Consider the following 117,027-nt stretch of genomic DNA (forward strand, 5'->3'; position numbering starts at 1 on the left):
ACTACTGTTTCATCCGCCCTGACCAGAACCTCTTCTTTCCCCCTAAATAGCCTCCCAACTCCTCTCACTCTTGCTGGGTCATCTTCCCTGTGCTGCCCTGTAGCTAGCTGTGGCACACAGGGTTCTGTCTCCAGCCCTCCTCTCTCTGCTCTTGGTGATTTCATCAGCTCCTATAGGCTCAATTATCTTTACGCAGATCACTCCCGGATTGATTGGTCTGCTCCTAGTCTTCTCCCAAGCTCCAGTCCCACATCACTGACTGCCTGCTGAACATTTCAGACTGAAGATTAATCAGTCTCTAGGCATCTCCAGCTCAGCATGTTCAAAACAGAAGGGCGACTCTCTCATCCTCCTCTCCATCCTCCTTCATCTTCCTCAAAGACATTCCCCTTCCAAATGTAACTGTCCAGCACACCACTGACCTTCCAGTCTCATGCAGCTGCAACCTCACTTACCTTTCTATGTCCAGTCAGTTGTCAAAGCTTACCGCCTCCTGTCTGTCCCCTTTTCTCTCACGACCACTCTCCTAGTTCAGACTGTCACTTGTTAGGGGCAGCAAGATAGTGCACAGAGCATCGGACTTGAATTGAGAAAGACCCTGGGCAAGTCACTTAACCCTGTTTGCCTCAGTTCCTGTCAAAATGAGCTGGATAAGGACCATCTTTGCCAAGAGAATCCCAAATGAGGTCACAGAGTTGGACACGACTCATTACCTCTCCCCTAGATTACTGTAATAGCCCTTTTAGCCATCCTGGGGCTGCTACCCATGGAGTCAAATCCAACCTCCTCCATTTGACATTCAAAGTCCTTCACAATCTCTTGCCGACCTACCTTCCCACGCTTAGTACACGTAGACCCCTCCGGGCAAAGTGGGCTTGCTGTTCCTCCCATGTCACAGTCCATCTTCCTCTGCCTTGAGCCTTTAGCAGGACTGGCTGTCCTGGCTCTTCTCCAGGCTGGGATGCACTCCCTCCCTTGTTAGAATTCCCAGCTCCCAGGTAAAGCCCGTTCTCGTCCCTTCTTTCCAAATTAGCTTTTTTTGGTATAAATTTTGCATCTGCTTGTATGTGTGTGTACGTGTTGTTTTCCCCTCAAAAATGGTAGAAGCTACTTGAGGTCAGGCACTGTATTATTTCTGTCTCTATTGCTAAGGCTTAGTCTCTCAGAGCTTCTTTATGTTTTTTCTACTAAAATGATATAATTCTCATTTCAAGTGGGTGTGGGACTTCAGCAACCTACCTCAGTCCCCAGGCACACAGTAGGCACATAAACGCTTGCTGACTGACTAAGCAATGCCAGTTCTCTCAGGGATGCTACATTTCCCATAAATCCTTTTATCTTTCAAACTAAGAGGCAAGCATGGTATAGTAGATCATAATAGTAAAATGATAGCATTTATATAATACTTTTGAAGTTTGCAAGGGGAGTTCCATCACAACAACCCTGAGTCACATCATTGCCCCCATTTTACAGATTAGAAAATGGAGGTAAAGATCACAAAGCTCAAGGTCACACAGTTTATTACCTGAAGCCAGATTGGAACTTGGGTTTTCCTAGTTCCAGGTCTATGCTATTGACGGTGACACTCAGATGTCTAGAGCACCAGACTTGGAAGTAGAGACCGGGATTTGAATCCTGCCTCTGACATTTACTGTAGGAGTTTTGAAATATTTTTTGTCTCAGACTCAATTTCCTAATCTGTAAATCTTAACACTTCTTTGAAACTGTGATCTTATCGAAGTGGATGTTCCTTCAGTTGAGACCAATCACAAACCATCTCATCCTCCCCTAAATCTTCCACAAGGGGAGCGTGGTTTGCCGGGAGCCCCCTTCTCCTGACCTCTAGTCTCAAATCTTGAACTGCCTCTCAAACATCTCAAATTTAATTTCCTGTAGACATCTTCAAATTAGTGTCCAAAACCAAATGCATCTCTCCTCCCAAACCCTTCCCCCTTCCAAACTTATTTCCGATGAGAAAACCATCCTCCCATTCACTCGGGTTACCAATCCTAGATCATCTAGGTCATCAGCTTCTTGCTCTCTCTCACCCTCCCCATCCAATCTATTGCCAAATCCTGTCAATTTGATTTTTGTAACATTTCTCCGATATGTCCCCTCCTTTCCTCTGTCACCGCCTCCATATGGAACCTCATCACTTCAATCAGTCAATAAGTGTTAAGCATGTACTATGTGCTTATAAAAAAAAGTCACAGACAGTCCCTGCCCTCACGAAGTTTACAACCCAATGGATTTATCCAAGACCATTGCCAGCCTGTTAGTTACTCATCTTCCCCACCCCCTAAGTTCCACTTCTTTCCCATAACAGCTTTTCCACCCTCTCAAACTGATTACTTATGTGTTGCATCTACCCCTGTCCCACCATGTACTTTCAATGCCTTTTAGTTCCGTGACATTAAATAGCATAACTGAAGAATACTGATGGGGAAAAGATGAGCTTTTGTTTCAAGGAGAAACTTAAGCCTTATCCAACTAACTACTCAAATCTGATGTGCTTTCCTCCTCCTATTCAATCCCTAGGTCAGCTGATTTTCCATCTTCATTGTCTGTCCAAAACATAGGGGCTGATGGACCCACTTTGGAGGAACCAACCCACTGCACGTCATACTTTGGAAAATATGCTTTACTCATCCACTTGGTTTTCCTTGGGTGAATAGTGAATCCGTTGCTCTCCTCAGCACATAGGACATATATTTAATAGTCTGGAAACTCATCTAGAACTTGATGCCATCAGGTCAGTGCTTTGAACAGGAGCATCTGAAGCACCTCAGATCTATAGAGAATCCCATAGATTCTATAAAATAGGGACAACATATGCTGTCTGTCTTAAGATTATCCTTAAGTGAGGTTCAGAACCTCGGTCCAGCTTTGTTTCCAAATCCAGTGGTCTTCCTTACACTTAGAACTTCCCCTCCAAAGGAATATTGCCATTTTAGGAAAAGGTTAGGATTCTTAGGTGGAGGAAGAAAAGGGCAGCAAGCCGCATGGAGGAAGGTGGCCAGTGGCAGAGTCCATCTGCGATGGTTCCAATAGGTCAGTCAGGGTGAAGGTCATACCTCTGCACAGTGGAGAGAGATGTTCCCTACCCCTACTGACCCGGGCTATTCTGGGACAGCCGATGAGGATGCAATCTTCCCTTATTTTCAAAGGCGCCTAGTAACAGGCTCTCTGGAACTATGAGCTTCAGGGGGATCTGAGTGTTATTTCAAACCCTTTTTTTCCTGCTTGGAGCTGAACTGCCAGAGGCTGTGGTGCCCCAGGAGGTGGGGCCGAGAACGTGGCTGGAAACCTGAGTGGGAGCTGTCCTTTCTCTCCCAGCCTCCGCGGTGACATTGGGTCCCTGATCCTCTCAGCGCTTCCTCGCTCCAGGACAACAAACCGTCCCCACCAGAGCCTCCCATCTCCCCTTCCATTCCACAGTCGCCCATTATAATAACCCGTTATCTAGAGAAGGGACCTTTTAGTTATCGTGCTGGTCATCTTTGGCAATTAGCTGCAGCCCCTTATGTTTCAGCCCTCCATTAGCCTGGAGAAGAGATGGGGGGAGGGAGGGAGGGAAGGGGAAAGAGAGTTGTTTTCAAGTATTTGAAAGGCTGTCATCGGGAAGAAGAATTAGCTTTGTTCTGCTTGGCCCACAGGGCAGAATTGGGGGGGAGAGGGGAGGGAGAGAGTCTTGTTGGGGAATAAAAAAAATCTACAAAAAATTTCCTAGAGCTGTCCCAGAGCCAGATGAGAGGCCTTGGGCATACTGGGAGTCCTTGGTTATAGGTCAAAAGACAGCCAGGATTCCTGTTCATTTAGAAAATGGCCTGAATGGCTTCTAAGCACCTTTCTAGTTCTGAGATTCTGTTAATAAGGACTGAAAAGCGGCAGCTAAATAGGGCACCAGTCCTGGAGTCAGAGGACCTGAGTTCAAATTCAACTTGATGCTTACTAGCTGGGTAACCCTGAGCAAGTCACATAACCCCATTATCTTACTCTATAGAATAATGATTATGACTAAAGAACAAAAACTCTGGAGGGCCTGGGTATGAATCCTGGCCTTTTTATACAAGCCTTCTTATATGGCCTCGAGTTTGGGGATCTGTTTCTTTATCTTTAAAGTAAAGGGTACTTAGACCAGATGAGATCAAAGGATCTTCTAGATCTAAATCCACGATCCTAAATGTATGGAAAAATATTTCTCATATGGACATATTTTTTCCCAACTCTCTATTTTACAAAGTCACAACAATCCAGGGAGGATCCCTTCCTCCACTTTACAGATGAGGAAAAGGAAACTCATGTAAGTCAAATGACTTGCCTAAGGTCACCTAGCAAATAAGGCTGGATCTGAAATGCAAGCCCAGGTTTTTCCAAATCTAAAGCTCTTTTCCTATACTCCACTATCATTCCAGGCCTAATACTGTGTTAAGGAAAATGCCAAAATGATCAGGATTTAAGGTCTGCCCTCAGAGAACTCACATTCTAGAGAGGTGAGGGGAAGGGGAAATGAGCAGAGAAGTGATCTAATTAGGGTGTGTGTGTGTGTGTGTGTGTGTGTGTGTGTGTATGTACATGTCACAAAGAAGATAAATCTGGCATCAAGAGCAGAAACAAAAAGAGCAATTACCAGGCAGGTATAAACAAGTGGGAATGAGAGCCTGAACTAGACTGACTGATGCTAAGGAGTCTGCCCTTGATCTTATTTAGCTGTTGTTTGACCCCTCTGTTCTTGTTTCTTCATCTGTACTGTAAAATGATATTGTAATACCTATCTCATAAGGACTTTATGAGCTCAAATGAGAAAAGGCTTGTAAAGAGCTTTGCAAACTTTAAAGTGCTGTGGAAATGTCAGTCACTCCTCTTACTACTATTATTAAGGCAGGGTCATAAGGAAAATGGGCCATTGCGCATGCTGACAAGATGTGTTGGTTCATTTTGCTGAAATAATTTCCTCTTTCTTATTCTTTCTTATAAATGTTGGCTCGATAGAGAGGGGAAGGGGGAGGACATATTTAGAAATGAAGGCTTCTTCATTTCATTATTTTGTCAATAATAAAAAATAATAGTTAGCACCTTATACTTTACCAACTTTATCTCATTTAGTTCTCACAATGACCTTTTAAGGTAGGTGCACTATTATTTCCTGATTTCTAGAAATAAGAACTGAAGCAGACAGGTTACGTGAATTGCTCAGGGTCACACTGCTAGTGAGAGCAGCTATGCGATGCAGTAGATACAGCTTCCAGTCTAGAGTCAGGAAAACTCATCTTCATGAGTTCAAATTCAGCCTCAGACACTTGCTAGATGTGTGATCCTGGACAAGTCATTTAACTCTACTTGCCTTGATTCCCCTATCTGTAAAATGACCTAGAGAAGGAAATGGCAAACCACTCCAGTATCTTTGCCAAGAAGACACCAAATGGAGTTGTGAAGAGTCTCATACAACTGAACAACTGAATGGCCTTTAATAAGCACCTTTCTAAATGAGATTCTGTTAATAATGACTGCTAATAAGTGAGACAGGATTCGAACTCAGATCTTTCTGATTTCATGTAAGTTACTCTATCCACCATTCCCCTACTTGCCTCTTGAGTACTTTTACTTTTTTTATTAAAGCTTTTTATTTTCAAAACATATGCATTGCTAATTTTTCAATATTAACCCTTGCGAAACATTGTGTTCCAATTCCCCCCCATCCTTTACTCCCTCCCCTAGATGGCAAGTAATCCAATATATGTTAAACATGGTAGAAATATATGTTAAATCCAAAATATGCATACCTATATATACAATTATCGTGCTGCACAAGAAAAATTGAATCAAACAGGGAAAAAGAAAACAAAATGCAAAGAAACAACAGCAACAAAAAATAAAAATATTATGTTGTGATCCACATTCAGTCCCAAATGGCACTGGGTGCAGATGGTTCTCTCCATTCCAAGTCTATTGGAACTGGCCTGAATCACTTCAGTGTTGAAAAGAGCCACGTCCATTAGAATTGATCACCATATAATCTTGTTGCCCTGAAGTACCTCTACTAATGGGAAACTCATTGATTGTTAGACAACCAGAATCTGCCTTTCCATTTCTCTTCATTACTTACAATTCTACTCTCTAGGTCTTCTTAAAACCCATCTGCCCCATCTTTCCTATTAGAAGACATGGGCGTGTGCCATCCTCAGCCTTCTTTTTCCCAGGCTGACTATCCCCAGATCTTTTCATTAGTCCCCATATGACATGATCCCAACTGCCTTCCTCTGGACTCTGTCTCAGATCCCTGAAGGGAGAGAAGAGTCATTCAGCAAAACTAATCAGCACACCCACCAAGTCTTAGGGTGTATGCAATGTTCTGCACCCATAATACTCCAGCACTTTAAAGATAGGAATCTGCTCCATTTTCTCATCTCTTCTTCCAGACCAAGCTTAATCATTTGTCACTGCACAATAATTCAATTTTATGATGGTTGTTCTTTCCACTTACATTGTTATAGTCTTTGTATAAATGGTTTTCCTTGTTTACTTCCCCTTACATCAGTTCACACAATTAAGTCTTTCCAAGCTCCTCTAGTCTTCATAGTCATTGTTTCTTACAGAGACCTTCTACAGCATTCATGTATCACAATATGTCTGGCCATTTGCCAACTGATGGGTATCCACTTTGATTCTATTTCTTTGCTATTATATGCTCTTTCTCTTGAAATTACATTGTATTACTTTATAATTACTTATGTAACATTCCCTCTAGGATACTTTCCATAATTTCCACTTATGAATTAGCATCCCAGAAGGAGGCTGCTTTCTTGGATTTTAGGGATAATCCCATGGGAGTGTACTTCTCTAACATTTATAATTTAAAAGCCTCCATCAGTGTATTTCCCATTAACTGTTAGCCTTTAACAATGAGCTTTTAGTCGAGACATTTACTCATGTGGCATTTTCTACTCTCATTCCTCCCATACACCAGGGTGCACTTTCCCATACATATACACAATAATCATGGAAAGAATGAGTCTGATGGTAAAGAGGGACACGCTTAGGATACAGCTCCTGATATTATAGGGGCTGGAATCTCCACACAGCTCCCATTGGCTGTAGTCCCTCTGCTTTGCTGGGCTCCCAGGATGCTCTTCTTAGCTCGACTCTCTCTCAACTGCCAGAAGACCTGCTCTTGAAACTGCATCTTTTATTGTCTGACTAGCATTTGTGTCTGTCTCTGCCTCAGGTAGACTGCCTGTCTGTCTGTACTATATCCCCTCTGTTCCCTGTTGGCTGCGGTGTCTCCTCCTGTTGCCATTCAAAGATATAGGCTTGGGTTTTGCACGACTACATATGGATAACTTATGTATGTCAAATTGCTTGCCTTCTCAACAAGGAGGGAGGGTCAGAGGAAAGGAGAAAATTTGGAAGTCCAAAATTTGAAAAAAATGTTAAAATTATTTTTGTATCTAATTGGGGGAAAATATTAAATCAAAGCTATAAGACCAATATGGGAAGGAGAAAAAAGAACTTCCTCCTTCCATAGGCACTATCTCCCAAGTCATTACTAGATGCCATCATCAATTGAGGGGAGAGGAAGAAAAATCCTCCAATTCCCCCCCACTTCAGTTTTTTTTTTATTCTACAACTTTTCTAAGCTTTGATTGTCCCCAAGCACCTCAGAGTGTAACTTTTTAAAGCCTCCAGTTCTTCTTGAATTTCATAAAGGGATTAGAGTTCAGTTGTATCTATTACAGACAGTTTAATACTCCACTAATACTTTCTGATCACGTTTGGAGACTATCTCAACTAAGCTGGGAGGAGAGATGAGGACTGAAGGATGTTATTTTCCCTCCCTCTCCTGAATTTATTTGTGTGCAAGTTATATCCCCCCAGTAGAATATAAATTTTTTTAAAAAATATTATTTTATTTTTTTCAAATTCACGCAAAGATGGTTTTCAATTTTACCTTGCCAAAACCTTGCATCTCAAAAATTTCCCCCTCTTTTTCTCTTCCCAAGACAAGAAGCAATTTGATAAAGTGCAATGGAATATAAATTCTTTGAGAATAGGATCTATTTCAGTTTGTCCAGCTGTCAAAGTTTTACATATTAACTAGGCATTAAATAAATTTGTTTGTTGAAGTGAATTGAAATGGGAGGTAAGGTAAAGATTCAAAAGGAACATGGAAGTCAAAGGAAGAATATTCACTTTCAAAAACACATACTTTCTGTCAGTCGACCAGTGAGCATTTATTAAACACCAACTGTATACAGGTACTATGCTAAACCAGGGGTTACCAAAAAAAAGGGCCCCAAAATAAACTCCTTTCTCTAGTGCCCAATCTTTCTGGAGAGTGCTTTTCTGCTCTCAGATAGGATGGGGCTCTAATGCCAGACATGATATTGTCTGCCACTGGGCTGGGCCTTCCTGGCTTGGTAGAGATGGCCAGATGATGCACTCAGCTGGCATAGTCTTCAAAAGCGCAGGGTCACCTCCACACTTGGATGAGGCATTGGAAGATGATGTCAGCAGAGGCAGGAGGAGAAAGGGGATGCAGATAGAATTCAGCCTTCTTGGAAAGGCACCATGATGCAGTGCGATGAATGCACGTTCTTTTGGAGTTAGAGATACTGAGTTCAAACCCTCTCTCTTCCACTCACTATCCTTTTGAGCTTAAATAAATCAGTTCACTTCCGAGACTGCCTCAGTTTCCCCACCTGTAAAATGAGATGAATTGGACTAGATGACCTTTGGGGTTTCTTCTAGCTCCAAATCGATGGTCCTATATGGGAAGCCTTTCCTGATCTCCTATTACCTCTGTTAATGTTCTCTCCCTCCTAAGTATAATGGCTAGCATTTATATAGATGGTGTACATATATTGTCTAATTTGATCTTCACAACAATCTTGTGAGATATGAGTTATTATTACCCCCATTTTATAGATGAGGAAACTAAGGTAGCTTAAGTGATTTGCCCAGGATCATATATCTATTAAATAGGATTTGAACTCAGATCTCCTATGTCCCTTAATTACCTTTTCCTCCAAATTATGGTGTATTTCTTATTAATGTCAATGTTTGATTCAAGCTCATTGAGAGTGAAAGTTTTTTTTTTTATTTTGTTTTGTATCCCAGCACACAGTAGGCTCCATAATGAATACTTGGTGGATTGGACTGGGTCAGGACCCAATAAAGAACACCAGGCAAGGGGCAACATGATGCCATGGCGCAGTGGAATCGGTCCTGACCCTGAAATTTACTTGAGCAGGTTCACTGTGTTCTTTGGAGATAATAATGGTGACATTCTGACTGGGCTAGAATGAGGAGGGCAGCTTATAAACTTTTAATGCATACTAACTAAGCACTATGGGAAAGCTTCAAGTCCTGTCCATATGAAAAGGGGATCATCATTAGGAGGTCAACTTCCCAAGAAACCCTGGTCACCGTGCTGGCCAGGGAACTGTCTGGTAGAAACCTAGGGCTAGCAGCTCCATTCCTTGTTTATTCAATCATTCCTTCAACATTCATTTATTCATTCACTCATTCATTCCTTCAATATCTTTCACTTTTTTCATTTGTTCAACATTCACTCGTTCACTCATTCATTCCACAAACATTGATTGAGTCCCTCAACCAGAAGAGAGCAAAAAATTGAGGGGGGATGCAAAGTGAACCCAAAATTTTGTAGGAGGCAGCCAAATACAATGGCCAGAGTGCTGAACTCGTGTCACAAGTCTTGGGTTCCATTCCCAACTCTGTTATTTACAAACAATGCAATATCGGCCAAGTGCCTTAACCTCTATGGGCCTTGGTTTCCTTACATGTGAAATCAGGGGATTGGTCACTACATGTCTCCAAAATCATCCCCAGTTCCAGGTCTTGGCTCCTATGTTTATAAAAGACACTATCCTTGCCCTTAGAGAGGTGGCATTTTGGCAGGGGGCTAAGCAGACATCTTGATATAAAGCTTTTAGTACTGGCCTTAGAGTCAGGAAGGCAAAGGTCTGAAATCCTACCTTTGATCCTTACTAGATGTTTGAGTCTAGATATTTTAGTTCCCAGAGCCTCAGTTTCTTCATTTGCAAAATGGAATTAATGGTGCCTATAGCAACAGCCTCACAGAGTTGTGAGGCTCAAAGAATATCATGAATACAGCACTTCACAAATCTGAAGGCACCATGTAAGGGCTGGTGCTTATTAAGACATGGACACGGGTATTCATTATTAATGCTGTTCTAGTGGCAGTGCAGAGAGCTGTGGGGACCCCCTCTGGTCAACGCAGGTCCAATGTGAAAAGAATTCACAAACCCAAAAAGTTTGGATGACAAAAGGGAAGTTTTATTCTGTAGTCACTGAGAAGTCAGCTTTGCTAGGAAGACTGATTTCCTCAGTGGCAAGGTCCTGGCAGAGAAATAACGAGAGGTTTTCACTGAGAAGAAGGTCTCTTCACAGCAGGCAGGAGTCCTGGTAGGTAGATGTGCCGTACTCCAGACTTCTGCAAAAATAGAGTTTAGAATCGTCTGTTATAGAAATCTGAGGCTAAAACTTCCAGTTGAAAAGAAAGCCAGTGCCCCTGAAACTTGGAGTTTCAACCACTCAGTGCCAGACCCAGATCTTCCAATTGAATGAAAATCACTTTGAAGGCTTCCTGAATAGGGATCCGGCTTCCCAAAAGATCAATGGGGGGAGGGAGTGGGAGGTAATTTGCCTTAGAAAGGCCCAGTCTGGAAAATATGCCTTCTCCTAGACTCTCTGGAGGCTAGGAGACCCCGAATCAAAAGGGACACAATTTCAGAGTGATTTTTTAAATAGATTAAAGGGGGCACAGTGTCACCCTCATCATTATGACTAAAATTACGTGAGAAGTTCATGAGAGGGTCGCCAAATGCTCTAGGAGGTCTGAGAGGGAAGATGGTTACCACCCAGAGACATGAAGAAAGGCTTCTAGGAGAAGGAGGCAATGGCTTTGGATTTTAAAGCATGGGTGAAATGGAGGAAATCCAGGAATAGGAAGAGCACAGGCAAAAGCTGTGAGGCAAGAGAAGGGGGCATGATATACTTATGGGACAGAGAGTTATCTTAGTTAACTGGAACATAGAATAGGTGTAGGGGAGTAACAGAAGGCCAGTAATGATTTCTCTTGTGCAGCAAGAGAATTGCATAAATAAGTTTATACCTATTGAAGTCAACATATATTTTAACATGTTTAACATATATTGGATTGCTTGCCATCTAGGGGAGGGGGTGGGGGGAATGGGGAAAATCTGAAACACAAGGTTATGCAAGGGTCAGTGTTGTCAAATTATCTGTGCATTTGTTTTGAAAATAAAAAGCTTTATTAAAAAACAAAACAGAAGGCCAGTAATTCAGACAGAGTGTCCACAAGCACTTAGTAAATGCTTATTGTATAGCAGGCACCATGCTAAGGGGCCTGGAAACAGTCAAAAGAAAGGAATGACAGTCCCTACATAAAAGGAACTCAGTGACTCTGGTTATTTTCTCTGACTGGCCCCCATATTAGAACCCTCTCCCTCTTCCATCTACCTGTTACCTTCCCTGGATTCTTTTAAGTCCCAACTAAAATGTCATTTTCAGTGAGAATCTCTCTTTCCAAATCCCTCTTAATCCTAATAATTTCCCTCTATTAATTATCTCCTATTTATCCTTTGAGGGGCTGCTAGATGGCATTGCATTGCATAAATCACTGGGTTTGGAATCAGGAAGATTCACCTTGAGTTCAAAGCCAACCTCAGATACTTAACTATCCACCCTAGTCAAGCCATTTAACTTTATTTGCCTCAGTTTCCTCACCTGTAAAATGAGCTGGAAAAGGAAATGGCAAACACTTTAGCATCTTTGCCCAGAAAATCCAAATGGGATCACAGAGAATATGACGCAACTGAAAAACAAATTTATCCTTCACATAGCTTGGTTTGTACATGTGTTTGCCTTTTGTGCCCTCCAGCAAATTATAAGCTCCTTGAGAGAAAGAATTGTCTTTTGCTTGTTTTTGTGTCCCCAGGACTTAGCACAATGCCTGGCACATAGTAGGTACTTAATAAAAATTGATTGATTGATGCAAGGAAGTAGGTTTACATAGACCTATACAGAGCTCATGGAAAGTAACATAGGAAGACTGGGCACTGCCTGTTGAAAGGCCTCTTGCAGAAAGTGACATCTGAACTGAGTCTGGGAGGAAACCAGGAAACCAAGGAAAGGTCAGCTTGTAGAAGAAGGTTTCCATGAGAAATAGAAGATCTTGAACTAGGCAACAAGGAGACTCTAAAGACTTTGAGCAAGGATGTGACAATGGATTGTAGGAGCCAAGATTTGGAACTGCAGGAGACTTTAGAAGTAGAGTCCAGTCCTCCTCATATTATAGATTAAAGGTGGGAGGGACTAGCTGCTTGTCCAAGATCACATGGGGTTAGAGGTGTGAGTAAAGGTAGGACTTGAGCCCAGGATCTTTGACTATAATGATCAGATCTAGAATCATAAATGACATTTGGGAGGCCATTTAGTCTAAACTCATGCTAGATAAGGAAACTAAGGTCTGAGGAGGAAGTAAATTGACTTGCCAAGGTCACATTAGAAGTGAACAACTCAAAAAGTTATCAGACTGTGCATACCCTTTGACCCAGCAGTGTTTCTACTGGACTTACATCCCAAAGAGATTTTAAAGAAGGGAAAGGGACCCACATGTGCACAAATGTTTGTGGCAGCCCTTTTTATAGTGGTAAGAAAGTGGAAACTGAGTGGATGCCCATCAGTTGGAGAATGGTTGGGTAAATTGTGGTATATGAATGTTATGGAATATTATTGTTCTGTAAGAAATGACCAGCAGGATGATTTCAGAAAGGCCTGGAGAGGTTTACATGAACTGATGCTGAGTGAAATGAGCTGAACCAAAAGATCATTGTACATGGCAACAAGATTATGCGATGATCAATTCTGATGGATGCGGCTCTCTTCAACAATGAGGTGATTCAGGCCAGTTCCAATGATCTTGTGATGAAGAGCGTCATCTGTATCCAGAGAGAGGCCTGTGGGAACTGAATGTGGACCACAACATAACATTCTCACTCTTTTTGTTTTTGTTCGCTTGCATCTTGTTTTCTTACTCACTTACTTAATCCTTCTTGATCTGATTTTTCTTGTGCAACAAGAGAATTATATAAATGTTTACACATATTGGATTTAACATATTTTTTTATTAAAGCTTTCTACTTACAAGATATATGCATGGGTAATTTTTCCAACGTTGACCCTTGCAAAACCTTTTGTTCCAACTTTTTCCCTCCTTCCCCCCACCCCTCCCCCAGATGGCAAGTAGTCCAATATATTTTAAATATGTTAAAGTATGTGTTAGGATTTAACATATATTTTAACATGTTTAACATATATTGCTTGCCATCTAGGGGAGGGGGTGGGGGGAAGAAGGAGAAAATGATACACAAAGCTATGCAAGGGTCAATGTCAAATTATCCAGGCATATGTTGTGAAAATAAAAAGCTTTAAAAAGAAAAAAAAAAAAAAAAAAAGAAGTGAGCAGCAGAGATAGGAGCTGGATCTGGGTTCTTTGATTCCAAGGACCAGGTCTAGTAAAAACAAAAACAAAACAACCCCCCCAAAAAAACCAGGAGTGAGAAAAGCTTGCTTTTGAGTGCCTAGAACATTCCCAAAGGTTGCAGGACACTGAATATGCCAAAAGGAGGGGCTGTCATGCCAGGAGGAGCCTCCCAGAGGTGCCGGGGTCTGCCTGGCAGGGGACAACAGAGGCCAGAGCCCTGCCCTGGAGGCTGCCCCCCTCCGCCAACCGCTGTGCTGCCTGAACCTCCCCCAGAGCCATAGCTGCTGCCCAGAACTGCAGCAGGAGGGGGAGCTGGCAGGGCCTGCTGCCAGCACTGAGCTCATGCTTTCAGTCTCCTAGCCAGCCTTCCAGCCCCCACCCTTACCTCCACCCTGGGGGCTTTGCTCCCTTCTCTGCCTCCTGCATCAGCATCATGGCCTCTCCCCACAGCCAAAAAGCCTCCCTCCCCCTACTGGGCCCAGGAAAAGAACCTCAGGGTTAGGGCAGTCAGACCCCCTGAATCACTTCAACCCCCTGCCTTCCACCCCTTGCACCCAGGCCTAGAAGGCCAGGCTTAGAGGCTTAGAGATTAGCCCCACCGGAGAGCAGGGCAGGGGGTTCATTAGAGAGAAGAGAAGGTTCCTGAAAACTGGCCTTCCAGCTGGACCTCGGTTTCCCCACCAGCAAAATGAAGGAATTGAACTAAGTGGTCTCCAAGGCCTCTTCTAACTCCAATCCTGCTCTTGTGATCTCCCACCTCCAAGCTTTTGCTTAGGCCATACCTCCACTCTCTCCTCCCCTCCGTGTCACAGAACCCATTTCCCACTTTCTTCAGAGCACAATTCCATTGCAACCTCCTCCTGGAAGCTTTTCCTGATACCCTCGGATCTCCGGGCTTTTTCCCACATTCAGTGACCACAACTTTGATCCCTCCTTCCTCCTAGTCTTTCTTTGCTTCTGCTATTCCTTATGAATCCCTAGAATATCCTCCCTCCCTTCCCACCCTCCTCTATGCCCCTCCTCAGAAGGATCCAAGCTCTCCGAGGGCAGAGATGGTTTCATTTCTTGCCTTTGTGTCCCAAGAATGAAGGATCTGGCACGTGTCCTGTGGTTCAGTCATGTCAAGCTTTTCATGACCTCATTTGAAGTTTTCTTGGCAAAAATACTGAAGTGATTTGCCATTCCCTTCTTCAGCTCATTTTACAGGTGAGAAAACTGAGGCAATTAGGGCTAAATGACTTGCCCAGGGTCACACAGCTAGTGTCTGAGACTGGATTTGAACTTAGCTCTTTCTGACTTCAGATTGCACCCCAGGCCCTAAATCAATATTTATTGATTCAATGAATTGGGAGGGGGTGAGGAGGAAATAGAGGAAGTGGGAAATGGAATAAGTATTTATATAATATACTTTATAATTATCAGATGTGCTAAGTCAGTTTTCTAAAACAAATATTATCTCCATTTATCCTTACAGTACTCGGAGGTCGGTGCTATCATTCCCATTTTACAGATGAGGACGTTGAGGTTTGACCGGATGCCTGACTACTGTCTAAGGCTGGATTTGAATTCAGGTTTTCTTGACTCCAGACCCAGGATTCTTGGAGATCACTTAGTTCAACTTTTTCATTTTGCAAGTGGGGAAACTGAGGTCTATTGAGTCACCAGCTGGACTCAGAGAGCTAGAACCTTAGGAAGATGATCTGCCCCTCCCCCTCATTTTACAGATGAGGGAAATTCAATGGATCACCTAGGGTCACTAAAAGTAGCCTTCATCAGAAGCAGGGACTGGAACCCGAATGTCTCTTCCTCCAGCAGGGTTTAGACTTAAATACACTAAAAGGATTAGACTGGGGGTCTTAACCTGGGGTCCATGGACCTTATGGGTGATGGATAGATTTCAGAGGCTCTAGTTGGAAACTTGGGGCAATGAAGAGAATGCTGGGGCTGGAGTTCGGAAGATCTGAGTTTAAATATAGTTTCAGATACTTATTGGCTGTGTAACCTTGGAATAGTCATTTAACTCTGTTTGCCTCAGTTTCCTCAACTGTAAAATGAGCTGAGGAAGAAAATGGTCCAGTATCTTTGCCAGAAAACCCCAAATAGGGTCACAAAAGACCAACATAATAATTGAAAACAATTGAATAACAAACATCTGTGAACAAATTGCAAACGTGAGGGGCAGTGGTTTTTTTTTTACTGTTTTGTTGTTGTTGTTAATTAGGGTTAAGTGACTTGACCAGGGTCACACAGATAGTAAGTGTCTAAGGTTAAATTTAAACTTAGTTCCTCTTGACTCCAGAGCCAGTGTTCTAACACACTAGTTGTCACAATACTGATATGTTTTTAAAACATAAAATTTTTGACCATTTTAAACTGTTACCTTTTTATTTGTTTGCTAATAAAGAAAAATATATTATTCAATCACAAATTTGTTTTTTAAACAGTTTGATCATTTTATTTCATCATAATTGCTTTCCCTCGTAATCCTCTGGATTTTCTTTTATGCATTTAAAAACATGATTCTGAGGAAAGATGCATTGGCTTCCTCAGGCCCACTACCAAAGGGTCCAGAACATGATCGCACTGCCTTTAAGGGCAGAACCAGGATGGGAACTGCAGAAATGGGTAGATTTAGGCTTTATGGCAGGAAGCATTTCCTGATCATTAGAGCCACCCAAAGTAAAGTGAGCCACCTTGAGTGGTAGTGAGGTCCCTGTCACTGGACTCTTTCAACCAGAGGTTTAATAGTCCTTGCCCGAGGTGTTGTCAAGGGAATTCTGGGTCAGCCTTAGGTGGCCTGTGAGATCCGTCCCGGCTCAGCCATTCGGTTCTTTAAAACTCTGACATCCTGCTCATGTCTTTTGCTCCTTGAAATACTTCTGGACTTAGTGGGTGGAGGCAGCTAAGTGGTGCAATGGAGAGTGCACCAGCCTTAGAGTTTAAGAGGACCTGAGTAGCTGCGTGACTCTGGGCAAGTCGCTTAATTCCCAATACCTCACTCAAATAGTTTTTTTAAAAAATTGGCTCAGTGGGAACTGCTTAGGGGGAAATAATATCTTAGAATTCATTTTCACAATAATTAATGATTTCCACCACATTTTGACCTCTTCCATCAAGTTATGATATAAACCCTGTGAGTCAAGTTGGGCTTTGCCAGGAGTTACCTGTTTTTAAGGAAAAGGAAACAGATAAGAAGAGGTAGAGCTGGACTGGAACCCACACATGCTGCCTCCTCCCTGTTTAGTATCTTTGTTGTTCAGTCATTTTTCGGTCATGTCTTATTCTCTGTGACCCCGTTTGGGGTATTCTTGGCAGGATACTGAAATGGTTTGCCATTTTCCTCTTCAACTCATTTTGCAGATGAAGAAACTGAGGTAAAAGAGGGTTAAGTGGCCAAGGTCACACAACTGAAAGTGTCAGTACTGTCTCTTATGGGAACATGCCCAGGAGTCACTCTATCCTAAGGAGGATCAGAAAGGACATGGAGGGAAAAGGGAACAGCAGGAAAAATTGGCTCCGTTTGCAGATAAGGAAACTGATGTTCAGACAGGGCAAAAGAACCTACTCAAAGCCAAGAAATAGCAAAGGGAGAATTTGAATCCAGGTCCTTGGACTCTGATCCAGGGTTCCTTCTATTAGATTTTGATTTATTTCTTTTTTCTGCCTCCTGCAGGGCTAAACAACCTAATGCTGTCTGGCTAGGGGATTTCTAGGGGTGGGGCTGTGCAGCAGGGGGGTTCCAGAATGTTGCCCTGGCTTCAGACCTCAGTCTGTGTGTGACACAGGACCCAGCTTCCTCCTCCATGATATGAGAGAGAGGCCTCCTCCAGGCCTCTCTAATGCTAATGAGCATTTCTGGAGCCTTTTAATGTTGGCAAGGTCCCAGGCACAGTGTCTCATTTGGCCTTCACGATAACCCTGTGAGATTGGCACAACAATTATTCCCATTTTAGAGATCAGGAAACTGAGGCAAAATGACTGGTCCAGAGTCTCTCAGATAATAAAGCCTCAGAGACAGGATCTGACTTCAGGGCTTTCAGACAGGAAGTCCAGGGCTCTATCCATTGTACCACCTGGCTGGTGGATGCCATTAGCTGCTTTACAGATTTTATAACAATCCATTTTATGGATGAGCCAGCTGAAGTTCCAGGAGTTTAAGTGACTCACCCAACTAGTAAACATAAGGGGCAGGATTCAAACTCAGCTTTTCCCGATTTCAAACCCAGTGCTCTCTTTGTCCCACTCGGTTGTACTGACAGTGCCCTGGTCCGAGACCTGGGAGAGAATGCTTGGTAGAAATGGAGCTGAGGTAAGTAGGTGGCCGGGTTCTGAGACTGGGCCCTCGGCCCCCCACACACTTCTGGCCTGGGTTCCCTTGGCACCTTTCTCCCAAATTGCTTCCCCTCCTCCCCCCTCCCCTCCCTTTTGTTCCCCACACCCACCCCAGCCCTGCCTTCCACTCAGCTCAATATTGCAGTGTCAGTCTGGAGCTCTGGAAAACTGGCCCCGTGCTCACGTCATTAGGACGAATTCTCCTAGGGCTGAGGGCTTCTGAAGCTGCCCGGCGTTCTCTCTGGTTTTATTTTTTAACCGTGAACCTTAAAGGAATTGGACAGAGAACCAATCAATCAGCTCCCAAGTATTTATTATGCACCTACACTATCCCGGGATCCGGCCAGGACAGAGAGAAACAGACCTTGAAGCAGGGAAGCTAGAATGCAAATTGGGTGTTTTGCATTTCTCCCCTGCTGGGGACTCTCCCAGCCTTCCTCCCGACTCCTGTCCTCTCTGGCCCAGCAAATCCTCCCCCTCCCCCCTTAGCCCATCTCATCTCAGCCCAACGTCTTCTATAGATGAGCTCTAGACACCATAGAGGAAGGACTGAGAAGGTCCTTAGAACAAGGAATGTCAGAGCTGGGAGGGCCCTTAGAACCCAGGAGGTCAGAGCTGGGAGGGCCCTTAGAACCCAGGAGGTCAGAGCTGGGAGGGCCCTTAGAACCCAGGAGGTCAGGGCTGGGAAGGATCCTAAAACACAGTATCAAAGATGGGAGGAATATTAGAACACAGGATGTCAGGGCCAGGAGGACCCTAAGGACACAGGATGTCATCTGGGATGCCACCCTGAGCAGGAAAACAAACCTCTCCAGCTCGGAGCTCCCTTCCACCTTCTGCTCATTCTCCTGTTCTGATTGTTTTTCTCATGGGACTCACCCTATCTGGGCCTGCAGCAGCTTTGCCTTACTTCTGCTGACAACAGCACCCACCTTGTTGCCAAGTATGTACCTTCTGGAATCATAATCAAGTGGATACTGAGAGGGAAGGGAAGGGAAGAAGCATTTATAAAAGCTGTGTGACCCCGAGCAAGTCTGTTTGCCTCAGTTTCCTCATCAATAAAACGAGCTGGAGGAGGAAATGGCAAATCACTGCAGTATCTCTGACAAGAAAACCCCAAATGGGGTCGCGAAAAGTCAAGTCATGACTGAACCAACAGCTCAACAACAACAAATAAATGCCAGGCACTGAGCTAAGCAGTTCACAAATATGATCTCATTCTGTCCTCACAACAATTCTGGGAGATAAGTGTGATTATTATGCCCATTTTACAACTGAGGAAATTGGGGCAAACTAAAGTTAAGAGACTTACTCAAGAAGACACACAGCTAATTAGTACCCAGGGCTAGGTTTGAACTCAGGTCTTTCTGTCTATAGACTCAGCACTCCAGCTACTGACCTACCTAGTTGGTGCTAGTGGGAAGATTGTGTCATTCCATTGTTTCCATTCCCCATCCAGCACCATAACTTTCCAAAACAAAATACCTCTGAGAGTATGGGAAAGGGAACAAGCATTTATTTATTAAATGCCACCAGACGCCAGGCACTGGGCTAAGAGCCCAGTCTGATCTCGCTTGATTCTCACAGCAACTCTGTCAGGCAGGTACTATTTTTATCCCTATGTTAGAGATATGGAAACTGAGGCACAGAGGACTTGCCCAGGATCACACTGATAATAAGTTTCTGAGGCTGGATTTGAACTCAAGTTTTCCTGACTCCACTTTACTAGCTAACTCCTCCCCTCTAGGTTACCCTGCCCATCATTCCCCTATAAGTGTTGTCTCTGTTTAATAGAATGTAAGCTGCTTGAGGACAAGGACTCCCTTTGCTTTTGCATTTTTATCTCTAGTGGTTAACACAGAAGCTGCCCGGGTGGCAGTTTGAAGGGAATTGAAGTTAAGTGACTTGCCCAGCGTCACACAAATAGGAAGTGTTAAGATTTGAATGCAGGTTCTCCTGACTTCGGGGCTGGTGCTGAGACTCACAAAATCCCAGTCACATAGTGTTTAATTAATGTGTTTTTTTTTTATTTCAGTGGATAGTCAACAGGAAGACCCGAGTTCAAGTCCAACCTCAGAAACTAATAAGTGTCACATTTACTTAGCTGTGTGATCTGGGCAAATCATTTGACCTCTGTTTGTTACCATTCCCTCATTTATAAGATGGGGTAATAATAGCACCTGCCTCCCAGGGTTGTTGTGAAAATCAAAAAGGATCATAATTGTAAAACACTTAGCACAGTGCCCCAGATAGTTAGTTCTATCTAAATGTTGGCTATTATTATTAATTTTACGTAATCCTAGAGCGTCAGATCTGAGAGGGACTTTTAAGCAGAATATAGAAAGCCAAAAGCAGAAAGAGAAGGCTATCTAATTCAGCCTTTTTTCCTGATGATGAGAGACCAGATAAATGGTCCCAGTTACCACAGCTGGTTCTAGAGTCAGAGGCAGCCCAGAGTCTGGGTCTTTGGATAGCAGAACTCCCTTTGTGGGGAAACTCCAGGTTCCAAAATGGGAAAGCCTGGGAGAAGGCTTGAGGCAGGCATGGCTAGGAGTCACTTTCCACTTCCTCCATTTTGCCTCTCTCAGCACCCAGTGTCTGACCTATTGGGTCCCAATTGAGCATATCCAGTTTCTGCAAATGATCAAAGACTATTTCCCACTCATATCAAACTCATCTCTGCTTTCCCACTAGAGTTTCCCTCCCTCTTTTCCTCTTATCAACTTCTCCCTTTTTTCTTAAAAAATAAAAATAATAGCAGCAACAACAGAAATATTGTGAAATAAGAAATGATGAAGATTTCAGAAAAACCTGGAGGCATGTGCAAACATATACATAGTGGTCCTTTTTGTGACGGCAAAATATGGGAAACTGAGGGGATGCCCAGGAATTGGGGAATGGCCAAATAAGCTGTGGTATACGAGTGTGATATGAACATTTTGTGCAATAAGAAATGATGAACAAGCAGATTTCAGAAAAAAACACACACAAAAAAAATAAGCTAGAAAGGCTGACTTGTATGAATTGATACAAAGAGAAATGAGCAGAACCAGGAAAACATTGTACACAGTAATAGCAGCAACATTGTGTCACAATCGACTCTGAGTGACTCAGCTTTTCTCAGTAATGCAATGATCCAAGACAAGTACAAAGGACTCATGAAGGCAGATGTTATTCATAACCAGACTAAGAAATGATAGACTTGAAATGCAAATCAAAGCTTTTTTTTTCACTTACTTTATTCTTTCTCACGTTTTTTCCCCTATTTTGATCCCCCCAACGTCTTTTACAACTGTAATACAGAAATATTCTTTACATGATAACATCTATAAACTAGATCAAAGAACCTATCTTTTTTGGAAGAGGGGAAGGAGAAAACTTTAGAACTCAAATCTTGTAAAAATGAATATTAAATTTTTTTGTCATGAATCTGGGGGAAAATAAAATACTGTTCTATTAAAAACCATTTTTATTGATGACTTCTTTTTACATCATTTCAGTTTTACTCATGATCTTCTCCCTCCCTATTCCATAGAGCCATTTCATATAACAAATAGTGCTTTTTAAAAGCTAGAAAAAAAAATGGAAAACTTTTGGTGTCTAAGAGAGAGGGTAGGAGACAGGGAGGGAGGAAAAAAAAATTTGTACTGCAAGGTTTACGCAAGAGTAAATGTTGAAAACTATCTATGCATATGTTTTGAAAATAAAAAGCTTTAATAAACTTGGGGGGGGAGAAGAGGAAAAATATTAGAATAACCCATTCATATATTAAAAAAAATTTTTTTTAATATGCTGTAGGTAAGCCCTGTGGAACTTCCATCTCCTCCAAAGGACATTCCCACCTTTTACTTTTCCATTGATGTTTGAAATATAAAAGGCAAGGATTGTTTCCCTGTATGACAACTTACTTAACCCCAATTGCCTCATCCATCCCACCCAAAGAGAATGTTCCCTGGCTTTCTGCTTTCCTTCTAATCATGGTGGTATTAGTTTTGTTTGTGCAAAAGCTTTTTAATGTGCTATAATAAAAATTGACCTCAAAATATCTACCTCTTGTTTGAGCATTGTCTATGGTACCTTTTAGCAAGTTTCCTTCCTTATCTCTTTTAGTTAGGTCTGCTTTTGCTTTTGCTTTGCTTGAGATCAGGATTGATAGCTCTGTTTTTTTTTCCCTTCTTCAACTGAAGCATGCTAGATTCTGTTCCAACCCCTTACCTTTACTCTGTGAGTGTCTCTCTGTTTCAGATATGTTCCTTATAAACCACATTTTTTTAAGATTCTAGTTTTTGATCCACTCTGCTATCCCTTTCTATTTTATGGGAGGGTTCATCCCATAACTTTCACATTTATGATTACCCCATGTGTATTTCCCTCCATCCTATTTTTCCTTCTGTTTGTCTTCTCTCTCATTTCATCCTTTCCTTCCTCACTAGTATTTGGCTTCTGTCTACAGCCTCCTCTTCTGTCTGCCTTTCTTATATTAATTCTCCAATTCCCCCCCCCTCCTGCTTTCTTGTTGGGCAAGATAGATTTTTATATTCAACTAATTCAACTCAACTTTTTTGAGCTCTTCCATGAATTCTTTCTGGACTTGAGACCACTGTTTTTCTTTGGAGCTTTGCCCAGAGGTATTTTGACATTGTTTTCCTCCTCTGTCTCAGCCTTCTTGCGCCAGGGGCTGCAGATCCTGGTTGTTTACCTGATGCTTCACTGATGTTGCCCTGATGTCCCAAATGTCTGGTGCTCTGGTAAGGGAGTCACATGAGGGGTGGCTGGCACTGCTGGAGGCTGTAGGTAAGCTGGAAGCTTACCTGAGGCTGGTGGGGGTGTTTCTGGATTTCTCCACTGCCCAGAGGCAATGCTGAGGCATGTGGTGGGTCCTAGACTTGGCATTTGCCATCAAACTGGGATTCAGCTGAGGCGGAGCTTGTTGGACTGCTTTTTCTCTTGGACTGTACTCCCCTTTTACCCAAGTGAGGCAAACTTTTCTTGCTGATCTTCCAAGTTTTTTGGTTTAAAAGATTGTTTTACTCTGTCTTTTTGCTGCTTCTGCTGTTCTAGGATTTGTTTGGGGGCACTATTTTATGGTTGTTTAGATGTGAAAATGGGAGAGTTATGGCAATTTACTGCTTGCTCCACCATCTTGGCTCCCAGAAGTTCTAATAATCTCTTAATTGACACAACTAAAGGCCTTTTCTTAAGCCTCAAGCATCTAGCTCCCTGTGCCTCATTGGATAGAATTGATCACAGCTTTCTGGAGGCTTTCTTATCCCTAAGTTCTCAAGGCTCTTCTCCCATATTCCTCTTCCTCTGTTTTTTTAAGTGATCTTTATTCATGTCATGCCCACTAACTATGCATGTCCCCCAAGGCCTGGACTCTTTTTTTCTTTCTGTATGCTATTTTATATTTATTACATATTATATATATTTTTATTATATTATTAATAACATGATATATATAGTTATATAATAATTCTATAGTATAGTATAGTATATAGATACTATGTAGATCTAATGGTATAATAATTCTTATTTACCATTAGATCTACATAGTATCTATATACTGTTTTTTTGGAGACCTCGCCAATACTCATAGTTTCAACAATCATCTCTCTGTAGACAGTTTTCAGACCTGTATCTCAGCCCCACTCTCTCTCCTACGCTCCAGTTCCACACTGACAGTTTCTTACTGAACATTTCCAAGTGATGACCCACAGACATCTGAAACTCGACATTTCCAGGCTCATTACCTCTTTCCCCAAACCCAGTCTTTTTAAAAATTTCCCTGTTTCTGTCAAAGGCATGCCATCCTGCTATCACAACCTCTCTCACTATTAGCCTTGGTCTCCCTCACTCCTTTTCTTTACGCAGTTGACTAATCTTGCCATCTCTCTCTCTCTCTAACATATCTTGCATCTGTCTCCTTTGCTCCATTCACAAGGACACCATGCTCATCCCATGATGGGATTCCAGCCTTCAAGGCCTTTCATATGGGTGACCACCATACCTTCCTTAGTCTGGATCACCTTTCTCTACAGTTCATTCTCTACATAGTTGTTGAAGTGATTTTCTTTAAGCATGCGACTGACCCTGGCACTGTCTTCCTCAGTAACTTTCAGTGGCTCCATCTTGCCATTTATAGGACATTTATAGGCAGAATGTAACCTTCAGGGTAAGGAATGCTTTTCCTTTCATTTTTGTATCTTCAGAGCCTAGGATGGCTTGCAACTGTCACCTAGCAGCAACATAACAGATGTTTGGTGAGTGAGGGATTGATGCTAACCAAGAACATACAGGGAAAGATGCCCCACCAAATTGTAGGAGATGGTATATCTTGGCTCCCCCTCATCCTTATCCAGCCCAAAGCATTTACAAACTGGGGATAGGTGTGGGCTAGAGCCTTTCCATATCTGATATTCTATGTTTTAAGACCCTAATCAGTTCTGTAACTCTGGATTCTAAGAGCCTCTCGACTCTGATAGTCCATGTTCTAAGGACCCTCCCAATTCTGACATTCTATGTGCTATGGATCCTCTCAGCTCTGACACTCTCTGTTGCAAGGATGCTCCCAGCTCTGACATCCTGAGTTCTAAGGGCCCTCCCAGCTCTGACATCCTGGGTTCTAAGGGCCCTTCCAACTCTGACATCCTCTGTGTTAAGGGCCCTTTCAGAAGATAAGATCTGATGCAGATTGAGGTAAGCAGAATCAGGAAAACATTGTACACAGGAACAACAATATTATAACAATGATTAACTGTGAGTGACTTTGCTATTCTGACCAATTCGATGATCTCAGACAATTCTGAAGGACTTAACACCTTCCACCGCCAAAGAAACACCTGATAGGCTCTGAGTGCAGATTGAAGCTGCCTTTTCACTTTCTTTATTTTTCTTGCCTTTTTTTTGTAAGATGGCTAATATGGAAATATATTTTGCAAGCATTCTCATGTATGATTGATAGCACTTTTGTTTTTTGCCTTTTCGATGGGTAGAGGAGCAGAGAATTCAGAACTCAAAATTTTTAAAAGGATGTTAAAACAAATAAATAATAAATTTATTTTAAAAAATAAAAAGCATCTAACTGTGTCATACTTTAAAAAATGGTTATAATATACAAAAAAGAGCCGTGCTTACCCCCCTTCCCCCCATATTCTCTGTTCTTGGGTCCTTCCCAGTTCTGACATCCTCTGGGCCATTTCTCCCATCTCTAATGTTCTCTGTTCCAGTGTCCCTCCCAGCTCTAACAGATTATGATTCCACGGGGCCTGAGCCCCACGCAGCCTGGCTCCCTTCGCCTAGTCCTGCCAGCTGTTAGTCGGGATGGGGGCTGACAGATGGCTTGTTAGTTCGTTGGGAGAACAAGGGAGCACTTGCTTGTGACAGAGGCCTATGCTGCCAGACATCAGTATCTGCAGAAAGAGAGGGCACTTGGTTATGGAAGCAGCATCCTTTCCCTCTTGGGTCATTAAAGCTGATAACTGTTGTCTGACGAGTATTAGGATGGTCCTCCCTTCAGCCGAGTGCCCTCTCCTCCTCCCTCAGTCACTCCTGCCCAGGACTCAATATCCAATCATTTATTTTCAGTTGCCGTCAAGGGCCGAACAGTGTCCGAGGTTACTGGAGGGCAGAGACTGGACGCCAAGAGCGATGGACATTAGATTTGTTCCTCTTGGCAGTACTTTTTCCAGTGTGGTGCCCTAATATTTTACTCCCCCCTCCCATTAGCACTGGAGGCTGCGGCAGGACTGCTTCCGTGTCCTGCCAAGTTCCCCATAACTGAAATCACACCGTGGTCCAAGAGCCAGCAGTCCAGAAGGGAAAGTCCCAAGTACAGATATGTTGGTGGATGTGTTGTCTGTGCCAACAGATGGGGTAAAGGGTCTGATAGGAGAGAGGGGAAAAAAAGAAAATGGGGAAGGAGCTAAGACTTCTATAATAAAACAATGGCATGCAAATCTTAGGCAAAGATACGCAAGCTAATTCTGATTTATAAAATGCTGGATCACCTCAGAAAATTTCTTGGATGCATTCCCAAGTGGAATTCCCTCTATTAAATAGACAGTTTTTAATTATGGGTAAATTCAATCTTCTGATTTCTTTTCTGTCAAGATCGAAATACAGCTGCATAGATAAGTCCCTGGACCATATAGACTTAAATGATGTTGAATAATGTCAACAGAGTGATATTGGGTCTAAAGTAGAGTGCGACAGGTCCCTAACTTAATCTTTTTCTGTTGGCACTTTTTTACTAATGACTTGGACAAAAGGATGCTTATCAGATTTGTGAATGGCATTTGGAACTCCCAGGAGTAATGAACACAATGGGTGACAGAATGAAGATCTAAAAATTTTCCATAGATTAGACTAGAGTGATATGATAGAAAGATCCATGGCTTTAGAACCAGAGAACCCAAGTTCAAATCCTATCTTTGCCGTCATCTATCTGCATGAGTCTGGACACTTAAGGTCTCTGGACCTCGGTTTCTTCATCTGTAAAATGAGAAGGATGAATGAGATAGCTTCTGAAGTATCACTAGCTTTAAACTGATGGTGGCTCAGTGGATAGAGCACCAGCCCTGAAGTCAGGAGGACCTGAGTTCAAATCTGATCTCAGACACTTAACACTTCCTGGCTGTGTGACCCTGGGCAAGTCACTTAATCCCAACTACCTCAGGGGGAAAAAAAAAGGAAATACAAAATCCTTTAAACAAATGTTGTCAAATAAAACAAATTCCCCCATTAGCCATAGCCAACAAATAGACTTATGAAAGGACTTGAGACCATCTTGTCTAAGATACTCATTTAAGAGATGAATAAATTGAGCCTCCAGTGGAAAGTTGACTTTGCTTCAGATCATGTAGGAAGCAGAACTAGCATTCAGAAGAAGACCTTTTGATTCCAAATCAAGTTTTCTCTCTGCCTTCAAAGGAGAATGGTCAGGATGGGATGGTGATGGTATTAGAGACAATGTCATGCACTCTTTCAATGAGCATTTATTAAGAGCCCACTGCAGGAGTCAGGGGGATCTAGGTTCAAATCCAGTCTCAGACAATTATTAGCTGTGTGACATAGGGCAAGTCACTTAACCTCTCTTTGCCTCACTTTTCTCCTCTGTAAAATGGGAGAGTACTAGTCTAGTCTTCCAGGATTATTGTGAGATATGTGTAAGGCACTTTGCAAACTTTAAAATGCTGTGTAAAGGATGATGATGTACAAGCATGCTACTCAAATCTGACAGAGGCGAGATGGACAGCATATTTTGTATATGGCCAATGTGGGGATTTGTTTTGCTTGACAAATTATTGTGATAAAGATTTTATGTTTTCTTTTTCTTTAGGATGAGGTGGGAGAAAAGTAATAATAGAACTGCCAAATAAATAAGAAAAAAGAGCATTGTTGAAAGGTTTTTAAAAAATACACGGAAATTAAATTTATCATACGCTTAAGAAAAACAAGCTATAGGCAACAGAAAGTTACTGGTTTGTACATATACAATCAATCACTTATTCCTCTGCTACTTTATATTTAGAAACACTTTTGATAAGTTTAAAATTGAAAAAAAAATTTTTTTAAAGATCCATTGGACTGTGTAGCTCCCAACGTAGCATTTTCACTTTTTGGTTGTTGTTTGCTTGCGTTTTATTTTCTTTCTTATTCTTTCCCTTTTTGATCTGATTTTTCTTGTGTAGCAGGATAATTGTGGAAATTTGTATAGAAGAATTGCACATGTTTAACATATATTGAATTACTTGCCATCTGGGGGAGGGGATAGGGGAAAAGAAGGGAAAAATTGGAACATAAGGTTTTCAAAGGTGAATGTTGAAAATTATCCATGCATATATTTTAAAAATAAAAAGCCTTAATTAAAAAAAATAAGGTAGAAATTGCGAGCAACAAAATATTGCCTTCTCTGGTATGTGTAAAGTGTTCTGGAAAATATATAAAGAGATGTTCAAGTTGTTTAAAAAAAAAAAGATGCAGTGGAGAGAGAAGGAATGAGGGATGAAGGAAGGTCCCCAAAGAGCTGGGAACAAATAGGATCAAGGGTGCAAGAAGAGGAATTAATTTCGGTCAACAAATAAACTAGTCCTTTTTCTTTTGTAATCTGAGGGCAGGAGGAGAGAAAAACTGATGATGTGGAGCATAAAGAAAAAGAGGAGCTGGGCTTGTGAGATTCTCACTTTTCTCTGGGAAGAATGGGAAGATATACCTACAAAAGGCAGCTGAGAAGTGGGAGAGAAGGAATGGGCACAGGGGTGCCAAGGTGAAGTCTGGAAAGTCAAAAGCACAGTCAGAAGAAATAAAACAGCCTTCCTGAGTGATCCAGAAGCAAAATGGAGTCCCCACTCCGTTATAATGGAACTCTCCAATAGAAGAAGGGGGCTGGGCTGTTTTCAGGACCCAGAACTCAGCATTCTGCCTCCAATCTCAGTGAGTTCGCCTAAAAAGTCCCCCGGACCTGGAATGCATTCCCTCTTCTCCCAGTCCTTAGCTTTTTCCACTTCCCAGGTCAGATGCCACTTTCTGCCATAAGCATTCCCTAATCCCTTGAGTTGTTAGTACTGTCTCCTCAAATTTATTTAACTGTGGATTATTGTTTTTACCAGTATTTGTCCATCTAGAAATTATGACCTGGGAGCCCCTAGATGACACAGTGGGTAGAGTACCTGCCCTAAAGTCAGGAGGATCTGAGTTCAAATCCGACCCTAGATACTTCTGAGCTGTGTAACCCCTGGGCAAGTCATTTAACCCAAACTGCCTAAACAAAAAGAAAAAAGAAAGAAAGAAAAAGAAATTATGACCTGGCTTCAAGATCTAGTTCTGACAGAGTTAATTCATCTAGTCAATGTCTAGGCAGCTTTCTTATGCTATACACTGCAGAGAAAGCACCCACTCCATTGGTGGAGGGAATTTCCTCACCTGGGAGGTCATGCCATTGAAACCTGAGTTACAGTCCCTCTACTATTGGGTCCTTCCAAATAGGATGCCCTTTGGAGAATGGGGACCGGTTTTCACCATTGGCTTGGCAATCCCTGGGCACAGTGGCTGGCACAGGGTCGATGCTTCATGAATAATCTTGACTAGAGCTGAATTTGAACTCGGGAAGAGCTAGCCTAAGGATGAGGGGATCGGTTTAGAAGGGAGGGGCTTGGTCTAAAGGAGAGGGGCTTGGTCTAAAGTGAGGGACTTGGCCTAAAGGTGAGGGGCTTGGTCTAAGGGTGACTTCCTTCTCAAGGTGTCATTCGGTGATGGTGCGTTCCCCACGGTTCTCCAGGTTAACTCCTTATGGGGTTTGGGGGAGGGGCTGACCCTTTGTTCTTTTTGCCCAAGTGCCCACAGAGTGAGCGTTTAATACATATTTACCGAATTAGACAGTGTCGCTCGGCCCGAGGGCAGAGCTGGGAGCGGCGGGTGTCAGTAACAGGTAGGCAGACTGGTTTTTAAGGGAAAGCTTCCAAAAGAGCAGAGCGCAGCAGGCCTGGGGAGGGAGCGGGCTACCTTCGCCGACGGTAGAGAAGAGATGGGATGGCCACTTGTTGGGGGCTTTGGAGAGAGGATGGGGATGGGGATGGGGATGGGCAGGAGACCACGTCTGGCTCAACCTTGAAGTCCTCGCCCTCGGAGTTCCCTCCCGGGCTCCGCGCGGGGATCTTGGGATTCTGCCCGGGGAGCGCAGACCTGGACCGTGTATCGGGGACCGGGAGAGGGTTGGGGGTGATCCGGCCGGTCCTGGAGGGCGGGGTTGAGGAGCACGTGGGTCTGGATGCCGGCTCTGGCCCCGCCCCGCACACCTCCCGCCCTCCCGGTGCCTTCCCTCCCTCTCTCCCGGGGCGCTCTCTTGCAGCCCAGAAGTTTCCCATGGAGTTTGTGGCCGCGCTGCGCCTCTGCCTGGGGCTGGGGCTGGGGCTGGGGCTGGGGCTGGGACCCGGGCCGGGGCCGGGGCTGGGCCACCCGCAGCCCTGTCCCCGGGGTGCGCAGCTCGGGGCCCCGCTGCGCCTGGGCGCCCTCCTGCCCCGGGCGGCGGCCCTGCAGCGCCGCTTGCGGCGCGCCCTAGCCCGGGCCATCTCAGAGGGCGCATGGGGAACCGAGCCGGAGCTGGAGCTGGGGCTGGGGCTGGGGCCCGAACCGGAGCCGGAGCTAGAGCTGGAGGCCCCCGCGCCCCCCTCCCGGGACCCCGCCTCACTGGCCGCCTGGCTGTGCCGCCTGCTGGCCCGGCCCGGGCTGGCTGCACTGCTGGCCTTCCCCGAGTCCCGGCCGGAGCTGCTGCAGCTTCACTTCCTGGCCGCCAGTCTGGAGACCCCCGTGCTGAGCCTGCTGCAGCTGGACGCGCGCCTGCCGCCTGCCACGCCGGTACGGCCCCCACCCCCAGCCACTGGCCCCCACTTCTTCCCGGGGAGCTCCTAGACGGGCCGTCTGCTCCTCCCACTCCCACACCGACTCCCAGATTCCCCTATCTCCCTTGTCTACAGGAGACCCCCCCCCCCCGCCCCAGATTTCACCCGACTGTTCCCTATCTCTGCCAGGATCCCTTCAGCACTGCATCCCCTCACCGATACTCCTAGCTTCCCAGCCTTACTTCAGGGAGATCCTCAGGCTGTCCCCCATTGCCCCCCATCTCCATTCTCAAGGAGACCTCCCAGACTGCACCATCTTCTGGGGACTTCAGTCTCCCAGCCCTGACTCGAGGAGCTCCCAGATTGCACCCCACTGTCTCCCATCCCGGTCCTCAGGGAGACCTCCCGTACTGCGCCTTCTTGCCGGGACACCCCGCCTTCAGGAGTCTTTCTTCCCCAAATTGCATCCAGCACCTGCTCATTCCCTTTATCCCCACCCCCGAGAGCCCAGGGAATTGTACCTCGCCCCCTCCTTGTCCTTTACCTTTATCACCCAGGAGCTGTCCGGTTTTCATCTTCTGAAGGTTTAGGGATCCTCATCCCTCCATCTGTGCCTGTGCCCCCTCAAGACTCTCAGTCATGCCCTTCTGGTCTCCACAACCCAGAATTCCCAGACCACCGCCCCATCTCCACCTGGGTCCTCCCAAGGTCTGCGTCTCTGAGTCCCTTGGGTTCCCTAGTGGATATCTTTTTCTTTTTGGATGCAGCAACTCCCATTCATGCGATCCTCAACCTTTTCATCTCTGGAATACCCTACCCCAAGTCCCTTCACCACATCTGGGGTTTGTCTAGCCTGATTCCCTCTGATCCATTTCCAGGCCTGCCCCATCCTGGAGCCTCAGACCCTCCTCTTGGGAAGCCTCCTCCCAAGCCTTTACCTTCAGTTTCACCTTTGGAGTTCCCAGTGTCATCACAAGCTTCCCTGGGATCCATTTCTCCTTAAGGGTGGGACTACTAGGGGAAACATGAGAGGGGTGAGATAGGAGGAAGGGGGGAACCTGAAAGTCCTGGAGTTTAGGGTCCTGTCCTGAAGCAAGGAGAGAAGGTACGGATAGAGATGAGGAAGATCATGAGACTATCCCCCCACCCCTGGCTTGAGTAAAACTTCTCAGAGGGCTCCACTGGGGTGGGGGAGGAAGGGGAGGAATGGCTGAGAAGAGGGTTTGGGAGACCTAAGAAAGGAGGAAACAGCCATGTGGTGTCCTCAAGAGGATTCTGGGAAGAGCTAGGTGGGGGGAAAGGGAGAGTTGGGGAAATCTCGGATGGATCAGGCTTGGACAGTGGGGTGCTAGGGCTTTGGGGATCTGGGAGCTCTGGGCAGGAAGTCTTAGTCTTGGTTCACTGGTGAAGTATAAGTCAGGGAATGGCTGCAGGTTTTAAATAGGCCCCCGGGAATCAGGGGTACGCACGGTGGGAGCCCAACAGATTGGTCGGGAGGGAGACAACCTAAAATCATGTCCTTGGATCCCACCTTCTCAACTCCTGGATGGTTCACTCGGGTGGGAGATCTGTTCTCTGTCGCCCTCTGCCAGACAGCAACTCAAATGGCACCCTGAGGTTGGGTTTTAGGGATTCAACAATGTTCAACGGTAAATGAAGGAGCATTTATTAATCCCCTTATGTGCTGGCTGCTGAGGATATGGGCTTTGCCCTTGAGGAGCTCCTCTGGGAAGGGACACCTCGTAGTACAGAAATGCCAAAGGCAGTTATGCCATAAGACAGTTGGGGAGCCAGGGCACTGGCAGGGGAATCAGGAAAGGCTTCCGGGAGGTAGTTGGAGCTGAATCCTGAAAGGAGGGAGGGATTCTAGGAGGTGGAAGTGAGGAGAACAGGCAGGACCCAGGAAGAGAGAGCGCTCAGTTTTGGGAACAGAGGGAAGCCCAGGATGGCTGCATATGGGGAAGGCAGATTGAGTTTAGATTGTGAAATATTCTAAAAGGTAAAGAAAGATGTTTATTTGCTTCTAGAGACAGTAGGGAGCCACTAGTGTCTATTGAGCAGGAGAGTGACGTGGCTAGAGATTTTTTGGGGAATTACATTGGCAGCTGTGTGAGCAAGGCTTGAGGCAGGGAGCCCAATTGGGGGCAGCTTCTGCAAAGGTAGGGAAATGAGAGAAGGAATAGTGTGTATTGAAGAATAGCAATTATCACCAATTTGGCTGGATTGTAGACTATCAGAGTCCACCAGGGTGTGCCATAGTGCACAGAGCCCTAGGTCTGGAGGCAGGAAGGCTCATCTTCCTAAGTTCAAATCCAGCCTCGTATACTTACTAGCTATGAGAACTTGGGCAAGTTACTTAACACTGTATGACTCCGTTTCCTCACCTGTAAAATGAGCTGGAGAAGGAAATGGCAGACTACACCAGTATCTCTGACAAGAAGACCCCCAATGGATTCACAAAGTCCAAAATGATGAAAATGTTTCAACAATAGAATATAAAATGGGCGAAAAGAGGAAATCAGCATGGAAGAAGGTAGGATGGAGTCACAGATTCTAGAGGGTTTAAGAACTAGCTGGGGGATGATGGAGCTTCTGGAGCAGGCCAGTCATATGGCTAGCTTTGCCCTTCAGGAATATCAAACCTCCAGCTGCATGGAGGCGGGGAGACCAATCAGGAGGCTGCTGTGGTGGTGTAGGGAAGGGTGATAAGGGTTGCTCACCATCTTCTCAGCCCCCCCAGGCTGAAGCCCAAGTAACCTTGGACTTTTTTTTTTCATACTGCTCTCCTCATCCCCACCCTCTTCATACTCTCTCTTGGATCCAGTCCCTTTCCTCCATTTCCCTGGACACCATCCTTGGGCCTCTATCCAGACCTCTGGCCTGGATTATTACCATAGCCCCCACTAACTCCCTTTCTTTCACACATTCTCCGAGGTTGTGCCACGTCACTCCCAATAGCCACGTTGCTAAGGGGAGAAAGTGTGGGGTCTTTAGACTACATCATTGCCAAGGCTGGGTAGCCTGAGGTTTCTTGAAAAGTGTTGAGGCAGCTAGATGCGCAGTGGATAGAGCACTGCTCCTAGAGTCAGGAGGACCAGAGTTCAAAAATGGCCTCAGACACTTAATACTTACTAGCTATGTGACACTGGGCATGTCACAACCCCAATTACCTCCCAGTAAAAAAAAAAAAAAAAAACAAAAAACCTACTACTATTGGGATTTGAATCATTCCAAAGGGCTGCACCACATCATGGTAAGTTTGACCATATTGTTCCTCTGCTCAATAGACTACAGTGACCCCTGATTTTCTTTCTTTTTTTATGATAATATCTTTTTATTTTTCCGAATACAAGCAAAGAGCGTTTTCAACATTCACCTTTGCAAAACTTTGGGTTCCAAATTTTCCTCCCTCTCCCCATCCTCCTTCCTTAGACAGCAAGCAATCCAGTATAGGTTAAATATGTAAAGTTCTAAACATATTTCCACATTGATTATACTGCTCACAAAAATCAGATTAAAAGGAGAAAAATGAGGAAGAAAAATACTATGTTGTGATTCACATTCAGTCCCCATAGTCCTCTGGGTGCAGATGGCTCTCTCCATCACAAGATCATTGGAACTGGCCTGAATCACCTCCCTATTGAAAAGATCCACGTCCATCTGAATTGATCATCGTATACTCTTGTTGCCGTGCACAGTGAACTCCTGGTTCTGCTCATTTCACTCAGCATCAGTCCATGTAAGTCTCTCCAGGCCTTTCTGAAATCCTCCTGCTGGTCATTTCTTACAGAACAATAATATACCATAACACTCATAAACCATCACTTATCCAGCCGATCCCCAACTGAAAGGCTTCCCCTCAGTTTCCAGTTCCTTGAGTGGCCCCTGATTTTTAACTCCTAAAATGCAAATGCTCACATTCAGTGCCCCCATAATTCAGCTTTACCCCATTTCCTGTCTTCCCTTCTTGATCTCTAAGTTCCAGTCTAATTAGACCCCTCACAGTCTCTCATTCTGCTTTCTCTTGGGTCTCGGCAATTGGAGCTATCATACCTCCATACCTCCTTTTCTCTACCTATTAATATCCTTTTCCTTCAACGAGTGTCTCCTTCCTTCAGTGTCATCTCTGAAATGAGGTCCACTCTGACCCAATTGAGGGTGACCTCTCCCTGCTCTAGCATCCTAAAGCATTTGGTCTTCACCACATTCTACTTTGTGATTCACTTAGCTGTGAATACATCTCAACCTTATGTCTCCTCTCCTCCCCATAGGTTATATTGGGGGGAGAGGGTCCCCAATCAGTGCCTCCAGGGAGGCTGGGGAGATCAGAGATCCACAGGTGAAAGGCATCAGTGAGACAGGAAAAACTTAATTTTTGGGAACTGTCCCAAACCAGAATAGATTATTTCTGTAGGTAGTGAGCTCCTCATCAGTGGGAGTCTTAAAGCAGAGGGTTATATGACTGATGGCTGTAAAAAAGACTCCTATTCAGGCACAGGATGGGTTAGCTGCCCCACAGAGGCGGCTGTATTGTCAACAGAGAAGGACAGAACTGGAAAGAGAAGCTTTAGAGATAATTCCCTCATCTTACCAAAGTAAGACCAGTTTGCTCACTAACTTGCACATAGATCATTTATTGGACCCAAATAAGTACTGAATTCCTTGTTTGTTGCTTTAAAACAACATAAAGGCCAGAGAGGGAGGGACCTTCTCCACTGTTACCCAGGAGAGCATCACAGGGGAGCCCCGGAGCAGCCACTGCCCCAGCCTTCCTGGTCCCTCCTCTTCGCGTCACCCCAGGATTGCGTCTCCCAAGCTCCCAGATGTTCTCTCCTCCCTTCTCTGTCCCCCAGAATCCCTTCCACCTGCAGCTGGACTGGGCCAGCCCCATGGAGACACTAGTGGATGTGCTCCTCTCTGTGCTTCGGGTCCATGCCTGGAAGGACATCGCCCTGGTGCTGTGCCGCATCCGTGACCCCGGAAGCTTCTTGGACTTCTGGACCCAGCGCACGGGGCTGGCCCCGAGGATGACCCTAGAGCTGAGCCGGCTTCCTGGAGCTCTGACGCGCCTTGAGGCCCTGGCGGGGGAGCCTCCCCCTGTCACAGCCGCCATCCTGTTTGGCTGTGATGCCAACCGTGCCCTCCAAGTGTTGGCCGCGGCCCCTCCCGGACCCCGCTGGCTCCTGGGCACACCCCTGGAGGCCACAGAGCTGCCTACTCAGGGCCTGCCCCCGGGACTGCTGGCCTTTGGTGGGGACAGCCGGCCCCACCTGGAGGATCTCACCCAGGATGCTGCAGGGCTGGTGGTGCAGGCTCTGGGCAGGGCTGCACATGCCCAGCCTGACCACGCCATCTTGCCCTCAGCAGTCAGCTGTAGCAGCCCCCGACTGGCAGGGCCCAACTCCTGGGGCCAGCGCCTGGCAGGGTGAGTGTCTCCCGCTCCCTCTCAGCACCGGGGTCACCACCCATTGCATGACAGACCTGGATCCAAAGCTCATCTTTGCCGTTTCCTAGCTACTCTGGGGAAATCACCTCAGCCTCTCAGAGTTTAATTGGGAAGCCCTGTGTGCCCAAGTCTTGGCAGGGTGAGGCCTTTCTGGGGTCTGCCCCTCTACAGTCTGCCCCTTTTGGCGTCCATCCCTCTGGGGTCTGTCCCTTTAGGGTCTGCCCCTTGGAGGGGGGTCTGTCCCTCTGGAGTCTGCCCCTTTGGGGTTTGCCCGGAGCCCAGTTTTAGGAAGGAGCTTGACAAATTACAGCATGTCTGCTGCCACCTTGGCTGGCACCCAGCAGCCCCACAGGAAGCGCCACGCTTGGTAACGAGAGGGAGGATGTTGAGGGAGACACCCGAAGGTCCCAGAGGTCCCCCTCTCCATCTTAGGAAACCCACTCGTGAAGTTGTGAACCCTGGCTCAGCTGCTACTTGAGGCACAGTGGTTTCAGGGGCTGGGTTCACAGCCTGCCTCTGACGCTGACCACCTGGGGACCTTTCCTTCCTGTGGCTTGTCTGTAATGGGAAGGCCCATGGGGGAGGCTCCTTCCAGCTCCGGGTCTGGGGTCCTCTCACTGCCCCAGGGGGTGTGCTGAAGGTCACATGTCCGAAGCAGGGATGGAAGCCCCTTGACCTGGGTGGTCTTCTTGCGTTTGGGGCCGCCTGGCCCCCTTAGCCCACAGCGGGAGCCCCACCTCTCCCCCCCAGGTTCCTGGCCAATGCTTCCTTCGACGGTCGGACGGGCCACATGTGGGTGACCGGCACCTCCCAGGTCCACCTCCAGCGCCACTTCCAGGTGTGGAGCCTCCTGCGGGACCCCCGGGGGGCCCCGGCCTGGGTGACCGTGGGCCACTGGCAGGACGGGCGGCTGGAGCCGGCGGCGGGCGGGGTGTGGCCGGGGGCGGGGGGCCTCGGAGGGCGGACGCCAGCCCAGTCCTCTCTGCTGGAGCCTGAGGTCGGGCAGCCGAAGCTGCGGGTGGTCACCCTGGTGGAACACCCCTTTGTCTTCACCCGGGAGGTGGACGAGGACGGGCTCTGTCCTGCTGGCCAGCTGTGCCTGGACCCTGGCACCAATGACTCAGCCGTCCTGGGCGAGCTCTTTGCCGCGCTGGACGATCCGGGTAACAGCTCGGTGCCCCGGGAGCTGCGCAAATGCTGCTACGGCTACTGCATCGACCTGCTGGAGCGGCTGGCAGAGGACCTGCCCTTTGCCTTCGAGCTGTACATCGTGGGGGATGGCAAGTACGGCGCCTGGCGCGACGGACGCTGGACCGGCCTGGTGGGGGACCTGCTGGCAGGCAGCGCCCACATGGCCGTCACCAGCTTCAGCATCAACTCGGCGCGCAGCCAGGTCATCGACTTCACCAGCCCCTTCTTCTCCACCAGCCTGGGCATCCTGGTCCGGACCCGCGACACGGCCTCGCCCATCGGGGCCTTCATGTGGCCCTTGCACTGGACCATGTGGGTGGGGGTCTTCGTGGCCCTGCACCTGACCGCCCTCTTCCTCACGCTCTACGAGTGGCGCAGCCCCTACGGCATGACCCCCCATGGGCGCAACCGCCTCAAGGTCTTCTCCTACTCCTCCGCCCTCAACCTCTGCTACGCCATCCTGTTCGGCCGCACCGTCTCCAGCAAGACGCCCAAGTGCCCCACGGGACGCTTCCTCATGAACCTCTGGGCCATCTTCGGCCTCCTCGTGCTCTCCAGCTACACGGCCAACCTGGCCGCCGTGATGGTGGGGGAGAAGACCTTCGAGGAGCTGTCGGGCATCCACGACCCCAAGGTGCCCTGGGGGAGGGGGACTGTGGGCATCCACGGCCCCAAGGTGGCGGGGGGGAGGGGGGGCTGTGGGCATCCACGGCCCCAAGGTGGCGGGGGGGAGGGGGGGCTGTGGGCATCCACGGCCCAGGGAGTGGGGGGAAGGGAGGGAAGGGGAGCTGTGGGCATCCACGGCCCCAAGGTGGCCCTGACTGCGGAGGGAACAAAGGGGAGGGAGGGGGAAGGGCGGAGCCTGGCTGCTCTGGCACCAGAGGCCTCAGGCTCCTGGGGCTTCTCGCAGGTTGCCCGGCTCTGGGGCACCAAACAAGGTCCGAAGCTGTAATTCGGAGCCCCGCTTGGCCCCGGAGCCGGGCCTGGTGGTCCTAGACTACCACCCACGTCTGGTTGTGAGCAGGTGGCGGGCCGGGGGACCAGGGGTGGCCCACCTCCAGCCCTGGGGTCTGGGCCAGGAAGGGGCATCGCCGGGGGCGGGGCTATGGAAGTGGCGGGGCTATGGAAGTGGCGTGGCTTTCAGCAGAAGCCCCGCCCTGCCTTATGCCCCGCCCCTCCCTCTCCACCCCTCCACCCCCCCCCCCAGCTCCACCACCCCTCCCAAGGCTTCCGCTTCGGCACCGTGTGGGAGAGCAGCGCCGAGGCCTACATCAAGAAGAGCTTCCCCGAGATGGCCGAGTATATGCGGAGGCACAACGTGCCCACCACGCCCGACGGGGTCACCATGCTCACGTGAGAGCGGTGGGGGCGGGGCTGGGAATGAGGGGGCGGGGCCTGGGCGGACTGGGGGCCAGCGGGTGCTGAGGTGGGCTAGGCTGGTCCGTTAGGGCTGGGGGTTCGAGGTGAGGCTTTGGGACCGGCCGGGGCTGGCGGTGGGACTGAGGGGCTGGGGGCGGGGCTGGGGTGGGACTGAGGGGCCGGGTAGGGCGGGGCCGAGGCGGGGCTGGGGTGGGACTGAGGGGCGGGGCTGGGGTGGGACTGAGGGGCGGGGCTAGGGTGGGACTGAGGGGCGGGGCTGGGGTGGGACTGAGGGGCGGGGCTGGGGTGGGCCTGAGGGGCGGGGCTAGGGTGGGACTGAGGGGCGGGGCTAGGGTGGGACTGAGGGGCGGGGCTGGGGTGGGACTGAGGGGCGGGGCTAGGGTGGGACTGAGGGGCGGGGCAGGCCGGTACCCCTGCCCATGACTGGCCATCTCCTCCTGGCCCAGGACAGACCCTCCCAAGCTCAATGCCTTCATCATGGACAAGTCTCTGCTGGACTACGAGATGTCTATCGACGCGGACTGCAAACTGCTGACTGTGGGGAAGCCATTTGCCATCGAAGGTGAGCGCCCTCCTTCCCTCCCTCAGGAAAAGGGCCGGGCCGGGCCGGAAGCCCTAGTGAGCGGAGGGCTCGGGGGCGGTGCTGGGCTCACTGGGGGGCTGGGCCAGAGGGAGGGGCCCCGGCTCAGACTGAGGCTGCCCGGGGGGCGGAGGAAAGTCCTTGGGCCCTCCTGTTCCGTTCTCAAACCCGCTATGGGAGCCGTAGGGTCAGGGCTGGGAGGGGCCTTGGAACCCGGGAGGTCAGAGGTGGGAGGGGCCTTAGAACCCAGGGGGTCAGAGCTGGGAGGGCCCTTAGAACCCGGGAGGTCAGAGGTGGGAGGGCCCTTAGAACCCAGGAGGTCAGAGGTGGGAGGGGCCTTAGAGCCCGGGAGGTCAGGGCTGGGAGGGGCCTTAGAGCCCGGGAGGTCAGAGGTGGGAGGGGCCTTAGAACCCAGGGGGTCAGAGCTGGGAGGGCCCTTAGAACCCGGGAGGTCAGAGCTGGGAGGGGCCTTAGAACCCGGGGGGTCAGAGGTGGGAGGGCCCTTAGAGCCCGAGAGGTCAGAGGTGGGAGGGCCCTTAGAGCCCGGGAGGTCAGAGGTGGGAGGGCCCTTAGAACAGCCTCGGAGCTGGGAGGGGCCTGTGCACCCAGAACACACCCTCTCAGAACTGGTAGCTCAGGACTCTGAGAATCGGGAGAGAGCCCCGTGGGCTGAGGCCTTTTGGAGAATCTGGGACCAGGACTTGCGTTTGAAGGGCGGCAGAAATCTGGAAAAGCGCATTCAGGCCCACTCAGCACATGATCCACTTCAGGGGAAAAGCATGTTGGGAAAGCAGCCTGAGGGAAGGGCAAGGCCATTTGGAGACAGGGCAGGAGCCTGACAAGACCAGGCTGAAGACCTGCTCTGGTGGGCGGGGCAGGGGGCAGGTCCAACCAGGGATGGCCTGGGAGCTGACTCTGGGCACTTGCAGAGGAGAGGAGAGAGACGGAAGCCAGTGAGAGGCTTAAGGCAGCGGCAGATAACTTCCTCTCTTTGGGGCTCCTAGCTATTCCCCTTTCCCTCAAGCCCTGAGCGCCAGGAGGAGCTGGGAAGTGATCGTGGCCCAGGAATTTAAATTCCCGGCCTTAATGGCATGAGGAAGACTCCTGGGTCCTGTCTGCAGGCTACGGGATCGGGCTACCTCGGGACTCGCCTCTCACCTCCAACCTGTCCGAGTTCATCAGCCGCTACAAGTCATCAGGCTTCATTGATCTGTTGCATGACAAGTGGTACAAAATGGTGCCCTGTGGCAAGAGGGTCATTGCCGTCACGGAGGTGAGTGAGAACGCCAGGTAACGGTGAGCCCCAGCCTCGATTTCACTTATTTCCATCCATTTCACTATCACTGAATTCTGAACATTTTTATCATTAGTTTCAGCTTAAAATACAGGAAGAATGAAGAATAAAAAAAAATAAAAAAAATAAAATTAAATAAAATACAGGAAGAATGAGCCCGCTCCAAGGTTGGAGGGCATCTAACAAAGACCGGTTAAGGGGATGGAGGAGGGGTTTGATGTCTGGCTCCAAGAGCAGAGAGCAGGGGAAGGGGACAGAGAATAAAGGTGAGGAGACAGACCTAGACTTCAGAAATTAGTAGCAATTAAAGTTGCCCCTAAGTGGAACAGTGTGTGTGCGAGCAAGTAGTCGGGTCCCCCTCCCTTGGAGACAGAGACTGGATGACCCCACTAGGGAAGTCAGAAAGGGCATTCTGGTACAGATTGAGCCAGATTGGTTCTGAAGCCCTTTCCCTCTCTTGAGCTTCTGCCCTTCCTTACTCAAGCTATCCATTTCCTTAGTGCCTTAAACTTTGTGTAATCACTGTTGAGGTTATGGGATAATTCCTGCTGCCATTTAACCAAAAGCCCCAGAGCCCAATGGCCCAAAGCCATTTCACTGAGCAAGCTTCAACCTACTCCCATTTTCCTGGTGAAAAAAATGGAGGACAGGATGGGGAGTTACCCCAAATTCCATCCTCCCTGGAGAGACGGGGGGAGATGGGAAAATTATATATAAACTCTGGTTCATGACCCCCATATAGGGTTTTGTGGCTGAATGTTGAGGCTGTGAAATTATGATTTCTTTTCAGTGAATGTTTTATTTGCATGCCTGTTTTCTATACCTATATACCTGGGATCACATAAACATTTCTTGGGAAAAAGGGGGTCCCAAGTAGAAAAATCCCTGCCATAGGGAACCAAGGTGGTCCCCCAGTCACAGAATTTTAGGACTCCAGGAATAGCTTTGAGTACCCAGACCAACCTGAACCAGAGTGGGAATCCCCACTGATATCCTCTGGCAATGGGGCCCTCATTGTCCATTGGGGCAGTTCATACCATTTGAGATATCTTATATTGAATTATGGAGTTTTTCCTTAGATTCAGTTGAAATCTGCCCCTTGACTTGATCTCATTTGGGCCCGATTCTGCCTTCAGGAGCCAAGTAGGCTCTTCCCTCTGTTCTATGACAGTCCTTCACATGTTTTACAGCTGTCGAATCCCCCTCTCCCCAAGCCAGCAAGCATTCCTGAAGAGCCCGTGCTGGCCTGGGGATACAAAGAAAAGGCAAACTCCCCTCTGGGACCTCACAGCAGACATCCATTCTCTCTCCACCAGTGCCTAGAGCAGTGTTCTCGAAGTGGGTCTGGGTCCTGTTCTGTCCCCATCCTGGGCACCTTTTAGCTCTTTATCTTTGCAGGTGATTAGGACAGCGAACAGAGGGACTGACCTCTACCCCGACCCCCTACCATGTTCTGGTTGGTTGTTGCTGTTCAGTCATGTCTGACTCTTGGTGACCCCATGTAGCAAAGATACTGGATTGGTCTCCCATTTTCTTCTCCAGCTCATTTTACAGATGAGAAAACTGAGGCAGGGAATAGCACACAGCTAGTGTCCAAGGTCAGATTTGGACTCAGGACTCAGGCCCTGTGCTTTAGCCACTGCACCATCTCACTCTCCCCTCTATTCTGGACACAATGCTTTTCAAGGCAGTTTTAATAGCACATTATTTTTTTTTTGGGGGGGGGGGGGGGGGGCTAGTATGCTGACACTAAGACAGAGTTTGCTAAGATCTCCACTAAGCTCTCCAGATCTTTTTCACACAAATTGTTGTCTAGTCATATTTCCCTCACTCTGTAAATTGTGGTTAGTTTTTTGAACCTAAGTGACTTTTCATGGCTACCATATGGCATGAAACAGTGGATTGGGTGCCAGACCTGGAGTCAGGAAGATCTGAGTTCAAAAATAGGGTAATAACAACATCTACTTGGTTGTAAAGATAAAAGGTGATATATTAAAAAAAATTTTTTTTTATTTTCCAAATACATGTAAAGAGTTTTCAACATTCATTTTTGTAGATTTTGTTTTTCAAATTTTTCTCCCTCCTTCCCTCTATAACCTCCCCCCTCCCCAAGACAGCAAGTAAGCTGATATAGATGAAATATGTGCAATTCTTTTAAACATATTTCCATATTTGTCATGTTGTGCAAAAAAAAAAAAAAAAAAAAAAAAAGACCAAAAGAGAAAAACATAGGAAAGAAAACAAAAAGTGAAAATACTATGCTTCAATCCATATTCAGTCTCCATTGTTCTCTCTCTGGATTGGCATTTTCCATCCCAAGTCTATATAGAAATTTTTTTGAATCACCTCAATTTTGAGAGGAGCCAACATGATCACAGATGATCAGCACTTAATCTTGCTATTACTGTGCACAGTGTTCTCTTGGTTCTGCTTCCTTCACTCAGCATCAGTTCAGTTTCTGCTCATCATTTTTTAAACAGTAATATTCCTTTCCATTCATATATCATAACTTATTCAGCCATTCCCCACCTAATCAGCATCCACTCAATTTCCAGTTTGTTGCTACCACAAAAAGTGCTGCTACAAACGTTTCTTGCATACGGTGGGGCTTTTCCCTCTTTTATGATTTCTCTGGGATACAGACACAGTGGATACACTGCTGGATCAAAGAGTATGCACAGTTTTATAGTAAAAGGTGATATTTGTAAAGTATATAGCACAGCGTGTGACAAATAGTAGGTGCTTAATAAATGCCATTCCCTTCTCTTATCAGTTTTACTAGATTCGGTCTTGAGGTCTACATAGACCTTTTTGGATCTTGAATGATTTAATTGCAACACATTGGCTCCTGCTGCTTCCTTCCACCAAAGGGTTAGCTGTGGGAAGGAACGGACCCGTGCAGGGGCCCACAGGGTGTCCTGGGTCTTAGCTGTCAGTTCTTGTGTGGGGGCCGGGCCTGACGCGCTCCTCCCTCAGACTCTGCAGATGGGTATCTACCACTTCTCGGGGCTCTTTGTGCTGCTCTGCCTGGGCCTGGGCTGCGCCCTCCTCACCTCCCTGGGCGAGCACATCTTCTACCGCCTGGTCCTTCCTCACATCCGCAAGCACGCCAAGTTACAGTACTGGCTGCACACGAGCCAGGTGAGTGGCTCTGGCTTCCCGGGGCCCAGGGGTGGCTGCCCTGAGCCATGCGTGGCCCTGGGGGCCCCTCCAGCTGGAGGGAAGGGAATAGTAATCACCACTGCCCCCTCCCACTTCAATAGGCTCCCGTGGAGAAGGGAATTCCCCAGACTGTCCCGTTCATTTTAGAGTACAGAAAAAAGCCCCACAGGAACCCAGGTAGCTCTATTGTTACACACACACACACACACACACACACACACACACACACACACACACACCCAACCAAGAACATGGGGAAAACAATGTGATCCTTTTGTTCTCCTAGTGACCCAAACACCAAGGGGAATGTTCTGTTCTCAGAAACCCCAGAGCTGGCAAGGAAAGGGAAGGACTGGCAGCTCACTGCCCCCTCCCTGTCTCTTTTGCATGGACTGGTAGAAAATCCATCGGGCTCTCAACGCCGACTTAGACCAGCAGAAGAACCAGAAGTCAGAGCCAGAGCCGGAGCCAGAGCCGGAGCCAAGGTTTGGACAGCTGTTGAGAGGTTTGGACAGCTTCCCTACTCGGGAGCCCCCAATCTGTAAGGGAACTTGGTTCCTAACCTCAGGGCTTCCCAGCCATGTCCTCAGGGAAGCCCTGGTCTGAGGAGAGGGAGGGCGTCTAGAAAGGCTTTCTGAGGCTTTCTGGAGTCAGCCTTTGCAGGCAGCGAGAAAGCTGAGAGGTTCCGGAGGAGGAACTAGGGGATGGGCTGGACTTCCTGACAGGGACGTGACCGGGGAGGGCAGTGACCATGGTTCCTCTTGTTCCAGTTGTGATACCCAGAGTGAGGAAAGCAGCAGAAACAGCCTTAGGCTAGTTGCGAAGGGCGAGCGCAGGGTCCGGTTTCAGGAACCGGAGGTCAAGGGGCCCGACCTGCAGCTTACCAACGGGCGCCTGCCCCAGCAGCAGCCAGAAGCCCGTCCCCAGGCCGCTCCCCTGGCAGCCGCTGCAGCTCCCACCACCCAGAGCGAGCTGAAGGCCCTGGAGCAGAGAATCAAGGGCATGCGAGATCAGCTCCGGGCCGCCCTGCTCAGGAAGAGCGAGCTGGTGCTCCTGCTTGGGAGGGACCTGCCCCCCCGCAGCCGGCTCCTGCCGCCCCTCCAGGAGATCAGCGAGGACAGGTAACCCCACCGGAGTGTCCACCAATTCCACGGCCTCCCGCCCCCTGGTGCCAGCCCACCGGAGCACGTCAGAAAGCAGCAGGCGGGACACCCAGTGGGCTCACCCGAGCCCCTCTGCTTTGCTGCACTGGGCCTTCCGGGCCAACTGCTACCTGCCTTTGGGGGGCTCATCCTATTCAGTACAACCGCTGATGCCCTCAGGCCCCTACACAAACGGAGCTCGCTTCCCAGGACGGGTCCCACTTTTAGGGCCAGCTGGTCAGGACAGGGCCCAGGGAGAGGACTTTGGCCCTTGGCCGCAGCAGAGAACCGCGTGAGGTAACCCTGAGAAGTGCCCTGCATGCCTAGGAGCTTCATCTTAATCAGGACGCACAGATCCCAACCTCTCCCCGGGTCCTGCCAAGGTATCAGCCTGTGGCTGCAAAGGTCACTTCTGGCCCGGATCGACCCCAGCAGCTTCTCTCATCTTAGGGCCATCACAATCCACAATCTTTTAGTTACAGCAGGCAAAGAATTTAATACATTTAAAAATATTTTAGACACCATAAATGGAAAAAAACACAGGTAATGATCTTCACTGTCCCCACGGGGAAGAATCAGGCCAGACGCAGGATCGCTGTAGTGCATAGCCCCGGACACGCCTACCCAGAAAGGACACGGGAGAAGAGGGACGGGCCCCAGCTCCAGCACCGTACAGAATGCAAAAGGAAACCCTGAGGACCAGAGATACGACTGGAGAGGCCAAGGAGAACTGCACGGGGTGGGATGTGGAGGGGCTGTGGCCATGACAGCCCAACTCTGGGCTCTTTCCACCAGCCTGGCAGGTCCTTTTAACCTCTCTGGGGGAAGTGATCTGTTCTCCTGAAGTTACAATGAAAGTGGGGGGGAGTCAATCCAAAGAGAGCAACTGTTAGATAGACTATTTATTATATATACAAACACAATTTTTGTACATTACAATTAAATAGAATGGAATGAATTTTTTATTTTTCATTCCTCACCAAGTGATTTGGTTGATTTACTCCACCTCCGGCTTGTTGTCCAAAGCTCTCACGTTGGTCCAGAGAGAGCAAGTCAATTTCCAAAGCAGCAGCAGGAGGGATCTGGACAGGAGACTGCCCTCCCAACTCCCCATAATCTTTCATTGCTTTTGACTGGTGGAGGTTGGGACCCAGAAACTGTTCAAGTCCATTTCCCGAGCCGGGGAGACCAGTTTTCCCACTGAATTCTGGTTCCCAGAGCCATGATACTCACTCATACATTTCCCCTATACATAGAAAATTTTGCCAGGTACAGCTCTGTAAGCAGGTACAGGGTGGGGAACAGGATACACGGGGACACCTCAAGTCACATTCTGCCTCAAATGAACAAGATTCCTTATGGCTGTCACTCACTGGCTTCACATGGTGCTCAGTTCTACAGGTCTGGGGATGCCTTTTCCCCACCCTCACTATAGAGTTCTGCACACACCCGGTCTCTCACTTTCTCTTCTCAGGCCACTTTAGGGACTCCTGAGCAGCAGCAGGGTAGCCTTTGCCTCAACTGCCCCCTTTCAGCTGTCGGGAAGCAACTGCTTTATTCAGAGTAATCAGGTACTCCCCAGAGAGCGAAGAAATGGCCTGCGGGCACCATACTGCTTCCACTGGGTAGAAAATCCCAGGCTCACCCTGGAACTGCCACTACTTCCACAGGACTCTTGCAGATTTTCTCCTTAAAAAGTTGCTGGGAAAGTCAGGCTCCAGCTAGGAGGAGGCAGGGAGAATAAGCCACCCTCCAGGCCCAAGAAAAGGCACTGAGCTCCAAGCACCAAGCAGAGACGCCTGTGGAGGGAAGATGGAGAGGGAGAAGCAGCGGCCAGTAAGGTTCCATGCCGAAGGTCTCACTCCTCTCCTTCCTGGCCCTGTGTGTGCATGCTGGCTGAAGGCTGGCCTTCGCAGCTCTTGGCCTTTTGCTCCAAATTTCTGCATTTCAGCCCCAAGCCAAATCTACTCTCAACCATCGCTGATCGCTTAGGGACCAATTCTCTTCATCTGGGGCTTTAGGAGGGGACCAGCTGGGAGTGGGAGGGATAAAAGGGGCTGCCAAAGGCGCTCTCTCCATGGAGATGTACAACTCCATCTCTTCCTGGACCTTTTGTCTGCTCCTACTAGGCCAGTGTAGGGGCCAAACCAGACCCCTCCTAGTCTGCCTCACCCAACCCTCACTAGGTCCCAACGGGGCATCTTCCTCCTGCCCTTTCCCCACCCTTGGCACTTCTCCAAGCCCCACACCACAGCCCTAGCTCTTGCTGCCTTGGAGGACCGAGAAGACGCTGAGCTCATGGTGGTAGACGAAACCCAATTCTAACAATTCCCAGAGACTGAGTAGAGAGGTCTCCCCTCCAGGGCTCCTCCAATCAAAGGGGAAAAAAATAGCTCTCTTGTGAAAAAAGCCACCTGCCCCAGAAGGGAAGAAGAGCTGAAATCACCAGGAACAGGACACGTCTGCACAAAGCAAGGATATGGGGAGCTTCTATCCTGAGCTCCAATAAAGTCCGGCATCCAGAAGGGGAGGCAGGAGCACATTCCCAGACAAAAGAAGGGGAAAAAGAAACCCAAGAATAGTGGTGCAAGGAAGCCCCCCAGATTTAGGCCAGGAGTTGGACAAAGAAACCAGCTGCTCTGGAGATGGCGGAGGTCAGGTCACACACATCTTCCCGTGGAGCCTAGGGGGAAACAGCTGGGACCAACTGCCCCTGGGGAGTTAAGGCCCAAGCTGCCTTCACTCAGTGGGTTTAAAAATAATTTTAAAAATTCATCTGAATCTGGTTGGGGAAAAAGAGAGCCAGTGTCTGACAGGAACAGAGAGATTCCCTCTGCCCTATCAAGGATGTGTAAGAGAGCTCAAGAGGGGCTCCTCAACTCTGCTTCTGAAAGCATGTGGGAGGGGGTGCTGCTGTCTGTGGAACCAGGATGGCTCCCCTGTGTGGCCTGAAGGTCTGGGCTCACACATTTGTCTGAGGTAGGGCCTCGGGCAAGGACCTTGGGGGCACTATTCTCAGAGCCGCTGATCGTGTCCTGGCCCCCCAGTGAGAGTGAACTGGCCCTAGTCTGATCAGCAAGGGGAGCAGCCGGCTCAGGGGTACCCAAGAGGTGAACCGGGGAGGAGGCAGGAGGCTCGGGGGTGCCCGAGGAGTGGGCCGGGGAGGAGGCAGGAGGCTCAGGGGTTGTACCTTCTGCCTGGGGGGTGACCAATGTTGCTGATGTCACCTCAATGGTGATAGAGCTAGTGGTGGCTCCGGGGCTCTCACTAACTCGGATTTGGGCAACTAGGCCAGGGGAGGTGGCGGTGACTGGGACACTGGAGGGACTTCCGTTGGCCAGGGCTCCGTGTCCTGCTCTCTGCTCTAGGAGGGAGGCGCTCAGATCAGAGAGAAATGAAGGGTCCGTGAAGATGGTGGCTGTCTCAGCCATCCAGTTCAGTTCGCCTCCTACTGAGGCGGAGGTGGGGCCAGACCCCTCCCCGGGGGCTGACTGGCTATTGCTCCCATTCTGTAGAGAGGGCCTGGGACTCCCAGGGGCCATCGTCGTGGCTGCAGTGTTATTGTTGAGATTGTCCTGTAGGGCTGTTTGGGTGCCCTGGCCGATCTGCTGGTTCTGCAACAACATTTCCTGGATGCGGATCTGCTGGAGGATGGCTGGCAACTCAAAATGATGGAAAAAGTAGATCATGGAATGCTGTAAAGAGATGGAGAAGAAGAAAATCAGACATCCCCAGAAAAGACATCATGTGACTGGGAGAAGAAAAAGATGGGAATTCTGGCCCACAAGATTGCCCTGGAGAACACAATGAGTAGAGAGCAAACACTGCACGAGGGGCAGGGGCTTCTTGGGGCTACCTTCAGAAGCACTGATGTCCCCATTAGTGGAAGTTTTTAAAGGGAACACCTGACAGTGCTTTTATCATTGATATCTCATGACAATAGGAAACAGGTATTATCACCTTCATTCTCATACAGATGAGAAAACTGAGGCAAACAGTGGTGAAGGGACTTGGCCAGAGTCCCATGGCTAGCCAGAGGTTGGGGCAGAGAGTTGGGCTCAGGTGTTGGCAGCCCCACACCCAATGCCGTGTAGTGCTACCTGAGGGCTCAGAGAAGCCCAGGGAATCGCCCAGTCAGAGCAAGTTTCCAGGACTCCTAATGCCAAACCCAAGGGGATTTCTTCACAACTGTTTTGCCAGATTTGGGGTTTCATTCACTCCTTACAGATGAGTTTTCTGGCCCCTCCTTTCCCCTTTTCCAAGGACCATTCAATGGCCTTGGGTATAAGAATAGGTACCCTAAAAAAGCAGTGCTTCCAATATCTAGCACATAGTCTCAGGTCTTTTCCTATCCATTTTCCAAACCCCTTAAGTGAACATTCTCCAAATGTGACCTGCCCAATAGAGTCCAAAATTCCCAAGATCTTAGGGTTGAAAGCTGATTTACAGAAAGAAAAACTGAGGTCCAGTGAAGCAAACTAAAATGACTTGTTCAAAGTCCCATGCCAATAAAGAGCAGAGATAGGTTTGGAATCCAGGTCTTACATCCCAGGCCTTCTTTTCTAACCACAAACTGTCCTCCTCCAAGGTCAAGTACAGAGTAAGAAAAAAGGCTGGGGGGGCCCTTGTGAGTCCTTGCCCCCTCCAAATTACCTGGATGAAGAGCCAAGAAGTGACGAGGGCCAAACTGCTGTACTGGCCATTGAATCGGTAGTGATAAGCATAAAAAGCAAAGTGGTACAAGTAGAAGAACCTGAAAGTAGATAGAGAAGGGACAAGTGAGGGCCTGCCGGGGATTCCCTCATGAAGATCACTACTCCCTGGGGGACCTCTGCCTGCCCCATGGTCCTTCGGCACCACCCACAAACAAGGCCAGAGGAGGGACAAACAACCCTCCCAGGCGCCTACCTCAGCCAGTGCCTCTTACTGGTGTTGGTGTGGCAGCAGATGGCATCGTACTGGTCGGCCAGCCACACGATGAGGATGATGTAGAACGCAGTCGTTGTGTCGTTGAAGAACTCAGACATGATGGCTTCCATACCTGGCAGGGAAGGAGCGAGTAGCAGCAAATCTGTCTAGAGAGCACTAAGGGCTCCCCAAGTGTGTTACAAGATGGACTGTTTGGTCAGAGCCCCCTCTCTGGGCAGGCTCTTAGCCCTCCTCCATTTTAGGAAATGGCTTCAGGATGGCTACAGCCTCTTCTCCCTCACAAGAACAGCTCAGGTTGGGAGTCAATTATCCTCCTCATTCATTTTTGGCCAACCAAAAATAGATTCCTCCAACCTCTGACGCTTAGAGAAATGAGCTCTGAAGAATAGGAGCACTGCTAAGACTCTGGAGGATTAGTGATATCCTCACTCTACGGTTTCAAACTCCAAGGACAAGAGGGTAAAATCTGGGGCTCTGCTGAATTCTGCCAACCCCCCAGGACAGCTCGGGCCAGGAGAAGCGACAGTTATCCCATCCACAATGAGAAGGGCCACCACTCTTACCGACGAGAGCCAAAATCACTGTGAGCAAGGGTGCAGCGGGGAAGGCGATCGTCATGTTCATCTCCAACATCTGTAGGAGGTCCACTGCAAGATGAGAAGGGGAGAAAAGACTCTCAGCTTAGCAGAGTGTTTGGAAGCCTCTCCTCAGGCGAGACAAGGGAGGACCAGAGAGCCTAACTGCAAGAAGTGCCCATGACTCTCAGACTGGAGGGAGAAATGCACCTTTGACTGTGCAGTAAGAAAATGAAGGCGGTTTACAAGCCACACACTGTTTTGCTGGGATTAAGAAATTTCTTGGAAAATCTGGCTAATGGTGGCTAGTGTCCCAACAAGACTAACTCTACCAGTGGGCCCACTGTGTATGGTATCCTATGGGCCAATGGGGAGGAAGGTCTTATGAAGGGCCTTCATTCACTATAACTGGAAAGTCCTAAGATTATAACCTCAAACACAGTAGGTCTTAAATCAATGTTTGTAGAGCCAAACTTACCAATAAAGACAAAAATCTGGTGGTGTGAATACCGCAGGAGCATCGAGACTGACAGAGTCTGCAATCACAAGACAGGAGGGATTAGGCTGCTGACCACACTACCAAGTGGTGCAGCTGCTTTAGGGAGGATAGGCAGACCAGGGACCTAGCAGAAGGCACTCAAGAACTGAATCACAGGAGGCCTTTGTGGTTTTCAAGGTATGTTTTATGCGCATGATCATTTTTGGTTTAATATAAAAACCCACGATAGCAACTATATTATTATTTCCATTTCACAGGCTGATGATCTGAGGCACAGAGAGTACAATAGCCTCAACTATGGTTATGTTAAAACAGGGATTTAAAACTCAGGTCTTGCTCAATTCCTAACACAGAGCTCCTACTCTTTTTATGTTCTGGACCCCTCAGTTAGTCTGGTAAAGTCCATAGATCCCTTCTCAAAATAATGCTTACTTTTAGGTACATGAACTGTGGAGAGAATTACAAAGGAAACAAATTCTACTGAAACAGTTATCAATTTTTTGAAAAAAGTTCATGGATCCTTCCCAGATTAAGAACCTGGGCATTTACATGCTGCCTCTCCAAATGTGGAAAGGTAATGAATTATGATGGATGTTTGCACTTTTCTGATCCATGAAGACTTCAATTAATTAACTAAGAAGCCTTGCCTTATTGTGGAGCTAAGCAGAAAAAAATGCAATCAAGGTCCAGCAATGCATGAGCACAGAGAGCTAGAGCAACCTTAAGGACCCAGTACCTGAAATCTCTCTCCTCCTTCTTTCAGGGAGGTAATGAAAGCACAATTAAGTTGGGGTTGGGGGAAGAAAAGAGAGGTGGGAACCTCTCTCTACAGGCACTTTGTTGACCGTCTTTTGCTGAAAACAGGTAAATACAATATAAATGAAAAGATTGCTAAAACGAAACAACTCTGAAAAACTGAACCACCAGTAGTGATCTCAGAGAACAGATCATGAAACATACTTCTCCCTTCTGCTGGAAGAGTAAAGGGCCGAAAGGCAGAATGTGACACATCGACAGATGAGTTATTTTATTAGTTATTTTTAACAGTATTGTTACAAGGGAATTTTAATTATGAAAGATGGAATAGATAACACAAAGAGAGTGGGCTGATGATATCCAGAAATGACAGTAATATAAAAGGAAATGTGCATCTATGGCGACACACAGTGAGGTCAAACTGCTGGAATTTCACATTTTGTTGTTGAAAAAATAGCTCCCTAAATTTTTCTTGATCAAAATCGAAACTGGAGGCTGATTTTTAAATCTTTAAGGTCTAAAAAGAGAAGTACAAGAATTCAGCATTTATCAGTTCTTAAATGAAATTTGATAACATGTTGAGAGGAAAGTCGTACTGGTATTCTATTAAAATGTGACTTTCATGAATGCATTTTTGGTGGAGTTGTAAACTGATCCTACGATTCTGGAGAGCAATTTGTAACTATGCCCAAAGGCCGATCAAACTGTGTAGTACTCTTTGATCCCACATACGTATTCCAAAGAGATCTCCAAAATGTGCAAAAATATTTATAGCATCTCTTGTAGTGGCAAAGAATTGGAAACGGAAGCATTGCTCATCAATTGGGGAATGGCTGAACAAGTTGTGGCATATTAATGTTATGGAATATTATTGTTCTCTAAGAAATAATAAGCTAAGCTAATTTCAGAGGCCTGGAGGGACTTACATGAACTGATGCTGAGTGAAGTGAGTAGAACCAAGAGATCACTGTACACAGCACCACAAGATTATGTAATGATCACTGTGATGAACACAAATCTTTTCAACAATGAGGTGATTCAGGCCTATTCCAACAGAGTTGTGATGGAAAATACCATCTGCACCCAGAGAAAGAACTGAGACTAAATGTGGATCAAAGCATAGTATTTTCACCTTTTTTGGTTGTTGTTTGTTTTTTTCTTGTGTTTTTCCCTTTTTGACCCGATTTTTCTTGAACAGTATGATGAATATGGAAATATGTTTAGAAGCACTGCACATGTTAAACCTCTATAGGATTGCTTGCTTTCTTGGGGAGGAGGTTGGGGAGGACAAAGGGAGAAAAGTCTGAAACACAAGTTTTTGCAAAGATGAATAGTGAAAACTATTTTTGTACGTATTTGGAAAAATAAAATACTATTTTAAAAAACAACAAACAAAACAAAAACCCGTGAGCTCCTTGAGGGTAGGAACTGTCTTGTTTGTATTTGTATTACCAATGCTTTGTATAGTGCCTGGCCCGTAGTGAACAATGAAAAAATGCTTTTTTGTTATTTGTCCAGAATCTCTAGGGCTCCCCCCCACTCCCCGGGTTCAGGAAGGGCTGAACTAAATGGGGATCTTTTTCAGCACTAAGTCTTCATGATCAAAATCGGGGATGAATACCACAGTCTGGTGTTATAATCTCTCAGCTTTTGATCCTTCACCTTCACTGCCAGAGGGACTTACAAGTCATAGGATTTCAGAGCTAGAAGTTGTTCACCCTACATCAACCAAGCCATTTTATGGGCAGGAAAAGTCAGTCCCAGTATCGGAGACCTAGTCAGAATTAAAGTTCTAGCACACAAAAGTTGGAAACCACCTAAAAGGTCCTTTACTTTAACCCCTTGCTGACCAAGAATCTCCTCTCTCCCATCTCCACCAGATAGTCAGCTAGGCTCTGCTCGAAGCTGGACTCTCACATGAAGAATTCATTTTGTTTTTGAACAACAAAAGAAGTGATGTTTTCCTTACACTGAGTCAAGCTCTGCCTCTCTCCAGATCACTGACTATATTACTGGTCCAGATGGTTCTTTTGGCTATGCCTTAGGTTCTGCACTTTTATCATCTATTTGTGCCTCTAAATAATTTTAGAGGCTCCTTCCAGTCCAAGTTTAAATGGCTTGCTCAGTGTCCCCTGCCCAACACAATCCTTTAAAGCAATTCCTTAAATTCCTTGCAGAGAAGAGGGACTTTGGCCCAACCCTCTAAAGGACTACTGCAAGCCTTGAGCAGGTGTAGATCTGAGTTTGTAAAGAATTAATGAACCATATGGCTGTTCTCATACTTACAAATATGACCATAATGACAAAAGCAGCCAGATAGGAAGTTCTTGCCATCCACATGCTGACAAAGCGATAGTGCTCTCCAGATACAACATTGCGCAGGAAACCTATGGAAAATAAGAAGAGTTAGAAGAGTTAATTCCAGGCTGGCCAGACACAAACCAGGGAAAAGTGATACTAGCCTTTTCTCTTATTTTAAGGTGTGCAAAGCATTTTCTTTACTCACAATGACTGGATAGGGTAACAAACATTTCATAGTTATGTTACACAATTAATGTAGGGAAATTGAATCAAGGGCCAAGGACCTCCCTTGACCAAAGTAGATGACATCCTGATGACTTAGATAAATTCTAGGGAAACTGATGCTCAGAGTCCTCCTGACTGTAAGTTCAGCTCATTTTACTAGGTAACTGCCTCTTATCTCCAAGAGTTGGGGCCCAAGAAGGGAAAGTGTCTATGGTCACATCAAAAGTGAGTCAGGGAGCTAGAACTTCTTAGAACTAAGGCTCAGGATGTGTCCAGTATACCAAAATCAGGACATAACACTGATGTCTTCATCTAGTAACTAAGCTGCTGGTTTTTAGATAATCACAGCTCATATTTCCAAAATGATTCATAGTTTATTAAGTAGTCTTCAGAGTACACTCTTTTGAGGCAGGTACAGTAAATGTGATTTCCATTGTACAGATAAATAAGATGAAGCTTATTTGCTCAGTTTCACAAATCTGGGGACAAAGCCTGCTCCTTTTCCAAACTCCCCAAACCAAAGATCTTTCCACCAACAATATTAGAGTTCTTGGGCTACAGTATATCCACACACACGCACTCCCCTACAAGTTCTGTCTGCCCCCGCCCCTGTTCCAAGGCACCCAGGTTTCTCAGTTTCTTGGCTGAGGACTGACCCTTGTTCTCTTCATTTTCTGCTAGGGCTTTCACACTGGACATCAAAACATCATCATAACCCAAGAATTCGTCCAGGAGCAAACGGCTAAATCGGTCTCCAAAGCACTGATCCCTCGTAGGATCTAGATTGGAGGAAAAGGAGAAATGTCTGTAAGTTGAAAATCCAGGTCAGTGTAGAGCCAGTGTTCCTGTGGTCGCTCCCCATTAGACCTGCTTTCATTGTGGTTTGCCATGCTCCCCCCCCCCCTTCCCTCTTCCACTGCACTGTCACAATTCCAAGGGAGAAAAGGGCACAGGTCACAAGCCACATTACACAGACGAGACAGGCAGTGACTTAAGATACCTGTGTCACTAAGGAGACTCCTCAGCCTTGGAGAGGCTAGAGAACCTTTGGAAGCTGGCAGACAGTCAGAGCTTAGACCAGAGCTCCTGCCAGCACACAAGAGCCCAGCTTCACCCACACCCTTCTGAATACTGGGCCCTGCCTTTCCTTGATCCTACTGGCTATTCCATAGCGCATGGCCACCAGAGTAGCAAGTTGTCCTGCCCTACTCCTTCCAAGAACATAGGGTAAAGTAGAGAAGATGGCTTGATAGCTAAAAGAGCTAGGCCTGCACTTGCTCCTGCCACGAGCTGCACCTTCTCCTTCTTATCCCCAGCTACTGCTTCTATAAAGTGAAGGGCTCTGACTGGCTGGTTTCTAAAGTTTTTTTCCAGCTCTGATAAGCTGAAAGTCCATAAGAGGTGCATGTGAGGTTTTTTTGTTTAGTTTTCTAGAAAGAGGAAGGATAAAAGCTAAGACAAGGCAGATCAATCATTCACATGGGACTCTGGGATGGTATTATAACCTGATAATTCATCCAGTAGTCAGTGGCTAAGGGAATAATTTTTAGGGAAGGTAGCAATTTTTGAGAAAGAGAAATGTTCCTCATCTTAGGAAAATGTGTACATTAGCCACAAAGATAGTTAATGCAAATATAAAGAGGAGAAAAGGGAAAGAGGAGAGAACTAGGAGAACTAGTTGTGAAAATAAGTATCATGAGACAATCACATAAAGTGGAGAGTTTTTAAAGATGGGGTTAGTAAGGACATGAAGTGGGGTTAAGTGGAGACAAAATGGTAGAATAGTAGCAATAAGTACCCCCAAGTTCTTTCAAGTAGATCTGGAAAACGAACCAGACTGAATTCTGAGAGGAAAACCCAAAAGAGAGTCAATGTGAGCCATCTGTCTGTTCGTGGCTGGTAGAGGGAGGAGACAGAGAGGTCTGTGGACACTAAGGACAGTGCCTGGTCCCAGTGGATCATGCAAAGCACTCCAGCCCAGAGAGACGTTGAGCACCAGAGTAACAAGAGTAACACACCCATATAGGGCCCCTCAACTTACCAGATGTTAACTGGCAGCTTTGTTACTTTGGGTCATTGATCTAGAGTGGCCCTAAGAAGGCAACCTTTTTTGGGATAAAGAGTCTTATGCTATATATCCAGAGGATCAAGTCCAGAAGAAAGCAGCTGCCGTGCTTCTGGAGTCTGCACAAAGGGATTCAGCTCTAACTTCTAGCTCAACTGAATCAGCCTGCAGAGGAATAAGAATGGCAAGAACCCTAGCCCACTCCTATTACAGAAATTCTCAGCTGGCTGAATGTAGCTGAGTGTAGAATTCTAACACTGCTCAGACTCAAAAACTAGTAGAGCTCAGAACACAGTGCAGCAGCAATTAGACTTCTCTACAATTGGCTCACTTTGGGAGCACTGAAAGCTTACAGGTCTCCAGTTTGAACTGTCCCTGAGATTCTGGGAGTGTAAAACATTCAATAGCCCAAGAAAGCTACAGCAGGACCAGCCCAGACCTTTCCTCCACAAGTGTGCAGAGCCCAATCCTAACAACAAAATTTAAGGTCAGGAAGTAATATAGAAAAATGAACAAACAAAAAAAATCCCTGTATGAACTGATTCAGAATGCAGTGAACAGAATCAAGAAAACAATTTATACAATGATAATAAAACAGTAGAGACAAGATAACCTCAAAAGACTTACGGACTCTTATCAGAGTAATCACTAACCACAATTTCAGAGAACCATTGATCAAACATTTTCCCTATCTTTTGACAAAGGTGAAAGATTCAGAAAGCAGAAGACATATTTGTAGTAAGTATATGTATATGTACAGACATGTCTTTTATATCATCTGTAAGCCTCAATTTCCTCATCTGTTAAGAGAGGGAAATAATCCTTGCATTGCCTACCTCCCAAGATTATTGTAAGAAAGGACTTTTGTAAACCTCATAGAGCTAAGCAATTTCCAAAAAATATAGTTCAATATGGCTTTTTGCTATATATGTGTATTTTAGAACCTAAGTTATATCTGCCTACTGTATCAGCCAACTACTGCACAAAGCAGATACTATAAAACCTTTTTCCATGAAAAGATAGAATCAGTCTCCAAGCAGCCAACCATCTAGTCTAATCCAGATCTGAACAAGGTTCTCCCTAAAAATGTTCCTGACAAGTGTAGTCATCCAGAGCCTTTGCCTAGCCTTCAAGAGGAGAAATCCACTATCTCCTTCAGCAGACGATTCCATTCTTAGCTCTAATTATTAAGAAGTTTTTCCTTTTATCAAATGGAAATGTGTCTCTTTAAAATTCAACCCACCTACTACTCCTAGGTCTAGTTTTCTGGAGAGAACTTCAGCCAAGCAGTGTTATGGTTTTAGCAGAGAGAAAAGTTTGAACAGCTCCAAGAGATGCTAACTTTTGTTTGGTCCTTTATCAGTGATATTTAATCGTTTCTGATACAGTTATAATCCTTTTAATCTTCTCTGAATAACCCTCTCAAGGCCTCAGCAGCAGCTCTTACAAATCTTCCCTTAAAGTCTTTGGCCATTCTTATCCTTGAAATACCTGAAGACAGCTTTAGTGTATGTGCTAACTCTTCTCTCGGGCAGACTATGAGATTATTGCTTCCCCATAACCTGGACAATAAGCCTTTCTTAGTACAGTCCAAGATTAGCTTTCTTGACTGCTATAATAGTACTGACTCATACTGAAGATGCAGTCCATTTAAAATCCTTCTTTGTTGTACTCATTGCCCTCCCCACCACACTAAGTTTGTCTTCGTTAAGTTGAATTTTTGAAGTTCATATTTTCTTCAGAATCTCATTTCTGAGAGTTTTCTATCTTTCCTGGCCTAAGAGCCTACCTATCCTCCTTTTGTTGAGTCCTTTAATCTGGTCTCCCAAAATCTAAACTGCTCGTCAGATCGTGTCTGTCTGTCTTATCCTTCTTTGCCAAATTTTAAAATGGAACTTCTTCCCAAGGTGCCCACTCTTTCCACCTCCACAACCAGATTCTTCTTGTTAATGAGAATTAGGTACAGAATAAAAATTTCCCACTGATTGCTCTTGAATGACGAAATTATCATTAGAGCAAATCAAGCAGACTATGAGTTGCTCTACTTTAAACAGCTAGAACACTCTATAACAGACAGTTGGTTCATCATTTATTTTTTCATCAGCCTCACTCTCTATTCCAGTTATCCAAGTCTAGTGGCAAGACAAAAGTCAGTATGACTGGCATGGTCCATAATACAGTGGATGACCTTGGTGACTTCAATGTCTAATCAAGTTTTAAGTGCTCCATGTTGCTAACTTCAATCATCTTCATGGCCACCGAAATAAAGTGTTTTTATTCATCCATTCCAGACGAAATCTTCACAGGCTTGAGTAGATATCCCCCCTAACTCACTGACAGTTTGACACCAATTAACCTGCAACCTGGTTTAGCCCATCTGCAAAGACAGTTTTAATGGAGTATAGATGCTGCACATACTATAGCTTCTTGGAGCCACAGGTGAAACTGAGTATTCATGTGGATACCAAAAGTACATGAAAATCCTTGAAAAGGGCTCTGTAATCCCTCATTCAAAGATGTTAGTCCTCCTTGAACATTCTATGTATCTCATAGCAGATATGCTAAAATCCCCATAATTATTATATCAACCTTCTGAACCAACCTTTATGAGCAATTCAATATTTCCTTTCTGTCTAGGTGGCCTGGAATACATTCCAATTATAATAAAGAGAAATTATCTATTGCCACGGCATAGCACTGAAACAATTGGTTAAGTAAGAAAACATTTGGGTGTATTTTTGAAGGTAAAATAAAGCACCCACAATAAATGTTTGGAAACAATTTTAACTATGAGAAACTAAAGAGAACCACTAGCTGGGTAGTTGCTCCCAACCCTGCTGAGTAGATTTCAAAGTGTAAGGTTTCACTCTTTATGTTCCTTCCTGAAGAAGTCAGGCTGCTCTTTGTTTCATTTATTCTAAAAAGTACTTTGCACACGAATGTTTGTGGCAGCCCTTTTTGTAGTGCCTAAAAACTGGAAACTGAATGGATGTCCATCAGTTGGAGAATGGTTGAATAAATTGTGGTATATGAAAATTATGGAATATTACTGTTCTGTAAGAAATGACCAACAGGATAATTTCAGAAAGGCCTGGAGAGACTTACATGAACTGATGCTGAGTGAAATGAGCAGGACCAGGAGATCATTATATACTTCAACAACAATACTATATGATGACCAGTTCTGATGGATCAAGCCATCCTCAACAACGAGATCAACCAAATCATTTCTAATGGAGCAGTAATGAACTGAACTAGCTATGCCCAGAAAAAGAATCTGGGAGATGACTAAAAACCATTACATTGAATTCCCAATCCCTATATTTATGCACACCTGCATTTTTGATTTCCCTCACAAGCTAATTGTACAATATTTCAGAGTCTGATTCTTTTTGTACAGCAAAATAATGTTTTGGTCATGTATACTTATTGTGTATCTAAGTTATATTTTAATATATTTAACATCTACTGGTCATCCTGCCATCTAGGGGAGGGGGGGGGGGTAAGAGGTGAAAAATTGGAACAAGAGGTTTGGCAATTGTTAATGCTGTAAAGTTACCCATGTATATATCCTGTAAATAAAAGGCTATTAAATAAATAAATAAAATAAAAAAAAAAGTACTTTGCACAAACCATAACAAGCCCTTAGGGTTCATCCTAGGTGCTTAACAATGCCTTTTCATTGCCTTATTTATTCATCCTCATCTTCGTGAGGTGGGATAAGGTGTTGCAGAGACTTATGCTTAAGATATAAATAAAAATGTCAAGTTATGAATAAAGTTCTTGAAGAAATAACTGTCAATAACTACTTGAAAAATTGTCCAAATGCTCTGAAAATCATGAACAACAAAATCAAGTTAACCTGGAAAAGATACTTTAAAAAAAATCATAAAATTCAATGTTGCTGAGGCTAGAGAAGATAAACACTGGGGACATGATTCTGAGTATTTTTTTTTTTTTTTTTTTTTTGGCTGAAGGGTTACTAAATAGAAAATAAGATTTTTTTTTTTTTAAATGCTAAGCCTAGCTCTTAGGCCAGCATATTTACCATTAGGTGAAAAGCATGTCAAATTAGCTTAGGTGAAATTAAGTTGTCAAAATTCCATTTGGTCCCTGGAAGTGGTCTGTGACAGTCTTAGAGAAGGATGGATGGAGCAAGATGGGTCCTCTTCTCCTAAAAACATTACATTTTGTCTTATTATCTGTCCAGGAAAGCAACAGCAAGTCAGCTGCATACTCTTATCACATAATAGGGGCAAGATAAAGATACAAAAAACAAAACAAAACCTAGAATTGAGAAGACCAAGAAATAGCATGGACTTTTACCACTGGAATTGGTCTCAGCAATTATCTTGTCCAATTCTTAATCCTCCTCCTCTACAAAATTCCTAATAAATTGTCTCCCATCCTCTGCCTGAAGGCCTCCAATAAGGAAGGAAGATCATTTCACTCTGGGACAGCTATTAGGAAGCTTATCCTTACGTCAAACTGAAACTTGATTCCTTGTAACCTCTCATCACAGTTCCTAGCTTTGCCTTCTAGGGTCCCATGGGACAGTCAAATTCTTCCTCCACAGGTCAACCCTTCAAATATCTGATGACATCTTCTATATCTTAAATCTCCTCTTTTCTTAAGTTCTGCAAAAATTGAGCCAAAGGATTTTGAGATTATGACATTTAAATAAGGAGAAGGTCACTAGTAGTATGCAAAGCCCATTCTCTTTAGTAGGTATGCCCTTTATTGAAAAGATTCTGAGCTGTAATCCCAAAAGTCTGGATCGTTCTCTATTGGCACTGACCTCATTTCTCCATGCAGTATAGCAGATGGTCTTTGTGAGTAGCAACGAGCAAAACAATCCATATGTGCTTGACCTAGACAGAACTTGTGGCCACATCCACAGCAGGAGGCAGTACAAGAGCCAAAATGCTGGAGCTCAAAGAGTGTTGGTTTGGAGACAGAAAGGTCTGGGGAGCCAGCTATCTATGGGGCCCTAAGCAAACCAAATCTCTGAACCTCCGAGAACTATGGGGTTTCCTCTTCCAAGTGTATTGAAGCTCCAGTAAGACCAAAGCCTTATAAGTTAGTTATTATTGCTGCTGTTATTATTGGGGTCTGATATTAAGGAGTCATGATTTTTGATGGTCTAAGTTTTTCTCCCATTGTTGCAGATGGCAACTATCCATGGCTTGGTATTCAGGGCTGCTATGGTTAAAAAAAAATTTTTTTTAAATTTCCATCTTTAAATTGTACATGAAAATTCATTTCCTCAAACCTGGTCTTCTTCCAAACTTCCCATTTCTACTGGATTCTCCACCACTCCACCACTCCTCTGATCAAAGCAGTTAAACATTCTTGACTCTTCATTCTCTCTCACTCCCTTTATGCCATCTGCTGCCATGTCCTGTTCTTCCACAATTCTCCCACACTACTTTTTGTCTCCTCTGGGTCTTCTTCCTAATCGTATAGATTCTCTCCAAATTCAGGCCCTCACCCCCTCAGGTCTATATATTAGAAAGGCAACGGCCTTTCTAATTGTTCTCCCTGCCTCCAGTGTCTTCCCCTGCAAAGATTATAATAATATAACATACTGTAACAAAGACCTGATCACATCATATTCCCATGTACCCCACTATCACCTAAAAAAAACAAAAACTCTCTCCTCTTGCCAACCCAAAATACAAGATCCTTAGTTTGGTCTTTAAGGCCCATCTATGTATCTTCCTTTTCCAGTCTCATTTCATATTACTCCCTGAAACTTGGTGGTCCAAATGGCCCCCTGGCTGTACCATAAACTTAACATTCCATCTCCTGCCTTTGCACATGGCTGAATTCCCTGACTGAAATGCACTTTTCCATGACCTTTTCTGCCTTGAATGCATTCAAAGACAGTTCAGGTACCTCTTAATACCAAAGGCCCTTTATGATATTTCCACCTGAGAGATACCATGAGGAGGCACCAGAGTAGACTGCAGTCTATGATGAGCATCTCATCAAAAATGGAAAATTCAAAACAGGCTGGATCTAGAGCCCAAGAGCACACATGCTTTCTGGATCATAAATAAAATCAGAGGCAAGGGCAAATACACAAGATTGTTTCAGACAGCTCAGGATTCCCTAGCCTTTAGGGGAGTCTGAAAATAGAATATGAGCAAGGGAGACCTCTTTAAACTCCAAAAAGTTGGTTTATGATCAGACTGTTGGCATTCTAACTTCTGATAACACTGGAAGTAGAGGAAAAGGTGTGTGAATATAGATAGATGAGTGGTGCCAGGTACTTTGACTTGGAAAACCACAAATTAACATTACTGATAATGTACTGTATTTCTAAAAATTTTTGTTAAACATTTCCAATTACATTTTAATCTAGTTTGGACTAAGTGATTGATATGTCTTATTGAGACGTGAACAAGAATTCCCTCATATTAATAATGGCCAACAATTTTTAAGGCACTTTAATGTTTGCAAAGCACTTCACATACAAATCACTATATAATTTTTATTACAACCCTATGAGGAAAACAAGACTCAGAGATATTAAGTGACAGGTCCAGAGTAACACAGCTCTCAAGGATCCAAGGTGGGATTCAAATCTTCAGCACTCTATGCACTCTAACATGCTCCTTTACAATATCCCCAAGAAGTCATCTAGTCCCTATCTCAGTTAAGTGCAACTATACAGAACTTGTTGACCTCCTGAAGTATTCTAATCTTCTTTGATTGAGAAATGTTCCAATAACCTGCAGGTTTTCTCTCAGATTGAGCTCAAAGGTCTCTCTGTATTACTTCCTCTCAGAATCCCCATTCTGGATCCAGGGCCAATCAGCACAAGTCTCATTCCTTTTTCCTATGACAGCTTGAAAACAGCTTCGAATATACCTCCAAGTCTTCTCTTCTTAGACAGAATACAGATATTAAAGCTAAAGGAAAATTCACAAAGCATCTGGACCAACTCTTTCTTTTAGCATAGGAAAACAATCTCCAAAAAGAACTGACCTGCTCAATTCCACAAACAGAGAATTTTATCTCAATCTTCTGAAAATGGGCTGGTGAAGATGTTCTAGGAAAGCTCCAATGAGGAGTCAACTTACCTAGCGTCACCACCATGACTGGGATGCTGAGGCGCTGCCGAGTGCTCTGAGACAATCGTAAAAATCCATACTCCAGGGAATACTCCACTATGTACTCTTCTTGGGGCCATACTAAAAGGAACAAAGAAAAGAAGTATGAGCATTCTAGATGGAAAAGATGAAATTAGAGTTCCCTAACACATCCCCCGTCCCCACCACAACAGCCTGAAAAAAGTTAAAGTAATACAACAAGGAATAAGACCATAGAAATTAGAGCTGAAAGGTGCTTTATGTATCTTGTCCAAGCCTTTACTTTCCAGAGGCTCAGAAGGGATTATGATTAGTAAAAGCAGAGCTAGAAGTTGAATCCAAAAGAAAAGATTCCCACTGTTACCACTATTTAACATAGAGCTAGAAATGCTAGCTGTAGCAATAAAATAAGAAAGAGAAATTGAGGGAATAAGTATAGGCAAAAAGGAAATGAAATTATTGCTTTTTGCAGATGATATGATTTATTTAGAAATTCTAAAATTCTAAAACTGAAGCAATAAATTCAGCAAAATTGCAGGATATAAATAAATCCACACCAATCATTAGCATTTCTATAAGTCAATAACAAAACCCATCAGAAAAAAGCTAGAAAGAGAAATTTCATTCAAAAATAACTACAGCCTTTAATTGTTTTGATCTTTGTCTTAAAAACAAAACAAAACAAAACAAAACAAAAAACAAACAAACAAAAAAAAAAAACACCCACAAACCACAAACCACAAAATAACTACAGAAGCTACAAAATACTTGGGAATTATTTTTCAATATGTACTCAGCAACTTAATGAATCCAACTAAAAAACACTGCAGAAATAAATATAAACCTAAATAATCAGAGAAACACCGGCTACTCATAGGTAGGTTGAGCTAATGTAACAAAAATGACAATACTACCTAAATGAATTTAACATTCAATTACATCAATTAAACTACCAAAGACATTTTATAGAGCTAAAAAAACCAAACCAAAACAAAATTCATATGGAAGAACAGAAAGTGAAGAAACTCAAGGGTAATAATGGGGAAAAAAAAAAAAAAAAAAGAGTGAGAGGGAGATTATCAATACCAGATCTCAAATTACACTAGTTTTTAAACAATTTGGTGCTGGTTAAAAAAGAGAGGTCAATCGCAGAAAGAGATTAGGTATACAACACATGGATGCAAACATAGTAGAAGCACTGCAAGACCTCAAGTTATAGGGAGACAGAATCACTGTTTGACAAAAACTGTTAGGATCAACCAAGCCTCTAGCCACATACAACAAGATAAACTCTAAATGGATACATGATATATAAAAGATCTTTCATAAACAAATTGGAGGAACAAAGAAGAAATCATCTTTCAGATCTATGGATAGAAGAATTAATGATTAAACAAATGAGAAGATCCCACAAGAAAAATCACATAAAATTAAGAAATTTCTGTTACAAATAAATTTATCATTTTGCAGACTCTTTATGACTCCATTTGGGGTTTTCTAAGCAACAATACTTGAATGGTTTGTCATTTCTTTCTCCAGGTCATTTTACCAATGAGGAACTGAGTTATACAGGGTTAAGTGACTGGCCCAAGGTCACACAGCTAGTTAAGTGTCTGAGGTCAGATTTGAACATAGCAAGATTAGTCTTCCTGACTCCAAGCTCAGCACTCTATCCACTGCATCACCTAATTACACAAGTTTAAGTGTAGTTAAAATTAGAAGACAAACAGATAAATGGGAAAACCTCTGTAGAAAGTTTCTCTGAAAAAAAGTCTCACATCCAAGAGGGGAAAGGAATCAAATTTACAATAAGAATCATCCCCCAATATCTCACTAATCAAAATATAGCAATATGCAGTTTTCAAAGGAAAAAAAAAAATCTAAGTTATTAACAGCATATGAAAAATGTTTTAAATGACTAATAATTTCTCAAAATTAAAGCAACTTTGAGATTGGATCCACCTCATACCTATCAATCAGACTAAGGAAAAATGACAAAAGGGAAAAATTAACAAGAGTTCAAGAGACTATGAGAAAACAAGCATACTAGGTACATTATTAATTTGAAATGAAGTCCAGAAGACCATATTAAATTGTAATCCAGAGATCCTACAACTTAAGGCCACACTCCAAATTGCTTAAAGAAAGAAGAAAAGGATTTATATATATAAAAGTATCTATAGCAGTTCTTTTAATAGTTACCTAAAATTGGAAACTAAGGTGGTATCCTTTCAGAGAACATCTCAACAAGTAACGGTAGATGGATGCAACAGAATATTATTGTGTCTTAAGAAATGAGAAAAATGGATCATTTCTGAGAAAATCGGGAAGATACTATAAACTGATACATAAGAAAAAAGCCAACAACTTTTTATAAAGACTTATAAACTTTTTATGACTTTGAGAATCCTAAGTCTAGAAGAAGATGAAATATGCCGCTTAACTTCTGCCAGAGAGAAGTTGAACTTAAAACTCACAGATACACATATTTTTATATGTGAAATTTTGTTTATCTGGTCCATTAACGTTTATAATAAAGATTTTATTCAGTTGTTGTGGCTAAATTTAGGGGGAAAGAGCAGTGGGAAGGGCAGATTAAGAAAAATAAAACAGTACCTGAACCCAATCCTCAGTCTCTGAATTCAGTGTTCTATTCACTAAGGCATATTAGCTCTCAACATCCAAGGGTAGCTGGACAAGATTTCTTGTATCTTTACTCCTAGAAGTTTTCTGGACATTATTCCTTTACTAGACCTCTTGTGGTCATTAATCCTATTTTACACACACACACACACACACACACACACACACACACACACACACACACATTCTGAGAATCCAAGATCAAGGTCTATGGGAGTCTGCTCACAATAACTGTAAATGTCTATTCATAGACTGAAGGCTTGGTAGCATCTGAAGATTGTCTCCTCTAGCCAGCAAATTTAAATGGGGAACCAGGTATCATATGCCTGTAATTCCTACTGTTAGAGAGGCAGAGACATGAGCTCTCTTGAGCTTGGGAATTCCAAGTAACGGTGGCTAAGCTGCCAGATTGTCAGCACTCAGTTCAACATTAATATCATGAGTTCCCAGGAACTCCATTATATAATGATATATATATATACACACATATATATATATATCATTATATAATGGTACTATCCATGTCATTCCGTTCCTCCCCCCAAAAAAAGACAGAATGAAGATACGGTTCAGATTTCATTCTTCATCCATCTTTCTGGAGTGAAGAGCATGTTTGCTCAAGAGTCCTCTGGTGTAATCCATCTCTCAAGGATGGAAATATCTGCCACAGTCATCATCTTCCTAAGTCACAGATGCTCAAAAATTTTCAGAGCATCTCTCTGATTAAAACAAACCAGACAAGCATACTATTTTCATCTTTTGTTGTTGTTTGCTTTTTCTTTCTTGTAGTTTTTCCCTTTTGTTCTGATTTTTCTTTTATCACATGACTAATAAGGAAATATTTAGAAGTACTGTACATATGTACAACCCATATTATATTGCTTGTTCTTTTGGAGAGGGGAGACATAAGGCAAAGAGGTACAAAAAATTTTGAACACAAAATCTTATAAAAATGAATGCTGAAAACTATCTTTACATGTATTTGGAAAAATAAAATAGTATTGAGGGAAAAGAAACATGTGTATAGCTGCTGTGATGTCAGTCCTTTCTTTATGGTTACTATTAGTGCTTTATTCATTTTCTAACAGTAAAAAAATCCCACAAACCCACTAATAATAGCAACAGCAGCCTTTAATGTTAACAATGTACATTCATAAGTGTTACTTTACATGTGCCTCACAACTACTTTGTAAAGTGGCAACTATTGATATTATCCCCATTTTACTAATGAGGCAGTTAAGGGTGTAAGAGATTCCATGACCTTTGTGTGTCTCAGTCACAGTTTAAACAAAGAGTCTTCCAAATACAGCAGTACTTTAGCCTCTGTGACCAGGAATCTCCTGCAATCCTCACAGAGGAGTCTGGGTACAGTAAGGCAATACTCAGTATTAAAATTATAAGTATATCCTGCTGCTAGCAGGTAAGCTCCATGAATCTAAACTTCATAGAACTTTTGTTGTACTGTTTTGTAGGGAACAGTTTATGAAACTCCAATTTATAAGGCATAGTAAGTCACTTTCTGGACTCCCACCCACCTTGCTGTTGGACAAACCATGAAATGGGCTTTGTAAGCCAGAAGAAAAGAGGATTCTATGGAATCTGACAAATTAGCTTGCTTTCTGAAACCTTGCAGGAAATGGTACTGCTTTCTTCCCCCTTCAAAATCAGTCACTTTTTATCAGCCTACTTAGAGCTGTGGATGGTTACAGCCAGGCTCTTTCTGGAGTCAGCATGATATATCAATACTTGCTTTTAGGAAAGGGTTTGGTAAAGGACTCATAATAGTATATTTAGGCCTGAAGGGTACCTTAAAGTCTTCTTGTCAAATTCCTATATTTTATAGATAAGGAAACAGAAGTACAGAGTCTTAAAGTAATTTGCTCAAAGGTCACTGATATGATTAAAAAAACAACAACAACAACAAAACCTCATCATAATATGAATGTAATCCTCAGCCATCGTGGAGGACTCCTGGCACAGTGAGTGTCTGCTAATGCTGATATAATTCACTCTCAATATCTAATCAAATGCCAAGTCTTGTCTAGTCTATTTTAATATCTTTTAAGTCTAGGCCTTTCTCCCCACAGCTATTACACCAACTCAGGCTAACTTGCATAACCTCTGAGACTTATATATAATAGCTTGATTGGTCTCTCTGCCTCTAGTCTCTATCCTCTTTAATCCTAATTCCTCCTCACCCCCCAATTCTATTTTATATTATTTTCAGTTCTGCATTTTCTTCCCCCAGCACTTCCTGCACCTACTGAGAAGGCAAGAAAAACAACCCACAAACAAACAACAAATACAAAATTAAGTAAAACATATTCCTAACTATGTCCAAAGGGCTATCAAATTGTGTATACCCTGAACTCCAGCAGTGCCAGCACTGGCTCTTTTCCCCAAGGAAATCATCAAGGAGGGAAAAGAATCCACAAGTACAAAAATGTTTGTAGCAGCCTTTTTGTAGTGGCAAGAAACTGGAAACTGAGTGGATGTCCATCAGTTGGGGAATGGCTGAATAAATTATGGTATATGAATGTAGTGGAATATTATTATTCTATGAAAAGGATGAATTCAAAAAGTCTGGGAAGATTTACATGAATTGATGCTGAGTAAAGTGAGTAGAATCAGGAAAACATTGTATACAGCCACAAGATTGTGTGATGATCAACTATGATAAACTTAGTTCTTCTCTTCAATTCAAGGATCCAAGGCAATTCTAATACATTTAAGATGGAATACACCATCCACATCCAGTGAGAGAACTACAAAGACTGAATGTGAATCAACTACTATTTTCACTTCACTATTTTTTTTTCTTATGGTTTTCCCCTTTTGTTCTGATTTTTTTATCCCAACATGACTCATATGGAAATATAAAACAAATAAACATAGTTGCATAACGCAGAAAAATTAAAAAAAAAAATCCCACAAATTTCTGTACTATCCATGTCACTCCGTTCCTCCCCCCAAAAAAGACAGAATGAAGATACGGTTCAGACTGCATTCTTCATCCATCTTTCTGGAGTGAAGAGCATGTTTGCTCAAGAGTCCTCTGGTGTAATCCATCTCTCAAGGATGGAAATATCTGCCACAGTCATCATCTTCCTAAGTCACAGATGCTCAAAAACTTTCAGAGCCTCTCTCTGATTAAAACAAACCCGACATCAACTCCTTAGCCTGATCTATAAGCACTTCCCACTCTGTGGCCCACATATTTTTGTAACCTCATTTTAGACTCTCTCTCTGATAGTGTCTAGGTTCCAGGAAAATTGTACTATTTGTTGTTCAATGAACTTGGTACTCAATCTCCCAGCATCATACTCCTTACCTTTAAAATCCTAATCAATATCCAGCTCAGGCACCACCTTCTCTGTAAAGTCTCTTGCCCCACTTGCTTGCATTAGTTCTTTCTTAACTTCTCTTTCTATTATGCTTACGATGTTATAGTTTTAATACAATTTAAGTTCCTTGGGGACACAGACTGCTTCAATTGTATTTCTAAATTCCCAGTGTCTCATACAAAACATGTGTTTACTAAATTTGTTGAATTGAACTTGTTGAATATTTCAATAAGGAAAACAAGTGGAAGCTCTCCTCCCACCTAAAAAAACAACAACAACAAAGAAACATAAAAACAAAGCAACTTAAGGAAAAGTTCTACTTGCACTGGATTTTTAAAAAGAAAAGACAGTCAACAAAAAGCCCTCCAGAACCTAGACCATAAGCATTAAAAGGATGCTTAGAACATATATAGTCAAAGTTAGAAAAAGCTGTAGCCTACTGAAATGTGAAGAGTTAAGAAGGTCCAAAAAAGAAACCGAACTCTAAGGAACCATGGAACCACGAATGTGTGAGCTGAAGGAATCCTCAGAGCAAAAGCAACAGCACACTAAAGCTGGGGGAGTGAGCCTGCTTCAAACTGACATTTAACTAGTCAAATCACTTCCCTTCTCAGAGATTCATTATCCTCATTTTCAAACTATTTATCATAGCTATCATCTCACAGGGATGTGATGATAATGATGAGGTCCAGAATGATGGTTCTGGGAAGAGAAGTTGGACAGAAAGAAAGTAAAGAATTGATCCCTGAGGCAAATAAGAAGGCCAGTGATCTGTTTAACCCAACATCCCATCCTCTGGGGATGTGGTCCAGTCTGAAATCCAAGTTATATTAAACTCCTGAGACCCTCTGTAGGTTATGTAGGGGTCTCCAGCAGTCTCACCTTGCCATGCCCTCAGAAATTCCAGTCATGTCCCTGAGGTTAATTTTTTCCTATAAAATCTACATATGGGCCATCTCATGGCTGCTGCCTTCCTTTGGGTTACTCCATCACAGCATTTTGCCCAGTGCTGTTTTTCCCTTTCCCTTCCCCCCTACCATGTGGTCTCTCCCCTAACTCCACTATATTTCCCAACCCCATTTCTCCTCCTTACAGCTAATTCTTCTGGGGTGCCAAATCCCTTTTGCCTGTCAGCTAGGGACATGCCTCTTCTTCACACTGACCCACCATTTTTCAAAAGACCAAACCACAACTTTCATCTGGTGTCTACATCACCCACATTAATCATGCTTCTCCTGAGTGAGCTGCTGAAGCTGCATGTATGACAGATGACAATAACAATCCCCATCACCCTCAGTCCAACAATAAAGACAGCTTCCACAAACTGAAGGTCTGTAGTGTTGATATGGTCAGGATAACAATATCTAGTTCAAAATAAACATGTGACAAATTCACAATGGCCATTCTCTTTGACAAAAGGTAAATATATTTAGGGGAAGAAGTTACAGGCAAAATGAATAGATTAGAAATGAAAAGAATACAAAAATAGAATTGGGAGAGCAGATTTAGTTAGACTAAGGAAAAAGACAAGTTCTCCAGGGGAGAACTCAAAGTTATCAAGGAGAAAGGAAATACTCTATGAGGTGGGAGAAAGTCATTGTCTGGCTGGTTAGAGTAAGGAGAATGGTGCCATTAGAAGGAAGGAACTATGAAGGAAAGAAAGACAGTACCTCATTGTAGGCTTAGTCCTGAAGTCCTTAGCAAAAATCTTTATCATAAGTAGATCTTTTATAGGGGAAATTTACTCTTGAGGGTTTCTCAAGGAAACCAGAGCAGTACAGGCAGGAACTCAGATGGAGGAGTCAGGAGCCTTATCTGGTAGACCCATCTAAACCCTGCCTAAAGATATGCTAATCAATATCTCCAAAGGTAGTAGAAAGATACCCAGAGGTTGGGGGATGGATGATGAGGGTTGCTAAAGAGTTTCTTCCTAGATACTCTGTAGCACAACCCAGCTGTAACTTTCAAGAGTTACTATGTCACAGAGAAATTCACTAATCTGTGACTAATCTAGTGAAGACTCTAAGATGATCAACAGAAAACAGGATGTTGAACTGATATCTGGTTGGATAAGCTCTGACAGAACTGGAGCTATACAACCTAAGTCACCTCCAACCTCAGATGTCATTGCTAGAATGAAGCCTTATTGAAAAGTCCCTGGTTAATTAAAGAAAATACATGAGACACAAGCCAACAATGTCAAATGTAGATAGAATGGTGACCTAGGAAAAAGCAAAAGCAAAAGAATTGCTAATCCTATCGTATTCCCCAGTTACAAAATGTTTTACACACATAGCTCTATTTTACCTTTCAAACAGGTAGGTAGTATAGGTGATAATTATAGTTTCCTTTAATCATCTTCACTTAGCTAGATGGCTGAGCGGACACAGCACAGGATTTGGGAGTCAGAGAAGACCAGAGATTAAATCCTGCCTTACATAATTATTTGGTGAGGTAGGGATGTAGAGTTGCTCAGGTGCAGGGAGGGCAACTCATTTTACATTTAAGTGCTTCAGTTTCCTTATTTGTAAAAAATAAATAATTCAAGCACTTCATAGAGATGTTGTGGGGTCAAATGAGATAACATTTATAAAGCACTTGATAAACCTTAAGAATCTATATAAAAGCCTCAAAGTGAGCCAGTGATTTGATTACTGGCTGAAAAGCAAGTAGGAATCTCCTTTAGGAACTTTGTCTCCTCTTCAATTAAATGAGGGGGTCTAAAAAGCATAAGACTGGAATGCTCCCTTTTTTAATATAATCAAAAGGATGTCTGAAAGCAAAGCTATCATTCAGAATGAAGCTTTCTGAATAAAAGCAAGGAAGCACGCCCCCTTTTTATTTGGGATCATACCCTTAGAGTTGGAAGAGACTTCCAAGATCATGGTAGTCCAACCAAAACCTCATTCTGAAAAGGAAAAAAACCATGTGCAAGGGGACATAGGACCTGTTTGAGGTCTTACAGAGCCAGGGTTTGAATTCAATTTATCATAATTCCAAATTCATCTCTCACAGTTCTAAGAAATGTTAGCTAAAACAATAAGATGACAAAACAAAATTGAAAAACCTTGACACAGAGAAAACAAAATTATCCCTGTCTGCAGATGACATGATATAGTCTTTAAAAATCCCAGGGAATCAGCAAAGAAACTGAGGTGATTAATAGCTTCAAGAGCAGTTAAATTCAAATGCATAAAATCATTATCATTTCTGTACAACACTAACAAAAATCAGGAATAATAAGAAAAATCTTGTTCAAAACGTTTAAAAATGTAGAAAATATCCAAGACTACCAGATACTTGTAAGATTTATATAAACACAACTAAAGAGCATTTCTTTTTTTCCTTTTTTTGCTGAGGCAATTGGGGTTAAATGACTTGCCCAGGGTCACACAGCTAGGAAGTGTTAAGAACTCAGGTCTTCCTGACTTCAGGGCTAGTGATCTATTCACTGAACCACCTAGCTTCCCTTTAAAAACATTTCTTAAAGAGATAAAGGAAAACAAATATGCAGGGAGCCATTCAGTAATTATAGTTAGGTCATATCAATATAATAAAAATGATGCTACTACCTAAATTAACTTGCAGGATCAGGATCATTGTTACTACTATATCAAAGCTGTAGGTAACAAATAAAATTCATTTGGAGTAACAAAAAAAATCCAGAATATCAAAGTAAATTCTAAGAACCATGAGAAAAAATAACAAGTTAAAGGTATATAGCATAATAGCATTATTAAACTTCAAAATATATTATAAAATAGTGATCAAAATTATTTAGTTTTCGTTTTTAAAAAATAGATCAGCTGATTAGACTAGATATAACAATAAATGGAAGCAACTGAGAACAGTAAACCATTTACTTGTCCAATAAACCCAATAATTATCAAAGGAAAGAGTATCTTTTTGACAAAAACTGCTGGGAAAATCAAAAAGTAATGCCTTACAGTACATACCAAAATAAAAATTTAAAAAACACGACATAATTGGAAAAATAAAAAATAAGGGGCAGCTAGGTGGCACAAAGGCTCCAGAATCTGGAGGACTTGAATTCAAATCTGACTTCATCTACTAGTTATGTGACACTGGGCAAGTCATTTAACTTCAGTTGCCTCTAAAAAAAAAAAAAAAAAAAGATAAAAAGACAAAAAAAGTAGTTTTGGGGAAAAAATTCAAAGAAAACAAAAGGACTTTTAACATGTTAGCAATGGTTAGCAAGGGAATTTTTTTTTTTTTTTAACTCTAATTAGATTTTATTTTGAGATCTGCATTTCCTCCCTTTCTCTCCCCTAGTTGAGAAAGCAAGAAAAACAAAACAAAAAGCCCTTTACAAAGATATATAATGTGATCTGGCTGACTTCAGAAAAGCCTGGAAAGATTTACATGAACTGATGCTGAGTAAAATGAGCAAAACCAACAGAACATTACACAGTAACAGCAAGATTATGTGATGACCAATTAGGACAGACTTGGCTCTTCTCAGCAATACAGCAATCCAAGATAATTCCAATAGACTTAGAGAATGCCATCTACATCTAGAGGAACAATGGAGACGGAATGTGGATTGAGGCATAGTATTTTCACCTTTTTTGTGTGTATTTGTTTACTTTCTTTTTTTCTCATAATTTCCCCCTTTTTTGGCATGACTAATATGAATTATGTACATATATTACCTATATCAGATTGCTTGCTATTTCAGGGAGGGAAAAGCTAAGATAGAGAGGGAGAAAAAATTATGCAACACAAAATCTTAAGATGTGAATGCTGAAAGCTATCTTTGTGTGTATTTGGCAAAATGGAATACTTGTGAGAAATAAAAACAAAAAAGCCAACCCAAAGATGTATTATCAAGCAAAACAAATTCCTACAGTGGCTAGGTCCCCCCAAAAGTCTCAATTGTTACTTTAACAGGAAAATTATAAAGAACATAAGATAGAGGAGATTATAAAAGATAAAAAAGATGACTTTAATTACATAAAATTGAAAAGTATCTGCCTTAATGAAACCAATGAATATAAAAGAAAAAAAAATCCAGAGGGAATTTATATAAATATTTAATGCCAAGAGCCATTCCTCAATAATAAGTGATCAATGAACAATCCCCCCCAAAATTTCAAACTATAATAACTGCCTTAAAAACACTAATAGTAAGTAAAATGCAAAACAATTCTTAGGTTTCTCCTAACATCCTACAAACTAATAAACCCTCTGGATAGCAGTTTAAAATTATGCATAAAAAGTGATTAACCTGTCTTTACTCTTTGAACCAGCTATACTACTTCTGGAGACATATCCCAAGTTAAAAAGAGAGAAAAATATAGATCAAATACACACTGAAACAATCACATTAATACGCTTTGTAGTAGGGAAGAATTAGAAACAAAGTGGGTCCAATCAATTGGAGAATGGCTGAAAAAGCTATGATATATGAATATGATAGAATATTACTATACAGTAAGAAATGAGGAATATATGAGGAATTCAGAGAAACAAGGGAAGAATTAAATAAATTAACACAGAGTGAAGTAAGCAGAAATAAAAGGATATACATAGGATTTACATAAGAAAGCAATTCTATTGAAATGCAATGATGTTTAAAAAAAAAAAAAAGTTCTGACTTAAGATTTCCTGTCCTAAGTGACCTGTAGTAAAGGAGATTCTTCTTCAGGGAAGAATTCTGAAATCTTGTCAATTCTGTGACTAGAAGGACCCTACAGCAGCTGCTTTCTCCTACTACATCACATTAACTTTTAAAGAACTAGGCCCTAAACATGTCTGTTTTTTTATTTAAACCAAAACAATTGAAAACAATCTGATTAAAAAAATTACATCAAATTGCACTCATAAGCCTCAGGACTCAAAGAACCCCTTAATTTCTTCTCTCCCTAAACAGATGCCCAGGGAGATAGCCACATGATTGATTAAGCATTTGCTTGACATGCTTATCACTCATATTTTGACTTTACTCAGAAAGGGTTAAGGGAATGAGTGAAAGATAAACAGATGAAAGGAAAGCTGAGATGAGAAGAAAAGGGGGAAAGTTAGTGAAGAGAGAAAGAACAGGGTACCAAAAGAAGTTGTCTTTACCTGCTCTGGCTAGCATCTCAAATTCCGACACAGTCTCGATCAGAGGCTGCATACCTTTAGTCGTCGCCTCAGTGAAGGAAAGCTCCTGGCTTTGATTCTTGGCCATCTGGGTCAATGCTTCAGGGTTGCTCACCCGGGAAGGCTTCAGGAACACCTTTGGTTCAATGTCCAGCTCAAACTGTTTTAAAAAAAAAGCAGCAGCAGCAGCAAAAGAGTTAGCAAAGACTTGCAAATTAATAATACAATCCTGGGAAGGATATAGTCCATCTTACAAATGAGGACAGTTAGATTCTGTGAAGAGAAATGGCCTATGATGATGGTGATAATAATACCAAGATTCAAATCTCGACCACCTACCTCCAAGGCCACAGTTTTTTTGTTTTTTTTAAACTGTAATCTCTAAAGGGACTTGGATCACTATTGCAAAAACACAAATGTGCTACTTTTAATAAAGTGGCCAAAAACCTCAATATTCCTTTGGGACCAAGACAACTATTATTCTTCTCAGGGATAACTACTCCCTGAGGACTTAAGGATACTAAATAACATTAAATGAACCAAATTCTTTACTGGGCTGAGCCATCTGCATGATGTTGAGCATGAAGTCAAAATGAATGCTTTATATACCAATGGTTCATTGTTGTCCTTTGTTCTCAAAGAAGACCAAAAATGACATCATTATGTTAAAATCAAGTTACAGTATCTTTGACTTTGGCTGACCAGACCAATACGAGCTTAGAATGCTCTGTTACATGAACCAATAAATCACTGTCAAAGACCCAAGTCCAAGCTGAACAACTGATCGGCTAAAATTAGAGATTAAATGAGATAATATATGTAAAGCATTATGTAAACATTAAAGCTCTCTATAAATATTAATTATTATAATCCAGAATTCTTTATGATGACAGTATTAGGCCAAATACATGGGACTTTGTAGTTGTACTAAGTTACCTCTAAGTTCTATGATCCTAAGACTTCTGACAATAACAGCTGACATTTCGAAAGTTTCTTACAAAGTGTTTTCTATATATAGTATTTCAACCTCACAATAGTCTTGTAAAATAAATAGGAAACACAAATATTACTAGCACCCTCATACTCTTTGAAACATACTAAGTCCAAGGCTTTTTTCTGTTTTATCAAATTACTTATAAATTATGCCATGGAAAAGTGGTGGTAGTTATTATACTAAAAGTTTTAGGGGAAAATATTTTCTCTCAGATAACAGAGTTCCTAGTGTAGAAAAACAAAACAACAACAACAACAACAAAAAAAAATCCAAAGGAAAATGAAAAGGCTTTTGTCTGAATTGTCAGTCAAGAAGAAACTACTCAGGAAAATGGCAAGGGATCTACTCTATACCCCTGGTAAGCTGAGGATCTCTGGAAGGACTGCAGCTTATAATGAATCTTACTACAACTTTACTACAACTTCTATAACCAATGATCTTAGTTCTCCTTATGAAGGCAAGAAAAGGAAAAGTCTAATTCTTCTTCCATATGACATTCAGATATTTAAAGGCAGTGATTCTACCTCATAAAGATGGTCAAAAGACCAATATAATGAAAGCACATTAAACTTGGAACAAAGAATACTGAAGTCTGAGAGTGGTGGCCCTGTCACTTATTTTGTATGATAATCAAATCACTTCAGTTTCCTCATCTATAAAATGGGGATTAATAATACATGTATACTCCCTAATTTATAAACTGATGTGCTACAGAAATATTGAGTTATCATTCAGAAAGATTTGAGCCACCAAATCCTTTTCAGAAAAGCATTTGACCTCAAAAATGACCTTTGTTAAAGGGATAACATTCAATTGGATATATACTTGGTATAGTGTTAAGAACTAGAGCAGGGACTGAAGTTCAAGTGCTGATACTGTACTTTTATTCTGTTTCTTCCCCAAACCTACAATTCCAAAAGTAGAATACCTCTACTTCAGTCCCTCTTCTCCTTTAAGACAAAGCTCAACAACCACCTTCTGCATGAAGCATTGGCTGACTCTTCCCAACTAATGCCTGCCTTCTTAAACAATTATGTCTTTCACTAATTTTATATTTATGCTGTGTATATTCTTATATGTACTTGTCTTCTAGATTAGAATTATAAACTATTTGCAAATAAGGACTTTGTCAGGAGCAGCTAGATGGTGCAGTGGACAGAATACCAGTTCTGGAATCAGGAGGCCCTGAGTTCAAATCCGGTCTCAGGATTCCTAGAAAGGAACACTTCCTAGCTGTATGACCCTAGGAAAGTCATTTAACCCCAACTCATCATCCTTGTTCTCTCCTCCTCCCCCCAGCCAAAAAAAAGGGCAAATAAGGACCTTTGTCATTCTTTCTATTTGTATCCTCAGCACCTGGAACAAATGGTGCAAAAAAACCCAAACAAACAGCATTAGACAATAGTACTAGAAAAATTCTTGTTGATATATACATGGTATCATTTAAAAAATTCTTATCGCCAGGTATGGTGGCACATAACTGTAATCCTTGCTCCTAGGGGACAAGGCTAGTAGATGGCTTGAGTTTGAGAGCTCTAAACTTCCGTAAGGCTAAAGCCAACCAGGTACCTGTCTGCATTAAGTCCCACACCACTAAGGTAAGTCTTAAGGAGTGAAGGGCCACCAGGCTGCCTAAGAAGCAACCAGCCCAGGTGGGAAATATAGAGATGCAGGTTAAAGCTTCTGTACCAAACAGTAGTAGGACTGAACCTCTGTATTAGCTGCTGTATTTCCAGCCTAGGAAGGGTGAGATAGGAAAGGAGAGAGAAGAGGCAGAGAGAGCCTTCAATATAATCCCTCTTTTCCTTTGACACTGTGACCACCCTGGCACAGACCCTCATCACCTGCCCTCTACAACAGGTGAGTCTGCCTACAAGAAGTCTATTCACACTCCAGTCCATCCTCCATTCAACTGTCAACCTGATCTTCTTAAAGTGCAGTTCTGGCCATGTCACTCCCCCACTCAATAAATTCCAGTGGGCTCTCCACCACCTCCACCACCTCCAAGATCAAATATAAAAGCCTTTGTTTGGCATTCCAGTCAGTCTTACTGCATGTACTCTGCAATCCAGTACCAATGGCCTCCTTTCTTTCCCCCAACAAATGATACTATGTTTCTCAACTGTGGCTATCTCTAGAATGCTCTCTCTCCTTATCTCTAATTTTTGGCTTACTTCAAGTCCTAGCTAAAATATACTTCTTCAATCAGCCTTTCCTGATCCTCCTTAATACTAGTGTCTTCTCTCTGTTGATTGTCTCCAATTTTTTCTATCCATGACTATATATAGTAATTTGTATGTTGCCTCCCCCATTAAGATTATAAGTTCCTTGAAAACACTTATCAAACATATTGTAGGAGCTTAATTAATGCTTGCTATGCTTAATAAATGTTGACTATGTACATGACTATGGGCAAATCACCTCTCTTTAGGCCAGTCTCTCCATATTTAAAATGAAAGGTTTGAACTAGATTATAACCAAATTCAATTCTAGTGATTAAAAAAAATTCTATATGTTTTTCTGGGGGAAAAAAACCCTCAGTTGCCATTGTGCTACCCTGGTTCAGCTTACCTTGATTGAGCTGTTCTCAAACATCTCTACTGTCATTTCATCTTCTTCTTCCTCCTCCTCTTCTTCCTCAGACTCTATCACCATGCCTGGGAAGCTCTCAGCATCACAAAACTGGAGGAAGATGGGAGCCCGGCTGGAGTTGTGTTGAATTTCTACTCGGAGGATACCATCTCTGGGCCACTTGTCTCGCACATGTTCCAAACAATTAATAGGGGTGCGAGAGAAGGCAATGTGGATATAGGCCAAGATGAAAAGCACAAAGAGTGCCTAAAAACATCGGAAAACAAGAAGAAAACCAAAGTCAATAATCATATTTATTTCAATCCAGTCCAACAATCATGTATTAAATGGTATTACATGCAGAGTACTATTTTTAGTATTCGAGGAAATATAAAACTAAGTAAGTATGATCTTACTCCCTGGGAAAAAACCTTAGTCCAACAAAAAAAAAAAAAAAACACAAAACAAAACAAAACAAAAAAAAAAAGGAGAGAGAGAGAGAGAGAGAGAGAGAGAGAGAAAGAAATGAAATTATATGTTTAGTCCTTATAGAATGGGTTGCAGGAGGCAGATACAGGCTTGGAGCTAACTAAAAGTAGAACTGGCCATATTGGAACTTAATGAATTCTCCATCCATTAGAGGCCCTCAAACAAAGAAGAGACACTTGTTGAAGGGAAGATCACTGTACAGGCTAGACTAGATGACTTCTGATGGCCCTTATAATGCTGTTGTGGCTATAAGTAAAATATGGCTGACATCCTGAAGGACTCCTTTTCATAGTGTAGTAGGATTAAGACTTAAAATTAATCATGTAAGATCCAAGGACAGTAGGATTATTTCATACTAAGCAATCAAGCAAAGTTCCTAGAAGAGGTGCCATCTGAATTTCTCTTAAATTGAACAGACAGAGATGGAGGTAAGGTTGAGGAGCAAGCATATTCCAATGGAATAGAAAAGCATGAGCAAATTCAGGGATGGGAAAGAACACATGTTGTCCAGGGAACAGTGAATGGACTATGTCAATAGGATCAGTTTAATGAGAGAAGAATGTGAGAGAAGACTGAATAGCCATGCTGACACTGGATCATGAAGGGGTTCAATTCTTATTTTGTTCAGTAGACTAAAGAAAGTCATTGAAGTATTTTGAAAAGAGTCATGGTTAGAAGTATTTACAAATTAAATCAGTCTTGAGGTATAAGTTACAACCAGCCACATGTCTAAACTTGGCACTCCAAAATAAAAGTCTGTAATGCAATAAGAGAATTTGGTTTTTAAAAGGCAAAAAAAAGTATGAGAATCAGGTCATAAACATAGAAAGGAATATCGAGTACTGTTGGTTTATCTCTGACTTGGAAGGAGGAGCTGAGTTCAAGCACTAACTGCTACTGTGTAGAAGTGACTTCACTTCTAACATCCCAAATATCCTCATGTTAAAAAAAAAAAAAGTAAGTTACCTCAAAGGGCTATCTATTGTGAGAAAAGCTTACTGGAAATGAAAAATACTACAGACACATAAAATGTTATCCAGAATTGTTGTGAATAATCACATAGTTGGGCCTTACTTCAAATCTAAACTTGTGTTTGGATCTAGAGAACAAAAGTAGAAGTAAAGGGGGCTGGGGATTAAGGGAAAGGAGAAAAGAAGACTTCAACAAGACACATTTCATCTCAACTCTAAAATAACGTCCCAACAATCCTAGCTGTACAAAAGTCAAATAGGCTGTTTCAGTAGACAGTGAGAATGAAGGTCTGCAAGGATAATGCAGCAGTTATATACACTTCACTAGGTTATTTATGCTTCAAAAGATATGTTATGTAAACAGTTTTGCAAACTTCAAGGTACTAAAGATACCTTATTGTAAAGGTTAGCTATGATAAAAGTAGGAGGTTGATGATCACTTTCTGGGGAAGTTACAGTCTGAATCCCTGATCTGGGTAGAGGTTAAGCCAACTTTTGAAGTCCATTCTAACTTAAAGTCTATGATCTAAAAAGAATTTTTTTTTTCAAGAGAGTCATCCAGGAGTCAAAAACAAAACTGTTGTTTATTCCTATGAACCTTATTTCAACAACCACAGTTACTGGGTGTGAACTACTTCTACAAGTTTATAGCCTCAAGACTGCACAAAAAGAAATTGCCTCATTGCTCTCTTATACTAGAGATCAAAGATTTTATAATGCAGCTTTGGATTCCATGATAGCAATGTCTGATGACTTTGAAATGATGAAGTTGAAAGAAAAATCTTTGCCACACTCTTATAGCTATAAGCATGATGAGACTTTATCCAGTTCTCATGGAATGGATGGCATTAAGATCCTTGTGGAATTTCAGAATGAATCCATCCATTCTCTTTATCAAAATACCACAAACATAGGTCAATGGAAAGCAAAAGGGCAAGAGCTTCTTTACCCCTAGGAAAGAACATATGTTTTGTGCATATTTTCTCTAATCATAAAGATCTCTAGAATGGAAAGGGGTTCTTCTGTACAACCAAACTATAGTAACATAATTTTTTGCTAGCAAACGTGTTTCTAATAAACACTGTGCTGACTTGAGAAGACTTCTTCTGAAGCACATAGGGCCAGTAATGTCAGCTATATTTTATAGAAGAGGAAACTGAAGTTCAGAGAAAAAAGTGACTGTTTCAAAATAAAATGGCTAAGCAAGAAGTCAAAATAGTAATCTTTGTAGTAAGTGCACACCATCTCAATCAATAGGTATTTACTGAATGCCTACTAAGTGTTCGTTACTGCGCTGCTTGCTGTAACTCTAAGTGTCTGGGGAGAAAAAGGTAAAGGACCATGTGCTTGTCTGGACTAACAGAAGACACGCATGAGTTCTAGTCCCAGCTCTGCCACTGTCTTGGGAAAGTTAATTCCTTTGGCTGAGCCTCAGTTTTGTCATCTATAAATCCTAATACTTGAAGCACCGACTGCCTCACACGATTGTTCTGTAAATCAAAGGACAATGGGTTTAATATGAGGAGCTTTGGCACTAAAAAACACTGCCTCTCAAAAGGCTTCCCAGATTGTATGAAACTTATACTTCTAATAACCTTGGCAGGCCACAAATTTTCAGAAAGTTGCACTTGCAATGGCATGTACTTACACAGACTCCCAACTCTCCCACATCAAGAGATAGCTGGGATTCCTCAGAGCAAAAAATACTGAGCTACCATGAGCAGAAGAAAATTGAGAAGCACTGCAACAAAGTGTTACATGAATGCCAGCTATTATTAGTATCATTGCATGAAGAAGCTAATACTCTTAAATTGTAACTGAATTCTTCAAAGTTAACACTGTATAAGGCAACATACCATACAGGTTTGATTAATTGCCATGGTACTGTGACAATGGTACAGTCACAATCTCTGAGCCTCAGTTTCACCTCCCCTAGTTAGAAATTATACCCAAATCCCACGTGAAGAAACCTCTCCTTTCTTTCTCCAATACACCCTTTACTATCTACCTTTTCCCTTTTCCTCATATCAGTCATTGTATTCATGTGTCTATCCCTTACATTCCTTGATTTGTGTATATTCACTCATACACACACACACACACACACACACACACACACACAGATACACATAAAACTTGTATATCAATGTTTGCACATTGGCTTTCCCATTAGGTTGTCAGTTCCTTGAAGACTGTTTTTTGCCTTTGTTCGTATTCCTGGTAGTGCCTGGCACAAAGCAGATGCTTAAAAAACTGCTTGCTGGTTTAACTTAATCCTCTCTACAACATCCATGGCAAGTGGTCAACCAACCTTAATCAAAGATTTCCAATAAAAGCTATTCCTTTTTTTTTTTTCTGAGCCAATTGGGGTTAAGTGACTTGCCCAGAGTCACATAGCTAGAAAGTGCTAAGTGTCTGAGGCCAGATTTGAACTCAGACTCTCCTGATTTCAGGGCTGGTACTCTATCTACTGCATCACCTAGATACCATGAGCTATTCCACTTTTAAAAAAGCTCTAGTTTGGAATGGATGTCCATCAGTTGGAGAATGGCTGAATAAATTGTGGTATATGAATATTATGGAATATTACTGTTCTGTAAGAAATGACCAACAGGATGATTTCAGAAAGGTCTGGAGAGACTTACACGAACTGATGCTGAGTGAAATGAGCAGGACCAGGAGATCATTATATAACTTCAACAACAATATGCATTTTTTATTTCCTTCACAAGCTAATTGTACAATATTTCAGAGTCTGATTCTTTTTGTACAGCAAAATAACGTTTTGGTCATGTATACTTATTGTGTATCTAATTTATATTTTAATGTACTTAACATCTACTGGTCATCCTGCCATCTGGGGGAGGGGGTGGGGGGTAAGAGGTGAAAAATTGGAACAAGAGGTTTGGCAATTGTTAATGCTGTAAAGTTACCCATGCATATATCCTGTAAATAAAGGCTATTAATTAAAAAAAAAAAAAAAAAAAAAAAAAAAAAAAAAAAGCTCTAGTTTGTTTAAAAGTTGTTTATTTTTTCTTACATCAACCTAAAGCTATTTCTTTTAAACTTCTCCCCACTGCTCCTAATTTTATTCTCTGGACCCAAGCAAAACAAGACTAGTTCCCCTTTCAATTGAGGGAACAAGTGGAAGTTTAAAGTTTAACACTTTAAAGTTTAAATGCTTAAAGAGAAAACGATAATTTTCAATCTTCTCTGAGGCAGAATTACAGAGCAGAAAGAGTGCCGAGTCTGAAACTGTGTGACTAAGCTCCTTCCTCACCTAAAATGACGAACTGGACTAGAAAATTTCTAAGGTCCCTTTCAGCTCCAAATCAACCACAAAAATAACAGATAAGTGTTTATTATGTGCCAGGCACCATGCTAAGCAATAAGGATAACCATGAAAGGCAAAAATCAGGTTCTACTCTCTAAGGGCTCACATACTAACAGGACAAACAACATCCAAACAATAATGCTCATTCCAGGTAGTCTATGATACATTGGAGGAAAGCAAAACAATAACTGCGGAAAAGAATTTATAGAATTTAGAATTTGAGCTGAGTCTTGAAGGAAGTCAAGGAAGGCAAAAAGTGGAGATGAAGGAGAGTACTGCAAGAAAGGAAGACAGCTAGTGAAAAGGCAAAGAATGGGAAGATAGAGTGCTATGTTTGAGGACAGCAAGAAAGTCACTATTATTGGATCAGCGCATGTAGAAAGCAATATAGTGTAAGAAAACAAGAAAGGCAAGAAGGGGCAAAGTAGGGAAGGATTTTAATGCATGATCCAGGGTTAATAGAGATCAAATAAAATTTATTGAATAGGGGACTAATATGGTCGGACATGCATATTGGGAAGATGATTTTGGCAAGTGAGTGTAGGATGGAATGGACTTGAGGTCGGAAGACCAAGCTGCTTGTTATTGTAATAGTCCAGGCATGAGTTGGTAAAAACCAGAATTATGGCTATATCCTTTCACCCTCCTAATAACACTCCTCTTTTGGATGCCCTTTAGCTTGTCAATCTCCAGCCCAAAGCAGGTCCCCCTCACAAAAACAAAAACAAAACAATGGATCCATAACATTCTAGATGTGCTCTGATTGTTGCAGACTATAGCAGGAGTATCAATTCCCTTGTTCTGGACACCATGCCTCTCTTGATACAGTAGTAAGTAGCATTAGATATTTTTGGTTGTAAAGTTACTCATTTGGCTCATTTTAATATGGTGACTCATCAAAACTCACAGGTCTCTTTTCATGATCCAGAGTCAGAAGGTATGAAGTGGCAAAGCAAAGACCAAAACATGGATCTCCAGCATCCCAGCTATGGTTTTCACCTCTAGATTATGTTCCAAGCATATGATACATACTATTCTTTATATGAAAGAATATTTATGATTTGTCACCAATGTATTAGTAAGAAAAAAGCCATTCATTCTGTTGCTACAGCTGGCAAGGCCAAACAGATTGCTTTGCTATTAGTAGTCACCTCTCAGGAATAGATGTCACTTCAACTAAACTTACTCTTCACTCACCAGAGTCACCTATAAATTATTAATGGTCTTTGCTCAATTTCTATCTTTCTTGAATTCTCTCAAGCATTTGACACTGTTGATTATCTCCTCCTTTTGGCCACTCTACTGTCTGGGTTTTTGTGACATTACTTTCTTGGTTCTCATTCTACCTGTCTGCACATTCCTTTGCTGGATCTTCACCCACATCATACCTACTACATAGATGCTTCTGTTGCTGGTCCTCTTCCTTTTTCTCTATATACTGAGTGATCCTGTGAACTCTCATGGATTCCATTAGATGTTTGTCCAACACCAGTCTCCCTCTTGAGCTCCAGTAAAACAACTAGACATTTCAAAATGGAGATCCGGTAGGTAGACACCTCTAATTGAATCTGTCTAAAACATAACTAATCTTCCCCCTCACCCCAAGCCATACCTTCCTTCTAAATATTTCTATTTCTGTGAAGGCAGCACCATTCTTCCAGTCTCTTTGGTTTGTAACCTCTCTGCCCTCTTACTCTCCCAACATTTTATGTATCTAAGTCTAGTCAATTCTATGTTTAATCAATATGACAAACACTTGCCAAATACCTAAAATACTCGGAACCAGGAATACAACTACAAAAAACAAACATTACTTACCCCTTAAGAAACTTATATTCTATCAGGAGAAAAAATAATCCATGCACAGGGTTAATCTATTGATTGCTTGCTGTCTAGGAGAGGGAGAGAGGGGGAAAAGAGGGAGAAAAATTTGGAACACAAGGTTTTGCAAACGTGAATGTTTTATGCTAGCCTTGGCAATAAGAGTTGAGAAAGAGATTAAAGGAATTAGAGTAGGAAATAAGGAAACCAAATTATCACTCTTTTGCAGATGATATGATGGTATACTTAGAGAACTCCAGAGATTCTACTAAAAAGCTATTAGAAATAATTCACAATTTTAGCAAAGTTGCAGGATACAAAATAAATTCACATAAATTCTCAACATTTCTATATGTCACCAACAGATACAAAGAGAAATTCCATTCAAAATAACTGTCAACAGCATAAAATATTTGGGATTCTATCTACTAAAAGAAAGGCAGGAATTATATGAGCAAAATTACAAAACGCTTTCCACACAAATAAAGTCAGATTTAAATAATTGGAAAAATATTAAATGCTCTTGGATAGGCTGAGAGAATATAATAAAGATGACAATATTCCCTAATCTATTTATTTAGTGTTATACCAATCAGACTCCCAAGAAACTATTTTAATGACCTAGAAAAAATAATCACAAAATTCATATGGAAAAACAAAAGGTCGAGAATTTCAAGGAGATTAATAAAAAAAAAAAAATCTAGCTGTACCTGATCTAAAACTATATTATAAAGCAGCAATCATCAAAACCATTTGGTATTGACTAAGAAATAGATTAGTTGATCAGTGGAATAGATTAGGTTCACAGGACAAAATAGTCAATAATTATAGCAATCTAGCGTTAGACAAACCCAAAGATCCCAACTTTGGGGATAAGAATTCACTAATTTGACAAAAACTGCTGGTAAAACTGCAAATTAGTATGGCAAAAATTAGGCATGGACCTACACCTAACACTGTACACCAAGATTAGATCAAAATGGGTCCATGATTTAGGCATAAAGAATAAGATTATAAATAAATTAGAGGAACATAGGATAGTTTACCTCTCAGACTTGTGGAGGAGGAAGGAATTTGTGACCAAAGATGAACTAGAGATCATTATTAATCACAAAATAGAAAATTTTGATTATATCAAATTATAAAGCCTTTGTACAAACAAAACTAATGCAAACAAGATTAGAAGGGAAGCAACAAACTAGGAAAACATTTTTATAGTTAAACGTTCTGACAAAGGCCTCATTTCCAAAATATATAGAGAATTGACTCTAATTCATAAGAAATCAAGCCATTCTCCAATTGATAAATGGTCAAAGGATATGAACAGACAATATTCAGATGATGAAATTGAAACTATTTCCACTCATATGAAAAAATGTTCCAAATCACTATTGATCAGAGAAATGCAAATTAAGACAACTCTGAGATACCACTACACACCTCTCAGATTGTTTAGGATGACAGGAAAAGATGATGATGAATGTCTGAGATGATTCAGGAAAAATGGGACACTGATGCATTGTTGGTGGAGTTGTGAATGAATTCAACCATTCTGGAGAGCAATCTGGAATTATGCCCCAAAAGTTATCAAACTGTGCATACCCTTTGATCCAGCAGTGCTACTACTGGGTTTATACCCCAAAGAGATACTAAAGAAGGGAAAGGGACCTGTATGTGCCAAAATATTTGTGGCAGCCCTTTTTGTGTTGACTAGAAACTGGAAAATGAATGGATGCCCATCAATTGGAGAATGGCTGGGTAAATTGTGGTATATGAATGTTATGGAATATTATTGTTCTGTAAGAAATAACCAGCAGGATGACTACAGAGAGGCTTGGAGAGACTTGCATGAACTGATGCTGAGTGAAATGAGCAGAACCAGGAGATCAATATACACTTCAACAACAATACTGTATGAGGATATATTCTGATGGAAATGGATATCTTCAACAAAGAGAAGATCTAATTCAGTTCCAACTGATCAATGATGGGCAGAATCAGCTACACTCAGAGAAGGAACACTGGGAAATGAGTGTGAATTGTTTGCATTTTTGTTTTTCTTCTCAAGTTATTTTTACCTTCTGAATCCAATTCTTCCTGTGCAATAAGAGAACTGTTCGGTTCTACACACATACATTGTATCTAGGATATACTGTAACATATTTAATATGTATAAGATTGCCTGCCATCTAAGGGAGGGGGTGGAGAGAGGGAAGGGAAAAGTCGGAACAAAAGTGAGTGCAAGGGATAATGTTGTAAAAAATTACCCATGCATATGTACTGTCAATAAAAAGTTATTTTAAAAAAGTGAATGTTTTAAACTATCTTTGCTTGTATTTGGAAAAATCAGACACTTTTTTTTTAAAGGTATAAATTCACAGGTAAGTAAATAAAGGTAAACTGAAGGAGGACTAGCAGTAACAACTAGGAACTCAGGGAAGTTTTCATACCTTTTGAAACCTGAAGGAAGATGGGGATTCTGAGAAGTACATTCCAGGTATGAAAGGAAAGCTTGTACAAATGCACAGAAACAGGAGATCAAATGATGAATTTGAGTAATATCAATCCTGTATGGCTTACATAAAAAAGGAATATAAATAAGACTGTAAAGGGAAATTAGAATCAACTTGTTAAGGGCCTCAAATGAAAAGCTAAGTGTATGCTAAATTGTAACCAATTATGGACACTTCTGTAGATTTGAGAAACCACTAAAAACACATGGCAGCAGATCAAGTCTCTTGGCTCTACAACTACCTGGTACCTCAGATTTGTGAAGTCATTCAGACTTTACCCTGGACTTCAAGCAGTAAAGAATTCAAGGTCTATCCTTGCATTGCTCTTCTAGCTGCCAGGTAAGAAAATGTTAATCTTTGAGTTGGTTCAGCTTTACTTTCCTAATCTTTGAGTTGGTTCAGCTTTACTTTCCTAAGAACAGGTTCTGCTTACTATACACTAAGGGGAAAAACCCATACAAGGCTACAGTTTGAGTGTTAGATTTTTTGATTATTCTCAGTAAAAGGGACATCTGACATACCATTACAGAGCATACTTCCCTGACAATGGTTACATGAAACTTTTCTACAACAAAACAGAAGTAGGGAAATCTATCTTTGGTGTAATCAAGGAACCTTAACAGGTTCTTAGCATTTCTGTCATTTGATTATAATAAATTTCTAACTTTCCCTGCCATCCTTTAATGCTGTGGTATGCTCAAGTTCTATCTTCCCAAGAGACAGAGGAGAGACCACACTTTAATAAGGTCTCTGGAGGAGACCTTAAAGATCACTAAGTCCAAACCTTTTTACAAATAAGGAAACTAAATCTCAGAGTTAGTCAACAATTATTTATTGAACATATATGTATCAGGCATAGTGCTAAGAAATAGGGACACATACACACAAAAAGTCCTCAAGGAGCATATATTCTAAAGAGGGAAACAACATATAAATAATTAAGCACATGGAAAATATATCTACAGAGTAGATCAGGCTAATCTTTTAAGGGAAGGCATTAGCAGCTGCTGAAGCAGGTATCCTGTAGGAGATGGGATTTAAGTTAAGTATTGCAAAAAGGCAGAGAAACTGGGGCGGAGAAGAGACAGGCATAAAAGGAGAGCATTCCAGGCATAAGGGACATATCAGCACAAAGGCTCAGAGAAGGAAATGTTACATCATATTTGAGAAACTGCAAATAAGCTGGTGTAGCAACCGAGTGGCTATAAAGAAGTAAAAAAGTAAGAAAGCTGGAAGGGTAAGAAGGAGACAAGTGACATGCTGAAGGTCACAGAGTGAGTTAGTAATAGAACTAGGGGAAAAATAAGAAGAGAGGAGGCAGAAGAGTGAGAAAGCAAAGTCTTCCCTGCCTCAACATCTTTAGGAATTTTACAGAATCACGGGAAACACACAATAAGTGCTGAACAAATATATGAACTGAATGTAAAAGATAAAAAAATTGGAAAGGGTCAAGAACATTGCAAAAAAAAAGAATTAGGGACTGAAACATGAAGAAATAAAGGAATGCAGTAAAGGGAGAAAATTAAGGAACTAGCAATGTTTTGGATAACAACTCACACTTCTGGATTACCAAGTACTTTCCTTGAAAGTACTTAACTTTGAAGTACCCCAGACTACCAACTTTTCTGTCTAAATGGGAACTATTATTATATCTAATTTAACTCTCACAATATTTCTCCTAGGAAGGTAGGGCAAGTATCACCTCCAATACAGGGGAAATGAAGCTTAGTAATGGTCAGGTCCAAATTCTGTCACCAATTAATTTGATTTGGGCCAATTTTTTACGCTTCAATTTTGTTAATTGTAAAATGAAGGTACTGAAACTAAGACATCTAACCATGTCTCTTCCAACCCCTACCATGCTTATCCCTTTGCCTTCGGCCCTCTACTCTTAACTCTGATAGTCTATAATTGTTAGGTGGTTACTTGCTTCCTTCCTCCTATTCTGGGTTTTGAATCTTAGAATTATCTGCTAATGTTTGATCCACATTAAAGAGAGCATTAAAGCCTCTGGGATCAGCAAGATAAATAGGACAGATACTGGAGGCCACAGAAAAATCTAAAAGAATGAATTGCAGAGTGTTGCACATCTCCCCAGAGATGGCTAGAGAGGCTCAGACAGACACATTGCTGAGGCAATGTTTTCAGGAAGGGCAAGGATATTAGCAAAAACAAACATAACCCCTACCCCCACCACAAATCATCCTCTTTCCAGAGAGAAAAGTTTACCCTTCGTTACAACAGTCCTTTACTGGATCATAAATATGAATCTAGAAGAGCCATTAAATCTAGTCCAATCCCTTCTTTTACAGATGAGAAAACTAAAACTTAAAGAAGTTAAAGACCTGATCCAAAGTCACACAACCAAGTTCTTTCCACCAGGCCTGCTATAATTATGTCCTAAGGCTAAACATAGATTGTTCCATGCAGTGAGAACGCCTTAAGATTTAGTGATTGACAAAAATAAAAATAAATTCCAGGCAACTAAATGGCATAGATCCTGGATTAAGGATACCCGAGTTCAAACCTAGCCTTAGACACTTAACAGGTATTAGCTTTGTGATCCTGGGCTAGTTCTCACAAACAAATAGAGAGATACAGAGATAAACAAATACACAAATAAATAAATAAAGAGTTAGTTATTAAGAGGCAGAGCCAAAGATGGAGAAGAAAAGGCAAGGTTTTGCCTGACATCTTTCCAAAACTCCTCCAAACAATTTTAAATAACACTATAAAATAAATGGTGGAATGGCAGAATTCACAAAAGGATGGAGTGAAACAATTTTCCAGTCCAAGACAACTTAGAAAGTTGGCAAGAAAGATTTGTTGTACTAGGCTGAGAGTGGAGCTTGGTTTGTAAAGGCCACATGCCAGCAAACCAGCAGCAGGACTTGGGGGCAACTGAATCAAGGGACAACAGCTTCTGAATCTCTTTGTCTACAGATGGTAATAGGGAGAAACAATAGATCAGAAAGAGATTGCAGAGGTCCTTTTGTTGGCACCAGGAACAGGACTCTGTTGCATGCCTATATTTGGAGCTGGGTCACAGTCCTCATTTTCAGTCCCAGGGCAAAGAGCAGGAACAGCACTAAACACCAGAACTTGCAGCCATAGGGGAGCTGGGATCTTGATTACAAGGCAGAAAAGAGTGCTTGTCACCACTCACGATTCAGAGTATAATGCAGGAAAAGCAGTTAACATATCTCTTCATAGGTCATACCACTTTAGAAGAACAAAAAAGTTGCAGGTCCCCAGACTTCTCTGAAAACAGCTGAACAAAAAATCTGAAGCTTGGGACAGTGTTCCCTCTATTCTCGAAGCAGAGCCCCACTTTAGTATCGAGTAAAACTCAAGAAATAGGCTGAAAAAAAGGATCAAACAGCAGAAGATCTTGATTACAGAATGTTACTGTAACAACAGGAAAGATCAAAGCCCAAACTCTGAAAGCAACAAAGTTCAAATTGCTACATCAAAGACCTCCAAGAAAAATATGAATTAGTCTCAGACCATGAAAGAACTCAAAAAGAATTTTAAAAATCAAGAGAGGTAGAAGTTGGGGAGAGAATCCATGAATTTTTTTTTAATGAATAATGAAAAGAGAGTCAATAGCTTGATTAAGGAAGCACCAAAAAATAAAATATTGAAGAAAATAACACCTTAAGAAAACATAACAGGCCAAACGGTAAAAGAGGCACAAAAATTTAATGAAGAGAAGAACACCTTAAAAAGCAGAATTGGCCAAATGGAAAAAGAGATACAAAAATTAATTGAAGGAGACAATTTTTCTTAAAGTATGATTGACCAAAAGTAAAAGGAAGTACAAAAGCTCACTGAAGAAAATAACACCTTAAAAATTAGAATTGGACAAATAGAATCTAGTGAGTTTATGAGATACCAAGAAACAATAAACTAAAATCGGAAGAAAATGTGAAATATCCCAATGGAAAAACAACTGACATGAAATATAGTTCCAGAAGAGATTTAATTTAATTTTAAGAATTGTATTGTTGGAGTACTTGAAAACCATGACCAAAAGAGAGCCTACTCGTCATCTTTTCACAAAATTATCAAGAAAAACTGCCCTAGTATTCCAGAACCAGAGTAAATTAGAAATTGAAAGTATCCACCAACCACCTCCTAAAAGGGATCCTAAAATGAAAACTCCCAGGAATATTATTATAGCCAAATTCCAGAGCTCTCAAGTCAAGGAAAAAAATGTTGCAAACAGCCAAAAAGAATCAATTCAAATATTGTGGAGCCACAGTCAGGATCATATAAGACCCAGCAGTTTCTATATTAAAAGACCAGAGGGCTTAGAGATAAGGGCAAGGGCAAAAGAACTACAATTACAACCAAAAGAAGCATATCCAGCAAAACTGAGTACAACTACAGGAGAGGAAATGGAAATTTAATGAAATAGAAGAAATCCAAGCACTTCTGATGCAAAGAGCAGAGCTGAATAGAAGATTTAACTTTCAAATACAAGATGCAAGAAAAACATAAGGTAAACAGAAAAAAGAAATCATAGGGGATTCAATAAAATTAAACATTTCTACATAAAGAATATACTTGTAACTCAAAAAAACTTTCTTACTATGGCAGTTAGAAGTATATATAGACAGAGGACACAAGTGTAAATCAATATGAAGATATTTATCTAAAAAAGTAAAGGGGTGAGAAAAAGGAATGTACTGGGAGAAGGCAAAAGGAGAGGTAGAATGGGGTTAAATTATCTGACATAAAGGAGCTTTTACTGGGGAGGGGATGGCACTTGAACCTTATTCTCATTAGAATTGGCTCAAAGAGAAAATAACATTCATACTCAGTGGGGTATAGAAATCTATCATACAATACAGGAAAATAGGAGAAAGTGATAAAAGTGATTTTTAAAAAGGGGAGGGAGAGGAAGTATGTAGAGCTGATAGAAGAGAAGGTAGAATGGAAAAGGTAAAAGTCAGAATGGATAGGTTGAAAGGAAAGTAAGATAAACTGGAATGGGGGTAATAGGATGGAAGGAAATACATAGACAGTAACCATAACTGAAAAAAATTATAGCAAGTTTCTCTGATAAAGAGCTCATTTCTCAAATGTATAGAGAACTCTCTCAAATTTATACAAATAAGAGATATTCCTCAATTAACAAATGATTAAAGGAACTGAACAGGAAGTTTTCAGATGAAGTAACCAAAACTATCTGTGGTCATATAAAAAAATGCTCTAAATCACTATTGATTAGAGAAATGCAAATTAATACAACTTGAACTATCACCCCCACATTCAACAGATTAGCTAATATTAATAGAAAAGGAAAATGACAAATGTTGGATGGGATGTGGGGAAACTGAGATGCTAATGCATTGTTGGTGAAATTGTATATTGATTCAATTATTCTGTAATTTGGAACTATGCCCAAAGAGCATAAAACCATGTATACCTTTTGACCAAACAGTAGCACTACTCCCAAAGAGATTAAAAACAAAAAGGAAAAGAACCACTATGTACAAAAATAATTACAGTTCTTTTGCTGATGGCAAAAAATTGGAAATTGAGGGGACACAACTTATTGTATCTGATTATGAGGGAATAATATTGTGTTATGAGAAATGACCAGAGGATGTTCTCAAGAAAACATTGAAACACTTACATGAAGTGATGCAAAGAAAATGAGCAGAACCAGGGGGAACATTGTATATAGTCTCAGCAATATTATGATGTTCAATTGTGAATGACAGCTATTCTCAGCAATACAGTAATCAAAGAGATGAAAAATGTTATCAATATCCAGTGAAGACCTGATGAGGTCTGAATGCAGAGTGAAGCATATATATTTTCCTTGATTTTTTTTGGTCTGTATTTTCTTCCACAACATGACTCACATGGAAATGTTTTGCTTGACTGTATCCTATATCAAATTGATTTTCCTCTCAATGAGGGTTGGAGAGAAGGGAGAAAGAATTTAAAACTCAAAAAAATTTTTAAAAAACTAATATTAAAAATGTTTTTACACATAACTGGGAAAAAATAAAATATTAAATTAAATGTTTTTAAAGATCTAGTTATTAAAAAAAAATCTAGTCTATGACTTGAAATCAAACAAGAGGTTTTAAATAAAACCTAATCACAAGTTCAGCTCTACTATCAATTTTTAGGGAGCTTGAATAAACATGACCCAGGGAGCCAGAAAGGACCAATTCATGTGTAAGAGATTGCAATTACAAAAAAAAAAAAAAAAAAAAAAAGTTTAGTCAGCTCAGAGAGAAAAGATTCTTAATACCATATCAACAAACAGCCCCACAGGACAGTCACCACCACAGAAGAGGGGTGACTAACTCTACTCAGTTAGAAACCTCTACTCAGAGCCTCTCCTGTAGGCTCAGAAGTAAAATGATTTCAAAAACAAAACTTGGTCCAGGATTAAGAGTGAAAAGGGGAGGAAAGGGCAAGTCAAGAAGGGAAAAAAAAATTAAAACACTGCTCATTGGAGAATAGTAAGTAGCTACAGAAAAATAAAGCAAATAAACTGGATAGAATTCTTGGTACAACTCAACATTAAACAATGTGACTTAACTCTCCTGAGTTTTTACAAAGTATTAGTATGTAACTATTCAAACTTCCTCCTAGTAGACTAGAAGAGTTACCAATCTCAGCATCCTATAACCATTTCAAAGGGCTTATCAACACCACAACCCTCTTGCCAAAAAAAACACTTGATGTTCTTAATCTCACCAACTCAAAGAATATTAGCACTGCCAAGATATTAGCATTTCATGGGATCATTAAGATTTTCAGCTGAAAAGGTTCTTAAATGTAATTCAACCTTTTCATACCAAAGATGAATTAACTGAGGCTCAGAGAGGGAAGATGATTTGGTCTCTAAAGTCCTTTCTAGCTCTAAATCTATGATCCCTTGACTCCTAATCCATACTCTTTTCATTCCCTCCCACACTGTCAAATCTGGGTCATTATAAACTAGATGACTTAAGAAATCTGAATATGGGATCAGTGAAATGACAGTCAACTTCGAAGGAATCTCACTAGACAAGAGATAGTCAACATATTTAACATTAAGACTACCTGCCATCTAGGAGAGGGGGTGGAGGCAGGGAAGGGAAAAGTCGGAACAGAAGTGAGTGCAAGGGATAATGTTGTAAAAAATTACCCATGCATATGTACTGTCAATAAAAAGTTATTATAAAAAAAAAGACAAGATGGGTATGGGAATGAGGTAAATACTGTCAGACATGATCAATGTGTCAGTTTGTTTTGTTTAACTGTACGTCTTTGTTCCAGAGGAGGAGGTACCTGGGGAGGTATTACTAGGAAATGATGTGATTTTTTTTTAAGCCACCAATTTTCTGTGTCCCAAAGACAGCAAAAAAAAAAAAAAAAAAAAAAAAAAAAAAAAAAAAAAAAAAAAAAAAAAAAAAAGGAGAAAAAGATTTTTTGGACAAAAATGTTTTTGGCAGCTCTTTTTATAGCAGCAAAGAATTGGAAATTGAGGGGATTCCCACCAATTGGGGGAATGACTACACAAGTTATGATAGAAGATTGTGATGAGATGCTACTATGTTATTAAAAAAAAAAGACAAGGGAGGTGGCTTCAGAATAAGGTGGGGAGATTTATATGAACTGATGCAAAGTGAAGTGAGCAGAACCAGGAGAACTCATACACAGTAACAGCAATATTATAAGGATGATCCAATTGCATCATCCATCAACTGGATACAGATGGAAGCATACTTTTTAAAACTTTATTTTTTGGGGGGATTTTTTGTCTGTATTTTCTTTTGCAATATCTAATATGGAAATGCTCTGTATGACTTCACAATCTCCCTTCCTACCTCCCTCTCTCTCTCCCTCTTTTTCATTAGACACATCAGAGTGCCTGGCTCTGATTTCAATTCCTGGCTGAACTACTCACTAATTGTGTGCAACTTTAAGAATGTACCTTAACCTTTCTCTGACCTTCAGTTTCACCATTTACAAAACAGAGAACAATATTACTGGAACTACACACCTCACAGTGTGGTGATGAGGATTCAATGACATATAATCTGCATTAAAAAAAATGCTTAACACTAATAGACTACATACCACTGACAAATGGCTATAGTCATGGATGATCCGAGTCACATGATACTTTTTTTTTTAATTAACAGCAAATGATCATTCAGTTCCTTTTCCCTTATTTAAAACTCACTGCCTTAAATTCCATGGCAAGTAGGGACCAGTTAAAAACTCTTCATTAACTGGCCTCCAGGGAATCCAATATACACATCTGTGAATTTACTGTGTATATACAATATACTACATCTATGCAAACACTTTCAGCCACCAAGGTAAGTTTAACATAGCTGGTTTCTCTTATATATAGAAGCCTCTTCACTGAGCCATTCATGCTTTGGCAACTGTACCCTAGGAGTGCCTAACAGCTAGTCCTTTTCAGATAAAACACCCATGACTACTCATTGCCAAAAAGATGAACTCAATATTGCTTTTCACTATAAATAATGACACTGCTTATAATAATTTCTAGGGCTAGGGAAAGAACTTAGAACTTAGGTCTTAAGAGATCATTTAGTCCCATACCTTAATTTTACAGATGATAAAAATCTGGAATCAGAAAAAAAAAAAAAAACCTAGCTTTGGCTCCATTTCTATTCTTTTAATCTGTATGAATTTAGAAAAAAAAAAAACAACCTCTCTGCTTCTGTTTTTTCACATTTACTTTTTCTGAGCAGAGACTACTAGGTTTACAATGGGAGGAAAATCACAGTAAATTCAAAATTTATAGTGCTTCATTAGCACCAGAGGATCTCTAAAATCCCCCTCTAAGGCCAAAGTCAATAATCTTATGATTCCATGGCCCATCCAAAAAAAGTAACTTGCACTCAGTTCATTAGTAGCAGAGAAAGAACTAAAAGCCAGGTTTCCTAAGACTTTTCAATACACCCTTTCTCCAGTCTTGCCAATTTAGCCAGAACAGGTAGAACAGGATAGAAGTTGGTTAAGTTTGTCTTCATCTAATCTGTACCCTGGACAGAGAAGGAAACTGAAGCCCAAAGAGAGGAAGTGATTCACCCAAAGACACACATAAGGAAGCTGGTTGGCAGAACCAGAACTAAAATCCATCTATCTCCTGATCTTAAATCAAACTATGTACATTTGAACACTAAGCAGCTAAATTTTGGCTTAAAGAATGGAGAACTAAGCAACTTATTCATGGAAAGACCACACCTAAAGAAGGACCAACAACTATATAACTTTTAGCAAGTCACTTCCTCATTTGTCAAATAAGGGGAGTCAAATGAGCTCTCTTTGGGCCCCTTCCAGATCTTAACAGTCTATATCCGTGGGTCTTCAATTCATTATCACTGCTAGAATTATGTCTTAGCCAAAGCTGAGTCTGTTAAGATGAGGATAATTAAAACAGACTAGATCAAATGGTGAAATATCTTATCCTGTGCAGGGGAGGTGTTTCTCTAATAATTTTCAGCTCATTCCTTAAATGCTCAAAGGGTTTACCTTCTGAAAAAAACCATCCTGAAAAGTTTCCTTTGCAACATTTCCAGAGCTTTTTTCCTCTACATTTTACCTATTAACATACTACAAATTGTTTAAAACCAAACTCAAATGTTACCTTCTCCAAGAATAATGACTTTTCCCAGAAACCAAATGTAACATTAAACTTTCCTTTTTGCCTATTTAGTGTATTATGTATTATAATGTATCAAGTGCTCCACTGAGTCTTATTTAAATTTTATCTCCAATTACTTAAGAAAACTAAGTTCTTCATTCTTTAACAAGAAATGAAAATCACTCTGCTTTATACCAATGCATATTCTACACACCTGTCACTATCACATCATAAACACAATGAAGAAATATGACTTTTATTGATTTCGAAAGTTCAGACTTGTAAAACAAATCAGGCTAAACTTCATTCTGTTTATCCCCTGGCCCAATTTCTTAAGATACCTCTAGAGTCTTGGTAGGTCACCCATATTCTTTCCTTTTTCAGTAGAGCGCAATAAATGATGCTTACTTAAATGAATTTTTAAAAAAACTTTTTTCTGTCATCTGAAACCTATTGTTCTGTCAGGAAAAGTTTATGGGAATCTGCCAGAACCTAATAAATGAAATAAAAAGTCCTTGTCTAATTGGAAGACCTAGGAAGGGAAATTTCAAATCAGAACACCTAGGATTGAATCTCAGCTCTGTAAGTATCTATGTAATCTTAGATAAACTATTTCAACTCTCTGGAACTCACTTTTCCTCATCTATAAAAGTAAGGGATCAGAGCGGATGACCTACTCTAACTTCCTCTCATCTTTAAAGCTATGATCACTAAATACAAGGTATCTCTAGAAGGGGCTATCCTCACAAAAAGAAATTAAAAACAAAGAATGAAAAACAAATGAGAAACAGAATTAGCTTTTCAACGTGTGACCAACCATGTCAGAGACTGAACCTAGAGAAGAGGTAGCTAAAACCAGAAAGAAGGCCAAAAAGAAAGGGAGGGAGTGGGGGAGAGGTGGGGAAAGAGACTGGGAATGTGTGAGACAAGATTTGGAGAATGATGGTCCCAAAAAGATGTGATCCAAGTGGACAGTATGAAAATACTTTCAGACAGGTCACTATAAAAGAAGCAATAGCCTCCAAAAGAATACTGAGAATAGTGAGGAAAGACCTTACAATGTATGAGAAAAGAAGGGAAGGCTGAAGAGCAATGGAAACAAAGAAGGAAAGGAGGAGGTTCAAGACTGATAGCAGAGGAAGTAAGGATTACAATTGTCCTGGAAAGGCATAAGAAGCTATACAATCCAATGGAGAACAAATTCAATTTGGAGTTACAGACTAGGATTTCAAATCTAGACTCCTCTATGACTCTGGGAAAGTCACTGTCTTGAGGTGTCAATTTTTTTGTTAAATGAGGGAATATGAGAAGATGGGGTAAGTGACTTCTTTAAATCTGTGACTTTATGAATGGTAATGATGGTAATAAAATAGGCAGGCAAGAGATGTAAAGGGGAATGGGGGAGGATATAAAAGACTTTAGGAGAGCAGTCCTGGCCAGGAGAGCACAGAAATAAAAACCTTTTTATGCAGGACTAAAAGAGATCTGAAAGGAGTGAATAAAAACCCTGCCAAGATGGTGAAAGGACGCGGGTGGGGACTATGATGCAGTCAGCTCTAGTATAAAGAACAATACAATTGAGATCAGGAGATCAGGAGACTTGGGTTGAACTGCTGACTCAGCTACTTAATACCTGTGCAACATTGTGTAACTTAACCTCTCAGGGCCATGGCTTTCCCTTCTGTAAGAACAAGTCTATGAATTTACAGTTGTCTCCATACTGCCCATCCAGAAATGGCTAAACTATAGAAGTTGGGTCTAAAAGGGGCAGGGAAATGGAAACCAAAACCTTTTAGGGAATGGGGAACATTAAAAAGCTTAAGTTGGTGGTACAGATCTGGGGGATGGCGACTGAAGATAGGTACCTGTGATGTAGTGAACAAAACCCCCAAAAGTTGAAAAAACCTGGTTTCAACTTAACTCCAAGCCTCTACTATTTACTACCTGTGTGAACTTGGTCAAGTTACTTTCCCTCTTTGGACCTCAGTTTCCCATCTATGAAAGGAAGGAGTTAGATTAGATGATTTCTCTAAATCCTGTGAAAACCCAATTGTCTACATTAGAGGTTCTCCACCTTTGTGCCACAAACCCTTTGGTAGTCTGGGAAAGCTTAAGGCACCCTTCCCAGAATATTATCTTTGAATGTATAAAATATGTAGAATTACAAAGGAAACCCACCATATTGGTTCATATATGCATTAATTGTATATGTGTGCATATACACATATATACAGACACATATAGTTGTGTTGAATATGTAAATATGCATATCTATTTACATACACACAAATGTGGATTTGGGGTTTTTTTCTTTTTTTTTTTTTTAAGAAATTCGTAAAAGTTAGATCAAGAATTCTGCTTTATGTTTATAAAGCATCATCTACTCTATAACATGGGGGCCTTGACATGAGGCGAAGAGAAAATGGTAAAGGTTGGGTCTGGGAAAGGCAAGAGATTAAGGATAAAGACTATGGACATAGGACTCCAAGAAATGGGAGGGAAGTACAGGTTGACCTGCTTGGGTGCAGAGGAACACTCCTGGTACAGCAGTGAAGAATTATGGATTTATAGCTAGCAGAGATCTTAAAATCACTGACAGATAAGGGAACTGGAAAAAAAAAAAAAAGCCAAGTGGACTGGCCTCTGTCCTGTATTTGTAAGGATCTGAAGCAGGAGTTGCATTCAGGAATCTTTTCACTCTTTCCTTCAAAGGAGCCATTGTTTTTGGAATGGTCCCAGAAGGGACCACACTACAGTACACTGCTGCTTGTACAGTACACTACTGCTGACTCTGACACTTGTTCCCTGTGTGACCTGTAACTTCCCTTCCCTAGGCCTCAGTTCCTCTAGGATGACTTTTCAGTTCCAAATCCTATGAAAACCCAATAATCTCCATATTTCCTTCCCTCTGACCTCCTGAGTGGGTTGGAGATTAAAGACTTTTGAGGTGGAATACCAGAAGGTACTTTTGGGGCAGGATCTAAAAGTGGCAAGAGATGTAAGGTAAAGAGCTTACAAATTAAAAACCCCAGAAAAGGCAAAGGAATTGAAGATCTTGGGATCAGGATTCTCAGAGGCTCAATGAAGACTTTAAAATAGTGCTGAATGCTGAAGTTTGTGAATATAGGATCCCAAAAGGAAACAACAGTAGTGCAATGGAAAGACAACAGATTTGCAGTCAAGAAACCCTGGATTCAGACCACTCTTATAATTTCCTCATTTCAAAAAATGAGGGAGATTGTGCTAAATGAACTCTGAGATTCAAACACCCTAAATTCTTTCGGGGTGAGCAGGAGTTGAAAGACGAGGTCAGAACAATATCGAGTGACAGAGTAAAGATCTTAAGGGCAGGAAGAAGGACTAGAAAACTCTTCCACAGGATCCCAGAAGACTGGTTGCCAGAGCTCAGCATCGGGGACATTGAGAAGTTGAAGGAGTAAAGGAGTAAAGACTCAGGAATGTACCTATGAAAATCCAATGGTGTATAGATTTCCATTGGCATGGGGGAGGGAAGTTGGAGAGAATTGCAGTGTTAAAGACCTTGGGCACAAGGCTCAGAAAGGGCATCTATGGTGCAGTTGGTAGAGCAATGGACTTGGACTAACAGTCAAGAAATCTGTGTTTAATCCTTTTATTTTTGCTCTTTTATTTTGTGACCTTGCCCAGACCACTTCCTCGTCTATAAATTCTGCAAATTGACCTCAAGTTCTTTTGGGGCTCTAAATCTTAGGAAAGTATACTGTAATAAGCCCCTTTCAAATTATCTTCATCTATTACATATGTACGTATGTGTTTATAGCTACATACTTCTGTTATTTAAATTTTCTCTCTTTCTCCATTAGAATGTATACTTTTAGAAATCAGGGCCTATTATTTGCCTATGTTTTTTTCACTAGCACTTGGCACACCAAAGAGAAAAATCAGTCTCATCCCCGCCCTATTCATGTCTGATTCCACGTAACCCCATTTGGAGTTTTCTTGGCAACAGTACAGTAATGGTTTGCTATTTTCTTCTCCAGTTTATTTTTACAGACAAAGAAATTGAGGCAGTTATGTGACTTGTTCAGGGTCACACAAGTAGTAAGTGTCTGAGGCTAGATTTGAACTCAGAAGATGAGTCCACCTAGCTACCCCTGCATGGAAAACAAAATTCAAAGTATTATCATTATTTAAAATTATTGTTAAAAATAATATTAAAATTAATAAAAATGCTTTATTGCCACCACTTGGGCCAGAAATGAGGAGCCTGGAGGGTTTGGGGTTAAAAACCTAAGAGACAGAAGAGACAAGATCAAAGAAATACAGATAAAAGATCTTAGTTCAAAAATATAGAAAAGGAAAACAAATCCCAAAGAGGTTCAAGTAATAGTCTATCTTACAATGCAAAAGAGGCAGAGTCTGAACTTGAATTCAGATCCCAACTCCAAATGTATTGTTTCTTCTACTAAACATCTAAGATTTCGGTGGAAGTCCGGATTTCAGGTAGGGGGCAGGATAGAGAGAGGGCCCCGGAGAATGGAAGTGGGCAGTATTAAAAACCTCAGTCTATTTTAGATGCTATGTTTAGGCGTGTTTTGTCTCCCACTAGAATGCAAACTCCTTGTGCCCAGGATCCTGCTTTGTTTCTGTGTCCCCAGCCTTTAGCACAGTGCCCAGCACCTAGTCAGCTCTTAATACTTTCTGGAGACTCAGGGACAAACACAGTTTGGGAGCTGGACGAAGTCTTCAGAACTTGGTTCAGCCTCCAATACCAAGACCAGACATAAGCCCTGAAGGCACTGAAGTGACCAGCAGGAACAGAAGAGTCTGGCTTCTGATTCAGACCCCCCCCCCCCCCCCGCCCCCCACTGCCTTCTCAGACTGATGTTGAAGGGGGGGAGGGGGAGGCGGAGGGAGGAGTAGTGTGATAAGGCTTTTGGGGGCAAGATGTCAGATCAATGGGGAGTAAAGCCCTCCAAGGCAAAGTCTGCAGAGGCCAGGGGATGGGAAGGGGGCAGGATGTCAAAGGGGCAAAGGTAACACAAGGGCAGGGTCTGCAGGGGGTGAGGGAGTTAATAAGACTCTGCAAGCAGGATGTCTCAGAGGGGGGGCTTCTAGAACACTAAAGAACATTAAAGAACAGGGGGCAGGATGGGTTCAGTGCCCTCCACCGCGGGGGCTGCACAAGAAGAGGGAGGGGGCATTAAAGACTTCGGGACAGGATGTCTTGGAGGAGTGGGCTCGGGGAGCCCCATGGGGAGGGGGAGCTGCACAGGAAAAGGGCGGCACCGGCCGGGAGGGAGGGAGGGGGGTCGCAGTGGCGGGGGAGGGGGCGGTGCTGCGGCCTTCGGGCTCACCTTGAGTAGCACGAAGAACTCGAAGACGCGGCGGAAGGCTGGGGGGAAGAGGCGCGAGTAGGTCACGGCCATCTTGAAGAAAAGCGCGTGGAAGAGCCGGTCGCGCACGTTGATGAGCGGGTTGGGGTTGGGGTTGAGGTTGGGGGTGCGCGGCCCGCGGGGGGTCCCGGCCCCACCGCCTCCGGCCGCCGCCCCCCCCGGTCCGGGCCCGGCGCCCGCGGCTGAATTGGCCGGGCCACTGCCCGGGGTGTTCCCGGGGCCGGGCGGGGCCGCCGGCGGCGGCGGGTGCTCCGACATCCTGCGCTGGGCCGCTAGAAGGCCGGGGCTCGCGGGGCCGGCGGCCCAGCCGCCATTGGACCCCTCCCGGGCCGCCGCGCTCCCGCCGGGTGCTCGCCCCCGCCCCCGCCCCTCGCTCCGGCCGCCTTCACTCCTCCTGCTCCGGCCGCGCCGCCGCCTCCTCACGGATCCCTACAGGCCACCATTCGTCGCCTCCGCCGCCGCGACCGCGGCCCTGCTGACGAGACGCCTCCGCCCGCAGGGAATCCTGGGACACTGGAGGAACGGCCCCGCCCTTCAGCCGGCCTCCTCCTCCCTTTCCCCTCTCCCGGTTTCTTCTCCCATCCCAACCTCCCAGGCGGGGCCGAACCAAAACCTATTTTGCATACTCTGTTCCCATGAGCCACCGCGACACAAGCGTCGACTCGAAATTTTACGAATTCAACTGCCTTTTTAAGACAACGTAAAATAAATTTGAAAAAGTCTTGCTTTACAATTTGATATTGTGTTTTTATTCTGAACACGACTTTGATTTTGAAGGAACATTCTAAAAAAAGAACTCAATTCTAGTTGTTCTAAGTGTAAAATGCATTACTTATTGAGCTTTAAATAGTCTGCGTCAGGACCATGGGCTTGTGCTCGCTTCGGCAGCACATATACTAAAATTGGAACGATACAGAGAAGATTAGCATGGCCCCTGCGCAAGGATGACACGCAAATTCGTGAAGCGTTCCATATTTTGCTCTTGCAGGCAGTTTGAATTTTAGGAGAAACCCTCTCCCAGACCTCAGGATTTACTAGTCGGGTGCCTGAGGACGTGTTACCCAACACTTCCCCAGCCTGTTTCCGATACACATCAGTGGCTGACCCAAAGGGGTGTGCTAAACAAGCAGTTCAAGCGATCTACTGTGTGTTGGGCCTGAGGGAGCGAGCTGGAAAGAATTGATGGATAAGCATTTATTAAGCACCTACTATGCGCCAGTCACTGGGATTGTTGTTATTATTCAGCCCCAACCGTGACCCCGGGTCTGTCCGAGGGATTTTCTTAGCAAAGATGCTGGACTGGTTTGCCATTTCCTTCTCCATGAAGAAATGAGGCAAACGGGGTTAAGTGACTTGCCCAGAGTCACACAGCTAAGCTCTAGGACATCTGGCTGCTTAAATATAAGCATCTGGGGGAGGGGGTGAGACCCAGAAGCTGGAGAAGGTAAGGAAAGAACACACTGTCTATGCAAGGCCCAAACCTTTGCCCTCACGGAGCTCCAAAACTTGTAAGAATGGACCGAGAAAATGCATGGGACAAGTGCCTTTTAAATCTTCAAGCCATGGGCGATTGAACATTACAATTGTTCTTTATGCCTCTGTCTTCCTCCGAAGCATCCTCCGGGATCAGGCGCACTTTAGGCCCTCCAAGGCCCATACCTGGAGTTCAGTGGATGGCTCTTCTCCGCCAATCCCCAGCTTAGCCAACTTGTGAGGGTCTCATCACCAGGCTGGCAAGCTGGTAATCAGTGCCCTAGCCAGAGCCTGAAAGCCAGCTGGTAAAGGGGTTGTCCCCACGGAGCCCGGGAAGCATATTGGATTTAGACATGGAAGGTCTGCTTCTGGGCCGCTACTGCCTCAGTTTCCTTATGTGTAGAAAAAAAGGGTCGTGAGGTCTCCTCCAGCTCTAAATTCTATGAGCTAGTGGATCACAACTAGACCCTGAGGGAATAAGAGGCCCATGGGCCACGGCCATAAACTAAAAGACTCCAAAATCATCAGGGAGAAGAAATGGACCCAGAAGGAGATCCAAGAAACCGGGGCTCTGGAAGAATAAAGTCTTTGTGGGCTTCTCCCATAAAACATCCGTTAATAGCATTACCAAGCATCCAGTCCAAGGCTTCCACTTTTCATGGAACAGGGACGTGAGCTTCCGTAGCTGTCGGCTTCACCTCCTGTATTTCCAGCGCCACCTAAAGGCCTCTCCAAGCCTCAGGGTAATTTGTATGATCTGGGAATTGAGAATCCTCTTACTGAGAGTGAAAGAGGAAAGTGGAAAAGCTGTCTGGGAGCTTAGTATTAAGAAACAAACAATCTAAGATCCTGGCAACTGGTTCCATCACTTCCTGGCAAACAGAGGGAGAACGAATGAAAGCAATATCAGATTTTATAATCTTGGGCTCAAAGATCACCGTAAATGGTGACTGCGGTCATAAAGTTAAAAGGCAAGTGCTCCTTGGAAAGAAGCTATGGCAAATCTGGACAGCGTGCTAAAAAGCAGAGATGTCACTTTAAGAAAGAACCATATGGTCAAAGCTATGGTTTTTCCCGTAGCAAAGCATATCTGTGAAAGTTGATTGTAGAAGGAAAGCTGAACACAATAGAATCAATGCTTCCAAGTTATGGTGCTGAAGAAGACTTCTGGGAGTCCCTTGGCTAGTAGGGGTACAAATAAGTCAACGTTTAAAGAAATTAATTCAGTTCAGTCAAATATACAGAGAGGAAATTTGAAGGCAACAAGAGATCATGTTTCAAGATATTTGAAAGAAAATTTAACAAGCAATTGGAAAAGGATAAAAAAGAGTTTTACCAGTTTAAAAAAAAAAAAAAAAGAAAGAAATTGGGGGCAGCTAGTTGGTGTGTAGTGGATAGAGCACCAGCCCTGAAGTCAGGAGGACCTGACTTCAGATGTGACCTCAGACACTTAACACTTCCTGGCTGTGTGACCCTGGGCAAGTCACTTAACCCCAATTGCCTCAGCAAAAAAAAATAGAGAGAGAGAGAGAGAGAGAGAGAGAGAGAGAGAGAGAGAGAAACTATTCAGGCTATTCACCAAAAGGTCAAACACCAAGGTTTTTAAATACTTTGACCACATAATAAGAAGATGGGACTCATTGGACCCTAAAGTTGGAATACATTGAAGATAGAAGGAAAATGGGAGAGCAGAGGATGAAAAGACAGATAGCATCAAGAAAACAATGAACATGGGCAGGCTTGGCGAGCTAGTGGAGAAAAGAAGGGTCTGGCTTGCTATGGTACATGGGATTATGAACAGTCAGATAAGACCGAATGACTGAAAAACTACAAAAGGCTAGAAGAGATGAAAGAACAGCAAGTAGAAAGCAATAAGAGTGTTTTTCAAAAAGGCAAAGGATTCATTAAGAGGAACCTGTAGGGTTCACTTTACTTGTGCTCCAAGGCAAGTAAAGGCCAAATGCAATTCAGTTGCCCTGACTATTAGGAGTAAGGGCTAGAATTCACTTGAACAGAGCAAGTTAGAGACATTCACAACCATCCTGGGGAAGGTTGTGGGCCTAACAGAGAGATAACTAGTCCAGACACCTATGCATCCTAGCTAGCTCATTATAACCCTTTTTTTTTTTCTGAGACAGTTGGGGTTAAGTGACTTGCCCAGGGTCACACACCCAGGAAGTGGTAAGTGTCTAAGGCCAGATTTGGATTCTGACCACGCCATCCAGATTTCTCTCTGGGATCACAGTCTTCTACCCTTCCATCTCTTTCATACCTCGATCCTCCTGTGATAGAAGAAATCTCCAACAGGACTCTTATCATGTAGGCTGGGCTACAGCTTCCCCTTGGAAGCATGGAAGTTGTCCCTGAGACTTGATTGATCCAATGGGTTAAGGCTCAACTGTTGACGGGTCTTCTGGTCAACTGGGGATAAAGGGCATCTAGAGTTGGAAAAGACTTAGCCAACCCCTCATTTTACTCCTCAGACTTGTTCCAATTAACTCATGAAATAGAGCATAGAATGTTGGACCTATAGTCAGGAAGACTTGGTTAATTGGTCTTCCTGACCTGAATTCAAATCTAACCTCAGACACTTTCTATCTCTGTGACCCTGGGCAAGACTTTTAATTTGTCTGCCTCGGTTTCCTCAGCTGCCAATTGGAAATAACCATAACACTTACCTTCCAGGATTGTCATGAAGATCCAGTAAGATTATATTGTTCAATGCTGACAATACCAATACAAGTGTTACCTGTGCCCCAAAGCCCATTTTATAGATGAAAAAATTAAGGTTAGAATGAAGAGCTTTGGCCAGATGACCTTTAATGATCCTATGATCCTTCTTGACTTCACTGGAGCTTTTAATAGTTTCCCCTTCTATTGGATTATTTTTTCTCCTTTGTTTTTTTGTGACATTGCGCTCTTCATCAGAAAACATAGGTTTTCCTCTACCTTTCTGACCATTCCTTTTTAGCCTCCTTTTCTGGATCATTATCCAAGTCTAATCCCCTTAATGTGAGTGCTCCCCAAGGCCCCATCCTGAGCTATTACCTTTTCTTTCTCTATTCTTCCTTGGTGACCTCATCAAGTCCTATGTATTTGCTCACCCTTTCTGCGTATCATTGCTGTTTTAGCATTATATTTATTTTTTGAACATTTGTTTTTAATTTTCAGCTCCAAATTCTCTTTTCCCCCTTTCCATTGAGAAGGCAAGCAATAGAATACCCATTATACATGTGAAGTCATCTTTGTATTTCATTGAGTCATAGCTTCAGTATTGAAAGACAGACACCTTAGAGACCAGCTAATTCAACTCCTTTATCTTACTGATAAGGAACTGAGGCTCAAAGGACTGAAACAACTTGTCCCAAGCCACAGAGCTAGGGTTAGAACTCAGGTACGCTCTAAATCCAACAGGCTTTCCACTGGATCCCCACTGCCCTCCAGATGATCTAGCTCTCATCTCTCTCCTGAGTTCCATTCCTACAACACTGAGTAACTGCTGAAATCCTCTATCTGGATATCCTATATGCAACTCGACCTCATCCTGTCCAAAATAGGATTCCCCTCAAGTGCATCCCTCTTCCTTACTTTCCTAGCCAGGTGGCACAGTAGATACAGCATCAGGACTGGAAGCTACAAGACTTGAATTCAAATGCAGCTTCAGATGCTTACTAATTGTAACTCATTTAATCTCTGCCTGCCTCAGTTGTCTCCTCTTTAGAATGGGGCTAATAATAGCACTTTCCTTCCAGGGTTCTTATGAGGAGCCAATGACATTATTTTTATAAAGTGCTTAACACAGTGCCTGATCCATTATAGGTGCTATATAAATGCTTATAGCTTTCCTTTTCCTATTTTTGTCAAGGATACCACCCCTCCTTCCCACTGGTCGGGTTCACAACCCCAATGTTATCCTGAATTTTTCGCCCTTTTCACTCTACATTTCCAATTAGTTACCTAATCCTGTTGATTCTTCCTTCACAACATACCTATTTTATACTCCTAGATCCTCTTACTATACTATCAGATCTACCTCTGATCTCTACCACTGTGACAGTCTTCTCATTGATCTTTGTGCCTCAAATCCCCCTCTCCCATCCATTCTTCACACGGCTGCCAAAATGATATTCCCAAAGCAAAGCTGGAGTCATGGCTCTCCTCGGTTCAGCTGCTTCTATTGCCTTTGGATTATACCTTCTAACTTGGTTCTGATCTAGACCTTCTATTCTCTATTATCAGCTTCCATGAGTCTCCGGACTGATTTCATAGTACTTCCCATTACATGTACTCTACATTTCATTCAGGCTGGCCAATTTGCTGTTCCACATGTGGAACATCTGTTTCCCACCTTTAGACATTTGCTTGGGCTGTGCCCAATTCCTTGGATTCCCCTCCATTCCTTACCTCCGTCTCTTTGGAATCTCTAGCTTCTCAAAGATTTAGCTCAAATATCACCTCCTTCAAAAAGCCTTTCTAATTCCACCATTTAGAGTTGTCTCCATCTGAAGTTACTTTGTATTGCCTTGCCTATTCTTTGGGTTTAACTTTCAGCTGGAAACCTCTCATCCCTATGATCTCTGTACCTATTATAATCCACCAACACTACCATTACACTTCCATCCCACCCCTAGAAAAATGTAAGTTCCTTGAAGAAAAGAAAATTTTCAGGTTCTGTTGGTATAATCCAAGTGCTTACTACAATATTTGCACACAGGAGGTACTTAATAAATATTTACAGATTTGAATTTGCAAAGCACTATATGTCTATACACAACTGTCATTGATATTATCAATAGTAAACAAAAGAGACCTATGAAGAATGAGAGAAAATTAGGAAGAAACAGAGGGGAAAGGAGTCCAAGGACAAGGCTCCAGCCAAGACAATGAGTCAGAAGGCTTGGGCTGTGCTGGAGCAAACTGGTTAATCTTTCTCAACCTGTCTTCTTATCACAGAGACAATATTTACACTATCCTTGTAGGAAGGTAGGAGATGGAAAAGACCAGTGCCAGATTAGGGAAAAGGAGCTTCATTCTGAGGCTCTCTCTCTCTGTCTCTGTCTCCCTATGTGTGTGTCTCTGCCTCTGTCTCTTCTCTTTGTTTCTGTTTTCTGTGTCTCTTTCTGTCTTGTCTCTCTCTTTTCTCTTTTTATCTCTGACACATAAGAATGAAAAAAAGAAAAAGAGGAAGAGAAAAGTAGGAACATGAGGAGAGAGAAGAACTAGGCAATCCCATATTATCTTTACCACAAGACTCCCTGGGGTTCCCCAGACAGCTTGGGTTCAAGAGCTTCTCACCCTAGGGAAATTCCACCTCTCCCTATTTGGTCCCTACAGTGAGTGAGGACAGCTTCCTGATTTTGCTCCACCTTCTTTGGGGCCTTCCCTCCATGGTCTTTTTGGAAAGATCTCCCCCAGAAGAAGGATCAGCTCATTGTAGGGGTAGGGGTGGGGCCCAGGAGGCTGAGGAGAAAGATATCTCAATTGTGAGATGTTGTGTCTTTTTATCTATTGATGCTGCTCTGTTAGTCACATTGTGAAATAAGAAACAGAACAAAGAGGAAAAAAGGGAAAAACCTAAGAAACTGAAAATAATGTGTTTTCCATCTGCATTCAGAGTCCATCAGTTCTTTCTCTGGATGTGATCAGCATTTTCCATTATGAGTCTTTTGGAATTGTCTTGGATCATTGTATTTCTGAGAAGAGCCAAGTCTGTCATAGTTGATTGCGACACAGTGTTGTTGTCACTGGGTACAATATTCTCTTGAGTCTGCTCACTTCAGTCAGCGTCTGTTCATGTAAGTCTTTTCAGGTTTTTTCAGAAATCTGCCAGCTCATCATTTCTTATAGAAAAATAGTATTCCATTCCATTCATATACCACAACTTGTTCAGCCATTTCCCAATTGCTAGACATCTTCTCAGTTTGTAATTCTTAGCCACCCCAAAAAGAGCTGCTATAAATATTTTTGTACATGTAGGTCCTTTTCTCTTTCTCTGTCTCTTCTTTTTCCTTCTCTTTGCCTTTGTCTTTTTTCCCTAATACAAACAAGTTGAGAATTGGAAGGAACCTCAGCAGCCATCTAATCCAACCTATGTCCCCCCCCACACACACCTCAAAATTTCCACCATAGGATTCAGCTTCTGTATGGTGTTTCCCCATCTAGATATAAGAGTTTATTACTCATTAGACTGTGAGCTGGGAGTGTTCATCACAGTGCCTGCCCCAAAAGTCAATGCTCCTGGCTCTGGCTCTCTATCAAAGCAGTAACCACAAGAAGGAAGCCAAAAGAGTCCAGAAATCTCAGCCTGTAAAATCTTGACCTTCTTTTCAATCAACATAGCAAGCCAAGCAGCCCTTTCATAGTGGCAAAAAACTGGAAACTGAGTGGATGCCCATCAGCTGGAGAATGGCTGAATAAGTTATGGTATATGTATGTTATGGAATATTATTGTTCTATAAGAAATGATCAGCAGGATGATTTCAGAGAAGCCTGGAGAGACTAACTTACATGAATTGATGCAATGTGAAATGAGCAGAACCAGGAAAAATCATTGTAAAACAACATCAATATTATATGATAATCAATTCTGATGAATATGACTTGGGAACTGACTGTGAATCACAACGTAACATCCTCACTCTATTTGATGTTCTCTTGCATTTTGTTTTCTTACTCTTTTTTTTCTTTTTTTTTTTCCTTGTGCATCAAGAGATTTGTTTATACATATAAATATGTTTATACATATTGGATTTAATATATATTTTAACATGTATAACAAATATTGGATTGCTTGCCATCTAGGGGAGAGGGTGGGGGCAATGGAGAAAATCTGAAACACAAGGCTATGCAAGGGTCAATGTTGAAAAATTATCTGTGCATATGTTTTGAAAATAAAAAGCTTTTAAAAAAAAAACATAGCAAGCCAGAAACAAACTATTTCAGAGTACAAACTTATTTGTACTTTGGGGGGAAATATAATGGTAGATTAAGAGCACTATCCTCGAAAAACAGAATGAAAAAAAAAACATCCAGAAACAAAAGGATGCTTGCTAAAACATTGGCATGAGATTCAGTGAAGCCAAATCATCACAAGAATTTTTTATGTGTAATACCTAACTTTAGCAGCCCTTTTTGAGCTAAGGAATACAAGGACAAACCTGCCAAAGTGGGTGACTTGGAATTTATGTAACAATAATTAGATAACCTGTAAGGGAAGAGCTCTCACCCCACTTAGTAGTGGTCGAAAGCAGCAGAATGAGGAACAAGGTGGTTTTCTCCCTTTCCTCATGAGACTTTAAAAGCAGGACCCACTAGAGATTGCTTCCCTAAACAAAAAAACATTTGGGGGCCCCTGGGAAACACCCATAGGTCAGACTGGGAGGGAAGAAACTGCGATTTCAGCTTGTGTTTTTAAAGAGCAAATGTTAATTTCATTTTTACTGCAGTGAGGGTTCTGAGGAAGTTGAGATTGCAAACTCTGCTCTTAACTTTTTTTTTTAATTTCCCTTTAAGAAATTATTTTCCTTAGTAAAATGTAACCTAATCTAAATCAGGCAAAAAAGTCCTTTTGAGTCATGCAAAGATGGGAAAAAGATCAGATTCTCAAAAGGAAGAGAATGAACATCAGCCAAGTTACTTATAGTTTGTTCTTGGGCTTATAAGTTCTTACACTGGATTAAACCATGAATTCTATATTTTTTATATTTATCTATATATTTATAATTTACAGATAATTTATAATAAGTGGAAATTGAAGCTGAACCTGAAGAAATTTCGGCCGGAAGACACCTAGGTGTCGATTTTCAAGATGTCTTTAAAAAAGGAAGATTCCAAAAAATGGAAACAGTCACAGATGGCATTGTTATCAGTACATAAAATAAAGAAAGAGAAAACACTGGCAACCATGGACCCATTTGCCCATTTACTAATTGCTACAAAATCCTTTCATGATTTTATGACTTACATATGTATTGAAAGTCTTCCATATGATAATAAGAGAAGCAGACTTTTGCAAAAAAAAATTTTTTTTTTACTGCAGACACAATTGAGAATCCTTTTGTATTTATTTTTGTTGATTAATCGAGTCTGATTCTTTGTGACTCCATTTGGGGTTTTCTTTGCAAAGCTCCTGCAGTGGTTTGCCATTTCCTTCCCCAGCTCTGGGAAACTGAGGCAAACAGGGCTAAGTGACTTGTCCTGGATCACACAGCTAGTAAGTGTTTATGGTCAAATTTGAACTCAGGAAGATTCCCTGTTCAGATCAGGCACTCTATCCTCTGCAGCGCCACCTAGCTGTCCATACTGTGTGTATCCATTTATCTAGTTCGGTTGGTTTTTTGGAACACAAATGTAAAACCAAGCAAGTAGGTGACACAGGGAGCATGCAGGGCTCAGAGACAGGAAGACCTGAACTCTCCCTTCTTTCCTCTCACTCTTCTTAACTCTCTGCTGTCTGACTTCTGACTTCATCATTCAAATGAAACTGCTCTAGGAAAAAAAAACCAGGAAAGTCCTCCAGGAACTCAAGCAAGGTGAAACGCGTTGTATACAAAGAACAGCAAAGTTCTGGGGTGACCAGCTGTGAATGACTTTGCTCTTCTCAGCAGTACAGTGATCCACAGCTACTCTGAAGAAGGACTGATGATGAAAACTCCTATCCATACTCAAAGAAGAAACTGTGTCTAAATACAGCTTTTCTCTGTGTTCTAACTTTATTTTTCTTGAGGGATTTTCTTGTTTATTAGAGTGGGATATCTATGTTTTTTTTAAACAGTGTGACTTATGGAAATGTTTTGTATAACTTCACAGGTGATTTCTTGATGGATGGTGGAGGTGGGGATAAAGGAAAGAATCTGGAACTTAAAAGTTTTAAAAACAAATCTAAAAGAAAGTGTTTTAAATAACTAGGGGAAATATTAAATTTAAAAATCAAATGCTCTAACTAAGTTATCAATGATTCCTTACTTGTCAAGTTTAATGGTTTTTTTTTCCTCCTCAATTTTCATCCTTTTTTTTGCTGAGGCAATTGGGGGTAAGTGACGGGCCCAGGGTCACACATCTAGGAAGTGTTAAGTGTCTGAGGTCAGATTTGAACTCAGGTCCTCCTGACTTCAGGGCTGGTGCTCTGTGCTCTATTGACTGGACCACCTAGCTGCTCTCTGATTCTCCTCCTTCTTGATCCTGATGTAGGTTTAGGTACCAGAGTACCTAAGATCACCCTCTTCTCCATCATGTTCTCTCTTCTTTGTGTTTTGGTAACACTGGTCTTTCCTGTTTCTCCTGCTACTTGTTCCGATGTCTTCTTAGTTTTCTTTGTCAGATTTACATCCAGGTCATACCTGAGTGTCCTGCAGAGTTTTGTCCTGCACCCTCTTCTTTTCTTTTTCTATACTATTTCACTTAGTAATCTCATCAGATCCCATGGATTCAATTATGATCTCTACACAGATGATTCCCAGCTCTATTTGTCCCTGATTTCCAGTCACAAATATCCATCTCTTTTAAAAGACATTTCTAAATGGATTTTATAGTTGATCCTTCTAAAGCATGACTCTACTCCATAAATTCTAGTGGCTCCCTATTACCCCCAGGATCAAATATAAAATTTTCTGCTTGGCTTTTAAAGACCTTAATAAGCTGGCTCCATCCTGCGTTCCCAGGCTTCCCTTTCACATCCACTTCAATCCAGTGATTCTGTCATTCTTACTGTTACTCAACTATGATGCTCCATCTCTAATTGGGCCTTTTTCCTGGTTGATCCCCATGTCTGGAATGCTTTTTCGCCCTGGCTGCCCTGGCTTCCTTCCAGTCTCAGATAAAATCCACCTTCTGCAAAAAGCCTTTCCCAGTTTTTCTGAGACAATCCTCAATTTATCCTCCATCTATGTTGTCCATACATAGTCATGTACATGTTGGCTTCCTGGGTTAGACCACTGGTCTAACTTTGTGAAAACAGAGGCTGTTTTTGGACTTCCTCTGTATGTCTAACATTTAGCACTGTAACTGGCACATAGTAAGTGCTTAATAGATGCTTGTTGACTGCCTGACTTGACTTCAAGGGCTTCTATTTAAATGGAGGAGAAAGATTGCACACGTATGCATGGTGTATGTAAAGAGGGGGACTAGATCTGTGATTTCATTTGTTTATATGGAACTCTCTGGCAGACAAAATTGCAATTTACTCCCTTAAAGGGTTAACTAATGACAGCTAGGTGGCATGGTGGGCAGGGCATCTGACTTGGAGTCAGAAAGACTCATCTAGAGTTCAAATCCAGCCTCCTACACTAGATGTATGACTCTCGGCAAGTCACTTTATCCAGTTTGCCTCAGTTTCCTCATCTGTAAAATGAACTAAAGAAGGAAATGGCAAATTTCTCTAGAATCTTTGCCCCAACAAATCCCAAATGATGGGGCAGTTAGGGTGTAGTGAATAGAGTACCAGCTCTGAAGTCAGGAGGACCCGAGTTCAAATGTGACCTCAGACACTTAACATTTCCTAGCTATGTGACCCTGGGCAAATCACTTAACCCCAATTGCCGCAACCCGCAACAACAACAAAAAACCAAAAAACCAAAAAACAAATGAGATCACAAAAAGTTCAACACAGGGCAAAAAAAAAAATTCAAAACAAAACACAACCCCCCAAATGACTGAACAACAAAAAGTTAACTAGAACACTTGAGTGATTTGCTCAGGGTCATACGCAACTGATATGTGTCAAAAGTCCAACTTGAACTCAGGTCTTCTTAGCTTCTTGGAGGCTCTCCATTGAATACATCATGCTAGCTTTCTAGTATCCACAGAGACAGATACAAGGAAGTCTCTAGCAGCTGGAGTAGATAAGAAAGGCAGATAGAACTGCTTAAACGGAAGCTTGTGATTCCGAGAGACCAAAAGGGAGATAATTCCACAAAGATACAAAATCAAGAAAAGGCCCATGTGAGAAGCAGCAATAAGTTTGTAATTCCGATCATGATCTTGTTCAATAACCCTCTGATTATTTATACAAAAGAGATAGAAACAGACACCATTGTTCACCCTCAGAGGTCTCTGCCAGTGTAAAGAACAGTCAGTGCTGAGCCCTAAAGGAAGGGGGATTGCCCGAAGATCCACCTGAAGTCCTTCAGAGCCTCCCTTTTGCAGGTGACAACGAGGCTGGACTCACACTGCTACAGAAGCTCCCTCTTGAACAACACTACAACTAAAAAACCCAGTGTGGGAGGAGAAATAAAAACTCTCATTTCAACTCATGCCAATGGGACTTAGGTAGTGATTTCTACACAGCTACCTTGGGAGGCAGGGAATTTGCAAACTCTTTTTATATTCATTTTGGAGATGTGGAAAGATATGTCTCAGATAGGAATAAGTTTTTATTCATTGCCTACTGTGTGTCAGGCACTAAGCATTTGACAATTATTATCTAACTGGATCCTCATGACAACCCTAAAAAGGTAGTTGTTACTATTTTTCCCCTTTTACAGAAAGGGAAACCGAGGCAGACAGAAGTTAAGTGACTTGCTTAGGATCACACAGCAGGTAAGTATCTGAAGCCACTTTTGAACTCAGGTTTTCCTGACTCCCCATCCAGTACTCTACCTATTGTGCCACTTAGCTGCTGGGTGCTGAGAGTACAGATTGATACAGTTACAGTTACAAAGTATATGTGATAGGATTTAAACCCAGGTCCTCCTGACTCTAATTCCAGCTCCACCTCCCTCACCACACTCTCAGCAATACATACTACACAGATTACAGCAGGTTGCTAGATGAGCAGTCGGTGCATTAGTCCATGATAGGTGGTGTGGTAGATAGAACCCCTGGCCCAGAATCAGAAAGACATGAGTTCAGATGTAGTGTCAGACACTTACTAGCTGTGTGCCCCTGAACAAGTCTCTTAACCTTGTCTGCCTCAGTTTCCTTATCTGTAAAATGAGTTAGAGAAGGAAATGGCAAACCACTCCAAGTATCTTTTACCAAAAAGAACCCAAATGGGGACATGAAGAGTCAGAAATGATTGAAAACAAATGAACCATGGCAATATGCATATTCCACCTAGGGTGGCTAGACATCAGGAAAAGCTGTATCCATGAGGAAGGATTGCCTTCTCTTTTTGCTTTCCCCCTTCTCCCAGGCTGTTTGACTGCTTTTTTTCCTCCTTTTTTATTTTAATAGTATTTTATTTTTCCAAATACATGGAAAAACAGTTTTCAACCTTCAACTTTGCAAAACCTTGTGTTCCAAGTTTTTCTTCCTCTTTCCCCCTTCTCCAAGACAGCAAGCAATCCAATAGAGGTTAAACATGCTCAACTCTTCTAAATATATTTCTAATATTGATCATGTTTCACAAGAAAAATCAGATCAAAAGGGAAAAAAACATGAGGGAAAAAAACAAGCAAATAAAAGACAACAACAAAAAAAGGTGAAAATACTATGCTTTGGTCCACATTCAGTCCCCACAGTCCTTTCTCTGGATGCAGATGACTCTCTCCATCACAAGTCTTTTGGAATTGCCCTGAATCACCTCATTGTTGAAAAGTGTTGAGTCCATCACAGTTGATCATCACATCATCTTGTCGCTAGGTACAACGTTCTCTTACTTCTGCTCACTTCACTCAACATCTTCACGTAAGTCTTTCCAGGTCCTTCTGAAATCAGCCTGCTCATCATTTCTTATAGAACAATAATTTTCTATTACATTCACATAGCATAACTTATTCAGCCATTCCCCAACTGATGGGCATCCACTCAATTTCCAAGTTTTTGCCTCTACAAAAAGGGCTGCCACAAACATTTTTGCACATGTGCATCCCTTATCCCTCTGTTATGTTCTCTTTGGGACACAGATCTAGTTGCTCTCATTCCTTCTGATGATATAGAACACCAGCAGGCTTTCCCAT

General features: G+C 42.5%; 2 protein-coding genes and 1 non-coding gene across 5 annotated transcripts; 2 read left to right on the plus strand and 1 right to left on the minus strand.

The window, feature by feature from the left end:
- Positions 1–29,690: 29,690 nt before the first annotated feature.
- On the plus strand, positions 29,691–46,807 carry GRIN3B (glutamate ionotropic receptor NMDA type subunit 3B). 2 transcript variants are annotated; one of them, XM_031948016.1, is made up of 9 exons: positions 29,691–30,235; positions 35,073–35,644; positions 36,416–37,490; positions 38,064–38,209; positions 38,683–38,798; positions 39,938–40,089; positions 43,087–43,251; positions 43,672–43,777; positions 44,043–44,186. In XM_031948016.1, exons 1-9 carry the CDS (start codon positions 29,744–29,746, stop codon positions 44,087–44,089), a joined length of 2,871 nt encoding a protein of 956 aa, XP_031803876.1. In that variant the 5' UTR covers positions 29,691–29,743; the 3' UTR covers positions 44,090–44,186. The 2 variants fall into 2 exon arrangements, with proteins under 2 accessions (XP_031803876.1, XP_031803875.1); XM_031948015.1 differs by having other exon boundaries at positions 29,695–30,235; positions 43,672–43,757; positions 44,043–46,807.
- TMEM259 (transmembrane protein 259) lies at positions 45,304–103,306 on the minus strand. Of its 2 annotated transcripts, none has more exons than XM_031948018.1 (11): positions 102,620–103,306; positions 78,519–78,785; positions 74,990–75,113; positions 62,853–62,963; positions 54,356–54,478; positions 53,460–53,560; positions 50,397–50,454; positions 49,907–49,990; positions 49,323–49,455; positions 49,068–49,167; positions 45,304–48,109 (listed from the first exon to the last, which is right to left on the minus strand). In XM_031948018.1, the coding sequence occupies exons 1-11, from the start codon at positions 102,914–102,916 to the stop codon at positions 47,276–47,278; spliced, it is 2,232 nt and encodes a 743-aa protein (XP_031803878.1). In that variant the 5' UTR covers positions 102,917–103,306; the 3' UTR covers positions 45,304–47,275. The 2 variants fall into 2 exon arrangements, with proteins under 2 accessions (XP_031803878.1, XP_031803877.1); XM_031948017.1 differs by having other exon boundaries at positions 74,936–75,113; positions 102,620–102,916.
- Positions 103,307–103,530: 224 nt separating this feature from the next.
- Positions 103,531–103,637, plus strand: LOC111719241. Its single transcript, XR_002769452.1, has one exon. It is a non-coding gene; the product is annotated as a U6 spliceosomal RNA (small nuclear RNA).
- The last annotated feature ends 13,390 nt before the right edge of the window (positions 103,638–117,027 follow it).

Source organism: Sarcophilus harrisii, chromosome 1 (assembly GCF_902635505.1).
Source record: "Sarcophilus harrisii chromosome 1, mSarHar1.11, whole genome shotgun sequence".
NCBI lineage: Eukaryota > Metazoa > Chordata > Mammalia > Dasyuromorphia > Dasyuridae > Sarcophilus > Sarcophilus harrisii.

What these genes read in the sequence shown, in the direction of transcription:
- TMEM259 (XM_031948017.1), bottom strand. Translation starts at nt 102,916, where the DNA reads ATGTCGGAGCACCCGCCGCCGCCGGCGGCCCCGCCCGGCCCCGGGAAC. An exon ending in AGTTCTTCGTGCTACTCAAG is followed by an intron (nt 78,786 to 102,619) that starts GTGAGCCCGAAG and finishes CGATGTTTTTAG; the next exon opens with GCACTCTTTGTGCTTTTCAT. An exon ending in TGAGATGCTAGCCAGAGCAG is followed by an intron (nt 62,964 to 74,935) that starts GTAAAGACAACT and finishes TGTTCCTTTTAG; the next exon opens with TATGGCCCCAAGAAGAGTAC.
- GRIN3B (XM_031948015.1), top strand. Translation starts at nt 29,744, where the DNA reads ATGGAGTTTGTGGCCGCGCTGCGCCTCTGCCTGGGGCTGGGGCTGGGG. An exon ending in GAAGCCATTTGCCATCGAAG is followed by an intron (nt 38,799 to 39,937) that starts GTGAGCGCCCTC and finishes TCCTGTCTGCAG; the next exon opens with GCTACGGGATCGGGCTACCT. An exon ending in GGGTCATTGCCGTCACGGAG is followed by an intron (nt 40,090 to 43,086) that starts GTGAGTGAGAAC and finishes CTCCTCCCTCAG; the next exon opens with ACTCTGCAGATGGGTATCTA.